The 135,233-nt window shown below is 41.6% G+C and overlaps 4 protein-coding genes, 1 long non-coding RNA gene and 2 pseudogenes across 10 annotated transcripts; 4 read left to right on the plus strand and 3 right to left on the minus strand.

Moving 5' to 3' along the window:
* Positions 1 to 1,718: 1,718 nt before the first annotated feature.
* On the minus strand, positions 1,719 to 12,405 carry LOC139447962 (uncharacterized). The gene is made up of 11 exons (XM_071229467.1): positions 12,325 to 12,405; positions 9,307 to 9,493; positions 8,454 to 8,580; positions 7,764 to 7,903; positions 7,385 to 7,499; positions 6,023 to 6,738; positions 5,567 to 5,681; positions 4,685 to 4,807; positions 3,604 to 3,813; positions 2,597 to 2,696; positions 1,719 to 1,774 (listed from the first exon to the last, which is right to left on the minus strand). The coding sequence occupies exons 1-11, from the start codon at positions 12,401 to 12,403 to the stop codon at positions 1,719 to 1,721; spliced, it is 1,968 nt and encodes a 655-aa protein (XP_071085568.1). The 5' UTR covers positions 12,404 to 12,405.
* A 3,832-nt stretch (positions 12,406 to 16,237) lies between these two features.
* Positions 16,238 to 59,917, minus strand: LOC139448242 (apicoplast pyruvate carrier 1-like). Of its 5 annotated transcripts, none has more exons than XM_071229765.1 (12): positions 59,594 to 59,677; positions 57,693 to 57,791; positions 55,715 to 55,904; positions 28,707 to 28,833; positions 28,269 to 28,408; positions 24,774 to 24,894; positions 23,284 to 23,411; positions 22,785 to 22,899; positions 21,565 to 21,687; positions 20,435 to 20,644; positions 17,534 to 17,633; positions 16,238 to 17,180 (listed from the first exon to the last, which is right to left on the minus strand). In XM_071229765.1, the coding sequence occupies exons 3-12, from the start codon at positions 55,828 to 55,830 to the stop codon at positions 17,125 to 17,127; spliced, it is 1,236 nt and encodes a 411-aa protein (XP_071085866.1). In that variant the 5' UTR covers positions 55,831 to 55,904; positions 57,693 to 57,791; positions 59,594 to 59,677; the 3' UTR covers positions 16,238 to 17,124. The 5 variants fall into 5 exon arrangements, with proteins under 5 accessions (XP_071085866.1, XP_071085867.1, XP_071085868.1 ...); XM_071229766.1 differs by lacking the exon at positions 59,594 to 59,677 and adding an exon at positions 59,538 to 59,585; XM_071229767.1 differs by lacking the exon at positions 57,693 to 57,791 and having other exon boundaries at positions 20,435 to 20,526; positions 59,594 to 59,917.
* On the plus strand, positions 45,198 to 52,565 carry LOC139448260 (uncharacterized). The gene is made up of 3 exons (XR_011652063.1): positions 45,198 to 45,296; positions 45,594 to 45,676; positions 52,162 to 52,565. It is a non-coding gene; the product is annotated as an uncharacterized lncRNA (long non-coding RNA).
* LOC139448259 (uncharacterized) lies at positions 59,496 to 79,234 on the plus strand. Of its 2 annotated transcripts, none has more exons than XM_071229787.1 (6): positions 59,496 to 59,651; positions 68,438 to 68,489; positions 76,122 to 76,214; positions 76,788 to 76,843; positions 77,958 to 78,108; positions 78,328 to 79,234. In XM_071229787.1, exons 2-6 carry the CDS (start codon positions 68,446 to 68,448, stop codon positions 78,365 to 78,367), a joined length of 384 nt encoding a protein of 127 aa, XP_071085888.1. In that variant the 5' UTR covers positions 59,496 to 59,651; positions 68,438 to 68,445; the 3' UTR covers positions 78,368 to 79,234. The 2 variants fall into 2 exon arrangements, with proteins under 2 accessions (XP_071085888.1, XP_071085887.1); XM_071229786.1 differs by lacking the exon at positions 59,496 to 59,651 and adding an exon at positions 62,713 to 62,811 and having other exon boundaries at positions 78,328 to 79,233.
* Positions 79,235 to 79,488: 254 nt separating this feature from the next.
* LOC139448241 (apicoplast pyruvate carrier 1-like) lies at positions 79,489 to 101,215 on the minus strand. Its single transcript, XM_071229763.1, has 11 exons — positions 101,104 to 101,215; positions 96,865 to 97,054; positions 90,242 to 90,368; positions 88,353 to 88,492; positions 87,457 to 87,577; positions 84,776 to 84,918; positions 83,936 to 84,056; positions 83,700 to 83,822; positions 81,712 to 81,921; positions 80,075 to 80,174; positions 79,489 to 79,711 (listed from the first exon to the last, which is right to left on the minus strand). The coding sequence occupies exons 1-11, from the start codon at positions 101,186 to 101,188 to the stop codon at positions 79,656 to 79,658; spliced, it is 1,416 nt and encodes a 471-aa protein (XP_071085864.1). The 5' UTR covers positions 101,189 to 101,215; the 3' UTR covers positions 79,489 to 79,655.
* A 6,176-nt stretch (positions 101,216 to 107,391) lies between these two features.
* On the plus strand, positions 107,392 to 109,110 carry LOC139447964 (uncharacterized; annotated as a pseudogene).
* A 2,545-nt stretch (positions 109,111 to 111,655) lies between these two features.
* On the plus strand, positions 111,656 to 116,436 carry LOC139447965 (uncharacterized; annotated as a pseudogene).
* The last annotated feature ends 18,797 nt before the right edge of the window (positions 116,437 to 135,233 follow it).

The raw sequence follows: 135,233 nt of genomic DNA on the forward strand, positions 1-135,233 counted from the left end.
GAGGCATGGGAGGTAACTGACTGTAAAAGTCCAGTTTCAAACTTTGCTGAGCTGGGCTGGAATTTCTGGGCTCGATCGAAGCGCCACCAGGCCTTTTGATGTCCCTCCTATTGACCAATCAGATTCCAACTCTTATAGCAATTGCATTTGCTTTAAACAAAATGGCGGCGCCCAGTGAAGACGATCTAATCGATAATCAAGATCAGTTCTTCGCAAAGTGCATCAAATCACGTTAGCACCTTGATTAGAAAAAATGAAGGGATTTTGAAAATATCTGTTCACGCTGAGTTGGTAGTACACATGCTTTGCAAATCCTGCAATCAACCGAAATCTGCACAGCGGTTTAAGAACCGGATGTTGATTTCGTTACGCGATTTTGATTGGACTATACATAGACACGTTAGTCCAGTCAAAATATAACAAAATAATTCAGGCAAGTTTGGCAAGGGTGGAAACTGGAGTTTTATAGTTATGAAGTTAACTCCCTTGCCCTGGGAAGATATGCCAATATCGTATGGTCGTTGTCAAATTCCACTTTCGCCCTTATGGGTGAAGTCGTTGTCTGTCAAAGAGCTTTATCCGTCGTTCTGAATTTTCACCTGAAATTATAAACCCCTACACGACCTGTCTGGTGACATGAAGCTGGCACGACATAGCTCACATACTGCTGTCATTATACCACTGTTGTCAGCGAAGCTCCGGTCTACACCAGAATACACACAGCGTGTTAAAACAATTGACATGGCTTCCGGGTTATTGTGGGATAGGCTGATAGAGGTTTGAATGGATCCGTGTTAAGGAAGGAAAACCCATTGTATATATATATATATATATATATATATATATATATATATATATATATATATATATATATATATATATATATATATATATATTAGAACAGGTTAGGCATCCTGCAGCCAGCCTCTTCCTTCTTACGGATTTCTGATGAAACTTGGATGTGCCAATGGCACATGTTTTTGTGACGCATGTTTGGCTAGAGTGGTGTAGGTCCTTCACACACACACTCTCCCATGCTAGGCTACAGTGGTGTAGGTCCTTCACACACACACTCTCCCATGCTAGGCTACAGTTGTTGAGGTGTAGGTCCTTCACACACACTCTCTCCCATGCTAGGCGACAGTTGTTGAGGTGTAGGTCCTTCACACACACTCTCTCCCATGCTAGGCTACAGTGGTGTAGGTCCTTCACACACACACTCTCCCGTGCTAGGCGACAGTTGTTGAGGTGTAGGTCCTTCACACACACACTCTCCCATGCTAGGCTACAGTTGTTGAGGTGTAGGTCCTTCACACACACACTCTCCCATGCTAGGCTACAGTTGTTGAGGTGTAGGTCCTTCACACACACACTCTCCCATGCTAGGCTACAGTTGTTGAGGTGTAGGTCCTTCACACACACTCTCTCCCATGCTAGGCTACAGTTGTTGAGGTGTAGGTCCTTCACACACACACTCTCCCATGCTAGGCTACAGTTGTTGAGGTGTAGGTCCTTCACACACACTCTCTCCCATGCTAGGCTACAGTTGTTGAGGTGTAGGTCCTTCACACACACACTCTCCCATGCTAGGCTACAGTTGTTGAGGTGTAGGTCCTTCACACACACTCTCTCCCATGCTAGGCTACAGTTGTTGAGGTGTAGGTCCTTCACACACACACTCTCCCATGCTAGGCTACAGTTGTTGAGGTGTAGGTCCTTCACACACACTCTCCCCTCGTATTCTTCACTTTGAAGATCACTGTGAGAAGGAAACCTGCATGAACAAAGTGAGTGAGTGAGTGAGTTGGGTTTGACGCCACTTTGGCATAAAGAAGAACAAACTATATTTATTAGCAGTTTCATTATGAGTTTCATATAAATCGCAAACACATTTCGGAAAAGGGTGCTGCAGCACTACAATGACAGTATATTTGTATCCATGTGTTTGCTGAGTTTTTGATGTGGCGAGCTAACGTTTTATGATTTAACCGCAACGTGTCCATTCCTTCTCGGCACTGGTGGGACAGTGGTGTTTGTCAGGATCTATCGGTGGAACCCGAGATTCATCTCGAATACGATCATCAGTTGGCCCGACCACGCGCAAAGTTGAAACGTATTCGAACTGTCTCATTGCATTTGCCACCCTTACTTAAACTGACACGATGTGATATCATGGACACATTGGTGCTCAGTACATTCCTTCCTGACACAGGGACTTCCCATCACGAACCATCAGTAACAGGATGTCGTGGCCACGACAGTCAACTGTCCGGGGAGCGCTAGGCGGAAAGTCCGCTTCATCCCTTACCCAGCAGTACACCGAGTGGTGCTTCGTACTTGGGGACCGACCATTATATATTCTGGGGGTGGGTGGGCAGAAGAGATATTTTTCAGGTATAGCTGCAAAATGGTTTTTTTAATATTATTTTCGCTCTGAAAACAAACCTTGCAACAATGTCATTTTTTTTCAACCAGTATATGCATAATTGTTCAAGCATTTTTTGTTATGTTGAAAAGTCCAGGCCAGATCCACTCACCCCCAAAATATACCGTGGTCGGCCCCTTACAATGGCATACAGGTAAGTACCGTACTTACTGATGAAGGAGCACGCTGCCATCATGCTGAACATCCCAAACCAGCCAATCAGCGTCTTCAGATGAGACGCCAAGATGGCGCCCAGTGGTGCCGAAATAGCCTGCAGAGAGATGTCATTGAATCTAGGCATGCCTTGCAGTGTATCATCAGACAGTGTAAACTGTATTCTGGGATCACATACAGAACATACCAAGTGTAGTATTGATTTCATGTAAATGTTGATGGAAAGCATTGTCATTGTTAACGTAATACTCGCGTCATTGTTGACGTAATGTTTAGTTTAGTCACAGTAGTAATGACGTAACAACGGATCAATGTTGACCCTGTAACTTGCCGACAACTATTTCTGTACAAAAGGGACCACGCCTACACAACCATGAGGTGATTAGTACAAGCTACAGCTACAGCTGATTAGTACAAGGTGTCATTACAGTCGTGTGAGTATCTTACACATTTTACGAAACCCGTATCAGAATTCATATATTTCTCACCTTCCCATTGCTAACATTCTGTGACCCCTACGACAGGCATGCTATTGTAATAATCTAGAAGGAGTGTCATAGGACAACATTGTTTACATCTGCAACATAAAGAATGAACATGTATATTTAAGGAGTAAACGACCACGACTCGTTTTTTTTGACACAGGTGTGTATTTCCCGCATATTCTCCCAATCCTCACGTCAATTACCTGTACCTTTTCTCCCAATACCGATTGTCACATCTCTCCCGCTTTTGGATGCGATCGTTCTGTCATCGCGTTTATCTGCGTTGCCCAGCTACATCTTAGGGGACCAATTCTAGAGACACTCCCCTCTAAAAAAACTTTATATATCTATATATAGTTGTTTTCAAGGTTCTATTCTTTACGTTCCTATTCATATACCCATGTGCAGTGTAACTATTGTCTTTGGTTCAGTAGGGGTTTCATGGCGTTCAATTCTCTGATTTTTTCCGTCGACTGAGAAGTTTTTTTATTTTTTTTAAGATTCTCTTTGGGTACCTACCTGCGATGTAAACACAAAGCCGTAGTTGATGGGGTAGTGTGTCTGGCCAAATGCCGTGGTAACAGCGAGGGAGAACAGGGCAAAGTTGCCGGCCAGTGTCCCGAACATCAGACACACGTAGATGAAGTAGAGGGGCTTCCCTCCCAGGCTGGTGGCGTGGAACGTGATGAGGATGCCGGTGGTGAGGCTGCACAGACAGGCGGTGGCGGTCTGCAGTGACACAGATGTACGTCATGTCTCGAATTCGGGTGATACTTCATGTTTAGAATACAGGTAAAACAGTGTACGTAATGTTTAGGACACAGGTGGTGCATATTGAACAAACTGTTTAGAATACAGGTGAAACAGTCTACGTCTTGTTTAGAATAAAATAATACACACTGTACGTCATGTTTAGAATACAGGTGATTCACAGTGTACGTCATTTTTTTAACATGGATGAAACACAATGTACGTCATGTTTAGAATGTAGGTGATATACATTGTACGTCATGTTTAGAATGTAGGTGATATACATTGTACGTCATGTTTAGAATGTAGGTGATATACATTGTACGTCATGTTTAGAATGTAGGTGATATACATTGTACGTCATGTTTAGAATGTAGGTGATATACATTGTACGTCATGTTTAGAATGTAGGTGATATACATTGTACGTCATGTTTAGAATGTAGGTGATATACATTGTACGTCATGTTTAGAATGTAGGTGATATACATTGTACGTCATGTTTAGAATGTAGGTGATACACAGTGTATACGTCATGTTTAGAACACGGATGAGACACTGTACGTTATGGTTAGAAAACAGGTGATAGGCATGTATCAAAGACACAATTTGTACGTTAACACTTCGGTTATGGACTGTAAAGAACAGTGTGACAATCAGCGAACATCATCATACCATTTTTCACAAGGAAGGTTCGCGTTTTTTTCATAATGTGGTGTGTTTGACTATTTCATATACCCACGCATTCTGCCATCTGAGTCCTTGATGTGGAAATAGCAGCAATGTTTAACACAACCCACGCGCGATATGTTCACTTTTGTTACACGTTTTGAAATACAAATTTCACTCACATTGTAAGAAAACCGATCCCCAATAAAACCCCAAAACAGTCTCCCTAAACAGTTGAGAAGGGCAGCGAAGGCTCCTGTGACTGCCAGGAAGATGTCGTCTTGGATGAAGGTCTGGCCGTAGTCCTGCAAGAACAGAGAAGTCACTTGACGCTATGCTCAACACACCTGGGCCTGGCGGACATACACTGGCGTCTGAGAACTGTTCATCAACCAAGTCAGCAGCCTGACCACCCGATCCCATTAGTCGCCTCCTACAACAAGCGTAGTCGCCTTTTACCGCAAGCATGGGTTGCTGAAGACCTATTCTCTACCCAGATCATGAAACCGAATACCAAACGATAGCCACATGGAGAGATTTTTTTACTTGTTTGAGGGTTAAAGAAAATACTAAGTTGGTCTATTATATTAAAAGAGGACACACGATGACCTTCACAATGTGCGTGTTTCATAATGTTTATATTCATGTGTTCCCCAAAGAGAAAATGCAGCTGGGTTAGTCGGAAAAGTCTATGTTGGAGGTCGGGTGCGGTGACGAAGCAAAAAACGTAAATTGGTTGACTGCGGGGATCGTTGCTCATAATATTAATCACTGGGTTCTCTTGTTTACCATGTTTACACTTGATTGGTTAACAGGTCGCCGTTATGTAACTGGAATATTGTTGACTTCGGTGGTAAACAACAACCAAAAAATACCTTTTTTTATAAATGCTGAGTGACTGTGAATGGATAGGTGATGTGGAGATACAGGTGACATGATGTGTGAGTAATGCATGCAGTCATGGTCAACGGTTGACCGCAGCATTATTCCTTGTATACCACAGTTATATGTCCCACTTAAACACGTGGATATAAATATGAAGAATTGTTGTGGGGCAGTTTAACCTTGTATAGTGTTAAGATAAACGCCACTCCTTGGCCGTTAAGCAGGAAACACATCCAGATGATGTAGAAATGTCGGGTCTGCAACACTTGGACAGGGGTCACGTCGACGGATGACCTACAACAGTAACGGCGGAACCTGAAAGCTAATGATACACTCGTCAGTATATTGCGATGAGTGTTCAGAAGGTATATCACATAACGGAAACTATTCAGGGACCGACTTTTTGGTGTTGGTGGGCGTAATGAAGACAGGAAGAATGTCTAGACGAACCGTGAGATTGTATTGTTTTATAAAACCCATGTAAAATGATCTGTTCATGATATCGACGGTCCTGTATATGACTTGGTGAAGTGATGTAGCAATGATCACTAATTAATACATTATGCCTAGGATAACCAACATCAGTTTGATCAGTACTTATTACACGTAGATGGCCATGGTGCGAGTTTACCTACCTATCAACATCATTGATGTTTTCATTCGTCTCCGTGCTTGCCATGTTATTGGCCTCAGAGACAAGACCGGTGTCATCATTCAGTTGCGTGGTTGCCGTGTTATTGCCCCCAGAGACAAGACCGGTGTCATCATTCAGTCGCGTGGTTGCCGTGTTATTGCCCCCAGAGACAAGACCGGTGTCATCATTCAGTCGCGTGGTTGCCGTGTGACTGGCCCCAGAGTCAAGACCGGTGTCATCATTCAGTCGCGTGGTTGCCGTGTGACTGGCCCCAGAGTCAAGACCGGTGTGATCATTCAGTTGCGTGGTTGCCGTGTTATTGCCCCCAGAGACAAGACCGGTGTCATCATTCAGTTGCGTGGTTGCCGTGTTATTGCCCCCAGAGACAAGACCGGTGTCATCATTCAGTTGCGTGGTTGCCGTGTTATTGCCCCCAGAGACAAGACCGGTGTCATCATTCAGTTGCGTGGTTGCCGTGTTATTGCCCCCAGAGACAAGACCGGTGTCATCATTCAGTTGCGTGGTTGCCGTGTTATTGCCCCCAGAGACAAGACCGGTGTCATCATTCAGTTGCGTGGTTGCCATGTTATTGCCCCCAGAGACAAGACCGGTGTCATCATTCAGTTGCGTGGTTGCCGTGTGACTGGCTCCAGAGACAAGACTGGCACTAGTCTCAGTGACAGGGGAAACGGACTTAAGAGTGTTTCCTGTTGGAACCTGCAACATTAAAGCTGTTACTTTGCTATTGCATAGTGCGACAACTATTATTGCGTTACAGTTCATATAATGAGTACTATAACCTTCATACAATGTACATCTTTTGCAACTATTTAACATGATGTCATCACATGATTTTTATGGCGAATTTATTGTCCGTGTTACGATTCTACTGAATGAATGACATCAAAGTTAAATTCGATATATTACCACTGGGTCATGTACAATAGCAATACATCGATAATTCAATTCATACTGGTGTATTCATGGCCATTGGCCTCCATACAATGATGTCTTCAGTTCTCTTTGATAATAAATGTTGATACATAGTTTATTTGCTTGTTGTTTTACGCCGCAGTCAGCAATATACCAGCTACATGACGGCAATCATACAATAATCGAGTCTGGACCAGACAATCCAGTGATTGATATCATGAGCGCGCAAGTGGGATACGATAACATGCATCAACCAGGTCAGCGAGCCTGACCACTCGATCCCTTTGGTCGCCTCCTACGACAAGCGTAGTCGCCTTTTACGGCAAGCACAGGTTGCTGAAGAACTATTGTCAAGGGGGAATGAACTGGCTTTGTACAGCAGATGGTTCGCAATATCCTAGTCCGCAATATCCGAGTTCCTGCACTATACCTGTCGGGGCTCGCTCATCAACAGGACACCCACCAACTGTATGGCGGCGTACAGCCCCCCAGTCAGAACAAACACCCACGGCACTCTCTCCAAGACTTCCGGCTGGGTGAAGTATCTGAAGATGAGATGGGTGAGTTTGGTTTTACACCGATGTGACAAGTATTAAAAGTGTGTTGGTTTTAACGTTATATCAGTTACAATAATATTTAATATCTTAGTGCACGTAGGTGTGTTAATGCCTTTCAGAGAAGACTTTGTAAGGAAATTTCAGTCTTGTTCTGCACATAACATATGTCGCTCGTCACTGACATAATGTAACAGCTGGCTACATTTACTCCTTCAATGTATCATCTGAACGACTTGCATATATTTTACTCACTTTTCGTCATTGACAGTCAGATCCGTGGGCAGGTTGCCGGGGTTGATGAAGGCTGTCTGGACCAAGTTAAAGATGAACCCTCCTCCCCCGAACCCCGCCACCACTAGGCCACCTGCCAGACCCTTCCGTTCTGGCAACCACTGTCAGCACCAAACAACGTGAGTTAAAACAAGGAGATATTTTTGCAATTTGTTTGTAAAGGTATCCTTTGGCACTTCAAACAACTTCAGTTGGATTTGTAACTGTTCATTGCATTATTATTTAAGGTGAGTGAATGGACTACTTTCTCATACGCTTTCAATCCAAAGGATCAATATCAAACCGGATATGGGATTCGAACCAGCAAATTGCGAAAAGTAAATTCTGTACTGAGCCAAAAGCAAGTTTCATGTTTCTTTCTTTGTCTGTTTCACATTTCACTCAGCAATATTCCAGAATTTAACTTCGGCCTGGAAATAATCGAGTCTGGACCAGACAAACCAGTGATTAATAATAGTATATAAGATGCGTTGACACACAATCAACCAAGTCACCAATCCTGATCACACGATCCATCACGTCGTCTCGGACGACAAGCATGGACTGCTGGGGATTGTACCAGTGCTAACCAGGAACCCCAAGTGGCCACCTCAATGCTCAGCCTACATGATATAAGGTGTACGTGCATACGGGTGGTCACATGTAGCGTACCTTCATCGCGCAGGCCATAGGCAATGAGTAGGCGACACCTACACCAAAACCGTTCACGATGCCGTACGTCATGATGACGCCGAGGAATGAATGTTGCACCGTGAAGAACGTCAACATGACACCTGCACTGAAACCAAACCAACATGTTCAACAGCATCTAACATGAAGAGCATAAAAACAGGGGCTTTTGACGCGATAACGGTGGCAATACCGTGTAGTCCCAATGCTCATGATCACTAGATACCACACCACAGCGGTTATTTGGTTTATAAATAATGTCAGTAATGAAATATATTACGGCCCACAGTTTTATTATTGGTTGATAACAATTCATCAGGTAGGTTGCCTTCCTGTGATGTAAATAAATACATTTTAACGGAAACTTACTCACTTGCTCTTAACTGTTCTTGTATTCAGGATACTAGATAATACAGTGTGCGGAGATGAACCCTTATATACCAGTCACCGACTACCACCGTTGTCCTTGGCATATTACAACACAACACCAAATACCGACCACATATATCACACTCTAGTATCTCAGTGGGCTAGCACTATAAAATCGACCTTAGCCCGGAAGGTTCAAGCAGACACGCACATACGTGCATGCAAGTCGCTATGTAAGTGAAATAATCTTGGACGCGACCTTAAACCCCATTTCACTTCAATTCACCACTGTTCAGTGTTCTTGATGATCTAAGCCTACGTAACTTTGACATTTTATGATAATTCGTAAACAGTGGCACAGTTAGTACGTTTGCTTTTTCAATTTGAGATATATATCTACGCGCTAAGGTTCAACCAACAGTGACAGTCTATAATTATGCTCATGATTCGCTCTTTGTGTGCTCACCTCATCAGCCAAGAACCCAGCAAGACTGTAGGTCGTAGTCCCAGCTGTCGGTAGATGACACCCCCTAGGAACATAGACAGGCCGTGACCTATCAGGTTGCAGGCGTAGATCCACACGCTGTCGCTGTAGGTGATGTTGTCACGTGTGCTGTGACGTAGATATGACGTCAGATATGGCGACAAGTTACCTACATGGATACGAGACAACTTCACGTTCAGAAGTATGTGATATGGACAGTAACACGGTTTTGGTGGACATTTGAAATACACATTCTCACAAGTGCCCTTATATGTAAACAAAAGCGACAAAATTCGCTCTGCAGCGTTGCGTCCTTTAGACACGCCAGAAACATTTTTTGTTAGGTTTGTCAGCACCATTCCCGTGCTCGTGTTTCATCGAAGTGGTAATCGTCTGAGACCACTTCCGACTTTCTGACGTAGTATAACTGGAATACTGTTAAACATTAGCGTTATTCCCAACTCACTCATCAGTAAAATAGTGACCATACCAGGTGTTCGCAACAAGATAAGCGCAACTTGCTGTACCGATGGCACCCCTCGCAAACATATGCCAGGGCAAGTCAAACTCAAACTAGTTGCACGAAGGGGCACAGGATTCGTTGGTATTTTTATCTTGTCGCTGTGCTCATTGGTTTCACTTAAGTGGTAAATGTCTGCAGCTTTGTGTTGACACATGGAGTATTGTTCAAAGCATGTCCCCACTCAATGACTCCAACAGGAAAGGCAGGGTTGGAGCACATTTCCAAATTCATACATGTGTGCAAGGACGACGATACAATTAAAACAATACTTGGGCATCCAAATTTTTGTTACAATTAACTGCAACGTTATGCCTTTTTGTTGGCTAAAACCATCTTTGTATTAAAATCAATTAAACATCACAATATGAGACAAAGTTTGCACCAACATTTTGATCTGTTTTCAACATCGTTAGGGACGCCCGGAATGCTCGTTACATCAACAGAGACGCCAACACCTGCACGACGCTTGATTGAACATTGTGTACAACAGACCGCCTTCGTGGTCTAATGGTAGAGAGTCCGCCCGGAGAGCGGAAGGTCCTGCGGTTCGATCCCCGGCCGCGTCATACCAGAAGACGTTAAAAGATGCTACTTGTTGTTACCCTGTCTGGCGCTCGGGATAAAACAGGGACTGGTCGGCTCGGAGTCAGTATACTGTGTCTGAGTGGGATATTCATGTTAAACTGCGGCATGGTACAAACAGCCACACACACACACATACACGTGCATGCACGTCGCTATTTAAGTGCAATAATCTTGGACGCGACGTTAAACCCCATTTCACCTCACCTCCCCTTGTGTACAACATTAGCATCCTTGTGAAGTGATCACGTTTACAAAATGTTAATCATCCATCATATACTTCATCAAGATCTGTTCACCGACGAGTCTCGCTTTCACCTCTCAAATGATATCCAAATACGAGTATACCGAAGTCGCGGTGAACATTAAGTTGAGAACTGTGTTGGGAAGGAAGGCACTTCATCTGATATGGGGAAGAATCACCGAAAGACAGAGACCTCGTTTGCAAGTGATCAATGGCAATTTGAACGGGGAGCGTTACCGTGACGGGGTAATCTAGCTAATCGTTGTGCCGTTTGGGAATCAACATGGACCTGGCTTGATGTTTCTGCACGACAACGCCCGACCTCATGTAGCCCGGATTGTTCAGCCTGCACTTTGACAGAACGTGAATGTGATGCCATGGCCTTCTCGCTCTCCAGACCTTTCCACAATTGAACACATGTGGGATGAAATGAACCCACGTTTACCACGTGCTCCGACTACAGAACAGAAACTGAGAGGAGATGTGGGATGTTATCCCACAATACTGTGTTAGACGTTTGATCAGATGCTTTGCATCCAAGCGAGAGGGGTGCACACACGCTACTGACGTGTGAATTGACAATGCTGTTCTTGCATCTTTCTCTTGTCATAAAGCCATTTCTGTGCTAGACATATGTCAGTTAAACGTGTTAACTTGTTTTACTGGTTCATTGTCTGAAAATATGAATTCTTTCAGATGCCTGCTTCTACTCTGATCAGGTTCTTATTTCATATCATGTCACTGGAACTTTTGTTCCTGGGTATATAAGTTTGCTTGAAGATGAAGTTAGGGATATACCACTATCCATGGACACCTTCGTGGTGTGGCCCGTGCAACTGGCCCTGATGTTAGTGGAAATGAATTACATAAAAATACAGTTTACAATTTGGCCCCAATCCTTACTTAACTATTGAATTTCTCTTTTCAAAAGGCAATTTGGAAACTATGGAAAGAAGGTCTTATCATTCCTATTGATAAGAAAAATGGCGTAAATGAATGCACAAATTACAGACTTTTTTTACAGATTTTTTTCAGCAAAGGAATGCAGAAAAATGAGTATTCAAAGACGTGTATAACTACTTAAGGAATAATACTGTGCTCACTAACCTACAACCTGAATTTACCAGGGTGAGGCCACCTCAAATTAGTTGACGTATTTACTTGTATATGACTTTATTGCAAAGGCTTAAGATGAAGGTAAGGAAGTCAGAGCTGTATTTTTAGACATAAGTAAAGCTTTTGATAACGTTTGGAACAAAGGAATACTTTATAAACTACAACATTATGGTATCTGTGGAATGTTATTGAGATGGTTTGATGGTTACTATCGATATCAAAAGGAAGATATGAATGGCTATAGCTCTGTGTGGTTTATTCCTCACAGTTAGTGTGGCCAACCATCTAAGTACTGTATATGTTTCACTGTCAGTGTGGCCATACATGCAAATACTGTTCAATACTAACAATAAGTCTTTGCAGCTGTAAAATGCATCCTTCTTTAGTAAGTGATCACAAGAGGTACTTATTTTAATTACATTGCTTACATATTATGTGCAATGCAACTGACGACAGTGAACATGTCTGTATCTTCTAAGGCTCATATTGCGCACATAGCCATGGCAAAGAGACATAAACGTGGAAAAGAACATACCGAATGTGTAGACTGTGCCGAGTGTTATATGTACCATCACACCTCCCAAAGTCACTCTACAGACACGACCAGACAACATGATGGCTTCCATGCAGTGAACCTCAGATCTAGGAACGTCAAGGTAACAGCAGGCAGGTTAGAGTAACGCATAGATAATTTTAATATAGGTGGCGTGGAACAATAATTTATTCCGCCAGGTCTTTGACGTTTACTAGGGGAGGCCCGGGGAGCAGTCAGCCGTGCTTGACACCTATGGGTAATCAGCTTAACAGATGTGCTCGTAGGTTTCACCACAGTGTTAAATGTGTTCTTTTTCTCTCATGAAACTGATACTGCTTGAAATAATCTTCAAACCGGTGTTACACTCTACTCACCAAACCGGTGTTACGCTCTACTCACCAAACCGGTGTTACGCTCTACTCACCAAACCGGTGTTACGCTCTACTCACCAAACCGGTGTTACGCTCTACTCACCAAACCGGTGTTACTCTCTACTCAACACAACCGGCGTTACGCTCTACTCACCAAACCGGCGTTACACACTACTCACCAAACCGGCGTTACGCTCTACTCACCAAACGGGCGTTAAGCTCTACTCACCAAACCGGCGTTACTCTCTACTCACCATACCGGCGTTTAGCTCTACTCACCAAACCGGCGTTACACTCTACTCAACAAACCGGCGTTTAGCTCTTCTCACCAAACCGGCGTTACACTCTACTCAACAAACCGGCGTTTAGCTCTACTCACCAAACCGGCGTTACACTCTACTGAACAAACCGGCGTTTAGCTCTACTCACCAAACCGGCGTTACACTCTACTGAACAAACCGGCGTTACTCTCTACTCACCAAACCGGCGTTACACTCTACTCACCAAACCGGCGTTACGCTCTACTCACCAAACCGGCGTTACTCTCTACTCACGAAACCCGCGTTACTCTCTACTCACCAAACCGGTATAATGCTCTACTCAACAAACCGGCGTTATGCTCTACTCAACAAACCGGTATTATGCTCTACTCAACAAACCGGTATTATGCTCTACTCAACAAACCGGCGTTATGCTCTACTCAACAAACCGGTATTATGCTCTACTCACCAAACCGGTATTATGCTCTACTCACCAAACCGGTATTATGCTCTACTCAACAAACCCGCGTTACACTCTACTCACCAAACCGGTATTATGCTCTACTCAACAAACCGGCGTTATGCTCTACTCACCAAACCGGTATTATGCTCTACTCACCAAACCGGTATTATGCTCTACTCACCAAACCGGCGTTATGCTCTACTCAACAAACCGGCGTTATGCTCTACTCAACAAACCGGCGTTACACTCTACTCACCAAACCGGCGTTACTCTCTACTCACCAAACCGGCGTTACTCTCTACTCACCAAACCGGCGTTACGCTCTACTCACCAAGCCGGCGTTACGCTCTACTCACCGAACCGGTGTGACACTCTACTCACCAAACTAGCGTTATGCTCTACTCACCGAACCGGTGTGACACTCTACTCACCCAACCGGTGTTAGGCTCTACTCACCAAACCGGTGTTACGCTCTACTCAACAAACCGGCGTTACATTCTACTCACCAAACCGGCATTACATTCTACTCACCAAACCGGCGTTACACTCTACTCACCAAACCGGCGTTACACTCTACTCACCAAACCGGCGTTACACTCTACTCACCAAACCGGCGTTACACTCTACTCACCAAACCGGCCAAGTCAACCTATGTTCACGTTAATTATATTACACTACATTTGATTGGCGTTACTACTTGTGTATGTGCTTATGCTGAATGAAAAAGACATGACATGTGACACAGTTGTCAAACTCTTGACTTGTCCCATACATCAGTGCAAGCTGTGGCAGTTCAGGATATGCAAGGTATATATATCATCAGCTGAAGTGATCGTAGTCTGAACGCAGGAACTTATTTATCTGTGTCCACACTGTCAAGAAGAAATGAGCCCCGATAAAAGTAGCAGTATATCCATACTCTCCAGTACTGGAAAATAGATCTTGCAAATATTAAATGAATACTGCAGAAAATGCAGAAAGATATTGTTTATGAATATTGAACCTTTTACCGAAAGACCTATACACCAGTTCACTATAATTATGTTGAACCATCGTGAAGTTTGAGGACAGACTTGCCAAATTCAATGAGGGACAAAATACTCCAGAATAGGTTTTACAGGGCTGTTAATAACGGACGTAATTTTTATATCGTCTTTAGATTTACGAAAATGAGCGTTATTGTGTGACTGGGATTCTTGTCCACCACTTGATTGTCTAGTTTGTTCACCGGCCGCTGTCGCATGGCAGGAGGGATTGCTGTGTGCTCTCAGGCAATAAACACATTCTTTTCATGCAAATGGTGTGAATGGTGGTTGCTACAGTTGAGGCAGGGCATGCTTACCCTTTTCGCAAATACTTGGTGTCATTACTGATTTTGAGTGACCCATTCATAAATTAAGGGGGAAAGGTATGCCAATTTTTGTTTTTAAGTAACTGGAAAAAACTGTTGTTAAATTTGATTCTGTCTAGTCAACCATCACTCATCCTGTAAAACATAGTTAGTGGCTGGGTAATTTTGTGTAAAAATATAAATTGGTTCATTGAAGCTTAGGGTAAGAAAGGACTCTTCAACCACATCATCATGACCCCTAGCATGGCCGAAATGTTGTGCATTTGTCCAGAAATAAGCGAATGAATTTATTTTTAGGGGAAAGATATCTCCAATATCCATCAGCTCTTGTGCATTACGTGAACATCAGCGGAAGAATATGTCTTCAGCAACCCATGCTTGTCGTAAGAGGCGACTAACGAGATCGGGTGGTCAGGCTCGCTGACTTGGTTGATGCATGTCATCCTATCCCGAATGCGTGGATCGATGCTCATGATCTCAATCAATGGATTGTCTGGTCCAGACTCGAATATTACAGAACGCCCGTCATATAGCTGGAATATTGCTGAGTGCGGCCTTAAACAACAAACAAACGAACAAAAGCATTATGAGATTGTTAGGGATGAGAATTTATTGATGTCAACTTCTTTATTATGAGGAACACAACCTTCCGGAATATATACTTACTCTTTCATCAGGTGAATAAATGCTACGAAGCAGAGAACATTCATGTATTGGTGGCCTCAGTTGCAGGGGATCTGATATATACATCCACTGGGTTTGAGACTTGTCCTGGTGCTCCTGCCATTGGCTTGTAGATGCGTCTTGGTGGTTACATCTGTGTTGGGTTTGTTCTTGAAGAGCCGGGAAATCTGATGTGTGACAGGGCCTTGGTAGGGAATGGTGATGGTGATGGTGTGTATCACTTCTAAATGCCATTCAAAGACTTGGTATGAGACTGTTGGTTTAATTTTTTAAGTTTTAAAAGTCAATTTAGTTTAACAAGTAAAACGATGGAGAAGTATTCTCTGAGTGTTGACTTAACGCCAGTACATTTCATGATTTGGAAATAATACCGGTTACATAAGATACATTCAATTGAAAATGAAAGAGATGATAAAATCATCTTAGAGGCATACTTTGATTTGCTTCTATGTTTACAATTTCCAATGCTATATTGACTTATACACCTAATGTTTAGTCGAGACTGGTTATTCTCTGGCATTGACGTTTCATTTTTATATTCACCGAAACGTATAGCTGAGGTATTAATCGTTGCGGTTGAACTCCAACGGGACGTGGGACTTCTACGAGGAATTTGTTGTATCATCGTAATCCGTTCTCCATTTTGATTTAAGGTGGTAATCGCATAACGGGATCGGGTGGTCAGGCTCGATTATTTACAGACCGCCGTCATATAGCTGGACTATTGCTGAGTGCAGCGTTAAACAACAAGCAAAAAAAACCAAAACCAACCAAACAAACAAAACTCACACAATACCTGTATATCAAAACGATGGAACTCTTAGACATCTGAATGACATTTTGATATGACTATCAAATTAACTTATGTCACACAACAAACACGCTTCTCGTCTCGATGTACAATACCCTCACACAGAAGTGTGACTAATACTATAATACGTTCACGCAACGCTGATGATTTACCAAGTCTTACAGCAGCAACCTTGTAGAACAGTATACTATCGATATTTCACTTCAGTGGTAACATGTATTGCTGGAACTATTGTTATTCCTCTACAGTTACTACAGTTATGTTTTAAGACTAAGATCAATGACAAAAATATTAGCAACAAAACACGTTTCTGTCTTGTCAAATATACTGTTGATCGCAATTCGTGGCCAGCGCCGAAAATATAAATTGTATCAGGTCAATTGATGAGATAATAATGTGTCTTGTTTACAGGAAAATACAAATATCTTCCATACTCGACAGGCTTTACTTTCCGTCGTCCATGTAAGCGCTTGTTAGTCATTGTATAGTCAGCTCTCATAAAACTCCTCTATAAAAACATGCATCAGTGTTTAACATTTTTGTTTATACATTTATGACTGTTCCTACATAAAAATGAAATAAACATGTCAATATATTGACAAGCTAAACATGTGTTTTACATGTCATGAATCATAAACGTCAAACGCTATTTCATAGTCCAGCTGGTGTGCTAGACATCTCGGTTCACCACACCTGTCATTATTGTCCATCATACTACCGCGGGACCCAGCAGGGTGGTATTTGACAGAAAGACATCAAGTTGAGCATGTCCAGAGATTGACATGTCCAAGGAATATGGTAGGATCGGGTATGGTTAGAAATAAGAAGACTGTTCGAGAGCTACATCGCCTCGCGGATGCTTATATCGGTCGTCCTTTACTGTTCTTGACATTGAAGGTTGTGATGAGAAGCAAACCTGTCAAGAAGATAAGTAATAAAGTAAGTACATGCACGTGAAATAACAGTTGTATATAAGTTGTATACAATACGTCAATACAATCACAACCACAGAAAATACGACATTAAGTTAACAAGGGCGTGAGACATCACACGATAACAAAGGCATATTCGAGTTCTATATACGACATTCTTTTCGAGTTCTTATGCTTCGGTGATGTGAATCTTCAAATTAGAAAAAATAAGGAAGATAAATACTTTACAAATTCGTTAAGGCAATGTAATGATTAAAAAGTATGATCGAATCCTTTTGCATTCATGTAGTATACACGTTTAATTCGTAGGTAGGTCATAACCTGTCTTGATACTTACTTAGGAAGGAAAACCCGGCAATCAAGCTGAACATTCCAAACCAGCCAATCTGTGCCTTGAGCTGAGACGCCAAGATGGCCCCCAGTGGTGCTGTGATTGTCTGTAGTGTAAGCAGTTTGTTTGTTCAAAGTAAGTGAGTGACATGTGTTTAACGCCGCTTTTAACAGTATTCCATTGATATCACGGCGTGTCAGCTCAATGTGGGATAAGAAGCTCAATGATAATAAACTACATCCAGGACTTCTTAAACAATCGTAAAATAACCGTGGGTATAGACCAAACTCTATCGGACCAATGTCCCCTAGAAAATGGCACTCCACAGGGCAGTATCCTCAGCCCCACCCTCTTCAATATAATGATAAACGATCTATTCGAGGGTCTATCCCCTAAAGTAAACACATCAAAATTCGCGGATGATGGAGCCATCTGGATCCGCACTAAAAGCATGAAAATGGCCAAAAATCTACTCCAAAAATCTCTTAATAAAATACAACAATGGGCTGACAAATGGGGCTTCTCCCTTAACACAGAAAAAACAACAGGAATAGTATTCAAACATAAAAACATGAAACCCGCCTCCCCAATCCTCCAGCTAAACAATCAAACAATCAAATTTCAAAAACAAACCAAATTCCTAGGACTTATTTTCGATGAACATCTCACCTGGGATGCTCACATCCAAAACCTAACAACTAAATGCAGTAAAGACCTAAACACCCTAAGATGCCTAACTGGCTCTAACTGGGGAGCCTCCAAAGATACTCTCCTCTCTCTCTACATATCCCTAATTAGATCAAAACTAGACTACGGCTGCGCCATATACAACACCCTAAACAACTCTCTATCTAAAAAACTTGACTCAATACAATATCAGGCTCTCAAACTCATTACACGCACCCAACATGGCACCTCCTACACCTCACTTCAGGCCTTAACAGGAGAAATGCCACTAAGTCTACGCAGGGAACAGCTAAGCTTAAATTTCTGGGCCGCGTCCCAATCAAACCCTCTCATCCAAAACTTAAAACTTACCCCAATATCCCAAAGAATAACAAACTACCTAAATGAACACCAAATTAAAAATCTTAAACAAAACTGCAAACAATCAAATATCTTCACCCCTAAACTTAAAATACCCAAAATAGACACAACACTAGCTAGCCAAATAAATAAACAAACCGACCCAAACATAGCTAAAACTACCACACTAGCATACATACACAAAAATTGGCCAAATTGGTGTCACATTTACACGGACGGATCCTCAGATCCGACCTCCAAACACACGGGTTTCGGAGTCCATACCACACAACCAACTAAAACCACACAATCCTTCCGACTCCCAAATAACCAATCAATATTCACGGCCGAACTAATGGGCATGGCCTCAGCCCTCCATAATCAAGAATCCAAAAACCACCAAAAAATCCTAATACTTACTAACTCCCTAAGTGGACTACAAGCCCTCTAAAACAAAAATACCAAAAACCGACCTAAATTAATAAATCAAATACTTAAAAGCTCCAACGACCTAACAAAAGCAGGCAAACAAATAACCTTCTTTTGGATACCCGCCCACGTAGGAATATACGGTAATGAAAACGCCGATAAAGCAGCTAAACTATCCCTCAAAATCCCAGAAATAAGCTTAAACTTACCCATCTCAAAATCAGAAATTAAAAGTGTAAACAAACAAAAAATCACAAAAAAATGGCATAACCTATATCTAAACTCAAATAGCCAAATCAAAAGAGTGCTCAGCAAACCACTAACCAAACCAAAAATTCTCCATCCATCAAAAAAAATCGACAGAGTAATCACTAAACTCCAAACAGGACACACCAACCTAAATAACCACCTAAAGAAATTTAAAAAACACACTACAGGTAACTGCCCACACTGCAAACAACCAGGGACCCCAGAACACGCACTCATCCACTGCACACACTACCTAACACATCGAACCGCATTACAGACCACCCTCAATCTAAACAAGGCTCTCACTCTAGAAGCAATACTAAACCCACAAAATAAACTAGAAAACTTCAAGGCCTTAGGCGTATTCTTAATAAAAACGGAACTAATAAAACGCATCTAAAACCATAATAACCTACCAAATCAAAATCACATAAACAAACAATCATCCACCATACCCAGCTCCCTTAGTTCTCCTCCCCAACCCCATCGGCATCTATTCCAAATCTCAAAATTCCCAAATTCTATATAAGCAACCCCTAAAGCCCCCTCTTGGGTTGCACAGACCACCCTCGCCCCTTTCGGAAACACATTAAATGGCCTGGCCGGGCCCGTGTGCGAAATACGCATCAGTCGGAAAGCGCACGTTAAATCTCCAAAGTAAGTAAGTAAGTAAGTCAATGTGGGAGGAAATCCCAAAGTCATGAGGGTCTTAGACGTTTACCACTTCGGTGAAACCAACGAGCACGGAAGTGCTTCTGACAAACCTAGAAACATAAACGGGGCGAATCGGATTTGAACCCACAATCATAGGTTTCTGGCGTGCCAAAGGGACGCAACTCTGCACAGCTGGGCCACCCGAGCCCCCTGTTTGTTCACAAGAAGAGAGGCATTGCACTAACGTCATACAGAAGAACGTTATATTACAAGAAGCGGAGCTCAATCATACTCCAGATTCATAAATATACTGATTGGATATTGCTCTCGTGGCAATATAAACACTATCCCCTAGGCTACACCCAAGGTTCAATACAGTTTTAAGTTTGTAATGATACCTGTTATCTTTATTTTATTGCTATAGTCCATAGTCAGCAATATTCCAGCTGCATCACGACGGCCTGTATATCGTGTATACCATCGACGACTTCACACATACTGGCCCAGGCTATTCTAAACTGCCTGTATTAGTGCCATTTCCCGTCTTACCTGGGAAGTAAAAATGAGACCAAAGTTGATTGGGTAATACTTCTCCCCGAACGACCTCGCGGCAGCCACAGAGAACAGGGAGTAGTTCCCCGCTAGGGTGCCGAACAGAAGACACACATAGATGAAGTAGAGGGCCTCCCCTCCAAAGGGCGTGGCGTTGAATGTGATCATCAGACAGGAGAAGGAGGTACACATACACATCATGGCTATCTGGGGACAATATAGTGAACGTTACAAAGACACGTCTTATAACATAGATACAACATAACGTGATTATTAATTCGTATTTAATATAAAGCTTTCAAGACCTGATGTAGTTTTCATGTTGAGTATGATATGGTATTAACATTATTTGCAATGGCAGTCATGTACATGTGTATTAGAAACAGTTTAATTCATACCATCTTTGTTAGAGCTACGTATCTTGCCTGTGTGTCTATATCAAAGGCAGTTATGTTTTGGAATCATTCGTGACCAACTCGTGTTATTCCGTGACAAACCGAATAGCGACTCGTGCCCCTCTCATGGCCATTTGTGCGAACGGGCATACCTAAAACAATTGTCAACTCGTTGCGTAATGGTTCACATACATTTCCCCATTATTACATAAATTTCAGATGCAATTTAAAGCACATCTGGATATGCGGAATTGTACACTCATCAGTATGACTGAACACACTTAACTGTGTTTGGGGTAATGTTTTAGATGCAAGACATATGTAAAATCAAAAATTATTTCTGAGGGATTCTTTGATGAACAACTTGAAATAATACGCGCATTCTGATTGGTTTGTCGTATTTTCGCACATAATATTCATCAATAGGAGGACGAGTCTTCTTGCAGGTTACGGAAATGGGCGACTGGTGACGCATGGTTTTGGAATATGTCCAAAAGCGAGTCAGAAATGGCGGCCATTTTGAAATGCAGGATGGACCCACAAATGTTCATGGCAACACTGGCAACGTCCCCTTTCTTCGATGAAAGACTTTAATGGCTTTTTACGTCGACCCCAAAATAAAGTTTTCTTACAATAACTCATATAAAAGATGTCAAACAGCTTGACTAGCTGTTTCAAGTATAATGCACAGTCGATGTTTTGACGAAGCACATTCACCTATGCCAATCTGACCTTAAATGAAAACCGGTCTGCGATGAAACCCCAGAACATCCTTCCTGAGAAGTTAAAGACAGATGCGAAGGCCCCAGACACTGCCAGGAACACGTCATTAGTGATGAATGTCTGCCCGTAATCCTGGAAAGTAGACAGCCAGGGTCAGACATAATAGGATAAAATACTTAGGGAATAACCAACAAGCTACGCAGAACTGCTGATTACCAGGTATTGGAACACTAACGGACCTCCATATTTCCGAGTTTCGAAAAACGTGTAATTAGGCTTGGTACGATGTACTTGTACATTCTTCATGCCTCGTGGTACCCTTGATTGAACTACATAAGTGGAAGCAATACAACATGAGCATTGGAAAGATAGGTAGGCAGATATACAAATTTACAAGGCCTAATTGGTGTCCGCGTCTTGTGTGCGTTGCAATCATTAAATCAAGCCACTGGTTCAGAGTTGCAAGGTATGTCTTTGAACTCGACTGATTTACCCAGGTAAACCAGAAATGAAAGCGAATCTATCTCATCGTGGCAAAACACTTTCCACAAAACTGTGTGACAAGAAGGATTTCAAGTTTCCAAAAGTTAACTTTTCCTTTACGTTCACCAATATTCCAGCAGCTTCACTCCTTGGTGTCAACATTTCGCAGCTTTTTAGATACAATCGGGCATTCTCTATAAACGACGATTTCAAATAGCGCCATGCGACTCTTGCTCAAACGTTATTTGAGATGGTCCGAGTGAAGCTTTCAAAACGTTTTATTATTGATGAACATTTCCAAATGTGACGCATCAGTAACAAAAATCGTATCCGATGCAATTCCTATTTTAACTTGTGTAATATGTTCCGGTCTTTATTCAAATGAACAATTGTCTTGCCCTTGCATGTGTTTGTAGGGTGGGATAACAGAAGGTATCATACTCTATTTGATATTGATTCATAAACACACGCTCACGATACAATCGGAATCGTACCCTGGACACTATAAGTATGGAACCGTGCCCGTGTATTTGATAAGGGAACGACAATGTAATATTACGTTTGAGACCCTGGGATTTAGTTTTGTTTTGTCAGCGCTTCAAGTCATGCATATGAGAAAGAAAAAGCCAAGCAATTCATTTTGACCACACCACATTAATTCCCAGAACATTCCAGTGAGCGATAACATTTCTCACGTGAACGTATAAAATATTTTTGCGTTTGTTTTTCAAAAGTCCCCAGCCCACCTTATAGAGTGATGACAGGAAGACCACGCCCTGCCCGTTGAGCAGGAAACACATCCACAGAGTGTAGAACGCCCGGGTCTTCAGGACCTGCAGGGGGCTCAGACTCACCACCACACTGGCAATAAACAAGGTTGAATACGTTTATTTTGTCTGTTGGTTGTTTAATGCCGCATTCAGCAATATTCTGTAAATAATCAAGTCTGGACCAGACAATCCAGTGATCGACACCATGATCATCAATTTACGCAAATGGGATGCGATGACATGCATCCACCAAGTTAGCGAGCCTGACCAACCGATCACGTTAGCGGCCTATGGTTTGCTGAAGACCTTTTCTACCACGGAACTTCACGGGTCCAATGTTAGATTCGACCATTAAGCACATTATCTTAATAGGACAATAAAGCGTGTCTGTACGTAGGAACAATTTACAGTCATATATAATGATAACCTGACACATATCTTGATAACTTAATTCAGATAGTGTCAGTGTGCCTACCTTATTGTTTCTTTGGGATTCACAGGCGAGACATTTCTATCATTACTATCACTGTTGACTGTGATGTTGGTCATGACGATGTTGTTGCTGCTGTCCAGCTCGGATTCAGAAACATTGTTAACAGATGTCTGCAACACGAATATGAGGAGATAGTTTATGAATGATGATAAAAATACAGAAATGAACAATGGGGTAAAGAATATCCGTGAATTAGTTGGGCTGAGCACGCGTCCAATAGTATGTCAGTAATATGACGGCCTTGGTGACTGATCACCCGTGCCCACTGAAGAATAGACCAGTAGCAAACAGTGTTACATCGTCACAGGTGTCGCACTATGGGTATATACATTTGTATGCTAGCTTCGCGAACCCAGCTGTACAAGTTGGAGGGAAATAAGAGGCAGGTGTAAGTTTATTTTGCCCCCTCACTGCGGAGGACACGGGATGCAGGTGGGGGCGTGTGTAACATAGTGAAGAAGACCCGGGTCCGCTTCTTCGTATCACGGAATGTCGTAAAGCCCATTTTCACACTGCTACGTACAGCGTACAACATAACAATATTTTAACAGTTGTCACTTGGCTATATTTATTGCTTCGATGTGTTCAAACAAAGGAGGGGGCGGTCGGGTAGCCTAGTGGTTAAAGCGTTTGCTCGTCACGCCGAAGATCCGGGTTTGATTCCCGACATAGGTACAATGGGATATTGCTGGAATACTGCTAAATGCAGCGTAAAACCAAAACTCACTCACTCACTCAAACAAAGGAAGATTAGAGTTTGCTTGAGGATGATAATGATGGTGTACGTGATGACGATAATGATTACTTGTAGTGATGGTGATGACGATAATGATTACTTTTAGTGATGGTGATGACGATAATGAATACTTGTAGTGATGGTGATGACGATAATGATTACTTGTAGTGATGGTGATGACGATAATGATTACTTGTAGTGATGGTGATGACGATAATGATTACTTGTAGTGATGGTGATGACGATAATTATTACTTGTAGTGATGGTGATGACGATAATGATTATCTGTAGTGATTGTGATGGCAATAATGATTATTTGTAGTGATGGTGATGACGATAATGATTATCTGTAGTGATTGTGATGGCAATAATGATTATTTGTAGTGATGTTGATGACGATAATGATTACTTGTAGTGATTGTGATGGCGATAATGATTATTTGTAGTGATGGTGATGACGATAATGATTACTTGTAGTGATTTTGATGGCAATAATGATTATTTGTAGTGATGGTGATGACGATAATGATTATCTGTAGTGATTGTGATGGCAATAATGATTATTTGTAGTGATGGTGATGACGATAATGATTACTTGTAGTGATTTTGATGGCGATAATGATTACTTGTAGTGATTGTGATGGCAATAGTGATGACAATGGTTTAATCGTGACGGTGGAATTCGGGGGATATAATGCTTTGATGAGGATGGGGATGGTGTACCCCATGACTTACCTCCTGTGTCGGGGGGTCAGATAGGAGGAGGACGCCCACCAGCTGCATGGCGGCGTATATCCCCCCTGTCAGCACGAACACCCAGGGTACCCTCTGTAGCAGCTCCGGTTGACTGAAGTATCTGCAGACAGGATAAGACACGGTGAACATTGGTCTCCGCAACCAATTCTTGTCGTAAGACGCAACAACGCTTGTTGCAAGAGACGACTAACGGGATCGGGTGGTCAGACTTGCTAACTTGGTTGATGCGTATCATCCTATCCCAATTGCGAAGATCGATGCTCATGATATAAATCACATGATTGTATAGAACAGACTCGATTATTTAGCTGAGATGAGCTTCAACAACAAACAAACATGATGAGACACACTAGAGCGGGGTTAATGAACCTCCTGCTAAAATGAACTCATCCCAACACGTCTAAATCGATTGATCATCACGCGGTATTGGAGTACAGCCTGTCAGCACAGTGGAATGTTTACCCTTTTCGGGCACATTTCACATGATTTACACCAATATGTCACATATGTCCTCTCAATCCAAACCAGAAAACTTTAAGCTTTCACGGCATCAATCGATTTGTCCAGTCCAAAATGATCCATCTAATAACGCAAAATGCTCATGACCCTGTTTGCCTGGTTTCTGGGTATCGTCCATTCACACATATTTTAATACCTAAACACCATCGACAATAGCCAGTGTATTGAGCTCTAATCAAGCTATTCGCATTCGATGGTTATTTACAAGACATGTGGCCAGCCTGACACCAATCCTGCATGAGTTGCACATTCTTAAGTGAAAAAAATGTCTTCCTTAGTGCATCCGCCACAACAATTTCTTGAGCTGTATTGTTTTGTGCTGTATTGTTTGGTGCTGTATTGTTTTGTACTGTATTGTTTTGTGCTGTATTTAAGTTACCGAAGCTACACGCCTTCTTGCACCAAGCTCTCCTTTTGGCCCTTTCAGTTTCATCAGGTAGGGTTATGGTCACTGATAGCGGAAAACTTGTTCCCTTCTAGGTCCATGGATAATTTGTCAAGTGCCCATACAATTGCTGAATAGTTCCTTTTCCCAGGAGTCAATGCTCTTGACACATACACAATAATTCACCCCTTCTGTCCCCAACCTGTAGTTTCTGGCATCTGTTTCTACTACATATTTCTCCTAGAAATCTGGATGGACTAGAACTAGAGCAGTGGTCAGTCTCTCCGGCAGTATTGTGAAGGCCGTTCACTTTGTTCGGTCCATATGAATAGAATATTCTTCTTAGTCAGGTGATTCAGTGGTCTTGCAAAATCGGCAAAATCCTTTACACATCGGCAATAATATGATGCCAGCTCTATTAATCTTCTGACCTCAGTCGCATTCTCCGGCTGAGGAAATTGTTTATTGATATTTGGTTAGGTCTGGCCGTACCTCTGTTTTTGCAAACACACATTTTTGTGCATTCAACTTCAGTCACATCAATGTGTCATCAATTCCTGGGATCGAAAAAATGTCTCCAACCGTCTTGTCATTTAATCATGTAAAATCGATACAATATCTTGTGGGTGAGTTTTTCTAATCCAAACAATATTACTTGCCCAAAGACTGTTGCGTGGCCTGACGAGATCTTTGTCTAGATTTTCGTGAACAAACTGTTCAATAACCATGAGGCTGTCATGAGGTACCCGACCTGGTCTCTGAGCCACTGGCGTAGCGTCTGCAGTGGGGATTGGATGTTCAATTACATCAGTTCGTCTATAGTTTACTATGGACTGAGAATACATTTGACCTCTTTCTAATTATATACATGCTGTATATCTGCCGATATATCTGATTTTTTAGACAACAATTGACATTTTATCAACTGTATCTGCCATTTCATGTGATATCTCGGCTGCTCTACCAGGAATGCTTGCTATCACAGCACGATCTAAAACATTGTTGGAAATGTTCTTATGACAGTTCCAGCAGTGACGAAAGTTGTTATGAGGATTTGTCATGTGTAACAGTTACATCGCTTTGCCTCTCGTTTGAGAACTTGAAATATATTTCCAGATTTGATTGTTTTATGTTCAAATTTCCAACTGACCTTTGAAATTCCTGAAACAATCCCAAGCAAAGTGACCCTACCAGCAACGGGAATAACACTGACTGTTTTGGACTCTTTCCCGCTGTTGTAAGAGTTCATTATTGCCCAAACTGTTTCCGACAATGGTTGCTGAGCCAGTGTGAGTTCCTTCAAGTTAGCAACACCATCCTTCCTTTCTATCATATATATCCATTATCTTGTCCAGATACCATCCCAACAGCCTGAGAATATGTTTCCAAAAATATTTGATTTGCTCTTTTGACTACTTTGTCTAAAACAGCTTCTTCCCTTACTTACGATGCTAGTTTGTTTGTGACGTTCCCATTTAATGACTTCCGAGCCTGGGCTAGTACGACTGAACATTGGTTACCATGTTTCTTCTGCAAATCGTCCTGCGAATAGGGTCTCACCGTGTCTCTGCATTCTTTTTGCTGAATCCAATCGAAATTTGTGCACAGTTTGTGCCTCCCCGAACCTTCTTATCACTGTTTGACGTCATCTTTCCTTCGTGGATTTCCGCCATGAGGATCGGGTAGACTGTAAAAGACTTCCCCAGCGTAGCAAATTTCCTGTTTTCCGTTTTCTCTTTGACGATGCAAAAGGCCTCTAACTGCTTCAAATGACTTCTTATTCCGCTATTATCTCCACTGTCCCATTGTTTCTTCCTGTTCTTAACCGCTGGCACCAGTGACAGATAGTAACAAAGCTCGTACCACACGACTTGTCTATACAAGGTGAGATGAAGTGGAATGGGGTTTAGCTTCGATCTCCGTTACATCCCCACAACCTTACCAGATGTCCTAGCACCATCTTCCAAACATTCGATCACGTACCATTACTTTCCAGTTAATTTGCAACACTAGAATCTCCCCAAACGCACTGACAGTGTTTAAGTAGAGTTATCTCCCTTTGACCGTAAGCGCATTTCGCTGAACGTACAATCACTCCAAACCCTTCTTTCAGTTAAACATTTTTGTAATCAATGAGGACTGTATCGACACAAGTAGATAATACATTCACACCTTTTAAAAACAATATGTTTCTGTCCTAGTCTTGAGGCTATTTTATTATCCAAAACTGGCCTCCACAGGAGATATTGCTCGGGTGAGATCAATCGGCCTCCAAAGAGATATCGCTGCATTGAATTTACATCAAAATACGGACCATTGTGATGTCATCGTACCATGACGTCACTATCAAATGACATCACTAATCTGTATTTTTTTAAGCCAAGACGCTGATACTTTACAAAAAGTAAAAAAGTGGGAAGAATGGTGTGGGATGTCAAATAGAATCTTACGGTCGGCATGACTCGTATTGATATATTTAGTATAAACAGGCACTAAGGGGAAATTATCCATATGTTTTATATTTTGTCACATAAATGTTAACAATTACTATTGGTGGCTGTACAACTCACTGTTCTCCATTGACCTTCAAATCCGGTGACAGATTGTCTGGGTTGATGAAGGCTGTTTGGACCAGGTTAAAGATGAAGGCTCCTCCCCCGAACCCCGCCACCACCAGACCTCCGGCCAAACCCTTCCGTTCTGGCAGCCACTGGCAATCATTCAGTTACACACTATTAGTGAGTGAGTGTTTTGACTATAACATGGAGAGTTTGATTCTTAAAGGTTTACAACAATGATGACACCCATGAGCATGGGGCAGACAAACCTAGAAACATTGGACCAAATTTGGCATCGAAAGATCATAGGTTTTAACACGATTTTTGGACGCAGCTCTTGTCAATATGGCACAAGTGTCCTCCACACAATACCATTGTGTGACCATTTTGTCACAGTTAACAGGCGATTTCAAGTTCAATCTTTCAGTAATTAATAAACATCGATTTCACCTTCATGGCGCATCCCATGGGTAGTGGGTAGGCGACCCCGCACCCAAGTCCGTTCATGACTCCGTACGTAAAGATGACGCCGATGTAGGAATGCTGCACCGTAAAGTACGTCAGTATGACGCCAGCACTGAAACCAAACATTGAAAACCAGAGATAGTAATGTAAACGTTTGCGTGAGAGGTGGTAGCTTAACGACAGAGAGAGAAGTGTAAACCTTTGTGTGTCAGGTGGTGGCTTAACGACAGAGGTAGTAGTGTAAACCTTTGTGTGACAGGCGGGTAGCTAAACGACGAAGATAGTGTAAAGCTTTGTGTGCCAGGTGGTAGCTTAACGACGGAGATAGTGTAAAGCTTTGTGTGTCTGGTGGTAGCTTAACGACAGAGAGAGTAGTGTAAACCTTTGTCTGTCAGGTGGTAGCTTAACGACAGAGAGAAGTGCAAAGCTTTGTGTGTCAGGTGGTAGCTAAACGACGAAGACAATGTAAAGCTTTGTGTGCCAGGTGGTAGCTAAACGACGAAGATAGTGTAAAGCTTTGTGTGCCAGGTGGTAGCTAAACGACGGAGATAGTGTAAAGCTTTGTGTGTCAGGTGGTAGCTTAACGACGAAGATAGTGTAAACCTTTGTGTGTCAGGTGGTAGCTTAACGACAGAGAGAGTAGTGTAAACCTTTGTCTGTCAGGTGGTAGCTTAACGACAGAGAGAAGTGCAAAGCTTTGTGTGTCAGGTGGTAGCCTAACGACAGAAAAAGTAGTGTAAACCTTTGTGTGTCTGGTGGCAGCTTAACGACAGAGAGAGAAGTGTATAGCTTTGTGTGTCAGGTGGTAGCTTAACGACAAAGATAGTGAAAACCTTTGTGTGCCAGGTGGTAGCTAAACGACGTAGATAGTGTAAAGCTTTGTGTGTCAGGTGGTAGCTTAACGACACACAGAGCGAGTAGTGTAAACCTTTGTGTGTCAGGTGGTAGCTTAACGACAGAGAGAGTAGTGTAAACCTTTGTCTGTCAGGTGGTAGCTTAACAACAGAGAGAAGTGTAAAGCTTTGTGTGTCATGTGGTAGCTTAACGACAGAGAGAGAAGTGTAAAGCTTTGTGTGTCAGGTGGTAGCTAAACGACAAAGATAGTGTAAAGCTTTGTGCGCCAGGTGGTAGCTAAACGACGGAGATAGTGTAAAGCTTTGTGTGTCAGGTGGTAGCTTAACGACAGAGATAGTAGTTTAAACCTTTGTGTGTCAGGTGGTAGCTTAACGACAGTGAGATTAGTATAAACCTTTGTGTGTCAGGTGGTAGCTTAACGACAGAGATAGTAGTGTAAACCTTTATGTGTCTGGTGGTAGCTTAACGACAGAGGTAGTAGTGTAAACCCTTGTGTGTCAGGTGGTAGCTTAACGACAGAGAGAGTAGTATAAACCTTTGTGTGTCAGGTGGTAGCTTAACGACAGAGATATTGTAATCCTTTGTGTGTCAGGTGGTAGCTTAACGACAGAGAGAGTAGTGTAAACCTTTGTCTGTCAGGTGGTAGCTTAACGACAGAGGTAGTAGTGTAAACCTTTGTGTGTCTGGTGGTAGCTGAACGACAGAGGTAGTAGTGTAAACCTTTGTGTGTCAGGTGGTAGCTTAACGACAGAGGTAGTAGTGTAAACCTTTGTGTGTCAGGTGGTAGGTTAACGACAGAGGTAGTAGTGTAAACCTTTGTGTGTCTGGTGGTAGCATAACGACAGTGAGAAGTGGAAATCTTTGTGTGTCAGGTGGTAGCTTAACGACAGAGATAGTAGTATAAACCTTTGCGTGTCAGGTGGAAGCTTAACGGCAGAAAGAATAGTATAAACCTTTGGGTATCAGGTGGTAGCTTAACGGCAGAGAGAGTAGTGTAAACCTTTGGGTGTCAGGTGGTAGCATAACGACAGAGATAGTAGTATAAACCTTTGTGTGTCAGGTGGAAGCTTAACGACAGAGAGAGTAGTGTAAACCTTTGTGTGTCAGGTGGTAGCTTAACGGCAGAGAGAGTAGTGTAAACTTTTGGGTGTCAGGTGGTAGCTTAACGACAGAGATGGTAGTATAAACCTTTGTCTGTCAGGTGGTAGCTTAACGACAGAGATAGTAGTATAAACCTTTGTGTGTCAGGTGGAAGCTTAACGACAGAGGTAGTAGTGTAAACCTTTGTGTGTCAGGTGGTAGCATAACGACAGAGAGAGTAACATAACCTTTGGGTGTTAGGTGGTAGTTTAACGGCAGAGAGAGTAGTGTAAACCTTTGTGTGTCAGGTGGTAGCTTAACGGCAGAGAGAGTAGTGTAAACCTTTGGGTGTCAGGTGGTAGCTTAACGACAGAAAGAGTAGTGTAAACCTTTGTGTGTCAGGTGGTAGCTCAACGACAGAGATATTGCAAACCTTTGGGTGTCAGGTGGTATCTTAACGACAGAGATAGTAGTGTAAACCTTTGTGTGTCAGGTGGTAGCTTAACGACAGAGATAGTAGTATAAACCTTTTTGTGTCAGGTGGAAGCTTAACGACATAGAGAGAAGTGTATAGCTTTGTGTGTCAGGTGGTAGCTTAACGACAAAGATAGTGAAAACCTTTGTGTGCCAGGTGGTAGCTAAACGACGTAGATAGTGTAAAGCTTTGTGTGTCAGGTGGTAGCTTAACGACACACAGAGCGAGTAGTGTAAACCTTTGTGTGTCAGGTGGTAGCTTAACGACAGAGAGAGTAGTGTAAACCTTTGTCTGTCAGGTGGTAGCTTAACGACAGAGAGAAGTGCAAAGCTTTGTGTGTCAGGTGGTAGTCTAACGACAGAAAAAGTAGTGTAAACCTTTGTGTGTCAGGTGGCAGCTTAACGACAGAGAGAGAAGTGTAAAGCTTTGTGTGTCATGTGGTAGCTTAACGACAGAGAGAGAAGTGTAAAGCTTTGTGTGTCAGGTGGTAGCTAAACGACAAAGATAGTGTAAAGCTTTGTGCGCCAGGTGGTAGCTAAACGACGGAGATAGTGTAAAGCTTTGTGTGTCAGGTGGTAGCTTAACGACAGAGATAGTAGTTTAAACCTTTGTGTGTCAGGTGGTAGCTTAACGACAGTGAGATTAGTATAAACCTTTGTGTGTCAGGTGGTAGCTTAACGACAGAGATAGTAGTGTAAACCTTTATGTGTCTGGTGGTAGCTTAACGACAGAGGTAGTAGTGTAAACCCTTGTGTGTCAGGTGGTAGCTTAACGACAGAGAGAGTAGTATAAACCTTTGTGTGTCAGGTGGTAGCTTAACGACAGAGATATTGTAATCCTTTGTGTGTCAGGTGGTAGCTTAACGACAGAGAGAGTAGTGTAAACCTTTGTCTGTCAGGTGGTAGCTTAACGACAGAGGTAGTAGTGTAAACCTTTGTGTGTCTGGTGGTAGCTGAACGACAGAGGTAGTAGTGTAAACCTTTGTGTGTCAGGTGGTAGCTTAACGACAGAGGTAGTAGTGTAAACCTTTGTGTGTCAGGTGGTAGGTTAACGACAGAGGTAGTAGTGTAAACCTTTGTGTGTCTGGTGGTAGCATAACGACAGTGAGAAGTGGAAATCTTTGTGTGTCAGGTGGTAGCTTAACGACAGAGATAGTAGTATAAACCTTTGCGTGTCAGGTGGAAGCTTAACGGCAGAAAGAATAGTATAAACCTTTGGGTGTCAGGTGGTAGCTTAACGATAGAGAGAGTACCATAAACCTTTGTGTGTCAGGTGGTAGCTTAACGACAGAGATATTGTAAACCTTTGTGTGTCAGGTGGTAGCTTAACGACGAAGATAGTAGTATAAATCTTTGTCTGTCAGGTGGTAGCTTAACGACAGAGATAGTAGTATAAACTTTTGTGTGTCAGGTGGTAGCTTAACGACAGAGAGAGTAGTGTAAACCTTTGGGTGTCAGGTGGTAGCTTAACGGCAGAGAGAGTAGTGTAAACCTTTGGGTGTCAGGTGGTAGCTTAACGACAGAGATAGTAGTATAAACCTTTGTGTGTCAGGTGGAAGCTTAACGACAGAGGTAGTAGTGTAAACCTTTGTGTGTCAGGTGGTAGCTTAACGACAGAGATAGTAGTATAAACCTTTGTGTGTCAGGTGGAAGCTTAACGACAGAGAGAGTAGTGTAAACCTTTGTGTGTCAGGTGGTAGCTTAACGGCAGAGAGAGTAGTGTAAACCTTTGGGTGTCAGGTGGTAGGTTAACGACAGAGGTAGTAGTGTAAACCTTTGTGTGTCAGGTGGTAGCATAACGACAGTGAGAAGTGGAAAGCTTTGTGTGTCTGGTGGTAGCTTAACGACAGAGATAGTAGTATAAACCTTTGCGTGTCAGGTGGAAGCTTAACGGCAGAAAGAATAGTATAAACCTTTGGGTATCAGGTGGTAGCTTAACGGCAGAGAGAGTAGTGTAAACCTTTGGGTGTCAGGTGGTAGCATAACGACAGAGATAGTAGTATAAACCTTTGTGTGTCAGGTGGAAGCTTAACGACAGAGGTAGTAGTGTAAACCTTTGTGTGTCAGGTGGTAGCTTAACGACAGAGAGAGTAGTGTAAACTTTTGGGTGTCAGGTGGTAGCTTAACGACAGAGATGGTAGTATAAACCTTTGTCTGTCAGGTGGTAGCTTAACGACAGAGATAGTAGTATAAACCTTTGTGTGTCAGGTGGAAGCTTAACGACAGAGGTAGTAGTGTAAACCTTTGTGTGTCAGGTGGTAGCATAACGACAGAGAGAGTAACATAACCTTTGGGTGTTAGGTGGTAGTTTAACGGCAGAGAGAGTAGTGTAAACCTTTGTGTGTCAGGTGGTAGCTTAACGGCAGAGAGAGTAGTGTAAACCTTTGGGTGTCAGGTGGTAGCTTAACGACAGAAAGAGTAGTGTAAACCTTTGTGTGTCAGGTGGTAGCTCAACGACAGAGATATTGCAAACCTTTGGGTGTCAGGTGGTATCTTAACGACAGAGATAGTAGTGTAAACCTTTGTGTGTCAGGTGGTAGCTTAACGACAGAGATAGTAGTATAAACCTTTTTGTGTCAGGTGGAAGCTTAACGACAGAGGTACACTACTGCCTAGAAGTTCATTCCCCTTACACGCATGGGCAACGCGTTACGCAACCAGTGTGCATCGGGTTGGTCACGCGTGTGATACCCGTGTGCAACGCGTTGCACACGGGTGTGCACCCCGTCCGCCACTCGTGTGCAACGCGTGACACACTCATTAGAGGGGGAACAAACTTTTGACCAAAGGAGGACCCGTCTTAAGCTGAACCTGGAGGTGGTAACAAGGAGAGAAAATTTTGTTATCCTGACGAAAAATGATAATGCACATGTATTTCCTAATGTCTCCTTTCTTTATGTGATTTTGTGGGAATAACATGAATACTGTTGTGATCAAATAGATGTGTTTTGTTTTATACGACCATTGCTTCTAAATCCGATGGTGTTAAGAGAATACATGGTCCTGGAACATGTTATTGCAATTGAAATGCTTTTATTGTGATTTGACATTAACCGTCTGTAGTACGACTTTCAGTGATAATATGTATGAGGTTTGGCGGCGCATTGTTTTTATTGGACCCTAATTACTTTATGATGACTTGGACTCTTTATCACAGCTCCATAGCCGTGAGGCTGGAAAAGAGCAGCATGTAATTAATGAGGGTGGGTTATATCATTGAGGATACACTTGAGGGAGAGAATACTAATTACCGTACTACAGGAAGAGACCTGTAGACGTAAGCGCGGGGTTGTGTTTTAGCTGGCCGTTCGATAATGGCCGCCAGGAGAAGTGAGCTTTGACTGCGTCATCTGAAATAAATAATAAGATACAGCAGTGTTATTTTCACGGTCTGTTGAATAAACTCCCAGTGCAACGGTCAATGTATCTTCTACTTGATCCTTGATACATCATTTTGGCATTCACAATATATAGTATTTCAACGTACAAAAGAGCACTGATCTAAAGCAATTCCGCGGGAGTAGTTGTTACCTGTGCATTACTGTATTTTCTCAGTGAGTACCCGGATGATATAGCAGAAATCTAGACTTGTTCGCGACCTGTGCTCGCCATTCGTAAGCACATTTTTATTGAAAGTAGAAGGACATATGGTCACACTGATCAACAAAAATGAAATACAGTTTTTGAAATGTAGGTATATTTGTGGGGAGCATCGGTAATGGTGATGCAGTTTTGATAAGTCACTTGCTTGGTAATTGTGCGATCTTCGTGTACACTATTTTGACTTGCAACACAAAGTAAATATTTCATCTGCACATTGCTTATTTTACCGTGTGTATATGTTTACATTCAAAATGTAAACAGATTTCACTAAGGAAATGTATTAAACGCCTAAATATTCAGTTTATTTTACAAATTAACTGAAAAATATGTCCATCTTTATTAATATGATAACGAATTCCAAATATTTGTTTATGTTTAATATCATCACCAAGTACAGTTCTGTATTGTTTGGCTTCTTTTCTTAGCATAATTAATATATTGTGATGTGTTTAAAGCTCTTTTGGTCGTCTTTATCATTTTTAGTCAGTCGGTTAAATAAATGAATGGATTATTCAGTCAATTTTTAAAATGACTGAAATATTTAGATATTTAATAAATTGCCTGAGTGAATCATATTTTACACATTGACTGTAACATATACACGCTTACAAAAGAAAATACTTGTGAAAACAACGTCTATCGTGCATCGAAAAACTTCCCAACCAAACGGAAAGGAACAAGAATGATTCTGTTCAAAGCTGCAGCGAATGAATGAAAACAAAATGCAAATATCATTACTACAACCTACCAAAGTTATAATGTATCCGGGAATATCAACATAAAGGAACAATATCCATTGCGTCTGCAGCCGTACAAAAATACTTATTCGATGTCAAATGTCTATATGAGAATCAAATACTTTAATAATAATTATTTGGAAACAATATTTGGAATATATATGAAATATATTAAAATATTTAAATATATCGTTTTTAAACGTTATTTAAATGTATCGAATATTATAACCCGTGTCTGTTTCTTAACTGATCACTTAGTTTGTTTCAATTGTTTCACATAGGTGCCAAGTTAGCTGAGAAAGCCCACGTGACAACTATTTTTATAATGTCCACGGTTCTTAAAAACATACATTGAGTTAGATAACAATGAACAACCAGTCAGTGTATTATCGGTTACCCTTTGAACAAAGTATGTTGTTTTTACATCTGTACTTCACGCCATGATATGAGTGTATTCCCTAGGTTTAGTAACCCTACCTTCACATGTAAACACTTACTTTTGACATATCCACTGTGCAAGATAACAGTAATTAATCAATCAACGTATTTCCTGTTGATCCTTTGATGTCTGGGAATGATCAGTTGATTTACAAAAAAAGTAAATCAACTGATCATACATCTCTTGCTGGGCTGCCACGTGCATAATTCACATTCCACCTCACTTCAAACCTGGATTTAGATTAAATAATTACCCCAGGTACAAGAAAGACCAAATTTGAACCTTTATCCGGTAATCTGAGTGGTGCTACAACTGAGTATACATAATATAAATTCATTAACTGAGCAGCATGTGAATTACGACAAATACAGAAGTGTAGGGTTATACCAGAAAATGTGGATGACAACAAGGGAGTAGTAATTGTATCATAATTGTATCACGCAATCCGAAATCCGCAAATGCTTTCACTCAGGGATACTTTTTTTATTATCAAACTGTAACAATCAGGGGTATTTCCAAATAACGACATCCGATGAGCTTTCGCCGTTATTTGTCTGTTTGTTTAGGCTGAAGAAATTAATTACCATGCGCCCTTTGTTGAAATCTTCAAAGGTCGTATTACCTGAAGAATCAACCTTCATTTGCGAAATATCTACTGCTCTTAAAATCAATATTTCTCCCAATACTAAAATTCAGAAATTTCTAAGCAAGGATTACCAGTTGAAACTGGTCGATGGCTGAACATTCCCAGGGAAGACAGCCAGTGTGCACTCTGTGATTCTATCGCTGTGGGAGATGAATTGCATTATTCATTCCGATGTGAAGCTTTACACCAACGGCGATATGAACTCTTAAATAAGCAATATCTTAAGTTTCCAAACATTTAAGAAAATTATGACCACTAACAGTGTAAGAAATCTAAAAGGCCTATCTAAATTCCTTAACAATGTGTACAATACAATTGGTAAATTGTATTAGTATCCACGTATCCTATTTTTATTATTTTTGTTAAATTGTACATAATAAAAATTGTAGATAATTGTATGTCATGTTATTCTTAGAATAAATGAGTTTGAGTTTGAGTTCGACACCCGAGAAGAAGCCAGAGATTAGTGCTCCTTTTTGAATAGTTTACAATCATGTGTTTTAGGGTTAGCTGTGTTGGCTTAAACGTATTTTTATTTCAAAAGAAATCTGGATCGGCAAACAAGCAAAACTTGCTTATGTAATACCTCTCCAGGTAACAACTTAACAACAGCTGGATATATATATATAAGAGAGTGATGAACATAAACATACAAAATGCACAAATGAAATACACGAAGCCAGTACACTGAAGCAAGTGGTGTCTGTGAAATAAGGTAATGCAGTTTTCCTTTACTACATGCATAAAATTAAGCTACTCAAACCTTTTGCTTTTGACAATGATGTCATGAACTGATTTAAGAAGAGTCATGTTTGTAGAACTGCTTAACTACTGCCATGTAATATCATGTTTAGACCATACCCTTGTGTGTAGAAATACACGCTGTTTCTGATATTATCGTATTTTTTAACAGTTATATAGAAAAAGTGAATTGCATCTTCAAGGTGATATCCACAAGTGCAGTCTGGTATGTCTGATACATGTCGTCTAAACTTATCAGCGTTTAAGTCACTGCAGCCGAGCCTAAGGCGACAGTGGACAATTTGGCATGATCTATGAAAATATTTGAAGTCAAAATTATTAATAATTGCATCAGAACGATTAATTAAGGATTTAATTTCTTTTAATGAGCGAGCATTAGTTACTTCATCGGATAGAGGGTTCCGCAGGTTGATCATATCCAGAAGAAATGATAATAAGCATAGGTCTGCGTTCTACATTTGATTGTTTGAATGTTGAATCTTTTTCTAAGGTTATATTTGCTGTTATCAGAGAATTGAATATACACTTTTCAAATATTTTGGCTAAGCAACTTGTCAGTGCTACAGGTCTATGATTTGGGCATTCATGTTCATCGCTGACACTGACACCGCATCAGCCCGGCAGTGGACTTGACACAGTTATTTGCGCACTGATTATATAACTCCTACAGACAGGGTGGGGTGGTTGTTCAAAGCGAAACGGACGACCCCGTCTGTTATCTAATAAATGCTGTGCGGCGCCTTTGATCTTGCCTCCAACCATACACCTTATAGTAGTAAACGACGATCAGGATGGCCTGGAAATAAACACAATTCTGTCTGCCCAGTGTATCCACAATTAACTAGAATGCTTCATATCTACAAATATATATATAGAAAATTGCATCAGTGTGGTTTATCATGTACAATGCTTTCTTACGCTTGGTGAGGCAGACTGAAATTGAACATTAGGATAACGTCAGCAGGGATAAAAGAGGTCATACCAAAGAACTTTATTTACTAGTGGAAAAATCAGACATTCCGATCAACCACTACAAGTCCCGGCCGGATCTCAAGGTTGACCAGATCAACACCCCAAAGGAATATCTCTACGCCAAACAAGGAGTCCCTTTCGTCATGGTGCACAAGAAGGGGGGACAGGACATCGAGTAAGACATCACAAACTACACAGACTTGTACCACTTCTTCCAGAGTAGTGGCGTACCGACCGTTTGCACTTCTTTATTTAATCATTACGCTTTTTTACCCTAATAGTATAAGTGCTTCCCCGTGTGCGAGATAGGCTAAAGTCGGAAAGCGCACGTTAAATCTCCGAGGTACCTATCTACCAGAACTTTATTTGCTGTTCTGGTCATACATAAATATATGTAAGTTACGTACATGGGGAGGCTAGATTATTTACAGCTTACAGCAATATAGTGCAAATATTATGTTCAATAAAAGAAAACGTTGATAAATCTATAACACACTTTTTGTACTTTTAAACAAACTGTGGACTTTAAAGACATTTTCGCTTATTGTAATAACATCTAGCTAACCAATCATGTCTATCTATGAAATCTACAAGCATAGTTGCTGTCAAACCTAAAAAACATATACAGGGAGGTAAGTTTTTACTTGCCAAGCACCTTAAGGTGAGTTTACTTTTAAACTGTCAAAAGCTATTGTCCCTTCAATACTAGTATAAGTCTGGAAGCTGTCTCTCGGACTGTTATGAGTTATGATGTATTTTATGATATAACTGGGGAATGTTCAAATTAGTTACTGTCATTTAATCCAACGTTCTAACTGTCAACTGTCTCAACAGGATCATAGGTTTGGTTATATATCTCCTCCCTGTCTCTATGTCTTAAGTTGGTAATCGGTAACTGCGGTCCAAATGCATCAACTTATTCATCTATTGTTGCAAACTTGACTGATTTAAACATATCTTATTGATCATGAACTACTCATTCAGTCAAGCACCTGTATCAGAAATGTAAAACCAGCCATGTTTCATGTAGTCCCAATATCACTGAAAAATGCCGATGTAACGTGACATATAAATTTACTCACAGACAATATATTTTTCGTGAGAGTGAAGCACAATTTTATTTAAGTTTTATTAACAATTTCATAAACTATAATAATATTAATATTAAAATTCATCATCACTTGCCAAGTTTATGAAAATGTCCCCATTTGGGAGATGTCACATATAAACAAGGATTCGAACTAAATTTGATCGTCTTTAACACTGAGGTTTATCCCCACTTTGCCAGCAAACTGCAGAAGATTAACAGTGAGTGAGTGAGCATCGTTTCTATGTTTATACAAGAAAAGATGTCATGCCAAAAACGCTCACAGTAGTTAGTGAGTAAACTCACGACCTGTCATGACCTGGTTGAGTGACTTCCTCCAATCAACATGAAAGGATTACCCACAGAAAGAAAGGATTAAAGTCACCCATAAATCTTCTCCTAACGTAGTACTCCAACTTCTAAATGCCTCTCAAAGAAGGATTAAAATCCTAAAGATATCCTATCTACGTGGTATAGGTACTCACAACCTCTAATAATAAACTGTTACGTTTGGTATCCCCAGCAATACTCACCATGGTCATTGGGCAAATGTAAAAATCACAAACCCTAACGAGATTCTGTCAACATGGTCACACCCGGGGATTGTGAAGATCTCAAATTCTATCAACTGTCAGACAGCATGGCTGTTCATATTCATTTACAACATCCTCTTATAATTAGTATAAAAGTGTCCCACACAAAACCTTCTTTTATTTATTCTTTCAAAATACAACACAGAAAGTGGGGTGTGGGGAAATGGGACATATTCCTACGTGAAATAATGAGACATTAGTAGTGGTGACGGCTATATCATAATTGTACTGTCTAAAGCATAAATTTGGCGAACGAAAAACGTTATATTTGCAATCAAATGGAATGACTCGTGTGGGCAAATGAATATGTTCGCAATCCACAAACAATCATTTTATTAATGGCGAACATTTACCAACCCGCGACAATCGTGTCAACACGGGGGTTCCCCTAGCAATAAACTCGCATCTAAATTCACTACTGTTCTACTGTCGGCTAGCCACAATGGCTAGACTGGACCCTAGTGGAATGGTTCATGCCATAAAAGTCTAGCAACCGAACACTAATTAAGATGGGCCGACCTTGTATTTACGGTCTGGTGAGCACAGCTCAATGGCCGCTCATTAACTCAAATTTCACATCTCACTGTTTTGTTTTATCTCACTATTCATTTGATAAATTTGTCAACTTCAACTGGAACCCGGTCCCGTGTTACACGCGTGGCACACGCGTGTGCAACGGGTTGCACACGCGACGCACACCCGTTGCACACCCGTGTCCAACGGGTGCTCACCCCGTGTGCAACCCGTTGAGCACCCGTGTCACATGCGTGTTAGGGGAATGAACTTTTAGGCAGTAGTGTAGTAGTATAAACCTTCGTGTGTCAGGTGGTAGCTTAACGACAGAGAGAATAGTACAAACCTTTCTGTGTCAGGTGGTAGCTTAACGACAGACACAGCAAAAAAAATGCAGTTTCCGGTATCCGGATACCACCGGACACTTACCCAAAACGCGTCCGGGTATCCGGTGGCAGATACCAAGCCGGATACCAGATCCGTGGTATCCGGCATGGACACCTCACCTGAAAGTATGCCACCTGGAATCCGGGTATCCGGCACCGGATACCTCACCGGATACCTCAATCTGGGTGTCCAAGGATCCGGCACCGGATACCTCATTCTGAGTTTCCAAAAACATGTCACAATTTGGGGGTGCATTTTGTTCAATTAAGTGTGAAACACCTAAATATATATTGGAAACTAACCATGAAAATTGAACATTGCTGAAGGAATCCGGCAGGTATCCGGATGCAATTTTTCGAGATGTCTTAATCCTGGTAAATGATGTTAGCCTGGGCATATCAGATAGCTGTAGTAACATTCTGTGTCATTTTAGTTGTAAATATCCCCTTAAAGTTGAGATCTATGGGCATGTACTTTTGGAGAAGACAATTTTTTCAATCTTCTTAGATGTTAAGCTGTTTAATGAACAAACATCCAATACATGTATGATGATATCCTTAAATTTCATGTTCAGACTTCCAGATTGTTCTGAGTGAAAGTATAAACTCATGGACTGTGTGCTCACTTGGGCCTTTGGTCCTAGTGAGATGATAATATGATTATTTGTAAAGGTACAAGTACTTGTTACGAGCATACCAGCTACATTTAAGTTTGAAACACAATATGCCTCACTCTGAGGGTGACATGTACCAGATTTCATCACACTACAGAGAGCTGTTCCTCAGTTACTGTGAACATTTTTACTGAAAGACATTGAAAGCTAATTTGACCTTCAATATCAGTTGCGACTATTTCAAAAACAATTGTAAATTGCTTCATTCAGTATAACATTGACAAACATATGACAATGATATACAACTATATGTATAAGAGTTATTTAGACTTCTGCAGGAAAAGGCACATTAGAGAACAAGAGTCATCAGAAAGATGACATAAACCCCCGGCAGCTGTCTGTAAAGTAACCACTAGTAAATGTGCAATTCTGTATGTAATGAGTCAACAGTTTAAAGTTCTTTAAGAAGCATACATTGTTTATCCACAAAAGATCCACCATGGTCGCATCCATATGAATGCCAAGTTTCGATCAAATACATTGAATGGTTTTCGAATTCTGCCCCAGAAACGAACCTCATCCCCAATTGAGTCTATGTCCAACTTCATTCCATAAAAATTTAAAAAAATGAAAATTAGAAAAATCCCAAAATATCAAAAGGCAACACTTCAGTATGTGCCTGATAGCTTTGCCAAGTTTCGATCAAATACACTGAATGGTTTTTGAATTCTGCCCCGGAAACGAACCCCATCCCCAATTGAGTCTATGTCCAACGTCATTCCATAAAAAAAAAAATTAATTTTTTTTTAGAAAAATCCCAAAATATCAAAAGGCACCACTTCAGTATGTGCCTGATAGATTTGCCAAGTTTCGATCAAATACACTGAATGGTTTGGGAATCCTTCCCCTGGAAAAAGGAAATGATTACGGATGGACGGACGGACAGACAGACTGGCTGATCGCTATATCACCCCGTATTATATGTCGGGGGGGGATAAAAAGTAAGTGTATGACCAGTTGCCAACTTCTATCCCTGCCCTAAGGAAGAGTTTTGCCATTAACAATTTTTTTGTCTGGCTATGACATTGACCTTTGACATAGCAGATCAATGTGTTATTCCAAAGATGTCCAAGCAATGCATGGTTTCATCCGATAACTGTGGCTATCAAACTGAGGCAAAATATTGGAAAATCCCCATTTACACACCTGGCTAAAGAAACATAAAAAACAAACAAATTATCAATTTCTTTTATTTATATGCCTATATCACACACTGAACATTGTTCACATGATGGTTCCTGATGCAGTGTGCAATTTCCTCCTATTCTTCAATACTCATAACAGAGTGGGATAACTGTTTGCTTGAAAGCATAAGCAGACCATGCTCACCAGTTCAGAGTTACTTGCCCTCAAATATCCTTTCCCTTCTATATTGCCATGGAAAAACAGGAACCAGGATGAGGGGAGGCCAGATCGGCTCTATCCCTGTTGCATTCTGTTAGTAGAATTGTGAACATTCTATTTGGTGTTTGGGTCCACATTTATAGAGAAGTAGTCGCAAACATCATTCCTTTCAAGTGATTACCACATGGCACCTAGACAATAATTTCTTCAACGTCCTTGAAGGGTCCCACTCCGACTTGGCATTGGTTGGTCTTCTCACATTAGCCAGACCAGCCTTTGTGAGTGTGTCCCAGTGTCAATTGGGATATAACTTCGTGGTAGGCCCCCATTGAAATAACAGGATTCTCCTCATCACTGTCTGCCTATCACTTCTGATATCTGGAAGGGTCCTTCCAGACTGTCAACCAGTCATCCGGGTATCTCAAGCTGGACTTCAGTTTCTGCAAAATTATGTATAAAGATTGTAGCAATAGAAAAGAATTGTTGCAACATGTACTTACAGATAAAAGGCAGCAAATTCACTTAATTTATCATCTTTGAGTTTTGTTATATACCAAACATTTGAGATATATATTGTTCCATGCTGATGAGTTGAAACAATCATTAACTGACATCTCATAAAAATGCTTGCCATACAAGCCAAAGTAATAGATGAGGTAGCAAGTGGGCTCATTGATCGCTCGTAATCGTACCCAATAACGTGGGATGTTGTCCATAACAGTCATCATCGGTGCGTCTGGATCGAGCTCATAACATTAATCACTGGTTTGCCTAGTTGAGATTTGAGATTTGATTATTTATAATCCTTGTCATTTAGCTGAACTATTGTTGGATGTGGTGTTAAATGAGTGCAATGGGAAGAAAGCCTGAAGTGATGCAGGTCTTACATGTTTACCACTTTGATGAAACCCACAAGCAAGTGTATGATGCTACCCTCGATTCAAACCCACGACCATCGGTTTCTGTCAAGCCCAAGAGATGCAACTATGTACAGCAAGTTGTGGTGCCTTTGATAATTAGGCCATCCCTGCCAACAGGTGATAAAGAACAAGCAAACTGAAGAAATATTTGCAGAAGAGCTACATGAACATGATGAACCAAACAGAATAATTTCAAATATTTACCACTCACTGCTACTCTTATCTTGTTCCTCATTGCTTCCCTTTTTCCATTGATGCTGTGCAGATGACTGACTCATTCGTTCATCCAGACATTCTGCAAAAATTAGTAGCATTCACATTACAGAAATATCCAAACTGTACATGCTGTACATTGAATTCAATTGAAAAGGCCCCAGTTGAGTTTCCAACTTAGAACTGTCCTTATTAAAATATTTCATCCCAAACATTCAGAGATAAAACATAATCCCATATTTAACAACTGTCAAACAATTATTTGACAACAAAGCCAGGGTCATTCAACATACACTTTACATAGGGAATCACTTGTTGCAAAAAAGGTCCTCGCCAAGGTCAGAGTCATTCCATGAAATATTGAATTATTTAGTTATGAAGCTTATACAAAACAAGGACATAACAGTGTAATTATAAAAATATGTTAAGCGTAAAAAAAGTAAAGTCTTTGGTGGCCATTATTGTAAATTATAGTCTGTATTAGCATCCCACAAAAGTTTAGAGTTAATAATCGTTCCTAGATCTTTGTACATTTCTTCATTATCTATAAAAAGCGGATCTAATTTGGATCATCTTGTTTTGACCACAAATCCATTACGCCCCTTATGCAAATCCTTGTCGTCATAACAAACAGTTGACCATAATACTAAAAAAGGACCCTTGGCGTTTACGGTAAAGTATGTAGAGCAGGAAAATATCTAAATCAATCCGTTCCATAAGATCTCTGCACGGAAATCATAAGGTCACGAAGCCCTGCTTAGCTGCTACGTACCTGGCATCCGCATTTGCTGCCAATCGCCTTTCCAAATACTGTTGACTTCCGCGTTGTGGATGGCTTAGAGGAACTTCGGCCGGCATTTCCGTGGTGGAGGTGAATGAGAACAATGTATCGATACACGAGGTAAGCTTATCGTAATCAAGCATCACAGTGTATATCGATACACGAGGTTTGTTTACATCCATGTTCTAAAATGGCGCCCTGGACCGCAGGGGAATATGGGTAAATTGGCTTGTTCCGGGTTAACACAAAGCTGGGCCCCCGTCTCTAATATCACAATATTGTTTGGCGCAAGTTGACGACGCGCATAGGGAGCCGGGAACCAGTTTAACACGACATAAGCTGGTTCCCGGCTCTCTATGTGCGTCGTCAACTTGCGCCAAGTTATATTAGAGACGAGGCCCAGCTTACACTGAACACGATCGGTCATTTCGTCAAGATTGGCCAAATATTGAGATTGCAGCTGAGGTAATGCTGGCAGCTGAAGTGACACATTAAGGTAAGGAATATGTGAATATTACAATGATCACGTATTAAAGTAATTTACCACATGTAAGCCTGTCACATGTGACACATTAACTTTCATAGCCAACATGTAAGTAAATGTATCAGGATATAATTATATTTTTATATAACAAGTAGCCTGTCTTTCATATATTAGTATTTGCTTATGTATTTAATGAAGAAATATGTTTACTTTAACTGGATAATTTGTATGCTAATGTGACTCACTGTCTTGTTTCATTTACTCCCTTTACTCTGTGAGATGATTAATAGCCTCAACATATTTTTCCAGATGTGAAGAATCAAGAACAGCTTAATGACAGGGAAGTTTTGCATCAGAGATCATCGTGAAGTGGAAGATAAGACATTTTAAGGGTATGAACATTTTCACTTGAACTAGCTGAACAATAACCATGATGACAACTTTATCATGGGGGAATTTTGGGTGGTGGGGTAGCCTAGTGGTTGAAGCGTTCACTCTTCGTGCTGAAGACCCATGCAGGTTTGATTCCTGCCACATAGCTGCGATATTGCTGAGTGTGGCGTTAAACATCAAACAAAGCTAACAGCCGCATACATACTCACATGGGGATTCCAGGTTGAAGTTAGTCCCCATCAACATGATCAACCTATGCTAGTTGTAAGAGATAACTTAATGGATCGGCTGATGAGGCTCGCTGACTTGGTTGATCCATGTCATTGTATCCCAATTGTGTGGATGGATGCTCATGATGTCAATCACTGGATAGTCTGGTCCAGACTTGATTATTAACAGACCGCCGTCATTTAGCTGGAATATGGCTGAGTGCAGAGTTAAACAACAAACACCAACATGATTCTACAACCTGCTCTTGTGGATACCATTTTGAGGATCCTACACATAACTTCTTTTCGGGTCTTAACTATTGCAATATGTTCTACTACATGTGTTTTAAACATATATTATTTTCATTGGCTTATCTAAATGATGCTCAAATACAAAATAATTATTAATAAAATACTAATTCTATACTATTTCAAACTATCAATTGAGCAATAATGTAATCATCTGATTATGATTAGATAATGAAGGAGAAGTCCATATTGATTAAATCTACCAGATTCTGAGATAAATGCACGTATTGATTGATTTATTTCAATGTTTTCCCGTACATAATTTTCAACAATTCCATATAAAGCTTTTTTATATCCATGCTGTATAATAATACCTATTATTTCTAATAATAGCATAATTTGGACACACAAATAAGTAATGAATGGTATTTTTATAACAGGTGCCACACATGCGGGATAGGTCATTTCACATGAATCATTTTTATGTGAATTTAAATCACTACAAGCTGATCTGAGTCCTGAAAGGAAATGCCTTCGATTCTGTGAAAATGGAAATGCTTAAACATCTCCCAATATTAACCATGCTATTACAGAATCTGTTCACTTGTTTGTGTATGTAAAATATTTTTGAACGATTACATCCATCTAATGATTGTTTGTATGTGTGATGTGCCAGTAGAGGTATATATGTACAAGCATGTGCATACGCGTATAAAAATTATGTATGTTTGGCTAGGTACCAGTATATGAATTAGTTGTTTTGTGCGACTTGTATATTAGCATCATCATAGTTTCAACAGACAGTTTATGTATATCAAATGTTAAATGTCTTTGTAGGGAGAATTGCATATCAAAACTGTCATTATTTTATTACTTATGAGTAGAACTTTTTAAGTACCTGGCAAGATACATTTCCTTGGTCCACAGAAACATGTTACTAGTAAACTGACTTGTCAGTGTGGTTGGAAACTAACTAAGCTGTTGTTGTTGTTGCATTAGGTGTTTAAGAGGTCGCCTTCTGCATAGGCAATTTCGGCTGACCTGTCCCTCTTTGGGACTCCTGTGTGTGAGAAGGGTTCACATATCTATTGTGATTTCGGTGTTCACATAATTTCTGTTTTTGCATTGATATGATTTCTATTTTCTTATATTGATATGATTTCATTTTTATCCTTGGCTGCTCTGTTTATATACGTTCGAGCAGCTGTCCATCTCTCAGAAATAGAGTTAGTTTGGCCTTCGCTATTGCATCTCTTGGCTTTAGGAGATCTATGACAGATAGCGGATCTAACTGCAATTCTTGTTTTAACCTAGCCCGGGCTGGGGCATGGTCTTGACATTCTAGTAACAGGTGGTCAATGGTTTCAGCCTGATTGCAAGATGAGCAAACCTTGTCATAGTGCTTTTTGTGACCAAGTCTGAGGCGTGAGATAGCAGTTTCAATTTTCCTTTCATTTGAGTATGAGTTTGGCTTTTGTTGGACCTTGGGTTGAATTTTGTATAGCCATCTGCCGATCTTACTTGCGTCCCATTGGGCTTGCCATCTTTTTGCTATGGAGGCTTTGATTTTGCTTTTTATCTCTAGTTTACTAAAGGGAATAGGCTGTATATCCGCTTTGTCTAGAGCTAGCTTCGCCAGTGAGTCTGCTTTTTCATTTCCATGAATATCTATGTGAGAGGGGATCCAACACAGCTCCACCTGTTGCCCTTGGTCCGATAGTTTTGTATATTCGTATAGAATATTGTTGACTGTGTTTGGCCTGGAGTTTGAGTTTCTCCCACTGATGGCCTGAAGTGCACTTAGCGAGTCTGATAGGACGACTGCCTTTGCTTCCGGGAGTTCCGGTATGAGTTTGAGTGCATGATGAATTGCCTCCAATTCAGCCGTGAATACTGACTGACCATCAGGCAAGCGAACTGAATGTGCTTGGGGTTTGGAGCTGTGGATATGGATCCCGTAACCAGCACTGTTGTTGATAGGATTCTTGGATCCATCAGTGTATATATGGGCCCAGCTGTCCCAGGTAGTTTGAATTTTAGTGATAGCTAATGATCGTAGTAGGGTTGGGTTTTCTCTTTTAGTGACTTCTGATGTTAAAGCAGTGTCAACTTTGGGAGTTTGTAAAGTCCAGGGAGGGTGTAAACCTTTGTAGTGACTTTCTGGAGGCTGAATGTCATCGCAATTGTGACTTCGAATGAGTTCACGCACTAATATCCCAGATGGCTTTAGTGAGGGATTTTTTTGAGCTAGGGCTTCATCTCGAGCGTTTTTGTCTTGCCATATCATTTTAACCAAAGGGTTTGATGTTCGTCCCCAGAACGATAATATTGCCTGCTCTCTTCTTAGTTTCAATGGGAGTTCTCCTGTTTCTACTTGTAGTGCTTCTAGTGAGGTGCCTGTCGCTGCGCCTGTGGCCAGCATTAGGGCTTTGTATTGTATTCTGTCTAGGCGCCTCAAGACAGTATTTGATGCTGAGTGAAAAGCCTCACAACCATAGTCAATTGCAATTCCTGTCTTGCAGGAAGCTGTCTATGAAGTTTGCCATGTTCCCTTCAACTCCATTTTGTGATAGTTTTGAGAGGAGTCCGTCATGCCATACCATATCGAAGGCTTTGCTGAAGTCCAGAAATACTGCGGCTAGGTATTGTCTGTTTAATTGGGCTTTTTTTATTTCATTTTCCAGTCTTAGAATATGATCTAGACACGAGTGTGCCTTCCTGAAGCCACTTTGGTCAGGTTTTATGTGATTGCCAGTTTCAAGATGATGCATGAGCCTTTTAGTAATGGCTTCCATGGCTTTGCACATGTTTGAGGTGAGTGAGATCGGTCGATAGGAGTTTGGTAGGGATTCGTCTTTCCCTTGCTTTAGCAGCGGGATAACCGCAGCATGTTTCCATGCTTTTGGGACTTCTCCTTTGGACCATATCGTGTTATACAACTCAGTGAGTAAGCCTTTGGTTTGATCAGGTAGGTTTTTCAATATCTCGTAGCTGGTTGTGTCAAGACCAGGTGCTGTGCCTTTTCTATGTTGTATCGCATCATCAAACTCTGTCACCGTAAATGGTATATTGTATACCAGATGCTTGCTTTGCGGCCGTTTTGAGATCTTAGGCATAAGCTTTTTTTCCTGTTTGAATTCTTCGCTGCAATTTGTGTTGCTGCTGACAGATGAGAAGTGCTCAGCTAGAATGTTGGCCTTTTCTTTGACTGTATGGGCGTTGGCTAACTTGGGAATTTTTGTGGGTTTCCGCTTACCCCTGATTGCGTGTATTTTGCTCCAGACTGTTTTAGCATTTGTTTTCTCATTAAGGGATTTGCAGAATGTCTGCCATGACTCTTTTTTAGAATCGTCTATGAGTTGTCTTACTTTCGGACTGGCTGCTCGGACTTGGGCAAAGGCTGATTTATCCCTTTTTGACCTATTTAGGGCTTTCTTTCTCACTCTCCTAGCTTTTGCTATTTCCCTGTTCCACCATGGTACCGGCGTTTTGCCAGTTTTGTGGTCTTTTTTTGGAATTGATTTTTCAGCTGCGGCAATAATTGCTGAGGTGAGATTTTGGCAAAAAAGGTCAGGATCATCCGAGGCAATTTCTGAGGACTTGAATGATAAACATTCCTTCCTGAATTTAGGCCAGTCAGCCTTTGCATAGTCCCATGTGGGCTGAGGATCGGGCTGTTCCTCTAATTGTGGTGGGCTACCTATGTAAGTGAGTATAGGAAGGTGATCGCTTCCCCAAGTGTCGTCATGGACTTGCCATTGGCAATGTGAGGCGAGGTGTTTGGTGGCAATTGTAAGATCAATTGAACTCCACGTGTTGTGGACTTGGTCATAACTGCCGTTGTTCAGAGTTATGAGATTGTCGTCCTCAACCCATTTCTCTACCATTTTGCCGTATTTGCATGAATCATTCCTGTCTTCCCAAAGAGGGCTGTGGGCATTAAAGTCACCAAGGATTATCCCATTTTTGCCTACTATTTGAGCTAGTTTTGTTAACTAAGCCGTCACTACTCAATTAAGTAATTAACAGATAATTGCAAGTGATAATACCCACCTGACACTAATTGCCCTGTTAATCCCTAATCCACCATGAGTTGACATTGAGTTCATCTTGCTAATGAGCTGTTGTGAGCGTAACGAGATGATAAACATCAAAGGTGGGGCAGACTTTGATCAAGTGTTCTGTAGAAGAGATTATGTCATTTGTTTAATGTTTATTTAGGATTAGCTACATCCCTTGATCCTACCAAGACCATACTTGAGATTATCAGACAGTTTGTCTGGATACAACCTGATGTCTCAACTGTACTTATTGGATTCTGCCTTGTAGCGAACTATGTGTGTGACAAGGACTTTGACCACTCTGTGCAGATGCATAACAATGCACTTGGGATATGATTCAATTGGGGTATGATTCAATTATGTCACACAAGTCAAAGATGGGTTCCACTGTATTTAGAAACAGACGATAGATGCAATACTGTGTAACTTTATAACAATCAAACGAGTATTCAAATAGGAATACACATATATTTACAATGACCCTTGAAAAGTTCCAAAACCAAATAGAACTACTTAAATTATGATTACACTTGACCAATATATTTGGCAGTTTTTCCCGTTATTGTTAATCTTAATTAAAGATAGGATAAATGATAAAAATATGATAATGAGTAAAATCATTATCATATTTTTCTAATCATTGGCGGATACAGCTTTTTTTACAGCTATTTATTGTCTTTGGTGGTAATTTATACAGAAATAAAGATTTATTTTCGAAATAAAAAGGGGGGTGCGCACTACAGCACCTCCCCTCTGTATCCGCCCATACTATTGCCAGCAGCCGAAATAAGGTCCCCTAAATGTAATATACATAGTTTTTAGTCGATTGTTTTGGTGGTTCTTTTCAGTTGATTTTTTGTATCAGTGTCTATTTTGGCCTACCAATTAATGGTAGATATTAAATATCAATGACAAGTGAGATAATTATTTTCAATGTGGCTCCCATTGCAACTGAAGCAAGGAACGATTCAAATTAAGCCTGATTCAGCTGCTACATTTATATGTACTTGCTTCTCTAATCAGTAATTCAATCAGTTGTATAGTGACTTGATATTTGGTGAAAATATCTGTTGTATGAAATCCTAATGTTACTTACTTTTGTATTTGAGATGATATTTGTATTTGGTAGCCTAGTGGGTAATGCGTTCTCCGAAGCACTGGGTTCTGTTCCCCACATGGGTACTGTGTGAAAAGCCCATTTCTGGTGTCCCCGCAGATATATTGCTGGAATATTGCTAAAAGCTGTGTGGAACTATACTAACTTGCACACTCATTATATAATATTTTGAGATCACTTACATGACTTGTGCGATTGAAAGTTTTGATAATTATGAATACCGTATTCGACAGAATAAGCGCCCAGGACGCTCTCAAAATTTCGTGCTTTATGCTGGCAGCCTGAAATGTTAATGTACGACAAATATATTTGTCCAGAATGAAATTCCCCATAATTAAGGGTGCATATCACACACAAATGTGTATTATATGCAAATAAATAAGTCTTGTATACATTGATCAATTGGAAAGGTTGCTAATTGGGATTGTTAACTAGCCAATATATTAGCAAATATTCCCATGGACGCTTATTAGAGCGAGGCGCTTATTACATCAAATACGGTAGTTCTGTTTTTATGTATAAGAACCTATTTTATGCAATTTGCATTGCCTTGTTTACCCTTCCTTATGTTTTGATGTAATGCAAACATTTGAGAAAAATTCAGGTGAGCCTGCCTTGTGGCACTACTGGAATTGTTTTCAGAAGATCAATTACAATTTTGTATTTTCTGTAAAATTTACTGTTTGCTATGGCTTTTTTACATTGGTTAACATGGTTTGGTTAACAGTTGCTTGATAAACTGTCATTACCTTACTCATTGAGAAACCAACTTTTTACCCTTTGTCAATATATGTGTGTTTCTTATATTTTTAATAACAAGATTTTAAAGATGTTATAAATTGTTTCAGGCACCTGGATTTCACAATGACACCAGATCAGACAAGTCATACAAAGGACTCTCAGGGTGATGAATAATCCTCCCCAGAACAACTAGCAGGTTCACCTCAGAAAGTGATGATTCTGAATGAATAATGCCACATCAGTGTGATTCTGTAGGTTGTTTTATTACGACATTAAAGGAATTAATACCACAGCAGTGAGACTATGTTTATGTGGTGTACACTGACGCTGACTATACAAATCTGAATGACTTTTGTGGTTTACTGCACAAACATAATTGACTTTAGATATTCTTCTCCCTTGAAATTCTTCTGAGATTTGACCGATTTGTTTATTTAGAAAATGGCATTGAAGCATCTGTTTCTGTTTTTGAATGTTCTTGCAAACACCTTTGGTTACTGAACCAATGAAATGTCATAAAATCAATAAATATGATTTGTTATCTTAATAATTTTTTTTGTTTTGCTTCTTTAAAGAAATATGATATTGATCATTCATAACATAGGTGCTAACATATATCAAATATACTAATGCCCTGAATGTTTTCCTACAATTAATACAGCTCACTGAATGAAGTTTTTAGTTCCATGTCAGTAGAAAAATTACATTGATATTTTTATGTACCGGTACTTTATTAAGTGTTTTCTGTGGATGCACCCATTTGGGTTAATGATATTCTGTTTCAAACTTCAATGAAACTCGTCTGTCAAGATGTAACAAGTACTGATACAGTTCCAAAATAATCTTTTAATCTCACCAGGAACAAAGGCCCAAGTGAGCACATAGCCAATGACTTTCATTTGTTTTGTCAGAGTGAATATGGTGTTATGTCACTTTATGAGCAAAATTCCAACAATATCATGATGGGTGACACCAAGCAATGTACCGATGTGGTGAATCGAGCGCTTCAACCACGAGAAGCTAGAACAAACTGGGAATATGAAGATGAAATGTAAGGATACCATCATACCAGGATTGAATGCTTTTCATTTAATACGCTGAACATCTAAAATGAAATATATATTGATTTGAAAAATGTTTTCACCAAAAGTACCTGCCCATAGATCTCAACTTTAAGGGGATATTTACAACCAAAATAACACAGAATATTACTACAGCTATCTGCTATGCCCAGGCTAACATTATTTACTAGGAGAAAGACATCTCGAAAAATTGCATCCGGATACCTGCCGGATACCTTCAGCAATGTTCAATTTTCATGGTTAGTTTCCAATATATTTTTAGGTGTTTCACACTTAATTGAACAAAATGCACCCCCCAAATTGTGACATGTTTTGGGAAACTCAGAATGAGGTATCCGGTGCCGGATCCTTGGACACCCAGTTTCAGGTATCCGGTGAGGTATCCGGTGCCAGATACCCGGATTCCAGGTGACATACTTTCAGGTGAGGTGTCCATGCCGGATACCACGGATCTGGTATCCGGCTTGGTTTCTGCCACCGGATACCCGGACGCGTTTTGGGTAAGTGTCCGGTGGTATCCGGCAGGTATCCGGATACCGGAAACTGCATTTTTTTTGCTGTGAGAGGTAGTAGTTTAAACCTTTGTGGGTCAGGTTGTAGCTTAACGACAGAGATATTGTAAACGTTTGTGCGTCAGGTGGTAGCTTAACGACAGAGGTATTAGTGTAAACCCTTGTGTGTCAGGTGGTCGCTTAACGACATAGAAAGTAGTATAAACCTTTGTGTGTCAGGTGGTAGCTTAACGACAGAGGTAGTAGTGTAAACCTTTGTCTGTCAGGTGGTAGCTTAACGACAGAGAGAATAGTAAAAACCTTTGTGTCAGGTGGTAGCTTAACGACAGAGATGTTGTAAGCCTTTGTGTGTCAGGTTGTAGCTTAACGACAGAGAGAGTAGTAAAAACCTTTGTGTCAGGTGGTAGCTTAACGACAGAGATGTTGTAAGCCTTTGTGTGTCAGGTGGTAGCTTAACGACAGAGAGAGTAGTAAAAACCTTTGTGTCAGGTGGTAGCTTAACGACAGAGATGTTGTAAGCCTTTGTGTGTCAGGTGGTAGCTTAACGACAGAGGTAGTAGTGTAAACCTTTGTGTGTCAGGTGGTAGCTTAACGACAGTGAGATTAGTATAAACCTTTGTGTGTCAGGTGGTAGCTTAACGACATAGGTAGTAGTGTAAACGTTTGTGTGTCAGGTGGTAGCTTAACGACAGAGGTAGTAGTGTAAACGTTTGTGTGTCAGGTGGTAGCTTAACGACAGAGGGAGTAGTGTAAACCTTTGTGTGTCAGGTGGTAGCTTAACGACAGTGAGATTAGTATAAACCTGTGTGTGTCAGGTGGTAGCTTAACGACATAGGTAGTAGTGTAAACGTTTGTGTGTCAGGTGGTAGCTAAACGACAGAGGGAGTAGTGTAAACGTTTGTGTGTCAGGTGGTAGCTTAACGACAGAGGTAGTAGTGTAAACGTTTGTGTGTCAGGTGGTAGCTTAACGACAGAGGTAGTAGTGTTAACCTTTGTGTGTCAGGTTGTAGCTTAACGACAGAGATAGTAGTGTAAACCTTTGCGTGTCAGGTGGTAGCTTAACGACAGAGGTAGTAGTGTTAACCTTGGTGTGTCAGACATAATTGCAGAGTATGGACTCTATCGAGTGTTTACACGAATGTATCCCCGTGTTACGGGTATTCGGACCCTTAAAAACATTCGCAGTTTTCTCTCTAATCACATGACTAACTGTAAAACATCCCATTCTATTCTCTAAAAAGCAAGTCATCATCTGAGCATCTTCAATGCCAGTGTGATCCTAAATCCCCAGTTATAACGCAAGTAATAGCAATAAACATGACCGTCCGAAAACGTATGACGTCCGAAGACCTATGATCCGAAAACACTTTGATAACATAGAAACATTGCGTGGCATGATGACAAGCAGTGAAACAGTGACAGTGTGACTTGACAATTCATATGTTGATCAGATGTTTAAATAGTCGACCTCATGAACCAGGAGCCCTGTGGAAAGCGCAGAGTGTTGATGTATCTGTTGTTTAAATAGTCTACCTCATCACGTGAACCAGGAACCCTGTGGAGAGTGGAGTGGGTGTGGATGTATCTGTTGTTTAAATAGTCTACCAGGAGCCCTGTGGAGAGTGGAGTGGGTGTGAACCAGGAGTTCTAATAAGAGTGCAGAGTGTATGGGGGTATCTGTTGTTTAAATGGTCTACCTCATGACCCAGGATCCCCATTGAGAGTGCAGTGGGTGTGAATGTATCTGTTGTTTAAATAGTCTACCTCATCACGTGAACCAGGATCCCCATTGAGAGTGCAGTGGGTGTGGATGTATCTGTTGTTTAAATGGTCTACCTCATCACGTGAACCAGGAACCCTGTGGGGAGTGCAGTGGGTGTGGATGTATCTGTTGTTTAAATAGTCTACCAGGAACCCTGTGGAGAGTGGAGTGGGTGTGAACCAGGAGCTCTAATAAGAGTGAAGAGTGTATGGGGGTATCTGTTGTTTAAAAAGCCTACCTCATGAACCAGGAGCCGTTATAAGAGTGCAGAGTGTGTGGAGGTACTGTTGTTTAAGTAGTCTACCTCATGAACCAGGATCCAAGTAGCACGGTGGGTTTTAAGCCCAGGGTCCGGCTGATGATCCCCCCGAGAAAGATGGCTGCTCCTTGCCCCATGAGGCAACATGCGTAGACCCACATACTGTCGCCATAGTCAATGTCAAGGTTGGATGTGTTGTTACGTAAGTATGACGTCAAGTACGGTGTCAAGTTACCTGTAAAATCAGAACAATCGCATCCAAAAGTGGGCGTTATATGACGATCGGTATTAGAAGAAAAAGGTGCAGATAATTGACGTGGGGATTATGCCAAACTTACTTACTTATGAAAATTAAGGTAACTATTTTCAAAGCTTGCACATTTTATCGACTTTCTTTTTGAGGCTGAACATAATGTTATTATATCATATAATAGTTGGCCACTCATGGCTCACTCTCCCTTCAGTGTTTTATTGTACGATAAACAACAACCACGAGTCTTTTATGTCTTAAAAATACTAGTTTTTCAGTTGAAACATTGAGATACAATTTAATAGCGTTTTCACTTTTAAATTTGACTTAAATTATTTCCAGATAATTTGACTCAACGTACTTTTGGAAAACGATTATTTGACCTATTGTGCTAGCTTCCATCTCAGGACTTTGTGATTTGCGTAAACTGCATTTATGCATATGTTAGTATGTGGGTAACATGACTGAAAATAAACTTTTTCCATTTATTATATGAGGAGAGAAATGAAAACCAACAATTGTGAAAATGTGTCATATCAATAGTGAAGCTCTTCAATTCCAGTCCGGAAGAAGTTTTCTGAAGTCAACCTGAAAAACCCATTCACGGCAGCTTGTGGCCATCGTTGTCGTCATAGCGCTTACCACGAAGGTAGTCTTTCAGTTCAGGAAACAGGTGGAAATCACTTGGTGCCAGGTCTGGCGAGTATGGAGGGTGAGGAAGCTCTTCGAGCCCACGTTGTGGCACAGCAGCCTTTGGGAGGTGTCAGAGTGAGTGAAAATGGTTTTACGCAACTTTTAGAAATAAGCCAGCAATATCACGGTGGTGGACACCAGAAATGGGCTTCACACATTGTACCCATGTCGGGAATCGAACCCGGGTCTTCGGCGTGACGTTCGAACGCTTTAACCACTAGGCTACCCGATCGCCCCTAGAGTTGTGTGAGAAAAGACATTGCTATGAAGTAGCAACAGTCAGCATTCCTCTCCGCTTTTCTTTGTTAGAATTATCAGGCGATGAAGCAAATCAGCATAGTAGGCACAGGTAATCGTCTTTCGTCTTACTAAGCAGTCAACAAGGATCACACCCTTTGCATCCCAGAATACAATGGCCATAACTTTCTTCGCTGATCTTGAAAATTTGAATTTCTTTGGTGCCGGAGAAGTCGAATGGTGCCATTCCATTGATTGAGGTTTCATAACCAGTTACTAATCTCTTTTTAAATCCTCTTCAATTAGCTTTAACTATTCTCTGGCAATGTCAGTTCTTTTTTCCTTCATCTCAGAATTTAGAAACATTTGCACCGAGCGAGCAGATATCTTATTCATCTATAAAGGTTCATGAATAGAAGTTTCAGTGAATCCATGGCTCAGACCTGTGTCAGCAATGGTAATACGTCTATCTGACAGTATACGGTTTTCTATCTTGGTTGAATCTTCACTGATGGAACTCGGGGGACGTCCACACCTAGGGTCATCATCAAGACTTCTCCCAGCCCTAAACATAGCTGGCCAAACTTGAACAGTGGAATAGCAAGGACACTTATCCCTATACACCTGTAACATGGGATCATTATTTTCATGCGGAATACTTTCTCTGAAGTCAAAAACTTGATGGCTGCCCGGTACTCGTTCTTTTCCATTTCTGTGTCCATGTGGACGCCTATCACTTCCACCTGGCTGTCACTAATATACAAACGGCCTCAACAGACCAAATACACTTGCATTGAACGATTCAAACAATGTACTACATAGAAAAGTTTACTAATAGTTTACCTTAGCTGAAAGTTAGTCAGCCTTAGAACATTTTGACCAGCCCTCGTATTGTGGGAACGAATTTCAAACATTGTTATGTTTTATTTCATCACCCAATGACTGAAAATGATAAAAAGGAAAGTTAATGTATTGTTTTTATTTCGTTGTGCTTATAATCCTGTTTATAATTTTGAATCCCCACCCTTGTCCAAAATTCGCTTTCCAATATATGTTCGCAGAAAACGTTTATTGAATAAAATTTACTGATCAACATAAAATAGACATTTACAACACAACAATCTTTGAATTTTGCATTCAATAAACCGATTTTAAAATAATATTTGATATTGGAAATTTTGATATCTAAGTGTACATCTACCCGTTTTAAATTAAGAAAAATCTCGAAACTTCAAACCATTCAGAAAATAAAATCGTTGTAAAGTATAGGGTCGACAGACAAATGCTAATAAATGATCCTCAATATTGCTGTCAGACAAGCCAAACATTATCGAACTACGTTCTGGAATAGATTTGACAAATTACAAAATATTGCGCTCCTCAGCCAGATATAAATGAAACCAGACAAATCAGTTTACCAGCTCTACTTAATTTACAACGATAGAAAAGGACTACATTATAGTATAATTACTAACGTTAACCTGTGTCGTGTTCCATGTGACAACATAACTTGACAATTCCTAAATTATCTCCCTTTGCGAACGAAAATTAGTGTCACTTTTAAATTTTGAAAAGAATTATGGATCTAAATAGACCCAGCATTCACCGCGTAACATCCGACTTGAACACGTATCTTAAATGCTGAACGCCTGCTGTTCGATCAGGGTCATTTAGAATAACGTCCGTTACTTTCGTCCTTGACTTTGTACGCAATGTGTTTACGTAAAGTTCTGCGAGCTCACGAGAGGACCAATTAAAGGGAAATTAGTGAAGTATCTTTTTGAGCATTATTTAAATTCTAACAGCTATAGTGTGGTAACACTTCACTTATTAATTAAAACATTTATTGGGTTTGAAAAATGTCTTTGCATAGCACACGAGTGCTATTTGTGTCCAGGTAGTTATGACATCTTTTATCATAAGAGCGAAACGTCAACATGTATGAATATGTAGGATTGTACGGAATTTCACTCAGATAGTTGCGTGTTATATAGAGTGACCTGACAATGTGATCGTGAATTCCGTGTCACTTCTCCATGTTGTTGTTATCGTCAGCGACTGGGAAATCCTCGTGACGTCACTGGGAAAACACCCCGCTTTTCTATCTCCAACACAATGATTTCTCTGTCAGACTAACGACAGGTATCGACAGTTTCGAAAATGTATCTTATCTTAACCTTAAGATATCTTATCTTTGAACGTAAGTGGTTAAGATTTATCTTAGCTAAGATCGTTTCGAAAATCAAGGCCCTGCTCATTACTGTTTACAAACTGAAAAGTTGGAAGAATGATGTTTTTCCACTTTTATCAACGCGTGTTGTTATATTTGGTATAAAAAGACACTTGGGTGAGATTCTGTAAATAACCTACGGGTATGTACGTGGGTAATCATGACGAGCCGGTTAGACTGGTTAGAAGACTACACTGGTCCTTTCATATCTCCAGTGCGCAGCTGGGCTTCGCTGCTCTATTACACTTGTAATATTTGTGTTAGAAGTGGGTCAGATGCCTATTTGTTTTCTACCTCAAACAGTAAGCGTTTTCAGAAGCTTATCAACAGAGCAGAGTGTACATGGATCTTCTACGTTAGGAGTGATGTACAGTTATATCTACACCGTTTACCCACATATCAGGACATCAGATAAATAGTAGCATATCGTGGACAAAGAATGACTGATAAAACATAACCTTGTACACCATGGGCCCGGTGTAATCAGTATAGAAACACGAGCTGTGCAACTCACCAAAGGAAAACACGGTGCCCAAAGTAAGGTGGACCATCAAACCTCCCCACACCACCAGGTAGGCCCTCCATTGCCCGCACGCCATGTCTCCTGCAGGTTAGAAAGATAATGGACGACGGGTAATACGTGCATGCCAGGACAGGGTCTGGTCGATGTGAGCCTTGCACAGCACCCTACGACAGGGATTGTGTAGCGCACGGTTACAACACACACTGGTGACAAAAGTAAAGACTGTCAGAGTGTGTTGGCTTAATGTGGCGGACATGTTCTTCATGAATACATAACTACAGTGTGCATTGTGAACTTCGTAGGGCATCGTTATACAAGATAGGCGCTCCAATAGTCATCGCGCCCTCCATCAACCCCTCTCACGCCCTCCAACCACCTCTCACGTCTTCAAACCATCGCTCACACGTCTTCAAACCACCAGTCTCACGTCTTCAAACCATCGCTCACACGTTTTCAAACCACCAGTCTCACGTCTTCAAACCATCGCTCTCACGCCTCCAACCATTCCTCTCACGTCTTCAAACCATCCCTCACACGTCTTCAAACCATCCCTTTCACGTCTTCAAACTGTCACTCTCATGTCTTCCAACCATCACTCTCATGTCTTCAAACGATAAGACTCACGTCTTCAAGCAATATCTCTTACGTCTTCACACCATCAATTTCGTGGCTTCAAACGATCACTCTCACGTCTTCAAAACACCACTCTCACGTCTTCAAACCATATCTCTTCCGTCTTCAAACCATCACTCTCGCTTCTTTCAACCATATCTCTTACGTCTTCAAACCATCACTCTCACATCTTCAAACCATGCCTCTCACGTCTTCAAACCATCCCTCTCACGGCTTCAAACCATCCCTCTCACGTCTTCAAATCATCCCTCTCACGTCTTCAAACCATCGCTCTCACGTCTTCAAACCATCATTCTCACGCCTTCAAACCATCACTCTCAGATCTTCAAACCATGCCTCTCACGCCTTCAAACCATCACTCTCACGTCTTCAAAGCATCACTCTCACGTCTTCAAACCATCCCTCTAACGTCTTCAAACCATCCCTCTAACGTCTTCAAACCATCCCTTTCACGTCTTCAAACCATGCCTCTCACGTCTTCAAACCATCCCTCTAACGTCTTCAAACCATCCTACTCACGTCTTCAAACCATCCCTCTCACGCCTTCAAACCATCCCTCTCACATCTTCAAACCATCACTCACACGTCTTCAAACCACCATTCTCACGTTTGCAAACCATGCCTCTCACATCTTCAAACCATCATTCTCGCGTCTTCAAACCATCACTCTCACGTCTTCAAACCATGCCTCTCAGATCTTCAAAGCATCCCTCTCACGTCTTCAAACCATCACTCACACGTCTTCAAACCACCATTCTCACGTTTGCAAACCATGCCTCTCACATCTTCAAACTATCATTCTCGCGTCTTCAAACCATCACTCTCACGTCTTCAAACCATGCCTCTCAGATCTTCAAACCATCACTCTCACGTCTTCAAACCATCCCTCTCACGTCTTCAAACCATCCCTCTCACGTCGTCAGACCACCCCTTTCACGTCTTCAGACGATATCTCTTAAGTCTTCAAACCATAACTCTCACGTCTTCAGACCATCCATTTCACGTCTTCAAACCATCACTCACATGTCTTCAAACCACCATTCTCACATCTTCAAACCATATCTCTTAAGTCTTCAAACCATCACACTCGCTTCTTTCAACAATCACTCTCACGCCTTCAAACCACCACGCTCCCGTTTACAAACCACCACTCCCTCTACCCTCCCATCCCCTTCACGTCCACCACTATCCCCCTACACATTTCAAACATCCCTCCCTTATCTTCTATCCACCTTACATCCTCCACCCACCCTCACATCTCCCGTCCCTGTGACAACCTCCACCCACCCTCACATCTCCCGTCCCTGTGACATCCTCCACCCACCCTCACATCTCCCGTCCCTCTGACATCCTCCACCCACCCTCACATCTCCCGTCCCTCTGACATCCTCCACCCACCCTCACATCTCCCGTCCCTCTGACAACCTCCACCAACCCTCACATCTCCCGTCCCTGTGACATCCTCCACCCACCCTCACATCTCCCGTCCCTCTGACATCCTCCACCCACCCTCACATCTCCCGTCCCTCTGACATCCTCCACCCACCCTCACATCTCCCGTCCCTCTGACATCCTCCACCCACCCTCACATCTCCCGTCCCTCTGACATCCTCCACCCACCCTCACATCTCCCGTCCCTGTGACAACCTCCACCCACCCTCACATCTCCCGTCCCTCTGACATCCTCCACCCACCCTCACATCTCCCGTCCCTCTGACATCCTCCACCCACCCTCACATCTCCCGTCCCTCTGACATCCTCCACCCACCCTCACATCTCCCGCCCCTGTGACAACCTCCACCCACCCTCACATCTCCCGTCCCTCTGACAACCTCCACCAACCCTCACATCTCCCGTCCCTCTGACATCCTCCACCCACCCTCACATCTCCCGTCCCTGTGACATCCTCCACCAACCCTCACATCTCCCGTCCCTCTGACATCCTCCGACCACCCTCACATATCCCGTCCCTCTGACATCCTCCACCCACCCTCACATCTCCCGTCCCTCTGACATCCTCCACCCACCCTCACATCTCCCGTCCCTCTGACATCCTCCACCCACCCTCACATATCCCGTCCCTCTGACATCCTCCACCCACCCTCACATCTCCCGTCCCTCTGACATCCTCCACCCACCCTCACATCTCCCGTCCCTCTGACATCCTCCACCCACCCTCACATCTCCCGTCCCTCTGACATCCTCCACCCACCCTCACATCTCCCGTCCCTCTGACATCCTCCACCCCCCCTCACATCTCCCGTCCCTCTGACATCCTCCACCCACCCTCACATCTCCCGTCCCTGTGACACGACATCCACCCACCCCTGTGACGTCGTCTGTCACGTTTTCCCCGCCGCCCTGCTCTCCACAAAGTGGTACGTGTCCCACATCATTCATTTCCGACCCACACAACGAGTTGACTAAGCTGTATTACACAGTTTGTTTCCGCATTCTCTACCTCCGTATCAGAGCATAACGGGAAACTGTGCCTCGTCCTGTGTGTCAGTCAGCTGGTGCGAACTCGCGAGACGGCTCTGGGAGAAGTACCATGAGGAAAGCCTTAATCCACCTAGGTGAGATACGCCTTTCTAAATGCTGGCTATAATACGTGGCATTATCAGTGCCCTGATTGTTATTGACACACTTAAATCAGGAAGTATTTCTTATCAAATACAACTTGTTTCATGGGATAGTTTAAACCACCCGTGTTATGGAATAGTTAGAACCAGTCGGTTAATGGGATAGTTTAAACCATCTGTTTAACGGAATAGTTAGAACCACTTGGTTAATGGGACAGTTTAAACCACCTGTTTATTGAGATAGTTAGAACCACTTGGTTAATGGGATAGTTTATACCACCCGTGTTATGGACTATAGTTAGAACAACCTGGTTAATGAGATATTATCGAAAATCCGTTTTATGGGGTATTATATTGAGACATTTCGCCCTCGATTATCGAGGATGCTGTTGAATCCACGGCGTGCGGTGCTTACGCGCATTTACAAACGAAATACATACGGTTCTTAGGATACTGCGAACGTTCATGCGTAGATACACACGCCATCAGGCCCTGCAACTGCGCACTTAATACAGACACTGGGAGTTATGTTGTGAGGTCGTGGCATGGCACATCACAGCTTCTTCCAATGGTACTCATGTGAAACACTGATACTCATGTAAAACACTGATACTCATGTGAAACACTGATACCCATGTGAAACACTGAAACTGATGCAAAACAGTTATACCCATGTGAAACAGTTAGACTCATGTGAAACAATGCCGTTCATTACATACGTCAATACTGGTTATAATGTTAAACAATTAGACTCATGTGAAACCATGCCGTTCATTTTGTATAGCAATGCTGCTTATATTGTTAAACAATGATACCCATGTGAAACAATTAGACTCATGTGAAACAATGCCGTTCATATTGTATAGCAATGCTGCTTATAATGTTAAGCAATTATACTCATGTGAAACAATTAGACTCATCTGAAACAATGCCGTTCATTATGCATATCAATGCTGCTTATAATGTTAAAAAAATTATACCCATGTGAAACAATTAGACTCATGTGAAACCATGCCGTTCATTTTGTATAGCAATGCTGCTTATAATGTTAAACAATGATAACCATGTGAAACAATTAGACTCATGTGAAACAATGCCGTTCATTACGTACGTCAATGCTGCTTATAATGTTAAACAATTATACCCATGTGAAACAATTAGACTCATGTGAAACCATGCCGTTCATTTTGTATAGCAATGCTGCTTATAATGTTAAACAATGATAACCATGTGAAACAATTAGACTCATGTGAAACAATGCCGTTCATTATGCATATCAATGCTGCTTATAATGTTAAACAATGATAACCATGTGAAACAATTAGACTCATGTGAAACTATGCCGTTCATTACGTACGTCAATGCTGCTTATAATGTTAAACAATTATACCCATGTGAAACAATTAGACTCATGTGAAACCATGCCGTTCATTTTGTATAGCAATGCTGCTTATAATGTTAAACAATGATGACCATGTGAAACAATTAGACTCATGTGAAACAATGCCGTTCATTACGTACGTCAATGCTGCTTATAATGTTAAACAATGATACCCATGTGAAACAAATAGACTCATGTGAAACAATGCCGTTCATTATGCATATCAATGCTGCTTATATTGTTAAACAATGATACCCATGTGAAACAATTAGACTCATGTGAAACAATTCCGTTCATATTGTATAGCAATGCTGCTTATAATGTTAAACAATTATACTCATGTGAAACAATTAGACTCATGTGAAACAATGCCGTTCATTATGCATATCAATGCTGCTTATAATGTTAAACAATTATACCCATGTGAAACAATTAGACTCATGTGAAACCATGCCGTTCATTTTGTATAGCAATGCTGCTTATAATGTTAAACAATGATAACCATGTGAAACAATTAGACTCATGTGAAACAATGCCGTTCATTACGTACGTCAATGCTGCTTATAATGTTAAACAATTATACCCATGTGAAACAATTAGACTCATGTGAAACCATGCCGTTCATTTTGTATAGCAATGCTGCTTATAATGTTAAACAATGATGACCATGTGAAACAATTAGACTCATGTGAAACAATGCCGTTCATTACGTACGTCAATGCTGCTTATAATGTTAAACAATGATACCCATGTGAAACAAATAGACTCATGTGAAACAATGCCGTTCATTATGCATATCAATGCTGCTTATATTGTTAAACAATGATACCAATGTGAAACAATTAGACTCATGTGAAACAATGCCGTTCATTACGTACGTCAATACTGGTTATAATGTTAAACAATGATACCCATGTGAAACAATTAGACTCATGTGAAACCATGCCGTTCATTTTGTATAGCAATGCTGCTTATATTGTTAAACAATGATACCCATGTGAAACAATTAGACTCATGTGAAACAATGCCGTTCATATTGTATAGCAATGCTGCTTATAATGTTAAGCAATTATACTCATGTGAAACAATTAGACTCATGTGAAACAATGCCGTTCATTATGCATATCAATGCTGCTTATGATGTTAAACAATTATACCCATGTGAAACAATTAGACTCATGTGAAACCATGCCGTTCATTTTGTATAGCAATGCTGCTTATAATGTTAAACAATGATAACCATGTGAAACAATTAGACTCATGTGAAACAATGCCGTTCATTACGTACGTCAATGCTGCTTATAATGTTAAACAATTATACCCATGTGAAACAATTAGACTCATGTGAAACCATACCGTTCATTTTGTATAGCAATGCTGCTTATAATGTTAAACAATGATAACCATGTGAAACAATTAGACTCATGTGAAACAATGCCGTTCATTACGTACGTCAATGCTGCTTATAATGTTAAACAATGATACCCATGTGAAACAAATAGTCTCATGTGAAACAATGCCGTTCATTATGCATATCAATGCTGCTTATATTGTTAAACAATGATAACCATGTGAAACAATTAGACTCATGTGAAACAATGCCGTTCTTTACGTACGTCAATGCTGCTTATAATGTTAAACAATGATACCAATGTGAAACAATTAGACTCATGTGAAACAATACGTTTCATTTTATATATCAATGCTGCTTATAATGTTAAACAATGATACCCCTGTGAAACAATTAGACTCACGTGAAACAATGCCGTTCATTACGTACGTCAATACTGCTTATAATGTTAAACAATGATACCCCTGTGAAACAATTAGACTCATGTGAAACAATGCCGTTCATTACGTACGTCAATACTGCTTATAATGTTAAACAATGATACCAATGTGAAACAATCAGACTCATGTGAAACAATGCCGTTCATTACGTACGTCAATACTGCTTATAATGTTAAACAATTATACCCCTGTGAAACAATCAGACTCATGTGAAACAATGCCGTTCATTATATGAAGACATCCTTGATTATTCTTAGGATACATAAACACGGTACACCCTGAGGTTAATCCTGACATTACAACTCAGCCTGAGCACATACTCTGTGAACGGCTGACACTTACTACTTCAGATGACAAAGCGGAAACGTTTTTCCGATTTCTGTTTCCACAATGATAGAAACGGGAAGCGGGAACCACATTGTTTCTCAGTTTCCGTTCAAGTGAAGTGTACACTAATAATGAAAGTAGTTAAAACCCACTGAGGACAGTATATTGTATCATCACGATATGTATCTATAAAGAAACATGGATAAAAATAAGCATGCATCACGCTAAATAAACATGTCAATAATTATGATCTACTTTATTATTGGACTATGTATGTTATATGCTAACGGAAAAAAAGTAACTGTGATTCACATAAAGTTCAATTAATAAATCTGTATTCTGAAATTAAATAGTGCATCTTTCAATACATATATTCGTAAAGACATCTCCTCGACTTTAAGTTGGCGATTCACAATTTGCACGGCCAACATTTTTTATGTCCGCGTGTTTATTGGGAGCATGAAAATCACACACGTGATTTTGGATGTGAACATCACACAAGGATTGTTTAGTCATAATATGCTATAAAAACACTTTAGTTTGACCTTCAATAACGCTCACGCAATTTCACGGCTTGTTGAAAAGCAACGTCTACGCGCCGTGGGTATGCTGAAAAAAGGGATAGCGCGAAACGAAGTTGCGAGACATATTTTTGTTCATCGAAACACAATATAATTTCTATGGACACGTTATTTATAGCATAGATAGTGGAAAGTGTATGTTTAGGTGTAGGGATCTACTAGAACAACTCACCATGAAGCTAATTCAAGACATTTGTCTGTGTTATTGGCCGTCTGTGTTATTATAATACTATGTACAGTACACGTGAAATGTGTTAGAGTGTACAAAGCGTATTGTTACTAATAGTAAGATATAACACAGACAGGAAGGACTATAGTCAATATTCAGTTTAAATTGAAATAATAACAGTGAAGTATGTGTGTCTTATACAAATGAGATATATATTTATCAGCTTGATGTCAGTGATGCACTTCATATTGTTATCAGCGTTAATTGTGCGGTCACACTGACGAGGATGTCTCTCCATGAGTGTGCTTCACCCATTAGCATATGATCTGGAGCGTCCGGGGTCAAGAGTCATGTTCCTGGACACAATAGTTGATTCATAAGTACACGATAGTATCGCAGATAGCGTTAAGGTTAGCATGCAGAACGTATTCGTGCTGGAGGAGCGTAAACTGCGCATGCACAAGACTTTCAGTTGGATTCTGGCGTTCATAGGTGCAAGTAGTAAACGGATATCTCTCTCGACGTGACAGAAATCGTGAACTAGAAAAGTATAGAAAAGAATAGAACAGAAATAGTTGAGAGAGTTATCCGTTGACATTGTAAACATACGCTAATTAAACAAATTCATTTCATTGTATCTTATTACATTTTCATTGCTCATTACATTATCACGGCATTTCACGTTTAGTTGATTGCAAGGCGAGTTCATGTTTAGTTTATTAAGTTTAGTTTCCACTGCGAACCAACATATATCAACTACCTGTTAAACACCACAGCCCCCAATAATTTAGCCCCGGAATTCCCCTTGGTAGGCAAACATGTTGTACTGGCGACCCTTTCCGCCTCCAAATCCCAATTCGGAGTGCAGGACGCTGTACTAGGGACCTATCCCACCCGGAATACCCCGGGGGATAACGCATGTTGTAATGGGGACCTACACTGCCCCGGAATACCTCGGGGGATAACGCATGTCGTAATGGGGACCTACACTGCCCCGGAATTCTCACGGAGAGACACGTAAGTTGTTCTGTGGACCTACTCTTCCCCGGAATTCTCACGGAGAGACACGTAAGTTGTTCTTGGGACCTACTCTTCCCCGGAATTCTCACGGAGAGACACGTAAGATGTTCTTGGGACCTACTCTTCCCAGGAATTCTCACGGACAGATACGTAAGTTGTTCTGAGGGACCTACTCTTCCCCGGATTTCTCACGGAGAGACACGTAAGTTGTTCTGTGGACCTACTCTTCGCCGAAATTCTCACGGAGAGATACGTAAGTTGTTCTGGGGGACCTACTCTTCGCCGGAATTCTCACGGAGAGATACGTAAGTTGTTCTGTGGAGATATTGTGTTATCTATTTCTGGTTGCAGGTGTTCACATGTGTCTGGTGCTGGGTATATGCGGGGATCATGACCACGACCCGTAAGTGTTGTTTTGATCTTGTATCGATTCTCAGGTATGTTATGTCAATGTACATATCACGGCACTTCCCGTTGAGAAACACTGCTACAACTCTATGTAGATGTGTCTATCAACTGAATTCCATGCACCGCAGAGTAAGTTAATTCAAGTCATAATAGAGCACAGTCAGTCATAGCCCTGACCAAATTTCAGCTGGCATACAGACATTAACATGCATGCATGTAGTCAAAGATATGTAGACATACGTTCACCGGAGTGATACACGTAACACACACTCACATTCACACAGTCTAGGTACACGCACTCACATTCACACAGTCTAGGTACACGCACTCATATTAACACATAATGTAGGTAGACACACTCACATTCACACAGTCTAGGTACACACACTCACATTCACACAGTCTAGGTACACGCACTCACATTAACACATAGTGTAGGTACACACACTCACATTCACACATAGTCTAGGTACACGCACTCACATTCACACATAGTGTAGGTAGACACACTCACATCCACACAGTCTAGGTACACACACTCACATTCACACATTCTAGGTATACACACTCACATTCACACATGGTCTAGGTACACACACTCTCATTCACACATGGCCTAGGTACACACACTCACATTCACACAGTCTAGGTAAAAACACACTCACATTCACTCATGGTCTAGGTACACACACTCTCATTCACACATGGCCTAGGTACACACGCTCACATTCAAACATAGTCTAGGTACACACTCTCACATTCACACATAGTTTAGGTACATACACTCACATTCACACATGGTCTAGGTACACACATTCACACTCACACATGGTCTAGGTACACATACTCACATTCACACAGTCTAGGTGCACACACTCACATTCACACAGTCTAGGTACACACACTCACATTCACACAGAGTCTAGGTACACACATTCACACTCACACATAGTCTAGATACACAAACTCACTGTCATACATGATCTAGATACACACACTCACATTCACACATGGCCTACGTACACACATTCACATTCACACATGGTCTAGGTACACACATTCACATTCACACATAGTCTAGATACACAAACTCACTGTCATACATGATCTAGATACACACACTCACATTCACACATGGCCTAGGTACACACACTCACATTCACACATGGTCTAGGTACACACACTCATATTCACACATAGTCTAGATACACAAACTCAGAGTCAAACATGGTCTAGGTACACTCACTCACATGCATACATGATCTAGATACACACACTCACATTCACACATGGTCTAGCTACCAACACTCACATTCACACATGGTGTAGGTACACACTCTCACATACACACATAGTCTAGATACTCACACTCACATTCACACATGGTCTAGATGCCCACACTCACATGCACACATGGCCTAGGTACACACACTCACATACACACATGGTCTAGATACACACACTCACATTCACACATGGTCTAGGTACACAATCTCACATTCACACATGGTGTAGGTACACACACTCACATCCACACATGGTCTAGGTATACACACTCACATACACACATGGCCTAGGTACACACACTCACATACACACATGGTCTAGATACACACACTCACATTCACACATGGTCTAGGTAAACAAACTCACATTCACACATGGTCGAGGTACACACTCTCACATTCACACATAATCTAGGTACACACACTCACATACACAAATGATCTAGGTACACACTCTCACATTCACACATAGTCTAGGTACACACACTCACATTCACACATGGTCTAGGTACACACTCTCACATTCACACATAGTCTAGGTACACAAACTCACATACACACATGGTCTAGGTACACACACTCACATGCATACATGATATAGATACACACACTCACATGCATACATGATCTAGGTACCAACACTCACATTCACACATGGTCTAGCTACCAACACTCACATTCACACATGGTCTAGATACCCACACTCACATTCACACATAGTCTAGGTACATACTCTCACATTCACACATAGCCTAGGTACACACACTCACATTTACACATAGTCTAGGTACACACTCTCACATTCACACACGGTCGAGGTACACACACTCACATTCACACATGGTCTAGGTACACACACTCACATTGAAACATAGTCTAGGTACACAAAGTCACATTCACACATGGTCTAGGTACACGCTCTCACATTCACACATGGTCTAGGTACCCATACTTACATTCACAGATGGTCTAGGTAAACACACTCACATTCACACATGGTCTAGGTACACCAACTCACTTTCACACATAGTCTAGGTACACGCTCTCACATTCACACATGGTCTAGGTACACATACTCACATTCACACATGGTCTAGGTACCCATACTTACATTCACACATGGTCTAGGTACACACACTCACATTCACACATGGTCTAGGTACACACTCTCACATTCACACATGGTCTAGGTACACCAACTCACTTTCACACATAGTCTAGGTACACACACTTACATTCACACATGGTGTAGGTACACACTCTAAGATTCACACATAGTCTAGGTACACACACTCACATTCACACATGGTCTAGGTTCACACTCTCACATTCACACATAGTGTAGGTATACACACTCACAATCACACACGGACTAGGTACACACACTCACATTCACACATGGTCGAGGTACACACTCCCACGTTTACACATGGTGTAGGTACACACTCTCACATTCACACATAGTCTAGGTACACACACTCACATTCACACACGGTGTAGGTACACACACTCACATTCACACATAGTCTAGGTACACACACTCACATGCATACATGATCTAGATACACACAATCACATTCACACATGGCCTAGGTACATACTCTCACATTCACACATGGTGGTCTAGATACCCACACTCACACATGGTCTAGGTACACACTCTCACATTCACACATAGTGTTGGTAAATACACTCACATTCACACATAATCTAGGTACACACTCTCACATTCACACATGGTCTAGGTACACTCACTCACATACATATATGATCTAGATACACACACACACACACATGCATATATGATCTAGCTACCAACACTCACATTCACACATGGTCTGGCTACCAACACTCACATTCACACTTGGTCTAGATGCCCACACTCACATTCACACATGATCGAGGTACACACTCTCACATTCACACTTGGTTTAGGTTCACACTCTCACATTCACACATAGTGTAGGTACACACACTCACATTCACACATATTCTAGGTACACACACTCACATACACACATGGTCTAGATACACACACTCACATTCACACATGGTCTAGGTAAACAAACTCACATTCACACATGGTCGAGGTACACACTCTCACATTCACACATAATCTAGGTACACACACTCACATACATATATGATCTAGATACACACACACACACATGCATATATGATCTAGCTACCAACACTCACATTCACACATGGTCTGGCTACCAACACTCACATTCACACTTGGTCTAGATGCCCACACTCACATTCACACATGATCGAGGTACACACTCTCACATTCACACTTGGTTTAGGTTCACACTCTCACATTCACAAATAGTGTAGGTACACACACTCACATTCACACATATTCTAGGTACACACTCTCACATTCACACATGGTGTAGGTACACACACTCACATTGACACATGGTCTGGGTACAGACTCTCACATTCACACATAGACTAGGTACACACACTCACATTCACACACGGTGTAGGTACACACACTTACATTCACACATGGTCTAGGTACACATACTCACATTCACAAATAGTCTAGGTACACACACTCACATTCACACACGGTTTAGGTACACATACTCACATTCACACACGGTGTAGGTACACATACTCACATTCACACACGGTGTAGGTACACACACTCACATTTACAAATAGTTTAGGTACACACACTCACATTCACACATAGTCTAGGTACATACACTCATATTCACACATGGTCTAGGTATACACATTCACATTCACACATGGTCTGGGTACACATTTTGCATTCACACATAGTCTAGGTACAGACGCTTACATTCACACATGGTCTAGGTACACATTTTTACATTCACACATATTCTAGGTACACACACTCACATTCACACAAGGTGTAGGTACACACACTCACATTCACACATGGTCTAGGTACACACACTCACATTCACACATGGTCTAGGTACACATTTTTACATTCACACATAGTCTAGGTACAGACGCTCACATTCACACATGGTCTAGGTACACATTTTTACATTCACACATAGTCTAGGTACAGACGCTCACATTCACACATGGTCTAGGTACACATTTTTACATTCACACATAGTCTGGGTACACACACTCACATTCACACACGGTGTACATGTAGGTACACACAATCACATTCGCACATGGTATATGTACACACTCTCACATTCACACAGTCTAGGTACACACACTCACATTCACACATAGTCTAGGTACACACACTCACATTCACACAGTCTAGGTACACACACTCACATTCACACATAGTCTAGGTACAGACGCTCACATTCACACATGGTCTGGGTACACACTCTCACATTGACACATGGTGTAGGTACACACACTCACATTGACACATGGTCTAGGTACAGACTCTCACATTCACACATAGTCTAGGTACACATTTTCACATTCACACATAGTCTAGGTACCAACACTTACATTCATACATGGTCTAGGTACACACTCTCACATTCACACATGGTCTAGGTACACATTTTTACATTCACACATGGTCTAGGTACAGCCGCTCACATTCAAAGATGGTCTAGGTACACACTCTCACATTCACACATTGTGTAGGTACACACAATCACATTGACACATGGTCTAGGTACACACTCTCACATTCACACATAGTCTAGGTACACACACTCACATTCACACATGGTCTAGATACCCTAACTCACATTCACACATAACTTAGGTACACACACTCACATTCACACATAGTCTAAGTACAGACGCTCGCATTCACACATAGTCTAGGTACACACACTCACATTCACACATAGTCTAGATACACACACTCATCACTTATATCACCGAACACACAATAACAGTACATGACCTGCATATAGTTTTCGGTATGTAGACACTCTCAGATGAGACATAAACGGATCACACAATCAAAGACAGACACACAAAGACGCATGTAGTACACATCCAAAAGGCGACTATGCTTGTCGTAAGAGGCAACTAACGGGATCGGGTGGTCAGGCTCGCTGACTTGGTTGATGCCTGTCATCATATCGCAATTGCATGAATCGATGCTCATTATGTCAATCACTGGATTGTCTGCCGCATTAAACAACAAACAAACAATGCAAAATGTACGGAAATACTGTGTGCTGGTCACAGTAAGGCGAGTAGTGTGTATAATCATGCTCTTAACCACCAATCTATCCTTAAATTGAACGTTAGTCGTCGTGCCTTGGACATATCCTCACAAGCTGTTAAAACGCACCTCCTGAAATGAATTATATTCCATAGCCCTGTCATTCCATTGTAAGCGGCGACAAAGAATTAGGCATAAAAACAATAGTCAATTTGTATTGCGCTTTTCCATGCCAGACATCATGCTGAAGGTGTATCACTGTTACCCCTGTCAATGCCAGACATCATGCTGAAGGTGTACCACTGTTACCCCTGGCAATGCCAGACATCATGCTGAAGGTGTATCACTGTTACCCCTGTCAATGCCAGACATCATGCTGAAGGTGTATCACTGTTACCCCTGTCAATGCCAGACATCATGCTGAAGGTGTATCACTGTTACCCCTGGCAATGCGAGACATCATGCTAAGGGTGTATCACTGTTACCCCTGTCAATGCCAGACATCATGCTGAAGGTGCATCACTGTTACCCCTGGCAATGCCAGACATCATGCTGAAGGTGTTTCACTGTTACCCCTGTCAATGCCAGACATCATGATGAAGGTGTATCACTGTTACCCCTGTCAATGCCAGACATCATGCTGAAGGTGTATCACTGTTACCCCTGTCAATGCCAAACATCATGCTGAAGGTGTATCACTGTTACCCCTGTCAATGCCAGACATCATGCTGAAGGTGTATCACTGTTACCCCTGTCGATGCCAGACATCATGCTGAAGGTGTATCACTGTTACCCCTGTCAATGCCAGACATCATGCTGAAGGTGTATCACTGTTACCCCTGTCAATGCCAGACATCATGCTGAGGGTGTATCACTGTTACCTCTGGCAATGCCAGACATCATGCTGAATGTGTATCACTGTTACCCCTGTCAATGCCAAACATCATGCTGAAGGAGTATCACTGTTACCCCTGTCAATGCCAGACATCATGCTGAAGGTGTATCACTGTTACCCCTGTCAATGCCAGACATCATGCTGAAGGTGTATCACTGTTACCCCTGTCAATGCCAGACATCATGCTGAAGGTGTATCACTGTTACCCCTGTCAATGCCAGACATCATGCTGAAGGTGTATCACTGTTACCCCTGTCAATGCCAGACATCATGCTGAAGGTGTATCACTGTTACCCCTGTCAATGCCAGACATCATGCTGAAGGTGTATCACTGTTACCCCTGGCAATGCCAGACATCATGCTGAAGGTGTATCACTGTTACCCCTGTCAATGCCAGACATCATGCTGAAGGTGTATCAGTGTTACCCCTGTCAATGCCAGACATCATGCTGAAGGTGTATCACTGTTACCCCTGGGAATGCCAGACATCATGCTGAAGGTGTATCACTGTTACCCCTGGCAATGCGAGACATCATGCTGAGGGTGTATCACTGTTACCCCTGTCAATGCCAGACATCATGCTGAAGGTGTATCACTGTTACCCCTGGCAATGCCAGACATCATGCTGAAGGTGTATCACTGTTACCCCTGTCAATGCCAGACATCATGCTGAAGGTGTATCAGTGTTACCCCTGTCAATGCCAGACATCATGCTGAAGGTGTATCACTGTTACCCCTGGCAATGGATCAGTGTACACTCTATGTTCTTTCTCATCTTCCTGAGGAGTATGCAACCCAAGGTGCCTGTGAGGCGTTAGAAAGTTGACTTACCATACCATCCTGTCGGGTACCCATTCACTGCTAGGCACCTATAGCCACGCTGATAGCGAAGCTCCGTTCATAATGAACACACAATGCCATTTAGAAAGTGGTCAAATGGGACAAATGATATACTTTCTTCGTAACGTGTAGTCGTACTCATCCCCATAGCTTTCGGACATGGGAGCAATGCCAATTTACACTTGTCATTGGGTACACAAAGTACGCGATCTAGACTGCCAGTTGTCGGAGTTTCATTTTTGTGGAAGTCTCAGTGGCTGAGTGGGTTAGATCGCTCACTTTGTGCTGGCCATTAGGTGCCTCACTCTGGTAGGGTGGGTTCGAATCCCGGACGGGTCTCAACCCCCAAATGTACAAGAATCTGTACTTTACTAATAAACTTTTATCCCAAATATAACATGTGTTACATATATCATTTTCAAGTATTTGCGTTCCAAGGAAACAGTTGTTGTGTTGTAGGAAGCCACCAGATGTACCCATGCCGTTCCGCGAATGCCTGAGGAGGGTTTTACGTCTTAACATGACCGACATGAGTGAATTACCAGAGAAACAGTAAGTACACCCACTGCCATCTCTCTTTCACTTTTTACTTTCACCAACAGGGTGACAGCTCGACGTTATGTTGTAGGTCCAGGGGTTGGTGGTAGCCGTGTCCTTCACAAAAGAACAGGAGCCTCACACCTCCTACTTTATACCTGCATTACTTGTACTCGAATATCCCATGCTAATACCGACATATAGGATGACCAAGGGGTAATGGGTGGTGAAAGATGTTCAGGGCTATGACTAAAATGACTCGAAGTTGCACTGTTTGTTCAGGTGAACGTGCCTTTGCATGTGTTTGTGACGGGTGTCACCGATGGTGTAGGATACGCTAATCTTTTCGTGAATACGTGGTGAGTGAGTGATTATGATATAGTCGGAATCGTAAAATGGACAACGTGTATTTTTTATTATCATAGAAAGAGTTTTGTAGTAATTACAGGTAGAAGAATCTTGTTTAATTTCAAACAAAAAGAATAGTTTATATTTTCACCTCAGGGGAAATTTGTAACAAGTGATATCGTTCATGACTATGATTAGTTCGTCCTGATTTTACGTTTTGTCATTGATATTGTGTTTCAGTCTTCATAAACTATATGACTGTTTTTCAAGGGTCATTAGACCAAGTACCATTTCACGTAAGTTGAACATTTTCATGTTGATTTATAAACATCAAACATAACTGTTTCACTCATATAGCGACGTACATACAGGTGTCCAGACTTATGTTGGTTTTATAGTGCTAGCCCACTAAAACACCATGACACACGCAATTTATCAGGGACATCCAACTCAGACACAGAATGTAAACTGCAAACCGGTCAGTCCTTGTTTTATCCTCTTAAAAGAGAACTCCAGGCAGAATGACAAGTACCATTTTTCGGGGCAAACGCTCTGTCCATTCTAACACTAATGCGAACCCCATGTATTTGATACATCGGTTCAGACAGTACTAGGCCTTACCGACTGTCAGATTGTTTTGTACCTAGAGATATCTCGACCTCAATTCGATGTTACCCTAGACTTCGACTTCTTATGGCTACATTGTTATCTTGGGGGCACAAGGGGTCGAGTAGTCTACGGGGCCCTGAAATCGATGTGTCGAGTTGCGTTCCTAAGGCGTCACAGAGACACGTCTAAAGCCTGCACCACCTCGGGTTTTTCTCCAACATCAAACTGTCACGCTGATTACGAAAATACAGTTGAATGTGGCGTTAATCAAATACTTTCTAAACGATCTTATAACGAGTCTCTTATAACGAGTGACACGTATAGACGTCAGGATTCCCTCCCTCAATGGCAAACCGTGATATAAATGAAGTACGGTTCACTCGGTCTGTGAAGATCCGGGTTAGAATAAGTCTTCAGCAATCACTGGACTTTCTGTTCCAGAATCGATTATTTACCGACCGCCGTCATTCAGCTTGAACATTGCTGACTACGGCGTTAAACAAACTAACAAACCAAACCAACCCACTCTCACATTACAGGGCAAGGCACTGTTCCCAATTTCTTCTATCTATATGCTGACCTTGACCACTCCAGCCTCCGCAATATAGTTGTAGTATTGCCTTATACAAGGAACAAGAACAAATGATCTTCACTCGACATATGTGAACCCATCTCGGGGACACCCGGGGTCATCCGTGTGATGGGGTCATGTGTGTCGGGATGAGGAGTGTGTCCATCCCTTTGCTTCCTTAACCGTGACGGAGATACATCTCAACACGTGACCTTTCGCTTATACAACAGCTCCATCAGCACCACCAACATCACCTGGTCCCACTGCACTACCGAGGATGACGCTGGGGATTATACTGATCTGCATGGCGGCCCTCATAGCCATGTTAATAGGAGTACTTTCCACTGTCTGCTTTTTCGCCTGCTGCAAGAAAAAGACAAGGTAGGCCAGACTGGCCCGTCTGTGGCTCAAAATGTCTAAAAACTGTTCAGTTTTTTTATACTTATATTCGATATTAATAAAGACACCTGCATGTTTTTAGTTCCTGCATAAACACAATCTAAGGATACTACCGCTCCATCTCAGTATTCCTCATGAATGACAAACTGATGGCGATGTGTAATGGGTGCTGATGGAAACAGTTATGATACTTATTTCCAGACAAGGGCAGGTTGCAGAAATGGACGGCACTCAACTATAGATCTATCTGCCGACCCCACATGGTCCATGGATGAAGACATAGACAATACTCAACTGCTCTTATATCTGCTAACCCTACAACATAGAAGAAGATATGCAGCACAGTGAAGGCCAAGCGTTACATTGCAACATGTAAATACCGTATCCAACGTAATAAGCGCCCCGGCGCTCTCACAATTAGAAATAGGGGGCGCTTATTAGAATATTATTTTGAGTTGAAAGATCGTAAATTTCGTGGTTTATGCTAACAGCCTGTAGTGTTTACATACGACAGATATATTTTTCAAGAATTTAATTGCCCATTATTAAGGGTGATATAACACACGAGTGCGTATTATAAACGAATAAAAAAGGCTTGTGTACATTGAACAATCGGAAGGGGTGCTGATTGGGATTTGGTCACTAGCGAATATATTAGCAAATATCGCCGTGGGCGCTTATTGGAGCGGGGCGCTTATTACGTCGAATACGGTAGTATCCTGTCGGACATGTCCTTTAGGGAGATGGACATGGTTTATTCCTGTCGGTTCCTTGTTAAATATGCGAGCATCGCTTATTCAAAATCATATCATATGAAGGTTTATCATATTGTAAATACACATTTCACCAGGACTCCTGCGAAACAAAATGACGTCACTGACATGCAGTGACGTCATCAAACACTGGATGACATACGTTTATCCGAGGTCGCTTCTCAATGCGAGGTACTTAGAAGCGACAAAGAACGTAATACAAAGTTGTGATTTCTTCTGTACCATATTTCCCTGAAAATGGAATGATATTGTTTTTATGTTTTTCAAATTTGTTAAATAAAATAAGAAAATAGATAAGAAAGTCCACTTCTTTACCGGGTTTTAACAACGTTGAGCTGGCGGTTTCATAACCATACAGTCCATCGGACGAGGCCATGTTTAGGGGGCAGGTAATGATCATAGCATTGGGTGCGGTACACAATGAGTGAGTTAGAGGATAACAGTATACCAGAAACAGCAGGTTACCTGACGCCAGAAATGGGGAATCGCATCCGGACCCTGACGTGATGAGCGAACGCGTTCACCACCAAGATAACCACTGTCCTTGTGTGTAATAAGCTTTTCGTTCCATTTGTTTAAATTCCATTTTATGTCGTTTAGCAAATTGTCATATAACAGGATACAATATTATATTAGCGGAATAATTTAATACATCAGCAGTGCATAGAAGTTATCTGATCAATTGTTTCTGATGACAGTTTTTGTAAAACACGCGTCGATGAACGCCACATCTTGGTTTGGTATTCTTTTATCGCTTCAAATATTCCTCCCTTTTTTGTTCTTAACGTTGAACGTCGTGGTCAGAAGCAGACCTGTAGATGAACCAAGATGCAATCAAGACATAGGTTATATCTCATTGAACAAAAATCAATTAAACTATTAATAAAAATTAGCTAATTATGTATGTTAGTAGCGGTCTGCAATTTATCGAGCAACTATCCACACACATTCTGTCAGTAAAACCATAAATAGTTACGAGTTATTTGAACGATCGCTGCTATACTGAAACTGTGGGGAAAAATGAGAATCTAGTAAGACGAAAACACACCATACAATTATTCTCTTTCAGCAGGGAACTCTAGGTATGAAACATAATTCATTGTATTTTTGTATGTTACTTCTGGAACTCATGGTGTCATAATGATGTTTGATCACATTCTAACGGTCCTACTTACTCAGGAAGGTGAAGCCGGTGATCATGCTGAACAGACCAAACCAGCCAATCTGTGTCTTGAGCTGAGACGCGAAGATGGCCCCAAGTGGCGCTGTTACGACCTGAACAGCACACAGATATGTTTATTGACATGCTCAAAGAGTTCCATGCATACGTACTGAAAATATAACATCATTTGAACTTCGAAATGCGATTGGTCTATTCCCTTTAAAGAGCATACGATTCGGCTCCACAGGATGCACCGATCACAAACACATGCAAAGAGAAGTTAATTGTTCACCTGAAAAACACGGGAACACATGCCACCCGCAAAAACAGGGAATTGCATTGGACATTTATTGTTTGATAGACATTACTTTGAAGTTGACGGATGACAAAGTAGACACAATTTATGCATAACATAACATTTACAGTATTAAAGAAGTTGTTATCAATAAATTGTGTCTACTTTGGAATAGAGAGATAGTCAGTTCCTGACAACGGATGCTGATGTAAAACGTAAGAGAGAGAGAGAGAGAGAGAGAGAGAGAGAGAGAGAGAGAGAGAGAGATAAAAACAAACAGAGCCTAGATATTCGTGCTTCTCAAAACTCCTTTATCCACACAATATCTTCGCCGTTCAATGGTTCTGCAAACCTGAGCTTCAGATTCATCAAACCAAAAGCCAAAAGTCGGAATAGTGCAACCGAGAGTTATGAGTAGGGGCGGTTCAGGAAACAATTTCACCGATTTAACCGAGTGATCTAACCTGTTCTTAAAATGCCACTGCAACTCACTATGCTATCTTTCACCTGTATTGTTTGTGATTTTGCAAACCATATTCAACAGCTGTCAACCGGGAGTGCAGAATGGCCAACATACAAGCATTTATAAAGTGTAAAAAGCTTAGTAAATATATTGCAGTTATGAAATTATTAGTAAATATGACTTCTGTCAGTGTAATACAGGATATTTACCGTCCAATAACAATCGGGTGTTATAATGAACAATAATGAATTGGGTGACGAAATACTATATTCATCTGCATCAATGCCACATTGGTTTTCAAGGTAATGGAAATGATTCAGAGAAGAAAATTAGACCACTCAGTTGTTTATGTCAGGCTATCGGTTCCCGTGTCCTGACAAGGTCGACATTATAACTCGTTTGAACTTCATCTCAATTCTTTCACAAAGCAACATCAGTATTCGGAATCAGCATCAGTATCGTCATATTCTGCCAACATCCCAGGCTGGATACACCCTATTAACAGCATGTTAAGCTGGCTTCTGATATTCGCTTGAGTGATGGTAACATTCAACTTGACATAACTCTTACAACATGGGTTAGTTTATGTTTATCCTTGTTCTTATGGTATCACGTTAAACAGACGTGCTTGCAGTAGGTTTGCTAGTGCCACATGGTATTTCAATTAAATTAGTACCCTTTTGTAAAGGGATTTGTCGCTTGTATTTACATCAATCGCATTGCGCAGTCAATTTCAATTGTGTGTACAATGGCGAAATACACAAAACAGTATCTTTCGGTTTGAAGGTCGCTATGAGTTGGCTTCGGATAATATTGACTTGATTTTGCATTTTCATATCATTTCATGTAGCGAATAAACGTTTGATTTTATGGATTATCTAGGACTGCGTACCTGTGACGTAAATGCCAGGCCGTAGTTGATAGCATAGTGCGTCTGGCCGAACGATCTCGCCACAGCGACGGAAAACAAGGCGAAGTTCCCCGCCAGGGTCCCGTACAGAAGACACACGTAGATGAAGAACAGGGGCTTCCCTCCCAGTCTCGTGGAGTTGAAGGTGATCATCAGGGAGCAGAAAGAGGTACACAGACACAGCATGGCTATCTGGGGAATGTAATGGTACCAAGTAAGAAATATACATCTTAGAAAATAGATAAATCATGTTTGTGTGGGGATTATAGTGCTACCATTTAAGTGATATACACGTCTTAGGAATAAAAACGACAAAATCCTTTCCATGATGATTAGGTGATCATGTCAGTGTATTGTGCCCTACCAGTTGCACGCGTCACAAACACATGCAAAGTCAAGTTAATTATTCTTAAGTTGTGAAATGTAGACACAGAAGACCTTAACTGCTGGAATATTGCTCGACATAAAGAGAAAGTTGATCCTTGAAATAGTCATCCCTCCTTTCAGTCAGTCTTGTAGATAACTCCTGACGTATCATCCCACTTATTATGCCATCATACGAGGTGTGATTGATAAGTTCTGAGCCTAAAGAATTTAAAAAACATTTGTTTTTCAACTTTATCCCATTCCACATTTATACACCTTTGCCAATGATGCGGAAGTAATTCTTTTGGCTGCCGAAAAAGGTTCTCCACGGTTGCTATGACTTTACCGTTCGAGTCGAAATGGGTTCCTGCTAGAACTTTCTACACGCCGGGGAACACATGGAAGTCTGCATGAGCCAGAGTCGGGGGCGGAGGAAGTTCAAAGACTCACTCTTTGAGGGTTGTTGCTATGGCAGTGACTTATCTTGTGAACTAGCTCATTGTCCTAAGGGAAGAGCACACCTGTTCTCAGCTTCTCACGTGTCTTAGTCTTAATCTCATCCAGTAATTGTCTCAAATGTACATCATATTATGCTCTATTCTTTGTCCGACCTTTCGGAAAACCGTCAACCCTGGACATGGTGGCCTTTACCTGGACAGCTGATGGGACCGTCATTGCCTTCTTGAGTGGTGGGCATGATGTCAAATGCTTCCACTGGTTTGATTGTTATTTTGGACAGGTGTCATCCGTAGTCACAAACCGTTGTAAGAACCTTTCTGGGCCAGTTTCAAATTATAAAGCCAGATTATATAGAGACACGTTGTGCATGGAGCGATATTAATCAGATGTCAGAATCTTTGGAATCCAATGAGCTGATAATTTCGCCATTGCCTATGTGTCTATGATAATGGAATGGGCTCTCTTCTGGGGAATGTGTACTGAACTAGCAACATGATTCGCAGTCATTCCGTGTAGTCATCGCCATATTGTGGTTTCTACGAATCATTTCTAGTGTTGCTGACCGGACAGGCCATCCAGGTCGGGGATCGTCTTCAAGGCTCTCACTGTCACGCTTAAACTCCTGCCCATCTCTTTACAGTGGCATGGGGAGGGTATCATTCTCCAGTGTTGTACTCATATCTTAATTAATGGCTTTGTTGTTGAACCCTTTTTACCAAGCACTTGGTCACTGCACATTACTCAAGTTTGTCATTATTCAAAATTCAATACCGACTTGTCACAGCAAACAAGTTGCTGAGTTAACTCAAGCCTTTGTAGATACACCTCTGTGACATGATGTCGACAAAAGCATTTTCACTATTACGCAATATGTAGGGTTTCGAACTTTTATTCAACCATCGTAAGTGAGCCCGCCTATGTCAAGTGGAGATGCTTTAAGGTTTTACCTGAATTTGTTCCCCACACAGAGATTCATCATTGCTGTCTGGGCACTACATATTAAAACTTATACGCGTAATCTGCACATCTTACAACATATAAGTAGCACGTCTATTTGAGGAATATATTGTTATCACTTAAATATTCCACACACTATGAAACATAGACACATAAGAGTGTATCACTCTCACATGCTCGTCACCTACTTTATATGAAAACCGGTCTGCTATAAAGCCCCAGAACATCCGCCCTGAGAAATTGAATACAGCAGCGAAGGCGCCAGTGACAGCCAAGAACACGTCATTGTCGATGAATGTCTGCCCATAGTCCTGGGAAACAATGAACGTCTTTTGTAAAGCCAATACATAAATGCAATAATACAGACAAATACTGCCATCTTTTGCAAATTTCCTGAAATGCTTTTCACATCATATGCATTTACCTTGTATAGAGACGACAGTAACACGACTCCTTGTCCATTGAGTAGGAAACACAGCCAAATGGTGTAGAAGGCCCGAGTCCGTAACACTTGCAGCGGGGACAGGTCATCGGCTTGTCTGCTCCTGAGATACGTTGAGCATTATGTTAATATATACAAGACCTAAGACACTGCATAGGTCATTCGTAGGACATTGACACATTACTTGAAAAGGCAAACTTTTGTACAATAAAGTCAATTGAGCTTATCAAATATCAGTCATTGTAACGTTTGACGTACATACTGACTTAAACACTCTTTTTGAAATGTTACATCAGTGCAGAGGGTGCATGATTAGCGAGGAGAAAACAATTGTAACTTTATTTGAAATATGTTAAACAATTACAGTATTAAAATACAGATACAAGCATACAGCACTGGTCATTGCGGTAGATTTGATTGACTATCCAAGCACTTTTTATTGCGTTTATGCTCCAATAGTTATTTTCATTATTTATTTATTTATTTATCTATTTATTTATCTATTTATTTATCTATTTACGAGAATTCATACTTTGAGCACTGTGGTTTTTGCCTTCATAAATGGGAAAGATCGTTTTGTCGAAACGTCCTCCACTAGTCCAAATGTAACTTTTTACAGATTTTTCTGAGGCCTTGCATGTTGTAACCCTGATCAATCAGCAAGGCAATTATGTAGCAATCCTAATGTGGTCACCACGTGACATAACGATTCCTCAATTTCCTCTGAAGAAGAAAAAATCAGGAACATGCAACATCTTGTATTCCAAACATTCATTCATTTAGTGTGATTATGGCAATAACCTGTGAGGAGCGTATACCTACAATTCACTTTCACTAGAGCCCTGGACGTGGTCGCTGCTGTTGGCACTGTCCGACACGCCCTCGGTAGGCGTTTCCTTCGTTGTTTGTTCCTCACTGTCACTGCCCAAGGCAAAGTCTGCAGTAGGTTCTATTTCTGTAGTAAACTAAGAAAGTATAAACTCAGTTGAAAGTTTAACAAATAAACATAAACATCTAGAAAAGTGTGTGTTTACGTCAGTGCATCTGACGGTCAAGCCTATCAGTCGTCAGCGTCATCTCTACTAGTCTCTCGTGTCTGTCAACGTAAAGATGCGCCAGCCAAATGGACGCGAAAAATATACTTTTTCATTTGTTTCAGTTACTAAATACATACGTAACTCTCAATCCTGTCTTTAAAACCACAATGCCATTTAGAACCTAGAAACCATCAGTTTCAAAATGCTTATGACAATGTATTTTGAGAGAAAATCCAAATGGTTCTCAAGATAATGTCAAAGTAGATCTCGAATTGGGAGTGAAAGGTGACTAACGAGATAAAGGACGAACATGAACATGTCCGCCAGTAACACGATATTTCTGAGTAATAATTTCCTGGGTATGGTTTTCAGGACGAAATGTTAAACGTAACTGTTCAGTGGATAATAACACCGACAACAGTGGGGAAACAAACTTACAAACGAACTGCAACATGGGCAGTCATATATCATTATCAAACCCACTCCTCCTCAGGACTACTTCGTGGGTTCACCAAACATTTGAAACAAACAGCCCCAAAACCATTACAACACACTTCTAAACAATGATTCTATCATGAATTAGGAAATTACTGGATTCTGATTGGTCAATCAGAGGATATTAAATCCCCTCTGATATTAAAGGAATAGTACTTTTTCAATCATTATCGCTAGGCATATTTACATAATTATATGTACAATCACAGGTTACAAAATGCAAAGTTGGGGTTACTGCAATATTCAAAGGATGTATGGCAATACATTTTGGGCAAGAAAAACACGATAGAAATCGACAAAGAGAATGAAAGTTTTTGAGAACAGATAGCTTGAAATTTGGCGCTTTTCTATATATGACTTTGACGTCACAATGAGCGATATGACGTCATAATGGTGACGTGGAGTATAGAACGAAAGCCTTGCAAGTCTTGCTTAGTTTTCTTTAGGGGTGCCCACCTCATGTTAGCATATCGAATTGCCGTGCTTATATGCTTTCAATGCCGGTAATAGGTTCGAGTGAAGTATTACGATGTAAACAAACTGCTTGAACATATACAGCGCCATATTTTGTTTACAGGCTGTTGTCGGTGATTCCGTAATTCAGATCAACAAGCACAGGACTCAACACATGTCATTTTGACGTCATATCTTTTGCGTCACAATTAGCGACATGGCGTCATAATGGTGGCGTGCGGTGTAGAACGAAAACTTTGCAAAGCTTGCATAGTTATTTTAGGTGTGCCCGCCTCATGTTAGTTAGTCATATGTTCGAGTGAGATTTGTGTGAGGTAGAATATATACATAAATTCGGGGAACCATACAAGGTATTTCACGCCACAATGATGTAGATGACTTGGTGATTGTAGTCATCTCAGTTATCGGTACATAGGAAATGTTCAAGGTGAAGGTCAACAACCATCAATAACGCGTATCTCCCCCGTTAGAATCGATAGCGGCCTGACATCTCCTGCCCATGGAAGAGACGAATATGCGAATCACATCCTGGGGACTGGTAGCCCACTCGGCCTGCAACGCAAAAGCCAACTGCTGCAACGTCTGGGGTTATGTTTGACGTTTGATCCATCGGGTTCAAATCCGGGGATCCGGGAGAACATCAACGTTGTTGTTGTGTAGACAGGCTCTTGTGATCCGTGCTGTATGTGGTCGAGCGTTGTCCTGATGCCAAGCATTCAAAATCCCTGCACTTTAATATTGTTCATAGTGTTGATGCACGTGCACTACGTGCAGCTTCATGACCCTTTTGCTAATGCACTGGGTGCGTTTTTTTACGAATCGTACGTGTTGCCCAACTAATGGCCTTGTTGTGATCATTTTGATCCGGGAAATTTGTCACCAACACTATATCACATTAAACCTTTTCATTTTGTACCCCTTGGTCCGCTAAGTTTGCTTTTATGGCCAAAAATATCCTTCCCGCGTTCCTTTTTTTTGAAGAGTATATTATGATGTAAACAATCTGTCTGAGCATGTACAGCGCAATATTTTTTTTTAAGGATGTTGTTGGTGAAACCGTAATTCACATTGACCACCCACTCAAAACACTGGACTCAACCCATGCAGCTTTTGCTTGCACCAAAGAGTGTGCGTTTTAATTAGTAATGGTAGAATGGAGATAAACATACAGTGTTTTCAATGTAGAGGTAGTTACCCGTAGATTTAACTGCACTAAACTAAACATTTAGTGTGGTTAAATATACAGGTAACCTAACTCTACATTGAAAACATAATATGTTTATTTCGTAAATATGTTAAAACATTTATGTTGCTGTGAAGACGTGCACTGTTCCCCTAACCCCTAAAGGCGTGGATTGTTACTCACAATATCGACGACTGGATTGTAGGATCCAGTTTCCATGTAACAGACCACGGTAGTATATATAGTTCGAATATTGCTGAGTGCGGCGTTAAGAAACAAACTTGTAACAAAGTTGTGATACCGCCAACACATACCTCCTGCAACAGGGGCTCTCGCATCGCGGCCACGCCCACGAGTTGCATGACAACGTATACCCCGCCAGTCAGCACGAACACCCACGGCACCCTGTCCAGGAGCTCAGGTTGCGTGAAGTATCTGCAACCATGGATATACAAACCGCTGATTGGAGGAACGTTTACAAGAGAACCCTGTCTCCATCACATGTTGAAATAAAACCACTGACAGCAACTGAAGCCAGTTTCATATTATTAGATGGTCAAATACCAAAAGTAACGAAAGCCCCGACAGATACCAGAAACTTTACATAAAACATGCATCATGATCCGTTAGGAAGCACATTGCAACTAGGGTAGAGGAAGTATATGCGACTCGGCTATATGAAGGACATGAAACAAGGCCAGTATAAACATATGCAGTTTATGCAACTAGGTTATATGAAGCTATAGGAAGTAGAGAAAGGACATTAAACAAGGCCTGTAAAAACATATGCAACTAGGCAATATGAAGCTTATGCAACTAGGTTATATGAAGCTATAGGAAGTAGAGAAATGACATTAAACAAGGCCTGTATAAACATATGCAACTAGGTTATATGAAGCTATAGGAAGTAGAGAAATGACATTAAACAAGGCCTGTATAAACATATGCAACTAGGTTATATGAAGCTATACGAAGTAGAGGAAGGACATTAAACAAGGCCTGTAAAAACATATGCAACTAGGCAATATGAAGCTTATGCAACTAGGTTATATGAAGCTCATTCAAAACGGCTATTGGAAGCAGACATGTAATTAGGCAATAAGAAGATCACACAATGAGGCTATCGAGAACACATGCAGCTTTGTCATAGAATGTCGAATAGGAAGAGTAAGTACAAGTTTAAAGTATATCCTACTGATATTGTACACACTTTTCTCCATTGACCTGCAAATCTGGTGACAGATTGCCTGGGTTGATGAAGGCCGTTTGGACCAGGTTAAATATGAACGCGCCTCCCCCGAACCCCGCCACCACTAGGCCACCTGCCATGCCTTTTCGTTCCGGGAACCACTTTGCAAAGAACAATATCAAGAATGGTGAGTATGAGAAAGTTAGTATGGTCAGAAATAGTGAGTGAGTGAGTGAGTTAATGATTTACGTCAAATTGGCAATATTTCAGCCATATCGTGACGAAAAATTATACATTTTTTTAATACATATATTTTTGCTAAATTAAAACCTGTCCCCGATGGACAGTAAAATCACTAGAATATCACAGATTAATATGTAAAACTAGTCAACAGCTATAAAAAGATATCACTATAAATTACGGCACAATATAAAAAAGGCTATAGATCGCCAGCAGCTGAAGGTAGATCACCATGCTAGGGTCCATGGGGACTTACTGTACTTTTGCTACCTGCATGGACCCCAGCCGGATTTACATCATCCCCTCTGCTGTTTGATCAGAAATAATGTATCCCGGCTAAGCTTCAGTAACCTGTAATAAAATAATAATCCACACCTGGCAACACAGGACAGTGGTTCAAATCACGACCTTCCACCTACGTTGTCTTCCTCATGTAGACATTCATTACTTCGTCGTCATATTCAGATGTCTGGTCCAACTCGATTATTTATAGAAAATCCTCATATTCAAACTAACAAATTAAACAAAGAAAAATGATATTTAAACGAATTTAGATATGTTAGATATGCTACTGTACACAACGTCTACTCTTCTCCCAGACGAAACATCTGCATCTACTCTACAACTATCACATACACATTTTCGTGAAACTCCAGTGGTTGCCATATTTTATTTGAATTTGTCCGTGAGCAGTAATGTGCCTAAGAAAGAGAGAGGTTGACATACTTTCATGGTGCAGTATCACAAGCATTGTGACAGCATAGAGATCACAAAGAATCAAACATCAAGATAAAATATCACCACAAGATTCATGGGCTCGTGTACTTACGACATTAAAGTTCATTACACATAAGAGCGTATGAATCTCTCGGGGCTCACCTCAGCTACACGCAGTTTGATATTATGAAGCAAAATTTTCCGTTGAATGCAGATGTTTCTATCTTAGTGATGTTACTGTTGTTGCCGTCCATGATCGCATCATCAGGTACGAATCTTGTATTCACACGCCGACCTACGTCTTTTTTCAGCTTACATTTGATACAATATGATATATAAGGGAGTGCTAAATACATCATTACACTTGTCCCCGTTAGATGCCGGTTTTATTATTTTATCACTCCTCGATTTCGCTCGATAACTACCTTTTAGAAAAACAATACAGATGATTCAGTACAAGTCAAAGGCCAACATACATGATACATGTGACAAAAAGATGCAACAGCACACACGCTGGAAGAGACTCGTACATGTATATTGTTTTACTGTCGTTGTAAAAAGACGGCATCTCATAGGCACTCGTTTAGTCATCTATAGAAATATAACATGTGCAGTAGCAGGGTAATGAAGCACCGGAAGTAGCTACTGGAAAGAACGACAAATCTGTCTTTTGTTTAATTGGGAGACGCTACTTATGAGGGTGTAAGAAATGTACGATCGGGTTAAAACACCCGCTTATGGTTAATGTCGAGAGATGGGGCCAACAATCAGTAGCGGATCCTGCGACCTCAGGGGGCAACTCGAAACCAAGATGTTGTTTAAAGCTCCAGTAAAGAAGTATAGGAACTTTTATGAGGTTCCGTTACATAAGAAATAGTTTCATAGTGCTGAAGCAACAAAATACATACACTCTTCTCTACATACAAAAGGGTGGGATCTCCCTACAAAGTTACCTTCATTGCGCATGACACGGGTAGTGAGTAGGCAACGCCCGCCCCAAGACCAACCATGAGACCATACGTCAAGATGACTCCGATGTACGAATGCTGTATTGTGAAGTACGTGAAGGTTACGCCAGAGCTGTTTGAAAATAAAAACACTTATTTTTTTCAATGTTTTACGTGTCTGAACATGAAGTTATCTCATTTGATACTTCGGATGGACGGTGACAGTGTATTTACGGTTTGAGTACGGTTAGTCTGAGATATTGTCTTTGCACATACTAACAGTTTGCCATTTGTGATACAATGCTGATGAGTCCTTCAAGTCAAATCTAATTGCTAGAAAACCCCTGGAGAAGTGCCGGTTGTCATGCCTTACTCAGACTTCGACCTCAACTCCGTGTTCCTACATTTGTCATAGTAGCAGATTTTGAATCCATTATCAGGAAATTCAGTAGCTGTAGGCCCTAACCCTGAGTCTTTTCACACCCCTGTCTATCAAAAGCATAAACCACCTGGATTCTGTTGTGAAGTCATTTTCAGATCATGCTTAGTACAAACCTGCTATCATCTACAGAGATGTTTCAGCAAATTTCATTGCGTGTGTGATAAAACTGGGAATAGATATAGATTCTTCATTCCTGTTATGTTCCACAACCTTCGAGGGTATGATATTTACTTGATGATGAAAAAAATAAATCGGTCAGTCAAAAAGCGAAAATAGATGTTTGGACAGTAAGATGTAGAAATATATATCCTTCTCTACTGGCAACTTTAGGTTAAGTTTCTCAATGCGTCACTGGATACTGGTACAAATTCATCACAGAGTCACAATTTAAATCGATTCAGAAATACTGCTTAGCTTAAACCCTAGATTTACTTCAATACCCGGAAACGAAAGGAAGCAAGACATGAAACGAACAGACCTTTTTTCTACCAGCAAACAACTTTGTGTGTAGCCTTTTCATGGTGAGTTACGGAAACATGCAAATGTACAGTTGTTCAATTATGCTACACCATGCAGAAAATGCTGCTGAATACCCATATCTGAAGAATTAAAAAAATATTTCTGATCTAGTGACTGTTCACCTAAAAAATGCAACTTTATTTCTGAATCAACTAGTGTATGTAGGATTTTCTGTCCATCACATTTTCACTGCCACTTTACAAAAGAAAGCTATGGACAACTACTAAGGTAGTGACAGCAGATTCCTATGCTGACATGGAGACTCGTGTCACAAGTAGCTATGATCCCTCCATTCCCGCATTTCAAAAGCCAATACCTTGGCAAAATGAAAGAAGAAAGAAGAATTTATTGGCCTGAGGCCCTAAATAAATTTCGTTTCCTAGAGGGTAAGAGACTGCCAAGGGAGTTTATAAAATGAAAAAAACAACAACTCAGGCTTCTAAGTAGAATCACTTAACATGAAAGGATTTCAGTGAGTGAACCTTCAAAACTTCAGCATAGCTGTTAATAATTTAGTCTAAGTCCTTTCGACAATAAACGGTATGTTCTCGATGATTAGATTTATACTCTGTCTCATGGCTACATGAAATCTAAAACATATCTATCTACAGCAATGTACATCCAGTGTTATAACCACTTCGTGCCAATAATTGTAATGAACTCGACTAAATACTCGCTTGTACGACTAAATGATTGTTATGTTTCCAGTGTCGTTAATGTATGATAACACTACAAATCAGCTAGAATTTGAACTAATGTCATATGTTGACAGCAACATCATGTTTATGTATGAATACTTTATATAATACAATATTTGATTAATTTTGAAACCATTTATGAACGTTTGTCTTGTAGTGCCATGGAGGCTACTCGAGATATATTTGACCTGACACTCAGTCAATGAAAATGAAGGCATAAAAAAAATGAAATTAGTAAGTTCCCTCCACCATATACATGATACTATATAAGATTGGTCGATATCCTGATTGAACCTTACAGTAACATGTTACAATATACAGAATAGTATTCAGAGTCCGTCTCTTGGTCATAATGATCCTCATTGGCTGGACCACTGACATAGTCTCCAATCTCAGACATGAGATAATATGTCTTTGACACCTTTGAATGGGCTTCATACACACTTTAATCTCAGTTGACAGAACATCGGGGCTCATATTGGGATCTATCGCTCTTGCATTATCCTGAATATGTTTGAACAGCGATCCACGGCTAAATTATAACCAATCGATCAAGGAATGTTCACCCCAACACATTTGCAGTTTCTTCTTGATCCATCTAAAACTTCGACCATTAGTATTCTTAGCCAGTATACATATATGACAGTGATTCAGAGTATGTTCTTACATGTAATCCAATCGGGTCAGTACTCAGTCTCTGTCGGGGGCACGGTCGGCCCAGTCGTCTAAGGCGCAACTATTCGCTGTGCAGAGTTGCGTTTCTTGGGCATGCCAGAAACCTATGATTATGGGTTCGAATTACGTTTCTAGGTTTGTCAGCACCATACCCGTGCTCGTGGGTTTCACCGATGAGGTAAACGTTTGAGAACTGCATCACTTCGTGCTTTCCTCCAACATTAACCTGACACGCCGCAATATAACTGTCATACTGTTATAAGCGCCGTAAACCCCAACTCACTTACTCACTCACTCTTTCTACGTCACTGTCACTGGCTACTGTAGGTGGCGAACAACATTTGTGGTAGGTGTGCCTGTTAACATGTCAAGTTTTCCTAATGCTGTTTAGAGTCTATTCCTCTTTTAGGACGCTACGTTCGTACATGTCATTGAACATTGTGATTAATTTCAAACACGATATCACACTCGCAACAGGATGGCATGTTTTCACACTCAGTATCGAGGCGTCAAATTTATCTTCAGCCTCAGCCTCTGCTTCTTCTGGTAGCTTAGCAATGATGTACAAAGGTTGGTGGTTATTGAATTGAGAAGATACCTGTACTGGCAGCGCTTTTTTCGGCTGCTGTTTCTCCTTCAGAGTATTTGGATGAAATCTTGCAGTTTCAGAGCTTGTTGGTTTTAAGTCCAAAGTTTAGGTTCCCATAAGGTTCGTGGACATCTGATTCACGGACAAACATAAAATAATCAGTGGTATTGGGATATATTCTTCTGGAAAATAAGTTGACTTGGTGTCAGCTGCCCAATTAAAAATCGCCACATAATGGCTTTGATGTAGCATCTGATTATTGGTTTGTAATCGCTGTATGGTACAACAAGTGGTGTTACCGATTTGTTGAGTGCTGCCTTTGCAGCGGTATCAGCCATAGTGTTACCAGCAATTGCAACATGACTGGGCAACCAGCAAAAGACAATGTCGTATAGGGCAGTGGCGAGAACATTATTAAATTCTAAAATATCAAGTATCAGCGGATGATCTGAAGAATAATTATGTATTGCCTGAAGGCATGACAAGGCATCAGAAAAGATGATGAACTGTTGAGATAACTGGTTTTGAATGTAGTCCGGTGCTATAAGAATAGCATTGGCCTCAGCTGTAAAAATAGAACTATTATCTGAGATTCTCGAAGACACCGTTTTTGATCCAATGACAGTGGCGCTTGAAACTATGCCACAATCCTTGGAGCCATCGGTAAAAATAGAGCGATAGGTATCATGTTATGACCGCAATTGGGCATATTCTTGTTGATAGACCAACTGGTTAGTGGTTTGTTGTTTGTTTGCTTTTTTGAAGTTAGTTAGTTTTAGGTCTACCTCCAGTTTGACTAGTCGCCAGGGAGGTGGAGACAGTAACCGGTATTGTGAGATTGTAGACAGGTCAATATCAACTCCGATAATATGTGGCTTAATTCTGAACCCAAGAGGAGGAACAAGTTTTGGTTTTGATTGAAACAAATTTTCATACATGGGATTAAACACACAATTGTATGCTAGATTCGACGGCTTTGAGTATAATTTAGAAACATATTGCAATGAAAGTTTAATTCGACGTTGTGTGAGAGATGTCTCATCAGCCTCTACATATAAGCTGTCAACTGGTGATGTTCTAAAGGCACCAAGACAAAGTCTCAGGCCTTGATGTACAGAATCAAATAATTATAAGTTGCTTTTACAGGCTCCGCCATAAATGATTGAATCATAATCGAGTTTGGAAGGGATGAAAGAGGGATATAAATGAAGGAGGGCTGTCTGATCCCCTACCAATTTTGAATGAGAAACGACTTTCAACAAATCAATTGCCTTCAGACATTTAGTGTTCAGATATTTCATACGAGGTAAAAATATTAAGTGATTATCAAAAATAATACCCAAGAACTTTGCTTCCTTACCAGCTTTAATAGGAAAACCAGCCAAAATAGTTCAGGGTACTTATGCGGTTTATATTTGCGGCAAAAAATGGATACAGTTTGTCTTATACCCCATTCTCTAGTGACCATTTCTGAATTTTATTGAGGCATAATTGTAGCTGTCTCTCAATAGTGTGCATATTTTTACCACGACAAGATATATTATTATCATCTACGAAAAGTGATCCATCTACTACATCACTTAAAACCTTTGAAAGACTATTGATTTTTATACTAAATAAAGTAACAGACAAAATACTTCCTTGTTGGACACCCTGCTCCTGATTATAATTTTCAGACAGGGTTGAACTCACACGGACTTGAAATTGCCTGCCGGCTTAAAACTGTGATATAAAATGTGGCAAGCGGCCTCTCAGACCAAACTCATGATAATCTTTTAAAATGCCATGCTTCGAGGGAGTGTTGTAAGCTTTCTCAAGATCGAAAAATATTGACATTGCATGTTGTTCGTTAACAATAGCATTTTTCACAAACCATTTCAATCGTACTAAATGATCAATAGTACTTCGATTTTTGCGGAAACCACATTGAATATTTGTTAGTAGACTATTGGGTTCTAGGAACTAAACTAATCTATTATTTACCATTCACTCCATGGTTTTACAGACACAACTGGTTACAGATATAGGACGGTAATTTGAGGGATCTGTTTGATCCGGACCAGGCTTTGTGATAGGGACCACAATGGTATCATGCCACGAAGGAGGAAAGTTCCCTGACGTCCACATTTGGTCAAATATATCTAACAGTGTTTCGAGACGTGATTTAGGCAGATGTTTCAGCACCAGCCGCTGTATCGGGAGCTTGCCGTAGGGCATTTTGTAGCTCATGGTAGGAAAACACTTTATTATAGTCTTCCCCGTTATCAGAGTTAAAATTAACATTTTTCTTTTCCTGTTGTTTCTGATATTTAATGAATTCATGGACATAACTGGATGATGACGAATGTTTTGCCAATGTTGCACCAAGTTTTATTGGCAATGTCTGATTTATCGGTTAATAACTCATCACCTTCCTCAAGATGGTGAACAGAGAACTTTGATCCTTTGCCTTTATTTTTTGCATCATGTTCCACACATAGGAGTACGGGCATTTAATTTGGAAACATAGTTCCTCCAAGATTGTCACTTGTCTTGTTTATAAGATTGCCTTGCTTTGGTATTTGTAATTTTTGCTTGATCTCAATTATGAACTGTAAGATGTCGGCGGAAGTACTTTTCCGTTTGCATTCGTTAGTAAACCACTGTTTGCGAATATGAGAATTTGCAGAAGACTTAGGAATTGTTTGATGGGCTATTGCATTGAGCTGAGCTGAAAACATTTGAATCGGATCTTCAATATTTTGAAAATGATGACAGATCAAGTGCTGAGTATGTAAATAGGTGTTCGAATCATCATTACAGATATATAAAATATTAACCAAAAGTTGCTTTGTCACCTGGGGTTTGTGTGTGGGGGCTGGGGGTGGTTTGGAGTGGGATGGGGTGGTGGTTGGTTGGGTGTTTTAATGATGACAGTTATACTGCCTAATATCACATTTGTCTGTACTTTTAAGGTATGTTTCCTGAAGACATAAATCAGACGGTTTAAAATTCCGTATTAACAATTGAACGTCATTAAAATTAGTCCTTAGTCCTCTGCAATTCTATTGGAGTATAGAAGGTGAATAAATCATGGTGGCTCAATAGGAGATCTCTCACGGGAACGTGAGGAGGAAGAACTCCTATCAAATGCATGGACGATGGAAATACTTCCATATCCAGAGTTGTGGATGGGCACCTGGGATTCCTGGGTTTCTTTGTGATTTTTTTCCTTTCCTTTTTGTTCATATGGACAGATTTAGTTGCAGGGTTTTTTTTAAGGGCTAATTCAGGAGGAGTGTCACTTCTCTGCCTGAGATGTTGAAGGTGGTGTCAACTCTGTCTGACACAAGACAGACGTAGATGGAGCTGGCTTACAGACAACGGCAGAATAATTAAGTGCTAATCATCCCCTGCCCCGAAGTGGAAGGGGGATTTATTGTGAGCAACGATCCACCTCGTTGAGGTATGGTGTCACGCTGTCAGGTAAATCACCGAGCCCGACCACCCCTTCGCTGCTCTCAATATCAATCACTGGTGTGTCCACAGATCTTATGCGAAACGCCCTCCAAATTTCTGAAACCCCACCCCAACCAAGTTATGACACCCGCCCTCCAACCTCATGCGACCCTGCCACAGAACCTAATGAGTCGCCCATCATACCACTGCTGGAGTCCCACCAATCCACTTCTTGAGCCTATCCATATTATAAGAAACGCCCACTGACCTCATGAGCCCCGCCCCAAGCAAGACGGTGATTCGTAGACCGAGTCTTCTGCTGATGATACCTCCGAGAAACATAGATAACCCTTGACCTACAGCTGCAGTCGCGAATATCCACACACTGTCGCTGTAGTCCATGTCATGCTCGGAGGTGCTGTTCCGAAGGTATGACGTCACGTATGGTGTCAAATTACCTGTATGGAGAGAACTCGTGAAGCGAACCAATCAAACGGATGACAAAGTAGTACCGGATGTTTTTTCAGCTTATGGTAGCTGGGAGGATCCTCAAATATTTGCCATGAGATTGCCACACGATATCGCGACAAAGTCAAAGTGCGTTGCGATATTGCGATATCATTATACGATATAGCGATATTGCTGTACAGTCACAAATAAAATAACCATAACATGCAACGAGAAAGCAATATGAGGACCGGACGAAGTTTGATGACAATATGATGAAGCGGCATTATGATAACACGACATAACATGACAATAATTCAACACGACTTGGCGATAAAGCGAAAAATTGACAATGCAAAATGGTCACGCGATGGACGAAATGAGGGTACTGATCTTAAGTTAACTGTTTAACGGGAAATGTAAGCCCACACGCCCTGCAGTGCACACACTTGTCTGTGGTTCAGAATGTCACTGTTGTACACGCCGATCCTCTCTACCCATTGTGTTCTATCGACTTCGAATCTGGCGATTTAGACGCCAACAGAGGCATCTTACGTGATAGGTCCATGCGAATTGTGCTGATACAGTGGCTGTAAACAGTCCAACAGAACTCAAAGATCATTACGCTGCCACCGCCAACTATGTTGACCTCCCGACGTCGGTACACCCTGGTACACTGTTCCATCAGTTGGGTGCAGTATAAATCGCTGAACCAAGAGTTCTCTATCTTTATTTAGGCCATATATTCCAACTTCTACGAAATGTGTGTGTGTTGGGGGGGGGGGGGGGGGGGGGGGGGGGGGGGGGGGCGCTATGACTATGTTGTGTCATGTAATCGCGATGCCTTGTCGTACTATCACCAAGTTGTGTCACATCATCGCGATGCCTTGTCGTGTTGTCCCCATGTTGTGTCATGTCATCGTGATGACTTGTCGTTTATCCCCATGTTGTGTCCATCATCGCGATGCCTTGTCGTGCTATCACCATGTTGTGTCCATCATCGTGATGCCTTGTCGTGCTATCACCATGTTGTGTCCATCATCGTGATGCCTTGTCGTGCTATCACCATGTTGTGTCACATTATCCTGATGCCTTGTCGTTTATCCCCATGTTGTGTCCATCATCGCGATGCCTTGTTGTGCTATCACCATGTTGTGTCACATCATCGTGATGCCTTGTCATTCTATCACCATGTTGTGTCACGTCATCGCGATGCCTTGTCATCCTATCACCATGTTGTGTCACGTCATTGCGATGCCTTGTCGTGCTATCACCATGTTGTGTCACATCATCGCGATGCCTTGTCATCCTATCACCATGTTGTGTCACGTCATTGCGATGCCTTGTCATCCTATCACCATGTTGTGTCACATCATTGCGATACCTTGTCGTTATATCACCATGTTGTGTCACATCATCGCGATGCCTTGTCATCCTATCACCATGTTGTGTCATGTTATCGCGATGCCTTGTCATCCTATCACCATGTTGTGTCACCTCATCGCGATGCCTTGTCATCCTATCACCATGTTGTGTCACATCATCGTGATGCCTTGTCGTGCTGTCACTATGTTGTGTCACATCATCGCGATGCCTTGTCGTTATATCACCATGTTGTGTCACGTCATCGCGATGCCTTGTCATCCTATCACCATGTTGTGTCATGTTATCGCGATGCCTTGTTGTACTATATCCATGTTGTGTCACCTCATTGCGATGCCTTGTCGTGTTGTCCCCATGTTGTGTCCATCATCGCGATGCCTTGTCGTGCTATCACCATGTTGTGTCACATCATCGCAATGCCTTGTCGTCCTATCACCATGTTGTGTCACGTCATCGCGATGCCTTATCGTTATATCACCATGTTGTGTCACATCATCGCGATGCCTTGTCATCCTATCACCATGTTTTGTCACATCATCACGATGCCTTGTTGTGCTATCACCATGTGGCATCTTGACATTGCAATGGCTTGTCGTGTTGTCACCATATTGTGTCATAACATCATGATGCCTTGTCGTGCTGTCACTATGTCTTATCATGTCATTGCAATGCTTTGTTGTGCTGCAACCATGCTGTAGCATGTCATTGTGATGCCTTGTCGTGCTATCACCATGTTGCGTCATGTACTCGAGATACCTTGTCGTTTATCACCATGTTTATCACTATCTTTATTTAGGCCATATTCGTGGTGCTTGAAACTACTCACGTCGCAGTGTATGGAAAACAAACACGACGCAGAGGTATGAGGCAAAACCTTGTATCACGCGGTCGGCCTGACCTGGGTCGGTCGGTAACATATCTTTGTTCTGGAGGACATATCTAGGGTAGGTGACAGCATTGTTCCGTTGCTCCCCAGTTCACCGCGGAAGGACGTTGCACTTAAATATTTGGAAACAGACAACGTCAAAGATCACAGATAATCAATATTCATGGGTCTATTCATGATGTGTCTTCGAGCCCATGGTATTTCTGGCGACGTTTAGAGATTTGCATTTGTTCATCGTTGACAATGGGTTACACACTCACATCATATTCCTGCTAAACATAAATTTCTAAGTAATATGCTCCTACAAAGAAAAATATTCCCACTTCTACGGTGTGTGGGTGGGTGTGTTATGACAATGTTGTGTCATGTCATCGCGATGCCTTGTCGTACTATCACCAAGTTATGTCACATCATCGCGATGCCTTGTCGTGATGTCCCCATGTTGTGTCATGTCATCATGATGCCTTGTCGTGCTGTCACTATGTCTTATCATATCATTGCAATAATTTGTTGTGCTGCAACCATGCTGTAGCATGTCATTGTGATGCCTTGTCGTGCTATCACCATGTTGTGTCATGTCATCGTGATGCCTTGTCATGATATCACCATGTTATGTCACATCATCGCGATGCCTTGTCGTACTATCACCATGTTGTGTCATGTTATTGGGATGCCTTGTCGTGCTATCACCATGTTGTGTCACCTCATCGCGATGCCTTGTCGTGCTATCATCATGTGACATATTGTCATTGCAATGGCTTGTCGTGCTGTCACCATGTGGCATCTTGACATTGCAATGGCTTGTCGTGTTGTCACCATATTGTGTCATGTCATCATGATGCCTTGTCGTGCTGTCACTATGTCTTATCATGTCATTGCAATGCTTTGTTGTGCTACAACCATGCTGTAGCATGTCATTGTGATTCCTTGTCGTGCTATCACCATGTCGTGTCATGTCATCGTGATGCCTTGTCATGTTGTCACGATGTTGTGTCATGTCATCGTGATGCCTTGTCATGCTATCACTATGTTGTGTCCATCATTACGATGCCTTGTCGTGCTATCACAATATTGTGTCATGTCATCACGATGCCTTGTTGTGCTATCATGTTCTGTCACATCATCGCGATGCTTTGTCGTGCTATCACCATGTTGTGTCACGTCATCGCGTAGGCTTGTAGTGCTGTCACCATGTTGTGTCCATCATCGCGATGCCTTGACGTGCTATCACCATGTTGTGTCACGTCATCACGATGTCTTGTCGCGTTGTCACCATGTTGTGTCATGTCATCGTCATGTTGTGTTATGTCATAGTGATGCTTTGTTGTGCTATCATCATGTTGTGTCATGTCATTACGATGCCTTGTCATGCTATCACCATGTTGTGTCGTTCTATCGTTTTGCCGTTGCGTATCATCACTTTTTCGTTTGCAGCTGCATTGCAAGATCGCTATATCGTGTCCATATCTCAGGACGATACTGCAATTGTTCTTCCCAGCCACCATATCAACACGCACTCGCACCAATAACTACCTCATAAACATGTACATGTACTGAGAAAAATAAAATCAACAATATGAAGTTAATGTGTTTTAAAAATGTCACTAGAAAAAAACATGATATGTTCATAATTACGCTTTGAAACGAACATTGCACAACTCGCAAACAAAGAGTTACAGAATGAGGTGTTTTCACTGCTAGGTATCTAATGAACGTCAACCAAGTTGAAGGTTGAAAACCTTTTAAAAATTTAATATCTTTACAAATACTTACCTTAAGATACCAACTTACCAAACGTATAGAATGTTCCAAGAGTAAGATGCACAAACATTCCGCCAAATACAGCGAGATAGGCCTTCAAAGGACGAGCCGCCATTTTACCGTATAACTCTCTGCTTGTACAAGCGACTAGGGAGGTGTTGGGTCAACTTCAGATAACGAAAGAGGACGAAAGTTGTCACACATTTAGTAGTTTAGGTCGCCCAGTCAATTGTTCACAGATAATGTATAAAAGTTCAGGGGTAGTTCACTACTACTACTACTACTACTGCTACTACTACTACTACTACTGCTACTACTGTTACTACTACTACTACTACTACTACTACTTCTACTACTACTACTAATAATAATAATAACAGAAGGCTTTCTGTTTGCTGATCAGGACCAGTCACTTCCCACTCGAAACCGTCAATGTGTGATTTTCCATCAAAATGTCAATATGAAATGTAGATTCTACCATGAATTTGGAATTTACGCGATTCTGATTGGTCAATCAGAGGCTATTAAATCACAATAAAACCCCTCTGATTGAAACAGCTGGTTTGACGGCCGCATCACCGCGGAAGCTAATATTCACAGAATAGTACTAATTTCAGTCTTTGTCGGAAGGCATATTTAAATAAATATTTCTACAATTACAGGATATAAAATGCACAGATGCGGTTACTACAGTATTCATGTGTGGCAATACATTTCGTGCAGCAAAACACGACAGGAATCAACAAAGGGAATGTATTTACGTTTTGGAGACAAGAGAGAGCTTGGAGTTTTCTCGCTTTTCTATATACGACTGTGACGTTATATCTTTTGCATCACAATGAGCGACATGACGTCATAATGGTGACGCGCGATGTAGAGCGAAAGCCTTGCAAAGCTTGCTTTGTTTTCTTTAGTGATGCCCACCTCATGTTAGCTTACCAAGTTGCCGTGCTTATATGCTTTCAGTGCCTGTCATATGTTCGAGTGAAGTATTACGGTGTAAACAAACTGCTTGAGTATATACAGCACCATATTTTGTTCGGTGATTCCGTAATTCAGATCGATAACCCACTCAAAACACTGAACTCAACCCATGCCGTTTCACTCAGTATATTTGCTAACACCAAAGACTTCGCATTTTATTTATTCATGGTAGAAAGGAGATAAACATACTGTGTTTTCAATGTGGAGCTAGGTTACCTGTAGATTTAACCCCGCTAAATTTAACATTTGACACATCACGCTGCGCGTTCAATTTAGCGGGGTTAAATCTACAGATAACCTAGCTCTACATTGAAAACACAGTATGTTTATCTCCATTATTATGTAATAAATTCAGTGAGACTGTCCAACACATTGTCAATGGATGCCCAGCTTTGGCACAATCACAGTATCTTAAACGACATGATGGTGTAGCTCGATCATTTTATTACCGTCTTCGCCAAGCTTGTGGTTTTGACACAGAGGTCCACCCATGGTATAACCCCGAATATGTAGACGGCGTCATGGAAAATGATAAATACAAAAATCTTAGGATTATGCCCATTTACAGCCTCAGACGAATCCATGCCAACAAACCTGATCTTGTCCTTTTCGATAAATCCAATGAAATCATTTATATCATTGAATTTTCTGTCCCCTGTGACACTAATGTGATTGACAATATTGAGAAAAACATGGCAAATATGCGGACCTCACTTTCGAAATGTCACGCTTGCATCCCAAGTACCAAGTTGTCCGACTCCCCATTGTTCTCGGTGCCTTAGGTCTGGTACCTCCCAATCTGTTGACTGACATTGGGAGAGTACCCGGGTTTGCTACAAGGAATACAGCCCTTCTGACAATCTGGGTAATGCAGAAGGCGGCAGTGTCGGTGAGTCTTCACATTCTCCTAAAAGTTCTGGGTGGGTTCGACTAGGCAGCGCTTCCTGGGAGAAGTCCCATTCGCTCTCTGGGCTGCGTGTAGAGGGGCCAATGGCCTTGAGCTGATGATGACCTTAACCAGCCTGAATGTGTCAGGATCACCCAAACCCTCTTTGCTGCATTTGTTTATTTCAGTCTGAAATAATAATAATAATAATAATGATAATAATAATAATTCAAGTTGCAAGCAGCAATGGTGGGCTCCAAGTAACACCGCGTACAAACGTCAATGTTCGAATCCTCAAAGGGTTTCCTTGTACCAAATCTGTCAAATGTAGGCACCATTTGCAGGGTATCGCCGTTACGAAAAAGTCGTGTGCCAGGGTGTCCAAGACTCTTCTAAATCAATTTCCGACCTTTGCTTGTACCAACTCCGTCACCGGACATCGCCGCTACGAAATTGGCATCTTTCAGGAGTGTCCCAAATATTAATTAAATATTACCACCAAGCGGTGTTACTTTAAGCAGGCAACTAGGCTCAACAGATGAGGTACATATGTCCGACTTACTTCATGTCAACTTCTGTGGAGAACCTTTGAAGATGTGATCTCTAAAGTAAAATTTCGGGGCAACAAATCATCACAATCAAACCCCCATACGACCGTCACTAAAAAAAAATATCCAAAAAACGGCTAACAGAGTTTGATGTGGTGTGTATGGAGACAATTCTCAGAAAGTTTGAAATCATTTCATGCAGTGGGTTCAGAGAAGATAGGACATGTACCCTGAAAAGCCTGTGAAAACCTTGATTCCAATATGGCTGCCAAACCACGTGAAAAATGACCAAAGTCAAAGAACAAAAAATGTCAAGCACCCAAAGGCCGTGGAATTTTGGCAGAATCTAGTATTTAATGGTCTCCATACACCGACAAATTTTGAACAAAATCGAGTCAGTGGTTATTTTGCTAGCTCTAGTACAAAAATCGGCGGAATAATAATAATATTAAATCAAACGATAACACAAGGTCTCTTCAGCCTTTCTGCTTGGTGACTCTTTAATAGGCTGTAACTTCTTTGTCAATTGAGTTACAGTCATACAGTCAAACGGATTAGCGTTCTAAGTTCGCCGGACCCCGGGTTTAAAGTGCTAAACATGTTTCCGACCTCGTCCATATTCAATTCCTAAAATGGTTGTTTTTACCAACGTCGTCAAACGTAAGGAAACGGTTGCGAGACTTCGACGCTACGAAACTGACATGTCCCAGAACGTCAAGTGACGTTCTAAACCCATTTCAGACACCGTCCATGTCCGAAACAGCATATGGTTTTCTAGTACCAACGCCGTCAAACGCAAGGGATCGCTTGCAAGACATCACCACATGTCCCAGTGAGATCTTAACCCATGTGTTTGCTTCGACCGTGTTCGAATCCTACAATGGTTTACTCCGTCTAAAGGGAGTCGCCGTTTGCAGAACATTACCGCTACGAAATTGGCGTGTGCCAGAGTGAACCCGAGTGTTCTAAACCCATTTCCAACCTTGACCATGTTCGAATCCTCAAATGGTTTGCTTTTAATAATGCTGACCGCCCGATTCCGATAATCGCCTCTTAAGACAAGCATAGTCGCCTCTTAAAACAAGCATGGGTTTCTGAAGATCAGTTCTAACCCTGGTAGTATACATAATGCAGAAGACATTACGACACGACTGGCTATTGTTGTGGAGTCTATGCAAAGTCAGTGAAGGGGGGTATTCTTATATTGTCTGAGCGTTTGATTCAGTATTTATTCTCGAAATGTCGGTTTATAGCCTAAAATCAAATATTACCACCAAGCGATGTTTCTTTAAGCATGCAACCAAGAACAAAAATGAGGTACATATGGTACACTAACTTGATGTAAACTTTCAATAGTTTCTGTGAAGAACCTTACAAGATATGATCTTTAAAGTAACATTTCGGTGTAAAAAATCATCAAAATCAAAATCCAATAGGGCCGTTGTCCCGGTATAAACTCTACCCCGTACAAGTTTCAATGTCTTTAAGTACTATATTCTTTAAATAGTTTTCTTTAATGTAAGGAGAGTTACTTTAAAAAATAGATGATGAATATGGTCACAATGAATTGATGTTTCAGTATATTTTATTCGGTAACTGTACCTTCCATCCTAAAGTAATTATAAGACATAATCATACCAAACAAATTTCAATGAAATGACTTAATGTAACGGTTACTGTTGAATTCAGAAATTTTATTAATCCTCGCAAACATTCGGTTTTAACACTACCTACGGAAAAACTGTCAACGTATCCACGCGCGCCTCCAGCTATGGCTGTCCGTTATACTCTGATTTAAGATCCAAAATATATTCCTTAAAACAGACTACGATTTGCAAATGGTATCAGTGTAATATCAGTGGCTAGAACATCATGGCGCACCCAGGTTTCTGTTAATCATAACTATCTAATTCGGCACTGATTAAATCTACTTTACCTTTAAGACTGCATACGTTTAGATAAATAATCTTTAAATCTGGACTATGCAAAGGTCCTGGATTCGGATGGATATAACCGCAGCAGAAGAGAAAAAGTAAAACTAAGAATGATAATCGGAAATTATATAAGCAAAGTAACCCAAATTATAGAGAAATGTGTATCATCTGTCCGAAATGATTAGCATGTAGAATAGATTAAAAAACACCCACTGCAAGCCTGTATTGAACAATATCAACCGGCAACGTCAAACCCAAGTGTACATGTAATTGTTACGTGATAAATAAACCCTAGTTTATTTTAATTTAAACGGCAATGCCATGGCATCTGATTTACTGTCCATTTATTTAACAGTCAAGGGGAGACAATCCAGACTGTCAGTTGCTGATTATGCTGTAAGCGGTATTTGTTTTTTATTGTTGCAAAGGACACGTCACAGGCGCCAAACGTAACTTGCAAACTACACGTTGTTCAGGAATTTGGTGAATTTTCTCAATCTGTTTGTTTAAATTTACTCTAAGAGGAATGTCTCTGAATAAAAAAGGTGAAGGAAACGAACAGCCAAGTCAGTTCGACTTTCGACAGTGGTGCAGTGACAGCCATCTGAACAGTAAGACCGCACAAATTTTGAATGATGAAGAAATTGATAGTCCAGTTGCGTTGTGCTTGATGTCACTAGATGACATTACTGAACTAAGATTGTCCGTAGGTCTGCGGAACATCCTAATTCAAGCAATAAAACAGTTGAAATCGCCGCAACCAGTACAGTCGCTGCCGTCGCCTGTCACAACAAAAACACTTGCGGGTGACAAACAGTTGAGTGACCTTGTAAACAGCTTGTAGGATGTACACCTCAAAGACTTCCTAGACCACACCACGTCGTTAGACATGGGACAACCCGGAAATGCCTCACTACAGGGACGAGGTGAGAAACCACTTCTAATTCCTGACTTTGTATCTAAGCCCAGGTCATCAATGACCAGCGAAGAGACGCCTATAGTAGGTGATGGGTCAGTACAGCTGTATCTAAGGTCGTCCAGGGGGAAACCCCTTCCAGAACATGTCCCATTATCACAGTGGGTTTCAGCCAATGTCCGTATTTTGTCAAAATTGATCGACCACAGGAAAGCAGGTATTGATGAAATTAAGGACTATCTGGAATACACAGCTCAAATTGGGGAACTCTGTCAAACATATACTATCCCTTCAGTTATGCTTCTTGACAACGCACACAGATTGAGACAAGCACAGACCCAGTGCGCCTGGAGTGAAATATCATTCCATGACCTATTCTTTTTTTTAGAAAAGAGAACATTCCAACCCCGAAAAGCAAACTCATTTCAAAATGCCCATTCCAGCTCTCAGAGTGACAATCGTCCAAGAGATGGGTCAGGCAGACCCATTTGCATTAATTACCAGCACCCCTCGGTTTGTAAGTTCCCAAACTGCAAGTATGCACACTAATGTATAGTACCAGGCTGCAAGCAAAGGCATCCCCAGTTTGAACACCAGGATATCCCACCACGGCCTCGTACCTATAAACAATAAAGTCTCCAGCCCAATAGGGGACTTTACTGACCTGTGGGAAAGGGAATTAGAAGAGGGCAGTGATTGTGAGTTTTTGATTGATGGGATCAAAAATGGTTTCTGGATTATTGATAAAAATGTAACAATTAGTAATGTTCTTTGTAAAAACTACATGTCTGCCACAGATGAGTCTGTACGAACAATTGTTGAAGACCAAATTTCAGAGGAAATCAGCCGAGGCAATTATGTTATTGTAGACAGAAAACCAAAGCTTGTTAGTAGCTTGGGAGTAATACCGAAAGGCACTGGGAAGGTACGCTTAATTCATTTGCTTGCCCTAGACCATGTGATCTCAGCCTCAATAATTATGCAACGACACAATCTCTCAAATATCAAACCATTGACGAAGCAGTCAAACTTCTGCCGAGGGGTGGACACATGGCAAAACTGGATCTGAAAAATGCTTACCGTGTGGTGCCGTTACATCCTGACTGCTATGAAGCTGCCGGCCTGCTGTGGCAGTTAAAAAACTCAAGACTTCCAGCCTACATGATTGACACAAAGCTCCCATTTGGAGCTTCCAAGAGCCCTGAGATATTTAGCCGTTTGTCGTCATCTGTTCGTAGAATGTTAAGGCGCAGAGGTTTTGTGGTAGTTGTATACCTTGATGATTTTCTATGCATTGCAAAAACAAACTCTGAGTGTTGGAAAGACTTCAGGACATTGAGAAGATTATTGACCAATCTAGGTTTCGCTATAAATGAAAGCAAAACGGTTGAACCTTCTCAGAAACTGACTTTCCTAGGGATAGAGATTGACTCTACTACCTGTACCTTATCCTTACCTGCGGATAAATTGCTTGACTTGAAGCACATATTAGGGAAGTGGGTGACGAAAAAGAAAGCAACAAAGCACAGATTAATTGACTCATGTAATACCCTTAAAAAACCCAATCACCATACCAGGCTGAATGTATGCGCAAAGGCTGATATCAAGTGGTGGCATGAATTTTGTGAATGTTTTAATGGTACTGTGAAATTTATTGAAAATGAACTGGTGCCCGCAGCAAAGTTCTCCACGGATGCCTGCAGTGATGGTGGCAGAGCATGTTTTGGCCCTGACTGGATCTATTATAATTGGCATACAGACTTCCCATTTGTTGAACATTTACACATCAATGTGAAAGAGTTGTTCACTGTGTATTTAGCAGTCAAACGCTGGTGTGTAACCTGGACAGACAAACATATCATTGTCTACACAGACAATACTTATACTATGCATACCCTTAACAAAGGTACTAGTCATGACCGATTAGCTATGAGTTGGCTGCGCAAGATATTCTGGTTTTCTGCTGTGTATAACTTTAAATTTTCAGCCAGATATGTCCCAGGCAAGGATAACCTTGCAGCTGACTCTCTGAGCAGGTTGCACAATGTAGAGAGTGCTGTACAGAGTGTTTCTAACAAGATCCCTTTCAGGAACTAGTATTCCAGGATATATGAATATCATTCGCCGGCTTCATCTTGAGGTGGGGTTACCAAACCCCTTGGAAACATGGGAACAAAAGGCCCTGCACAAAGGTATATTAAGACTAAAAGGTACACCAACGAAACAAAAACTTCCTTTAACACCAGATATACTAAGGCGGATGCACAGCCATATGGACATGTCAGAACCATTCCTGGTAGCCTTTTGGGCAGCCTGCATCATTGCGTTTTTCTGTTTCTTGAGGATATCTACCATGCTCCCTAAAACTAGAGGCAGTGGTTCAAGAAAGCAGACCTACTTGAGTCAGCACGATGCCAAGATTTCCCCTGACAAAGATAGTGCCATGATTGCTGTCAGACACACAAAAACTATACAGTTTGGTCAGCGAGTGTTAAAGTTACCGCTGGCTAGGGTACCCAACTCTGTGCTTTGTCCTGTTAAAGCACTTGAACATTTGCTTTCACAATATAGGGAAGAACTTCAACATTCAAATGCACCTTTCTTTTCATATGTGGACAGAAGTGGAGTCCTCGAGAGTTTAACTTACAAAAGTTTTCTTAATATTATGATAAATATTATCTGGACAAATGGGGTTATGATTCTGGTGCATACAGCGGTCACTCTTTCCGCAGAGGCGGATGTTCCTACGTAGAAGATAGTGAGTCCTAAGTGGGAGATAGTAAGTCCTACGCAGGAGATACTTTGACATTTAAGTCTTAGTATCTTCAAAGTATGAGATACTAAGTCTTACGTAGGAGATATAAAGTCCTACGTAGAAGATACTAATTCATACGTAGGAGATACTTCGACAAAAAACATTTCACCGTGGCCCCACTACGCTTCCGTAAGTATTCAGCAGTCTACATACACATAACATATTTGAACAAAATCGAGGAAGTAGTTATTTTGCTACCTCCAGTACAAAAATCGGCCGAATAATAAATAAAAATGATAATAAATAATAAATCGATCGATTACAATATGGATCCAAGCCGAAAGGCTCGTGAGTCGGTTGCACTATTCCGACTATGTCAAGGCTTTTGGTTTGATGAATCTGAAGCTCAGGTTTGCAGAACCGTTGAACGGCGAAGATATTGTGTGGAAAAGGGTAGTTTTGAGAAGCACGAATATCTAGACTCTGTTTTTTTTTTCTCTCTCTCTCTCTCTCTCTCTCTCTCTCTCTCTCTCTCTCTCTCTCTCTTTCTCTCTCTCTCTCTCTCTATATATATATATATATATATATTTATATATATATAGAATGCATATATATATATATATAGAATGCAAAATGTTGAGTGTGTAGCATACATCCTTTGTAGTCAGGCTCAGAAGTTTTCAGTCCCCCTCATACGACCTCTACATGGAGCTTTCACACCTCAATACCGCCTGCCACTGAATGTTTCGATGAACATTGTGTCAGTAGTGGTGCAAGACACAGTTACGCTTTTCACGAACAGTAACAAATTTTAATATACCTTTACATGTATCCCATCAAAGAAACAGAGGATATACAGTTAATACAGAATTCCTGGTATCATCGCTGTTAGATGGGGGTCCATAAATGCATGATTGTGATAAAGTCAGAATCAAACAATCGATATGTCTTATGAACATGGAATTTGTTTCGTGACGTACATATATGAATCTTCTCACGGATCATGGTGTGAATCTCTCTCTCTCTCTCTCTCTCTCTCTCTATATATATATATATATATATATATATATGATGAGAGAGAGAGAGAGAGAGAGAGAGAGAGAGAGAGAGAGAGAGAGAGAGAGAGCGATTCACACCATGATGTACGTCACGAAACAAATTCCATGGTCATAAGACATATCGATTGTTTGATTCTGATTCCATTGGCATCCTACATTCTGGGGAGTGAACTAACTGGCCATAACAAAGGTTTCCGGGTTCCATCATCATCATCATCTTTTGCGAGCATTTATTTCTAGTAGATCCGGCCGATGCTGTTGAACGATGTGTACACATGGAGTAGTGATGGGTTCACCACTATCCACAAGAGATTAAACAACAGTCAAATCAGTGGAAACATTGAATGGCTGCTAAAGAAGGCAAAGTCTATTCCATCAACTAGCAAGGCGTCATCCTTGATTTTCAGTGATCCATTCATATAATTTCCAACGCTGTTTTGCCTTTAGAGCGCAACAGGTTCTGTTTGGGCAGATGATCAAGACCGAATAATCCCATACCTTGTCGTTTTATATTAAGCTTTAGATGACTTGTGAATATGGATGATCTGACAAAATTCATTTAAGGTAAAAAAATCTTATTCATTACGCCGTCTTGTACATCAATATTAGTTGCTGAAGAGAAATACTGAACCGGAATCCGCACGGGAGACGTTCTAGATGTTTCTATAACTTTTGGAATCTCCACTAAATGGAACGTATGCCATTTTAATAAAATGTCATCATATCCATATAGAACACTGTTTTTCATCATCTGTTTTAAAACTATATCCCTAACGGTGCATGTACATGTCTACCCCAAAAAGTAAATACGGTGGAATTGTATATTTCTTATCTTAAGAATGCTTGAAGAACAATTGCCCCAGGTTTCTCAATCTTCTTAACGTTCTGAAAATTAATGAGGTGTAGGTGCAAGTGCAAGTGCAAGTGCATGTAAAATTGTTCATCCAAATCTATCTATCGATTGAACGTTAAACAACGATGCAAGACGTAATGGTATGATCTACCAAGCCACTCGATCCATTATGTCGCCTTGTACATTAGTATAGTTTGCTGAGGACAAATACTAAACCGGAATCCGTACAGGGAACGTAGGGACGTTCGAGATGTGACTATACCTAATTATTTTAATTGATTTCCCTGACAATAATGCACTTCTGCACAGGGAAAAACCGATCAATTACATAACTCTTTCAATAAGCCTTGGCAGGGCGATGTTAGTCCGGTGAGATCACAAATGAGGACTCCTGGCCATTGTTGGCATGACTAGAAGCAGATATACTATTATATGCATATATTTAGAGTGTTACCTTCTGTACTTGAGTGGTTTAAGTAGTGTACTCGTAGCGCGAATGGCATTTTTAATTTAAGGTCTTTGGGAGAACAACTCAACAATATCGATTTTTTAATTCAAATCTTTCTAAACTGTAGATTCCTTCACTGAGATTAACGCTGTGTAAACAAACAGTATGTTATATCTTGTGGCCATTTGGTTCTTTTCTTTATGTCTGTCAAGACAAATGTTTGCACGGATGTGAACGGATTTCTGCAACTGAACAACAATTACACGGTGGTGGGTCTGCTTATAGAGAGTACTCCTGTTTGGGGCTTCTTGGGCTGTGTGCAAGAATGTCAATGATGGCCACATATGACGCTTTCACTAACAGGAAGAACAAACGGAATTGCAGTGTGAACGCCCAGTTTGAGTTTTCCTCACCAAACAGCGTTGACGATAATGATGCTCTAACGTCAGTCATTAACGACTGGAACAATGTGCAGGTACGTTTTCAGATACTACCAGATAAAAATCAAGTTGTTCAGGTGATGAAATACTTCTGTCGATATATTCCTTCCCCTGACAATATTCAAATGCCAGTATTCCCGTATTTCGAAACATTATTTATAGACTTATTCCATATGTTTTCTGCGAACATGGAATAATCTGTCGATGTTATCCTGGTTCTGGCATACTCCCTCTGGTACAACACTATCTGCCCAAGCAATCTTTCTGTCAAGTTGGTTGGGTTCATATAGTCAGAATCGTATGTAGGCCATAGTTTGATGTGGGAAAGTTTGATGTGACAGGAAAGCCCAAAACGAGGCAGGTGGACATCAAAATCTGTGTGAACAACCATGATCACAGGATTTGGGGTGAAACATCACGTTCAAGATTATTGCATTGATATAGAGATGTGTGTGCGCGTGCGTGTGTGCGTGTGTATGTATGTAGTTGAACTAGTCAGGACTAATGCTGATTATGTAGTGCTAGCTCACTGATATACAATGCGGCAGTTGAACATGAAATCCCCACACAGATACATAATACTGACTCAATGCCGACAAGTCCTTGTTTTAGCCCTTTAATGCAGAGCACTAAGCAAGGCAGCAAGTACAATAATTTAACGTCTTTTTGTGTGACGCAGCCCCGACCTTCCGCTCTCCGGATTTTGGTATGGCTAAGGTTCAAGAATTAGCTGCATTTTAGACAACTGAACCACGTTTCATATTGGTTCCTGCTTACCACTGTATCAGGCATTTGAAATACTCACAGTTCATGTGGCTGCATGGCTGTTCCACAGAGTTTCTTGAAAACACACAATTAGAATACTGTGCGTAAACAAAAAATGATTTAACATTGTTGATGAACTTTTGGTCGTAAAAGCAATCGAATTGGGCAACTTGTTTGCCATAGGTTGCGTCCCTGTGTCGGCAGAGGAAGGGAGTCTAGTGGTTGAGGACACCGGATCCGGCAATAGTGTTCCGTAGTCAAACACACCACTTTGACCCTTACTTTGCCTGGATGGGTGGTAGGATAGGCCCGTTCACTAATGACTTACACACTTTTATCAAAATATTGAAATATTTTGTTTGAGTCTTGGCCAAATGATGTTTTACTTAAATTCCAAATGTACAGTTTCAGTTTCTAATTTGACTTGAGTCACATGTCCAGAAGGTGGTGGCTCATCACCAGATTGGTGGATATTATTGTTCTGCTGAAATATAACATTCCTAAATCCCATGGTGTTAGTTTATTGGAATACCACTTACATATTGCATCGCCACTGCTGGCTCGTCGTGGGCAGGAAACAGGTTTGCTGTACCCTAATAAATACAACCATTGGAAGTTTTAGAATATAAGGAGACGGCAGCTCTCAGACTCATTTTCTGAACTCGACTCATCTGTCAATGAAATAGTGACCAGGTTATTGTATTCCGATCCCGAATGATCATGGAAGATAAGGGTGACCATTCTCTAACTTCGTATTCATTGTCTCGTTTGGAAAACGGACTCAGTGGAAAAGTAGAAATTTAGACGTCTCCAATTTCAATGAGTTGCCCTTACTCATACAAGATTAGAAGCCATTTTCCGCTCTGGGTGAAAAAAACAACTGGAATCTTACCATTTCAATAGGCTGGGCTTTAGTCACAGTGTTGTTCATGAAAATAATAATCTACAAGCTGTTGCTATCTGACTGACATTGCACATTGCATTTACTTTGTGCACTTTGTATATCCCAAGTGAGTGTTAAAGAATGTGAGTAACGACCGACTGAAGTGCTAAGATCGCTTTGTGGAACGGGGCCCTGCTCCCTTAGCCATACATCTTTATTGGCGATTTAAAATAGCAGAACTCTCCATGTGGACATGCAAGTACCAACAATAAGGGGAAAGACATTGAAGCTTTTATTACTGATAATAATTTATCCGTTTTTAATGATGATTTAAACACCGAAATACATCCTGCCACTAGAATTTAATTTGCCATTAATCCTTCTCGCGGGTTTGAATGTTAACGATGATGTTGAATGGTCTATACACGGTGACCTTTATGGAAGCCATTTCCTTATTGTTCTAAAAACTGTAGTACCGGATGGTGACCCACTTTCATCACGGAGGCATGTGTTCGCTAATTGGTCCTTGTATCAAATGTGACAATTTCAAAAGTTTACCAGATCCCATCAAGATGTGTTCAAGTCAATTCAATCATATTGCAGATAAAACAAATCATAAGTCCCCTGCAAATACTCATATTCATAAACCATGGTTTAATAATGAATGCAAACAAGCAAGAATGCCAAGAAGAGTTCATAGTACTGTTAAAGTTACTAATGCCAAAGCACGACGAGGTAAAAACAGAATCACGTCAGGAATCTCGAAGGAACTATGTCTCTACAATACACCAACTCATGTCCAAGGTGTGAAACATGGTTAAAAAAACAAGTAGGTTAGGTTTAAGATTCAGTTACACTGTGGTATTTGTAATGAGTTGTGTTATTACTTAAACAATAATCAGAGAAGTAAGGGAGTTCTTACTCTACTTAATGATAAGAGCAGGGGTCACCATGAGATGTACTGAGAAGTACAGCACCAATTAACTGATGATCTGAGTTGTAGACTGGAGTGTGGAATGCTACAACAATGGCATGATCTGTAAACAACAAGTCCAGTGTAGCTCCAAGACAGTGAGTTGGAGAATGAATGAGTTGAGTCATTTTCCGCGCATTAAAGAAATCTTCAAGTTTCAGTTTTTCACTCAGATCACAGTTGAAATCCCGAGAATGAAGGACATGTTCACATTCATGCTGCTTGGAGATATCCTGAAGTTTCTGCATGAAGTTAGTAAGTGAATGCGACGACCGTGTCCGTGACACCTTTGGAAGAACATACACACAAGCAATGCAGATCTTGCAAACAAGAAATGAAATGTATTCAATACTGCGAGATGACATTACATCACATAGCTGGACACTGTTCTTAAAACTTGTTGAAACATACACAGCCATACCATGTGTTGTGACTTCTAGATAGACTTGATATCCTGGCAGGTCTCTTTCACTATAATTATTCACAGAAACACAAAACATCTAGCACACCAACAAACTTTATCCGTCTTCAATGATCACTGATGGATCAAACATTCAAGTGAACCACCTTGAGTCTATCGCCTTTATTGTTCTCTACAGGGTGTGTCCAGGTGAACAGTCTTTCATTCCGCAATCTAGTCATCTCATCCAATGCTTTTTTGCTTTCTACAATTTTGTGTTCAGCAAAACCTACAAGTTTTAGGCCTTTCCTCGATTTGACCCTACTGAGCATCGTATACACTTGAGCAGGCTGGGATTTTAATTTACTACCTTGTGTAATTGTCACGTTCCCAATCATCTGCTCACAGGTGCTACCTTGAGACTTGTGGATTGTGAGGCCCCATGCTAAAGTTCCTGGATACTGTTTTCATTCAGCTATGACAGAATATTGTACGGTTTTCAAGATCTGCTTTTTTTCAAAAATCCCAAACTATCAAAAGGCACCAGTCGTGCCAAGTTTGGTGAAGAAATATTGTTCGGTTTTCAAGATCTGCTCCGGAAACGAGTCAAAGTCGTTGCCTGGGAAAATCGAAATATTTATTTTTTTAAATCCGAAACCATCAAAAAGCACCAGTTTACCGCTAGACCTATTTGTGTGCCAAGTTTGGTGAAAAAATATTGTACGTTTTTTAAGATCTGCTCCGGAAACGAACACTACCACCATTTTCAGTTAAAGTCAAAGTCGTTGCCATGGAAACTCGAAAAATATTTTATCAAACTATCAAAAGGCAGCAGTTCACCACCACTAGACCTACCTATGTGCCAAGGTAGATATCTACGAGTGATGGTAACCCGAGCATCACTGACGCCAGGTATGTTTCGAAGTGTGTTTCGAAGTGTTATCGAACTGTGCTTTGAACAGTATTTCAGTTATATCATCACTTATAAGTTTGATGTTGAAGGACAGTCATAGGTGCCTGTACGTGTGCCACTTTTGTGAAGCAAAGTCATAGCGCGGATACAACTCGAAACAGAATTAGGAAGAATCGTTGATTCGAATGCGCAATCAATTTTATATGCAACTCAATATGGTATGTGTAGCCTTGCTTTAATACCTTTAAATTAAATGCCTCTTGTAGACTTGAACGCTTGACTGTGTGTATTATATATCAACACCTTACGCTTTTACTCAGGGCAAGATTGTTACATACCGGGCACAGAACAGCTGCATCTAAACGGGACTGTTGTCAAGACAAGATCCTTCTACAATGGCACGTCAAATGTCACACTTTCAGGCAGAGAATGTCAGATGTGGGCTGAACACACTCCCCACAAACATTACACTCGTGGCGTCTCCCCTGGCAATGAAGTAGCCAACCACTGCCGAATTGTACTTCCTGACCTGGTGGACACACCGTGGTGCTACACAACAGATCTAAACAAGCGCTCGGAGCTAAGCAACATAACTAAATGCACATAGCAGTTGTTAGTATATGCACATAGGCAGTGTTGATGACGTAATTGCTATATAATTTGGATAAAGTGACTATGCCTGTAAAGCCTTTGTTGTATCTTGCAAGTGACTTTATTCTTGTCTCCAGTAAAAATACCTCTAAATGTAGAAGTCTAAGTGTAGGTCTTGAAATTCGTCTTCTTGTAAACATTAACATTATTACCGTAAGCCCTTTGCATGACGAACATGTTTTACATGGCATTAAAGGGAAACGTATTTTTAGAAAAATATCATACTTTCACTCAATGTTTATTATTGCTGTATTTGTTGGAGAAAGCCCGATCCTTTACAGACATCCATAAACAATATGTATCCTGTTTAAACTGTCTGTAATACTGATAAGAGAACATAATTATATACTCAACAACAAAAGTTCCTGTGACAGCAATGTTTTAGTGTATTTTTCAAACAAGTAAAGTTTGGTTTTCAATAGTGTGGTACATGTATGGAATCAAGTCACAAACACGCAACTGTTGCAAGACAATTTAACGTCCACAGAAACACCATTTGGTGTTTATGGCAATGTTGGCAACAGACAAATGCATTCAGAGACCATCCTCGGGAATGACAGGCCGTCGAAACCAATAACCGACAAGACAACTGGATTCGAACAACACACCTACGAAATCGATTCAAGCCAGCAACAGTGACTGCAAGAAGCATCCCTGGCCTTCGACGAATATCTTCACAAACCGTACTTCGTGACCTCAGATGTACAGGGATCGTCGCCAGAAGACCTGCTAGATGTCCCATTTTGACAGGAAACCACCGTCAAGCACGTCTACAGTGGTGCAGACAGCGTCTACGCTGGACGACCAGGCAGTGATGACAAGTTCTATTCAATGACGAGTCTCGTTTTCACCTCAGCCACAACGATGGACGGATTCGAGTGTACCGACGTCGAGGTGAACGTTACGTCAATTATTGTGTCATGGAAAAAGATCGATTCGGGTTATGGTATGGGGTGGGATTACAGCAAGACAGAGGACCCGTTTGATAGCTGTAAAGGGAAATCTCAATGGACAGCGCTACCGCGACGAGATTATCGTTCTACCGTTTTTGCGTCGTCATGGCCAAGGCATTACCTTTCTACATGACAACATATTTCATATTGCTCGACTTGTTCAGGACTCTCTTCAGCCAAACAACGTGAATGTCATACCCTGGCAGGCTCGCTCCCCTAATCTCTCACCAATCGAGCATATGTGGGATGAGATGGATCGCCGCCTTCGACGTCAACCATGTGTTCCACAGACACTCCAGTAACTTCGAAACATGTTCCAGCAGATATGGACAAATATCCAACAGGACTTTGTGTGATGCCTGGTCCATTCCATGAGACGAAGATGTGTTGCTTGCATCACAACCAGAGGTGGGCACACACGCTATTGATTTGTATATTGACATATTGGCATGTTCATGTTTTTTATGAAATCACGCATTTTCTGAAGTCAGTATGGCAAATTAAACAATTTGAACACTTACAGGAGTCTTTCATCTGTTGCAAACCGAAATTGTTTCAGATTTGGTAAAAAACATAACTTTTAAAGGAAGAATATCCATTGCGTCTGCAGCTGTACAAAAATACTAATTCGATGCAAATGTCTCTGTGAGAATCAAATACTTTAATAATAATTATTTGGAAACAATATTTGGAATATATATGAAATATATGAAAATATTTATATTTATCATATAATGGGTAGGTTTCTCGGCAGGATAAAGCAAATGGATAAAATACGATATCCGTTGGGGTCATATGCGGATAGAGATGCAAATATCAAAGGTCAAGAAGGGACTACTTTCGCTGTTTATAAACAAACATGGCGTCGCCCTCGTCATTCGGCGATCGAGTCAGAATAAACCATCGGGAATCTGGATAAACTACTGGGATAATTGCTATCATTATCAAAAGAACAGTCTAATATACTGAAAATCAATGTCTAACTGTGACGTAGCTAAGGCATTTTATAAGTTTTGGCAACTTTGGAGATATAAATTTCGAATTTTTTTGCGACGGCAGAGGTCTAGCCAAGCGGGATCAGTAGCCATATCTGTGCTTGTTGACCTCTGCGGCTTGAACCGTCCAAAAATTATAATAGTTGGATTTGGCCGAAATATGTTTGAATTGTTACCTTGTTTCGTTTCATCTGACTACACTTCTTAACGTTATCACAGGACAGACCGACAGTCAACAACGTCTGATCGTGACCGTGACGTCTCATGGACTAGGGTTAAAGTAGCTTCCCTTTGACGAAGGGCAGTTACTCTAGCGGACAGACCGATGGATTACCGCGAGAGGCAATTAAAAAACAATTGTTGTTTTGCTTATATGTTGCTTCGCCAATGTATAAGAAACAGATTTCAGTTGGAACTATATTAGCTACTGTCACTGTCCGACTTACCCTGTGACGTGATAAATATTAATGCGCCTATTCCAGGAAAACTCGCAATGTTTCGGTAATGTTTGTGACAGAGGGAAAGCGATTTTGAAGCACGGAATTAAAGAATGACATTATATGATAAAGAGGTTATCACGCCTGTGTGTTTGGGGATGATAAATATCCTGTATTAGGAATAAACATTGTATTTAGCGAGCCTTGGCCACGGTTCTTAAACAAATCCATTGAGTTAGATAACAATGAACAACCAGTCAGTGTATTATCGGTTACCCTTTGAACAAAGTATGTTGTTTTTACATCTCCACTTCATGCCATGATATGAGTGTATTCCCTAGGTTTAGTAAACCTACCTTCACATGTAAACACTTACTTTTGACATATCCACTGTGCAAGATAACAGTAATTAATCAATCAACGTATTTCCTGTTGATCCTTTGATGGCTGGGAATGATCCGTTGATTTACAAAAAAGTAAAGCAACTGATCATACATCTCTTGCTGGGCTGCCATGTGCATATCACATAACTCACATTCCACCTCACTTAAAACCTGGATTTAGATTGAGTAATTTCCCCAGGTACAAGAAAGACCAAATTGGAACCTTTATTGGGTAATCTGAGTGGTGCTACAACTAAGTATACATGTTATAAATTCATTAACTGAGGAGCAAGTGAATTACCACAAATATACAAGTGTAGGGTTGTACCAGAAAATGTGAATGACAACAATGGAGTAGTAATTGTATCATCCACGCAATCCGAAATCCACAAATACTTTCACTCAGGGATACTTTTTTATTATTAAACTGTAACCAACAGGGGTATTTCCAAATAACGACATCCGATGAGCTTTCGCCGTTATTTGTCTGTTTGTTTAGGCTGAAGAAATTAATTACCATGTGCCTTTTGTCGAAATCTTCATAGATCACGGGAAACCAATCAGTTTTCAAAAATGCGTAAGTTCATTTAGCTGTCCTTGCAGACTGGTAGCCCAGTCTCTTGTCACACTCTCTTTGTCTCTTGTTAGCGAGCAAACTGACTCACGGCAGCTAGTGAGCCCAAGCGGAAATCCAAAGGTCGTATTACCTGAAGAATCAACCGTCATTTGAGAAATATCTACTGCTCTCAAAATCAATATTTCTCCCAATATTAGATATCAGAACTTCTAACCAGTGATTACCCGATGACACTGGTCGATGGCTGAACATTCCCAGGGAAGACAGCCAGTGTCCACTCTGTGATTCTATCGCTGTGGGAGATGAATTGCATTCTATATTCCGATGTGAAGCTTTTCACCAACGGCAATATGAACTCTTAAATGAGCAATATCTTAAGTTTCTGTTGTGAAAACGATATCTCGGTTTCACAAACCTTGTTTTCTACTCACGTACAAGGGCTGTCAGTTCGTCAAGTCAGTATTTAAGTCAATACTGCATTGAGCTGGGTACTCGACCTGGTTTACTTACAACGATGGCTGACAACACTTCTGAATCTGGGGTCTCCCGCGGTCAGCCACGGGACGACCTACTCGAACCTTTCTGAAGACCTCCGGAAACCCACGATCACTACATCCCTCCCTGTTTCCTAAGCCCCCCCTAACCCTAAAGGGGCTTCCTCTCACCTTAGACATATCCCAACGAATCCATTGCTGGGAATATGCCATTGTCCACTGGGCCTTCCGGGATCTCCCGCATCTGGGAGGGCAACCAACTGCACGTCAGTCACATCCGGAAGCTGAGCTACTGAGACCGCCAAAGCCACGACGGTCCAGGGTTCTGAAGCTGTTCTCCGGCCAGCTTCAACACCCATACAGCCGTTGGGCATTGTCCACGCTCTGCTGCAACAGCTCATGGTACTCGACTCCAACCAGGTCTGCGACAACTGGTCCACGCTCCGGATGCATATACGAGGAGTCTGTTTCTAACAATAATCGCCCCCAGGGGACTGCTAGGAGCACTTGCACCTGACTTTGATTGAATTCTCCAGCTTTGGCTGTAAACCCGAAGAATGCGTTGGGGTAGTGTTGGCCCTGGATGCCACGGGCTGTAGAAACGTCTGGAACTTGTTGATCTGGGATGGGGTGAGTGCATTCATTAGCAATGCCAGCACCCTCCAGTACATTAGGCAAGCCGGTGAATTGATGGGATGTAGGCTGAGGCGAGGAGGTTGTGACCACCCCTCCCTCCTAATCAGCTCCCTTATCCCCGCACACGCCAGTTGAGTGATCTCGCTATCTGATGGAATCAGTAGGCATCCATTGGCATACTGGACCAACTGGAAAACAGTCCCCTCTGCTCCCAGGATCCACCGAGCCAACTGATTAAGAGCAGATGCTCTTCTGGAGTGTGTTTCTGGGTCTTGCATGGTTTTTTCATCTTCTTTATCCTTGAAATACCAGGGCAGATGTCGGTCCACTACATGCCTCTTCAATTTGTTCGTCTTGATAGGGCAACCCCGCAGACAACGGGATTCAGTGTGGTCCCGCCTGATGCCCTGCCTGCTGGACCGACCCTGCAGTACTCAACCCGAACTATCCCTTCCGGGCTGAGGCGGACTCACGCTTTTCTTGCAGGCCCTCTTGGATACCTGGTTCTGGCCTCCCCAAGGTATCCTTCTCTTCCCTGTCAGGCTGACCGGGCTATCCCAGGTTACTATCTTCCTTGGCGGGCTGTCTGGGACTTCCATACATTCCCACTGTTCACCTTCCCAAGATATTTTTCTTGGCGGTCTATCCGGGGCTTCTTCTCTGCCTGCTGGCTGGTCCCGGAAAAAGTCACGAGCCCTGCTTCTGATTAGTTCCTGAGCCTTGCCCCCGCGACTGGTTTTGGCTGAAAAAAACACTGTGAACTGTGTCTTCTTCCTCGGGGGGGCTCCGGTCACTATTTCCGTCTGGACCTCCGCTGTGGGCGCTTCCTCCGTGAAAGGGGCTCGTTCACCCGCCCGCTCGACGGCCGACCCTAGCTGATATCCCCTCAACCTCTTCTCTCGATCCTGAGGGCCCTCCTCTGACTGTGCGTCCCCATCCGCCTGCACGACGGACTGTGATGCTTCAGGCTGCTTTTCCGAGTGCACATGTGTCCAGGTCCCGGTGTTGACCTGGACTGTTGCCCGATCCGCCTGCACTACGCACCAGGACCGGTTTGATTTTGCTGAAGGCTGTTGGTGCCTTCTGTCCTCGCTCGACCGCATTGGCCCCTGCTGGCTCTGACTCCTGTAAGAACTTCCCCGAGTACCGGGGCTTCGAGGACTGGGGCTCCTGTAACCAGCAGTACTCCTTGGGGAGCCCCTACGGCTGCTGAGCCTATCCGGTCTTTCCCCACGATGATTTGGCCTGCGCCCATATCTTGCCTGATGCTGCAAGTTCGTAGTTCTCCTTGAACGGTGTCGGCTGGGGCTCCTATGCCAATGAGATGGCCCTTCTGGGCTCCCCCGATACCTCCTCTCCGGACTTGGGCTCCGCCTTCGATGAGGCCTTCTCTCTCCCCCAGAATCCGCCATCACGACGGACTCACGGTGTCTCCGAGGAGCGGTAGACCGCTCTCTTCTGTTAACCACCTTCTTCCTTCCCCTCTCTCCCTCTTTCAAAGATCGCTCCTGTGACGAGTCACTTGTGCTGAACATGGCTATACCTGAAAAGAGAGGAAATGCAATCTAATCACAGGAATACTCCACCCCCTCTGCACAAAAGGGCGGAATAAGCTTGGCTGGTCCCACCCTCTCCAACGTCAGCCGAGAGTGGGAATAACATAACCTGCCTAACCCTAGCGGTCATGTCTGTACTGTCGGTCATCCTATTCATCTACTGGCAATCCGGGCAAAAATACTCCCCTATCGTCTCTGCCATCGCCTCAGTGATTCCCACGCACTTGCCGTGGAACCAACCATCGCAGGTATCACAAGCGATCATAAATTCTCCATCATCAGGTTGGCGGCATATGCAGTAAAGTAGTTCATCTTCTGCATCCGGGTCTGGAGTATCTGCAGTCGGTTCCGGAAACAGTCCTCCCAGATCCCACCTTTTTTCCTCCGATTTCATCTTTTTCTTCATCCATCGGGGGAGCTCACGGTCTTCGCACGGCTTGATTCTGTCATGATGTACCGTTAGTTCCTTCTTTGGGGTAGCCACGATGAAAAGGTTTGACGTGATCTTCCTTACAATAAGATAAGGCCCCTTCCATACAGGACAGAGCTTCTTACACTGGCCCAGTACCGCAGCACAGTCCAATACATATACCGGCTGGCCTTCTTGGAATGTCCAGGTCAAGGTTTTCAGGTCGTAGTCCCCTTTCATGTGAGCACTTGCAGATTTTAGTGTCACTCGAGCCAGGTCATGGGCCTCCTGGATCGCTTCCTTCAGATCTCTGACATACTCATGGACACTGGGACCCTCTTCCTCGGAGACCAGGGATCCAAACATCTGATCCACTGGCGTGTTCACCTCCCTGCCCAGCATAAGTCTGTTTGCTGTGAAACCTGTTTGCCTGTTAACAGAGGATCGGATTGCGCTGGAAAGTTGAGGCAAAAACTCATCCCAGGTGTCCTGTGACTTGCCGATGTGACATCGGACCATCTGGAGAAGAGTCCGATTGTAGCGCTCAACCTGCCCATTTGAAGATGGTCGGTACGGTGTTGTTCTCGTCTTGGAGATGTGCAATAGTTCACACACTGCCTGGAACATTCGGCTCTTGAAGTTCCTTCCTTGGTCGGTATGTATCTGGAAAGGGAATCCGAAACGCGTGAAAAACTCGTTGACAGCTGCTCTGGCTGTCACCTCTGCCTTCTGGCTGGGCAAGGGGATGCACTCCACCCATTTGGTAAACTGATCTACGATCATGAGGATGTGTTGATTCCCTCGTCTGCTTAGGGGCAGCGGCCCAACAAAGTCCATGTGTACTCTTTCCATGGGGGCGCCTGCATGGAAACACGTCAACTCTGACCGTGCATGTTTCAGCGGTTTCTTGTTCTGGTTACATCTCGAACAAGTGGCTACGTAGTCCCTGGCCTCTTGTGAACACTTGTACCAGTAATACTTAGCTCGAAGACGCTCTCTGGTCTTTGTCACTCATATATGTCCCGACGTGGGAATATCATGCAGGTACTTTAAAACCTCACTCTGCAGCGCTGTTGGTATCAGTACTCGTGCTGGGAGATTCTCAGTTCTGGTGTTCTTTTTCACTAGCACCCCTCGGGAGTCTCGGTAGAACAGTTCTTTGTTCAGGTGATATGATTTTGCTGCTGGACTTGCCAGAAAAAGTTCTTGGTCAGAGGGTACTACCTTTTTGTCTACCCAGTTCGACAGTATCTCCAAATTTGCAGCTTTGTCTTGCGCCACCTGTATCTGCTCAATGGAATACCCAAAGGCCTGAGCTTCGGGGAAGTCATCTTGGTTTTTCTCTTCTGAGGTTGCCCGGCGTAGCACAATCTCCACCTCTGGGGAGCTGGCGTCCAGCGATATGGACCTAACACAGGGTCCATCAAGGGAGTCACAGTGGGTCCTCCTCATCATCTCCCTAAGCAAGTCATCCGTGAAACAACCGCTAACCTCCCCGGTCTGTATAACTAGGCTCTTGGTTGCCCTAGCCACCTTTGGTCTTCTTGATAACGGTATGGCATAGTCCACCTCCTCATAGAACTGACCCCAGTTTTCCTGTGCTCTTGTGCAATACTTGCATCCTCCACATGGCAGATCTTCAAGAGCCACCCATCTTTGAAAGCTGTCACAGTCATTCTTCCACGGGATCCTGGACAACCCATCCGCATTTTGGTGCTTTGCCCCTGGGCGATGTTCCACAACCATATCGTACTGTCCAAGTTCTTCCAGCCACCTGGCAATCTGTCTTTCTGGAGATTTGAAATTTAGGAGCCAATGAAGACTGTTGTGGTCCGTGCGGACAGTGAAGGGTGACCTAGAAGGTAATGGCGGTATTGCCTTGTGAAGCGGATCACCGCAAGCAACTCCTTGCGTGTTGTGCAATAACGTCGTTGTTCAGGGGTCAGTGCGAAACTGCCATAACTAATGACTCTCTCCTCTCCATGCTGAACTTGAATAAATTCCGCCCCAATAGCCAGGTCAGAGGCGTCAGTATCGAGCAGGAAGGGGTCTGTTTTGTTTGGTAACCCAAGCACGGGTGTAGACAACAGAGCCTGTTTGAGGGTTTCAAAGCTAATCTCCTGATCTGGTCCCCAGTTGAAGGGCTTCTTCCCGGTGATTGAATACAGTGGGGCCGCTAGCTTGGCATAATCCTTGATAAAGTTTCTGTGATAGTTCGCGAATCCCAGGAAGCTTTCTGTTTCCTTTGTCGTCTTAGGGGCTGGCCATTCAGCGACCACTCCAAGACTAGCGTTGTTCACCTCCACTCCATCTCGACTGACGGTTCTCCCTAGAAACTCTATTTTCTGCTGGAAGAGTTTGCACTTCTTTGGCTTCAGTTTCAGGCGGTATTCTCGGAATCGTCTCAAAACAGTCCGTAGATTCTCAAAGTGCTGAGGGATGGTAATGCCATTTACCACTGCGTCATCTAAGAATGCTAGGACTATGTCCCAACTCAACCCTCCAAGTATAAGTGACATCACCCGGGCGTAGGTGGCTGGAGCGTTGCACAATCCGAAACCCATTCTTATGTGCTCATAGAGACCGTATTTCGTGACAAATGCGGTTTTCCTCCTGTCTTCCTCTTTAATCCTGACTTGCCAGTAGGCAGAGTTGGCATCCAATTTTGAAAACCAAGTGCTGTTTGCTAATGTGTCGAGGCACTCGTCGATCAATGGCAGAGGGAAGACGTCTTTCCGAGTCTGGGCATTAAGCGCGCGAAAATCAATGCACCAGCGCACACCTCCACATTTCTTGTGGATTAACACTGGCGCTGAGGCCCACTCCGAACTTGAAGGCTGGATGACGCCTCCCTTCAGCATCTTCTTGAGATGTTCCTACTCTTCTTCTGCAAAACCAAGAGGTGTGCGTCTCAACCGCTGTTTCACCGGCTTGGCATCCCCGGTGTCTATGGAATGTTCGATGGCTGAGAAGTCACCCAGGTCAAGCTCGTCCCGGGCGAACATGTCCTGGAATTCAATCAAAAGTTCTGCCAACTGGCACCTATCGTCATCCTCCAAATGAACCATGGAACGTTCAAATAAGTCTGTCAGATGAGATGGGACCACTGGCATCCCCATCTGTTCCACTGGATCCGCCATCCCTGTGACTCTGCACTGATATGGACTCTTATCCATTCTACACCTTGTCACTGTAGTCTCATATTCCGGCACAATAACCTCAGCTTGAGACGCTACACCCACTTGTTGACCATGGAAAAACTTAATGTGTCTATCAGAGGTGTTGATGAGGCACACAACTGGCTCTGCTCCCCCCTGGTGTATGGTCCAAGGCATCAGGGCGTGTACCAGGACTCCCAGGACAGGCTCCACCATGTATTGTTCTATTTTCTGATCCAATCGTCCCGTCACCCGTGTGACAGTCTGGGGCTTCAGTACCACAGCGGAGGTAAGAAAGACACGGCACACCTTGCCCTCCCGCTGTGTGATGATCATTGGGACATTTTCCCCCCCGATGGTGATGTTTTGATACTCGAAACTGATATTAGTGCAGTTGTTCATCAGGAAGTCTGTTCCCAAGATTAGTGAGTCTCCGATTGGGGCTACCAAGACTTCTTGTCTATACATCCTGCCGTGAATTCGCAGTCTGGCAGGCTCTGTTACCCATCCCCTCATCCTCAGGTCTCTCCCTGCATTGTTTACCATGACCTCCTGCACTAGGACTGGTTTGTCTGATAGCCCATCATAGAAAGTATCTGCAATAAGGGTTACATCAGCCGCGCTGTCCACTATTCCCACTGTATTCACACCTTGAAAATCCACCTTGATCGTGTAGGAGGCACTTTGGTTGAGGGCATGGATTGTTATCATTGGAAGCCCTGTCTCTATGTCAATCTGTCTGCCTTTGCTAAGTCTGGGTGATGCTCCTGGCTTTGATTGTACCGACTCACTGTTTGAGTCTTGGCTGGTTCTTTCGGGCTTGTGCTCTTTGTCCGGTGATTTGGGCATCAGAGGCACCGGCTTGTTCGCTGTTGGCAGCGGCCAGGGAAGTGGTATGTCCCTGTCGAATGTCCTATGAGGCATTGTAGATAAGCTGCTGGTTCCCCTCGATGTGTCATGAACCAGTGACACCGTCTCTGTTGCTATGTCTGGTGGCCATGGAGGTGATCCCCTTGTGTCTGGTTGACCTGTGTGAGATGTGGGGGAGGGATTCTGGCCTGTCTGCCCTCCCCCTACATGTTTAAAGTCACGCCCCCAGACGGCTCTACAAAGGACACCTTTCTCTCTTGCGGGGACAATCTGCCTTGAAATGCCCCTCAACTCCACAGTTAAAGCATCCCTTAGTGTGTCGGCTAGGGCTCGGAGACCTTTGACGTCCTCTACTGTTCACATTCTCCGCCAGCTTCGTGACCATGGTCTTGATTTCCTCCATAGAAGTTATGTTCTCTTTTATAGAAGTTTTGATCTCTTTTATAGAGGTCCTGGTTTCTTTCATAAAGGTCCTGGTTTCCTCTGCAAACAGGGTGAGGCTACTGACTTTCTGTTCCACAGCTTCCAGTTTCCCTGTTATCTCTGTGCCAGAATCGCCAGAACTACCCGATGACTTGGGGCTCGAGGCTTTAACCACCTTCACCCGTGTTTCTGGTGGTGGTGATGTGTCCGTTGCGACCTGTCGTATCTCCCGACGGGCCCTTCCATACACTGCCTGTGTGTTATGCTGGTATTGGCGCAAGCTTGCAATGGCGACCTCCAGAGTCCCTGGTTTCATGTTAGAGACGAATTGTCCAGCCTCCTTGTTTTCGCATCCTTGGCAAAGATGCATTATCACCTGTCGATCGATGAACTGGTCTGGACAGTCCCTGAAAGCTACCACAGCCGTGGCCAATAATCGCTGTGCCCAGTCTTCTAATGTCTCTCCCCCCTCTTGCCTCATGGTAGGGAATCGTATCTGTGCCGTCTCCGCAAGTTCACTGCGTTCAAACCGTTTTTGTAGTTTAAACACCATATCCTCATCCACGTCCTCTGTCCAGCGTGGTCTGGTCACGATCAGGTAATTCCTGCTTGACCACCTTGGGATCCGGTCCGACTTGATGGTCAATTGCTGATTGGTAGCTGTTCACTTGCTTGGGCAAAGGGTAATCCCCAGTGGATGGATTCAGCCCATGTGCATCCATGCTCTTCCGGGGGTTACAGGGTGAGCTGTAGCCCCAATTGGCTCCCTTGTTTGGGGTTTCTTTGTGGTAGTACAGACTTGAGTTCGCATACTCGCCAGAACTGTCCGATTGAAACTGGGGAGTACCTCCCTGTGGTGATCCTCGAGCATGCTTCCGATTCTGCTCCGTGGTCAGATAATCCACACTCTGCAACAACTGCTTATGTTGTGAGTCCTTGACTCGCGCCCCCTGTCCACCCCCAACAGTGCTGTAAGTCGAGAGCGCAGGTAGTGGTAATCTGTAGTCCTGTTCCCTCGACACCTGTGGGATCGGCGTTACAGGCTCGTTTTTTACTGGCGGTGCTTTCCCGGGAAAAACCGTCTCCCCACTATACTCGCTCCCCTCCGCTCTTGAAGAAGGGTGGTACTATCTTTGTGGGCTCTCATCCAACCTCAGTTCCGGGTGAACCCGTGATCCCCTTTGGATACTGGAAACTATTTCCCGCGACGGACTCATAAGTGCCGGCCTGTCTTGCTGCAGGCCCGAGTTACTCTTGCCCGGGCCTTGTAGTGTGGGAGCCAAATTAGCCAAAGCCTTGACTATCTGCGAGCAAGTTTCAGCCTGGAGCTTAGCTATCTCGTTCATCTGTTCCCGACTCATCCGCAAGCTAGTTTCAGCCTGGAGCTTAGCTATCTCGTTCATCTGTTCCCGACTCATCCGCAAGCTAGTTTCAGCCTGGGCTGCCAGCATCTCTGATAGTCTCCTTTCCTGAGCCTCTGCCATGTTTTTCTGATGGTCCAACAGGCTCTCCATAACTTCCCACCCCCTTGGATGTGTCTGGGTCTGTGCCATTACCCCTCGGGCCTGGTCCTCTCCACCCTCCTGCATCCAGTCGTATGGATTTGTCTCAGGCTGTTGCACATGCTGATCCTGCATCCTCTCGGTATGGTTCCTTCGCCTGTTGCCATGGTCGGGGTTTATGGCAAAGTCTAATTGGCTCACCACCTCGTAACTGTCATCAAATCCCTCTAAACTGCGGACATCATCCAGGATGAGATTGCCCACCACACTTCTCAGGTCTATGATCCTCTGCGCCAGTCCTATATCAATCCCCTGGATTTCACATAGTTGAGACCAAGTGGCATAATTGACTCTCACCCCCTTATCCTCCATCTTCCAACAGTGTGTAGAATACTTTCGAAAATCACACAGAGCAATGAACAATAAATCTAGACAACTATTTATCCTGAATCCTAATGAAAATACAAATACTATTCCTACTTCCCCTTACACTAAACACCTACGTTATTTGTTATGACCTACCAACTCACGAACTTATACGTCCGTGACGAAAATAGGTGACACTCGCGAGGCAATGTCTACAAACATCCAAACGAGCAGTCACCGATTGTCACACACAACTACGCATGTGAAAGGGTCATAACTGATATAAGAACAAGAATTTCCAATACGCTACTGTTCCCTAATTATTAATTATTGTGCACAGCCATGAAAACGGCCATACTTGATCAACGCACGCAGATTTCCACGTGCGGTGAACTATAAATTTACCAGCCGATACGGAACCGGCCGTGAAAAGAAATCACTACTACAAAGTCGCACGGTACTAACCGTGCGAAAAATGTTTCCACTCGTCGCAAAATGCTAAAGTTTCATTCAACTTTAGCCAAATATCCCTCTTGTCCCTGTAGCCAAGACAAGCAAGATGGCGACGGCGTGGCGGCAAAGTCGAGCAGTCGACGAATTCGGAAAAAATCTTTTCCCGAGAAAATTCGATGTGTTCACAGCGCCACTGTTGTGAAAATGATATCTCGGTTTCACAAACCTTGTTTTCTACTCACGTACAAGGGCTGTCAGTTCGTCAAGTCAGTATATAAGTCAATACTGCATTGAGCTGGGTACTCGACCTGGTTTACTTACAACGATGGCTGACAACACTTCTGAATCTGCCCACAGCAAACATTCATTTGCTTAACTACATCAGTGTGGTTTATCAACACATGTGCAATGCTTTCTTACGCTTGGTGAGGCAGACTGAAATGTGAACAATAGGTCAACGTCAGCAGGGATAAAAGACGTCATACCAAAGAACTTTATTTGCTGTTCTGGTCATACATAAATATATGTAAGTTACATGGGGAGCAGGCTAGATTATTTACAGCTTACAGTTTACAGCAATATAGTGCAAATATTATGTTCAATAAAAGAAAACTTTGATAGATCTAAAGTACACCTTGTGTACTATTAAACAAACTGAGGACTTTAAAGACATTTTCACTTATTGTATAACATCTTGGTAACCAGTCATGCCTCTCTGAAATCCATAGCATAGTTGCTGTCAAACTTAAAAAACATATTCAGGAAGGTCAGTTTTGACTTGCCAAGCACCTTAAGGTGAGTTTATTCTTAAACTGTCAAAAGCGATTGCCCCTTCAATACTAGTATATAGCTGGAAGCTGAAGCACAATTTTATTAAAGTTGTATTAACAATTTCATAAACTATAATAATATTAATGTTAAAATTCATCATCACTTGCCAAGTTTATGAAAATGTCACCATTTGGGAGATGTCACAGATAAACAAGGATTCCAACTAAGTTTGATCGTCTTTGACACTGAGGTTTATCCCCACTTTGCCAGCAAACTGCAGAAGATTAACAGTGAGTGAGTGAGCATCGTTACTATGTTTAGATAACATATATAAATAGATAAATACACTTGTGACTGGCGTAGCCTTGTTGTGGCCGTAGCCCTGTATTAAGGTTTTAAGTACCGTTTTAAACACAGACGAGGTTCCCTCACACACAGGAAATGCTGTATGCTGCATGTCCAGCCTCCATCAACACCTCTAGTGATCTTTTCGCGATCCCGAGCCTTGCGCATAACCATTGTCATGACCTGGTTGAGTGACTTCCTCCAATCAACGTGAAAGGATTACCCACAGAGAAAGAAAGGATTAAAGTCACCCATAAATCTTATCCTAACGTAGTACTCCAACTTCTAAATGCCTCGCAAAGAAGGATTAAAATCCTTAAGATCCTAAAGATCTACGTGGTATAGGTACTCACAACATCTAACAAATAAACTGTTACGTTTGGTATCCCCAGCACTACCCCCTATGGTCATTGGGCAAATGTAAAAATCGAAAACCCTAACGAGATTCTGTCTACATGGTCACACCCGGTGATTGTGATCAAATTCTAACATTTTTACTCATATGTATGTGACGTCCTGCGTGTCTCGTAGGCCATAGTGGCCGGACACTGTACACACTATTTGTGTATTTTTATTGCCACTGCTGTACAGTGTGTGACACGAAAATAAAATAATTTTCTTCTTCTTCTTCTTCTTCTTCTTCTTCTTCTTCTTCTTCTTCTTCTTCTTCTAACAACAGTCAGACAACATGGCCGTTTATATTCATTTCCAACATCCTCTTATAATTAGTATAAAAGTGTCCTACACAAAACTTCTTTTTTTTAAATTTTTTCAAAATACAAAACAGAAAGTAGGGTGTGGGAAAATGGGACATATTCCTACGTGAAATAATAAGTAGTGGTGACGGCTATATCATAATTGTACTGTCTAAAGCATAAATTTGGTGAACGAAAAACGTTATATTTGCAATCAAGTGGAATGACTCATGTCGGCAAAATGAATATGTTCGCAATCCACAAACAATCATTTTATTAATGGCGAACATTTACCAAACCGCGACAATCGTGCCAACACGGGGGTTCCCCAAGCAATAAACTCGCATCTAAATTCACTACTGTTCTACTGTCGGCTAGCCACAATGGCTAGACTGGACCCTCGTGGAATGATTCATGCCATAGGCATTGCCTAAAAGTCGGACCGGGCCGGGCCATGACGGGCCAAAGTGATACTGGCTAATTACTTCATTATCGGCGATCATACCTACATATAATTGATGCAACATACACACATGACATTACTGAACAATCACCAAACACAAAAGTGCACCATAGATAAGTAATTCGGAGTAAATCGCTTGAAAACCAGAAAGTGGAGCAGTGTGTAAGCGTCGCTGATCTTGGTAAGATGTAAAAGAGCAATCGTTAAACGAAATAAGATTTGAAACGTATCAAATACTTCTAGCTATCGGGATACAACGTTCCATCTGTGAGCATAGTGTTTATATTTATAGGAACGTTCTATATAAGTAAATACCACTTTATGATGTCACTGATCGACGTATTTAAAGCAGACAAGTTGGTTAAAGTAGACCTCTTCTCCCTATACTCTCAACAGTCACACAGGTGTTCGGTCCGACTTGGCCCGGGCTGTCAAAATAAACTTTAAACTCACATATGTATCATCAAATGGATTCACATCTATAAACAAGTATAATATCTACCTAAATACCACTTTATAGTGTCTCAGATCGCTGTACTTAAAGAAAACAAGGGGTTCAAAGTGAAGCATTTGTACTGTATTTTCTGAAGAAAATCTCTGTCAGAAGCATTCGGTCCGACTTGGCCCGGGCTGTCAAAATCAACTTAAACCTCACAGATGTATCATCAAATGGATTCACATCTTTAGAATAGTATTATATTTGCCTATATACCATTTTAAAGTGTCTCAGATCGCTGTACTTCAAGAAAACAAGGTGCTCTAAGTGAAGCCCTTTCCCCCCTACATTCTAAACATAGTCTCTATCAGAAGTGTTTTGCTTGTGTTGGGTCCGACTTGGTCCTGGTGGTCAAAATCAACTTTAAACACACAGATGTATCTTCAAATGTGTTAACATCGTATTTAAAGAAAACAAGGTGCTCAAAGTCAAGCATTTTTACTGTATTTTCCTAAGAAAATCTCTGTCAGAAGCGTTCGGTCCGACTTGGCCCGGGCTGTCAAAATCAACTTAAACTTCACAGATGTATCATCAAACGGATTCATATCTTTATATTAGTATTATATCTACCTAAATACCACCTTATAGTGTCTCAGATCGATGTACTTAAAGAAAACATGGGGCTCAAAGTGAGCCCTTTTTCCCTCTACATTCTCAACATAGTCTCTATCAGAAGTGTTTGGCTTGTGTTGGGTCTGACTTGGCCCGAGCTGTCAAAATCAACTTAAACCTCACCGATGTATCATCAAATGGATTCACATCTTTAGATTAGTATTATATCTACCTAAACACCACTTTATAGTGTCTCAGATAGCTGTACTTACAGAAAACAAGGTGCTCAAAGTGAAGACCTTTTCCCTCTACATTCTCAACATAGCCTCTATCAGAAGTGTTTGGCTTGTTTTTGGTCTGACTTGGCCCGGGCGATCAAAATCAACTTTTAACACACATATGTATCATCAAATGGATTACATCTTTAGATTATCTTCAAATGTGTTAACATCGTATTTAAAGAAAACAAGGTGCTCAAAGTCAAGCATTTTTACTGTATTTTCCTAAGAAAATCTCTGTCAGAAGCGTTCGGTCCGACTTGGCCGGGCTGTCAGAATCAACTTAAACCTCACAGATGTATCATCAAATGTGTTCACATCTATATATTAGTATTATATCCACCTAAATACCACTTTATAGTGTCTCAGACCGCGGTACTTAAAGAAAACAAGGGGTGTCTCAGACCGCGGTACTTAAAGAAAACAAGGGGCTCAAAGTGATCCCTTTTCCCTCTACATTCTCAACATAGTCTCTATCAGAAGTGTTTGTCTTGTGTTGGGTCTGACTTTGCCCGGGCGATCAAAATCAACTTTAAACACACAGATGTATCTTCAAATGTGTTTACATCTATAGATTAGTGTTATATCTACCTATATACCACTTTATAATGTCACGGTACATTGTATTTAAAGAAAACAAGGGGCTCAAAGTGAAGCATTTTTACTGTATTTTCTTAAGAAAATCTATGTCAGAAGTGTTCGTCCGACTTTGCCCGGGCGGTCAAAATCAACTTAAACCTCACAGATGTATCATCAAATGGATTACATCTTTAGATTAGTATTACATCTACCTACATACCACTTTATAGTGTCGCAGATAGCTGTACTTACAGAAAACAAGGTGCTCAAAGTGAAGCCCTTTTCCCTCTACATTCTCAACATAGTCTCTATCAGAAGTGTTTGTCTTGTGTTGGGGCCGACTTGGCCCGGGCGGTCAAAATCACATTTAAACACATAGATGTATCTTCAAATGCTTTTACATCTATAGATTAATATTATATCTACCAATATACCACTTTATAATGTCACGGTACATCGTATTTAAAGAAAATAAGGTGCTCAAAGTGAAGCCCTTTTCCCTTTACATTCTCAACATAGTCTCTATCAGAAGTGTTTGGCTTGTGTTGGGTCCGACTTTGCCCGGGCGATCAAAATCAACTTTTAACACACAGATGTATCATCAAATGGATTACATCTTTAGATTAGTATTATATCTACCTAAATACCACTTTATTATGTCACGGTACATCGTATTTAAAGAAAACAAGGTGCTCAAAGTGAAGCCCTTTTCCCTCTACATTCTCAACATAGTCTCTATCAGACGTGTTTGTCTTGTGTTGGGGCCGACTTGGCCCGGGCGGTCAAAATCACATTTAAACACATAGATGTATCTTCAAATGTGTTTACATCTATAGATTAGTATTATATCTACCTAAATACCACTTTATAGTGTCTCAGATCGATGTACTTAAAGAAAACAAGGGGCTTAAAGTGATCCCTTTTCCCTTTACATTCTCAACATAGTCTCTATCAGAAGTGTTTGGCTTGTGTTGGGTCCGACTTGGCCCGGGCTGTCAAAATCAACTTTAAACACACCAGATGTATCTTCAAATGTGTTTACTTCTTTGGATTAGTGTTATATCTACCTATATACCACTTTATAATGTCACGGTACATCGTATTTAAAGACAACAAGGGGCTCAAAGTGAAGCATTTTTACTGTATTTTCTTAAGAAATTCTATGTCAGAAGTGTTCGCGTATTTTTATGCTTAAGTCACTTGGACATTGTTTAGCTTCATAAACTGTTCATAAGAAACATGTCAGACAGCTTTGACATCATTGATGACTTAGTCTGATGAGATGTGTAAACCTTAGGGGAAATGAGCTCAAGTAAATACAGAAACAGAGGGTCTAAAATTGCCACAGTGTTAGGCCCGAAA

Source organism: Haliotis cracherodii, unplaced genomic scaffold (genome assembly GCF_022045235.1).
Source record: "Haliotis cracherodii isolate W230 unplaced genomic scaffold, xgHalCrac1.p SCAF_7, whole genome shotgun sequence".
Lineage (NCBI taxonomy): Eukaryota > Metazoa > Mollusca > Gastropoda > Lepetellida > Haliotidae > Haliotis > Haliotis cracherodii.

Bases quoted from the DNA above. Each gene is read 5' to 3' on its own strand.
- LOC139448259 (XM_071229786.1), top strand. From the start codon at position 62,787: ATGAGGAAAGCCTTAATCCACCTAG. The intron at 76,844-77,957 runs GTAAGTTGAACA...CTTATACAACAG, and splicing joins TAGACCAAGTACCATTTCAC to CTCCATCAGCACCACCAACA. The intron at 78,109-78,327 runs GTAGGCCAGACT...ACTTATTTCCAG, and splicing joins TGCTGCAAGAAAAAGACAAG to ACAAGGGCAGGTTGCAGAAA.
- LOC139447962 (XM_071229467.1), bottom strand. From the start codon at position 12,403: ATGTTGTCTGGTCGTGTCTGTAGAGTGACTTTGGGAGGTGTGATGGTA. The intron at 6,739-7,384 runs GTATAGTGCAGG...TTAATGTTGCAG, and splicing joins TGATGAGCGAGCCCCGACAG to GTTCCAACAGGAAACACTCT. The intron at 5,682-6,022 runs GTAGGTAAACTC...TTACTGTTGTAG, and splicing joins AACATCAATGATGTTGATAG to GTCATCCGTCGACGTGACCC.
- LOC139448242 (XM_071229764.1), bottom strand. From the start codon at position 59,678: ATGGCGTGCGGGCAATGGAGGGCCTACCTGGTGGTGTGGGGAGGTTTG. The intron at 21,688-22,784 runs GTGGGCTGGGGA...TCTACTTTCCAG, and splicing joins TCCTGTCATCACTCTATAAG to GATTACGGGCAGACATTCAT. The intron at 20,645-21,564 runs GTCAGATTGGCA...TATTGTCCCCAG, and splicing joins CAGACCGGTTTTCATTTAAG to ATAGCCATGATGTGTATGTG.
- LOC139448241 (XM_071229763.1), bottom strand. From the start codon at position 101,188: ATGGCGGCTCGTCCTTTGAAGGCCTATCTCGCTGTATTTGGCGGAATG. The intron at 97,055-101,103 runs GTAAGTTGGTAT...CTCTCCATACAG, and splicing joins TGGAACATTCTATACGTTTG to GTAATTTGACACCATACGTG. The intron at 83,823-83,935 runs GTAAATGCATAT...ATTGTTTCCCAG, and splicing joins TACTGTCGTCTCTATACAAG to GACTATGGGCAGACATTCAT.